The sequence below is a fragment of the Psammomys obesus genome, unplaced genomic scaffold (assembly GCF_907164565.1).
Source record: "Psammomys obesus unplaced genomic scaffold, mPsaObe1.curated_primary_1811, whole genome shotgun sequence".
Taxonomy (NCBI): Eukaryota; Metazoa; Chordata; class Mammalia; order Rodentia; family Muridae; genus Psammomys; species Psammomys obesus.
In genome coordinates, this window is record NW_026585687.1 from 3,604,890 (window position 1) to 3,732,512 (window position 127,623).

The 127,623-nt window shown below is 38.7% G+C and overlaps 1 pseudogene; it reads right to left on the reverse strand.

Annotated features, from left to right (window-relative positions):
- Positions 1 to 5,661: 5,661 nt before the first annotated feature.
- Positions 5,662 to 74,874, reverse strand: LOC129665482 (60S ribosomal protein L26-like; annotated as a pseudogene).
- Positions 74,875 to 127,623: the final 52,749 nt, after the last annotated feature.

Here is a 127,623-nt window from a genome sequence, read left to right on the forward strand (position 1 = left end):
CACACACACACACACACACACACACACACACACACACACACACACACCATAAAAACACAAAATCTGAAACCTTAACATACAAGCAAAAGATCAGTAAGGTTAAAAAAATGCTCAAACAAAGCAACATGAGACAAAAACAATCTACGGAATACCTTTGCATTTATTTTATGGGAGCCTGCCCTTAAGTGAGATTACATTGGAAAAAAAAAAAAAACTAATTTTCCTTTTTGAGTACTTGTTAATTGGAGATGGGAGCTCATGTCTACTTCCACATCTCAGTGCTGGGACTCCATCTGGCTTGGACTTGTGCAAGCCTTTTGCATGCTAACACAGTCTCTGTGAGTTCATATGTGTGTCAATCTTGTTGTATCTCACTGTTTCCTTGGTATCAACTACTCCTCTGGATTCTTACACTCTTTCCTTCTCCTCTTGGACAGAGTTCTCTGAACTCCAAGGCAAGGGATTTGATGAACATGCCCCATTTAAAATTAAGTGTTCTAATGTCTCTCACTCTCTGAGCATAGGCTCACATTTTGAATACTTGTTCATCAGCTTGTGGAATTTTAGGGCTGTGAGCCTTCATGAGCTGCTGTTTGTCTGTTAGAAATTGGTCACTAGAGGCAGGCATTGAAATTCAGCTTCTGGTTCAGCTTTCCCTAAATCCTGGTCTGTCATGGTATAAACAGTCTCTGTCATGCTCAGCCCACCACAAGTGACTAAGACTAATTCACTATTACCCCCTCCCATACTGGTGGACTGAATTCCCTGAAACTGTGAACCAAAATAAATCTTCTTCCCTTAACTTTTTTCTGTCAAACATTTTGGTCTAAATGACCTAAAAGCAACAAGAATATTCATTCACCACCAAGTCAAGAAGTGTAATTTTCCCTTTAGTACTAAAATTGTCTTACAAGTCAATACTCAATGCAAATGGTGCTTTGGAAAAATGGGTAAACTACTACTACTATACCTATAGTAACACACGAGCATGCACACACACACACACACACACACACACACACACACACACACGGTTGGGGGGATGTGATTCATCTATGTTTTTTTTTTTTGTTTGTTTGTTTGTTTGTTTGCAGAAAAAGGAAGAATAAGTCTGGCTTTTGAAACATGGTCTTCACCAGTTAATTTCCTCCTTTCTGCTCCAGTACCTAGCCTGCAAATACAAAGCAGTGCTGAGTTGATATTTCTAGTGAATTAAGGACATTGTTACTGCATTAGATTGAGAGTGAAATTCCTGAAGAATAGGGTAGACCATGATGCTCATCATCTAAGCTAATTGTCCATACATTTTAATATTCTGTTTAGTGTTATGGCTGCTAGCCACATGCAGTTATTTATACTGGAATGTAAATTAATAAACATAAAAATATATCCTTGATCCACTCTACACTTATATCCACTGATCCACTTACACTTCAGGTGCTCAGTAGCATAGGCACGTGTGGATGTGACTATTGTATTTTAAAACAGTAATTTAGAAGAAGTGTTATAATTAGTAGCTTAGTTTGCAGTGGAGAATGTCACTAGTTAACATCATATAAATAATTGACAAATGTCCATAAAGAACCCAAAATTTTCTCCTATGCAATCAAGTATAAACAGTTTTATTTTGACCCACTTAGTTTATTTTTTATATCAAGGAGTATCTGTGAGCACTACTTAAGGCGGAGTTTGTGTGACTATGTGTGGACGTTGAAGGCTTTGGTGTGGAGGAAAAAAAGACATTTGGTTAGTATGGACAAAAGAGGTCCTTTGTATAGTTTTTTCCCATCCTGACTGGTCCAAAAGAACAAATACACAAATACTAAATTACTAAAAATAACAAGTTATGCAAAATAAAAGCTGTGTTAATTATGATGATCTCTCCAGTTTTACCTTCCCTTACACAATGTTTGTCCCTGTGTCTGGCTAGTGATTAGTGGGAAAGATGAAAATAGCTGGGTTGGTAGGTCATTTTTGTATCTGAGTCTGTTGGGTGTGTGTGGTCAGGAAACTTGCAAATACCACTCAGACCTAAGAAATAAGGTGTCTTGGTTAGGGTCACTATCACTGTGATGAAAGATAATGACCTAAAGCAACTTGGGGAGGAAAGGGTTCATTTCACTCACAGTTCCATATAAACAGTTCATCATCAAAAACAGTAAGGGCAGGAACTCAAGCAGGCCACGGACCTGAAGGCAGGAGCTGATGCAGAGGGCATGGAGTAGTGCTGCTCACTGGCTTGCTCCCTATGGCTTGCTTAGCCTCCTTTCTTATACAACTCACAACCACCAGCCCAGGGATGGCACCACCCACCGTAGACTGGGTATTCCCCATCAATCATTAATTAATAAAATCCCCTACATGCTTGCATACACCCGAGTCTTATGGAGGCATTTTCTCAATTGAGGATCCCTCCTCTCAGAAGACTTTAGCTTTATGTGAAGTTATGTCAGCACACAGGGCTAGTTGGATTTGCCTTCATCTCAGTCTCTGCTCCAAGAAGACAATTGTAGGACTGGAATTAGAGAAGGACCATCTAATGACTAAGGCTTTTCCTTAACTGCTCCATAACCACTTAAAATTTTGCTAAGCTTATATTTGTTTGAGGAAAACGAAAGGAAAAAAATTGATAAACCATCTTGCTACAAATTCCTAGTAAATGTGATGCTATAATTCAAGTCTATTGAGAGTTATTTTAAGAGAGTCTTAAGTCTGTAGCTCCTGAAATCTCTTGCTATTCAAAGTGATTTGGCATTACTTAGAAATTCTTTTATATGTTGCTCATGCCAAAAGTCCTCTAAGAGATGGCTCTGACTCAAATCCACTGAAGAGAAGATTGACTCTCACAGGGAATGTCACCCACTCTAGGTGAGCAAATTGTATGTAAAAAACTATTTTAGGATTATACAATGATGGACTGGGGGAAGTGAGAAATCTATCCTCCTTTGAAGATGGATTCTTGAAGGGGATATAGAGAGGGAATGTTAAGATTTCAAAGTATGCTTCCCATGGTGAATCAACAGCTAGGTTCAGGAAACAAAGAACTTGGATCTGGGTTTGACTTTCCATGTCATGCATGAGTTTGTAGTCTTTTAGATTCCATTCCCATAGAGATAATTATGATGTAATTTAGCTGTACTGTTATGTTTTATTGCAGACTAAATATATCCCAATGGTCTTAGAGGGAAGATGAAGAAATTGAATCCATGCTTTTCCAAAATGAACTTTGCCATCCTTCAATAAGCTATTCTGTCATTGTAAGTCTTAGTGTTATTATTAGGAATAATAATAATAATAATAATAATAATAATAATAATAATAAAAGATGATACCACCAGTTTTCCTATTTCACAAAGTTTAAATTTCAGATAAGGTGTGGAGATGTAGCTCAGTTGGAAGAGTGCTTACCTAGCATGCTTGAAACCCTAAATTTGATCCTCAGCACCATATGAATTGGATGTGGTGGCTTATATCTGTAATTTTAACACCCGGGAGGCAGAGGGAACATGACAAGTTTAATTTCATTCTTGGCTAAAGAGCAAGTTTGAGGCCAGCCTGGGCTATGTAGGAGCCAGTCTGTTTCTGTCTCTGTCTCTGAAACAAAAGCCAGAAACTACAGTACAGATTTCCTCATTTAAAATCACGTTCAACATCTTCCTACAGAGTGCCTTCTTCCACTCCAAATGTTCCATGACTTGTTATAAGATTTTGAAATGAAATGACATGGGATTATGTAGAGCATTACATTACTGAGGAAATACTTTATCTTGGAACTGTGTTTACCATCGTGGTAGCATTTGCCAGATGTTTTTGTATATTATCTGTCTTTGTTCCTCTTTCTGTCTCTCTGCTTTGAAACTGTAGCTTAAGGACTACTGATGTAAAACTAGTGTATGAAGGTAAAATGAAGGAATTCATTTGAGTCACAGCTGGAGTAGTTAAGACCAAGGTTTATTGTAACTCTATTTCTTTTGGTATGATCTAGGAAATAAGAAATAACTTAAATGTTATGATTGTCACTTTTTATAGTTATAATGAGTAAAACTAAGGGGGAGGTAATGATACTTCATCATTAGGATGAGAATTAAAGTGGGATAATACATGTCAAAGGCCTTGTGAGCTGTAAATAGCTATAAAAATAGTCTCAATTATTTCTCAGTAGCAGGGGAAATCCCCTAGGGGTGTGCTCATAAATTATCATTGATCTCTTTATCTCATCAGCAACCAGTAAATTTTTTAGAAAACAAGCAAAATTAGTTTGACTATTTGATTTGTGGCTTAGTCCTTAGCTTCACCTCTCTTGTCAAGAAGCACTGCCTTTCAGAAAACAAAACAAAACAACAACAACAACAAAACAAACAGAAAGGCACAGATGCAGCTCATTATGCAAGGCACTGGTTCAATTATTATGCTTTCAGTAAAGAGCTTATATTTGAAAAGATAAAACAGGCATCTACATGTTAAGGCTGTGGTTGTGGCTTCAGTACAGTGCTTCCTTAGCATGCACAAGTATCTTTGTACTTACTGTCCTTAGCACCAAAATGGAAACAGAACTAGACCTGGGCAAAAATTTTGAATCAAATCAAAAATTCAAAGCCCGTATTTTTTTCTTTTTCTTATTTAGATCTGCTCCTCTAGAGTACAGAACAGGAGATAGTAGCAAGAGAAACTGTATCCCAAGAGGTTGCTTACCTTAGTGACTACTAGCAGCTTTTACTCTGGGGATTGATCTGGGCTGAATTTTTTTTTTTTTTATCATTGACTGGATAGCTGATTCAACTCCTTGGCTCCCCAGATCTCTGCTTTGCAAAATAAAACTATTGTCTTATGTTATGAGGCCTAAGTGTAATATTTTCTCTCACAAATTATATTTCCAATAAATGTAATTTTTGTTCACATTATAGTTTTTGTTCTTTCGGAATCATTTACATCCTAAAATTGTCAGTCTGTAATTAGATAGTGTCTAAAAGAATGACTTCTGGTATAAAGTTCCAGGAAGTTTTCCACATCTTGGACTGGCTGGCTTGGTGGTTTGAATGGGTGGGCTCTCAGATAATGTTGGGCATTAATCTTGATTAAAAAAAATATTTTCACAGTCATGTGAATTTTTGGAGGTATATTTTTACTTTAATATATAAATGTCAGCAATGATTTTCTTTATCATTATCTCTTAATAAATATGTGTGTTTATATTCTGTTCAGAGGCATCTTCTTCTTGGCCAGCCTGGAGCCTAGATTGCATGACTTAGATTTTGATCTTAATAAAAGAAACTCAAAAATGGAGATTTTTCATCTTGAGTTTTAGAGAACAGACAAGAACAGGACTCAGCTGGACCTCTAGATGTATAACTGATATGATCATGAATTTAGGACTCAGTTTGTTTAGTTTCATTATTGCTGATTTGGGACATGCCAGGGTGCATCAGTCTCAAATGTTTCTAGTTTATAGGTTGGTGTTTTCTATATATACAGAAAAATGTGGGTAAAACCATATGGGACACTGACAGATAGCTGTTTTTTAGTTGAACAGATTCCTCATGAGACCAGGAGAAATGAAAATGTAGAATGTCCAAGAAGAAGTGAAAGTTTACTTGAATCTGATTGTTATTTTTTTTTTTTAAACTGGAACAGTCTTTAATGAAAGTTGTGTATGAGAGGCTTTTATCCCTGCATCTTCTCAATTGTTTTTTTCCTTGTATTTGCCCTTTTCCTTTCCTACTCGTTGATACTTGGATTTCCTTTCCAGGATCTTCTTGTGGTCTTTGCCCAGCTTTATTCTGGTGATAACCACCTTGCTGGGGTGGATGCCCACATGGATGGTTGTGCCGTTAGCCATTTCTCGCAGCACTTGCTCAATGTTGACAACATGCTTCTTCCTATGCACCTGGACCACTTTGCCAATCTCCTTGCCTTTGTAGTGTCCTCGGACAACTTGAACTTCATCATTCTTTCTAGTGGGCATGGAGCGAACATTATACTTCAGTCTCAGCTCTTTCAAAAGAGGGGAAGGCGTGATTTTCTTCTGGATGCGAGATGAGCATTGAAATGTTCTTGCTTCATTTTGGCGGCAGAGATCCAGCGATGCCCACAAAAGGAATCTCTTAACACAATAGTCTTTCGCCATGTTTACCAAATGAGGTTTGTGAAAAGGGTTTTGAAACTGTGAGCATATAATTCTGAGATTATTATTTGCTGTCATCTTACTGTGTGCTATGGTAATTTTGAACTTTTTCCCCATCTCTTGCACTAAAATATTATGGGTATTTCCCTTCTCTGAAATGGTTCCAAACTGCTTTGATTTCTAAATGAAACAGGTTCTGTTTCTAATTAGTATTCAATCTCCAGGCTTTCTTGAGTTCAACATAATTTAAACAAGCAAACAAATGAACTATAGCTATGAGCACTCAAAATGGACTCTCTAAGAACTTGACGTTTTGATCCCTAGATTTAAATACCACATCGTTTGTCTCCTTCTGGGTTTTTAACTGTCAACCCTTCCCTTCCTTCCTGTTTTACCACAGGAAGTGCTGATAACATTCTATATAAATAAATATCCCATGCTGCATGACTACTGTCCCATTTCTGAGTTTGGAGAATGTTGTAGAGAGCCTTGCTGAACTTTGAGACCAGGCGAGCCAACACGAATGTTTTTTTACACAAAGAAAGAGGTCTAGAAACATTGCTTTCTTGTTTATGTGTGTCTGCTGGAAGAGGTGCTTTGTCTGCCAACTGCCAGACATTAACTCTAAACTCGCTAGTCCAACAGGGACAGGTCTGAGGAAATGGCGAATAAAAAGAGCCTTTTGACTTCCATTTCATAGACAGCTATCTTTTTTTTTTCTTTTACTCTTTTTGGTTTCCAACTATGGAGTGTTTCTATTCTTTTAATTTTACTCTCTTTCAGCAACAAATATTTGTTAGAAAGTTACTTTTGTGCTTGTTTTACAAACGCACAGTGGAAAATCTTCACCTAATAATTATTATAGAATACAATGTACTGTTCAATGCAATGTTTTTGCAGATTTTTTTTATTTTAAATTAAATTTTTATTATTTATATTAATTACAATTTATTCACTTTGTATCCCAGCTGTACTCCCTCCTTCATTCCGTCCCATTTCCTTCCTCTGTCCCAATCCCTTCCTCCCTCTCTCATTTCCTCTCATTCCTTTCTTCAATTTCACTGATAAGGGAGGTCCTCTTCCCCCTTTACTTTTCATTTTGGTATATCAAAAAAATGCAATCATTAACTTTGATTTGTGACATTTATTTCCTTTAGGACATTAATGCTGTATTTTATCTCTGTGGTGTTGCTTATTTAAATGTTCATTAATGCCCTTCCATAGCTCAGTTGGATGAATATTTTAAAGATGCCGCTTTAAAGATTCATTGAAGGTAATATTTCTAGGATTTATACTCATTCATTTAAAATACAGTCTAGTCTTTTTTGTTAAGTTTCACAAAGACATTGAAATGATATTTATAACTACTGATCATGGTGTAACTAAGTCTCTGAAAGACAACAGGAAGGAAAAGAAAAGAAGAGGAGAAGGAGGAGGAGGAAAAAAGGAGAGTAGAAGAGTTATGTTATATGACTGTAAAATGTACTTTTAATTTTGGGTTGTTGGACAGATCATCTGGAGGTATCTCCATCCCCGATCTCAAGTTGTACTACAGAGCAATAGTAATAAAAACTGCATGGTATTGGCATAAAAACAGAAAGAAGGATCAATGGAACCGCATAGAAGACCCAGAAATAAACCCACACACCTATGAATACTCAATTTTTGACAAAGAAGCCAAAACCATTCAATGGAAAAAAAGACAGCATCTTCAACAAATGGTGCTGGGCCAACTGGATGTCCACATGCAGAAAAATGAAAATAGATCTATATTTATCACCCTGCGCAAAACTAAAGTCCAAGTGGATTAAAGATCTCAACATAAAACCAGATACTCTAAATCTGTTAGAAGAAAAAGTGGAGAACAGCCTAGAACTCATTGGCACAGGAGAAAACTTCCTGAACAGAACACCAACAGCACAGGCTCTAAGAGCAACAATCACTAAATGGGACCTCATGAAACTGAAAAGCTTCTGTAAAGCGAAGGACACTGTCATCAAAACAAAACGACTGCCTACAGATTGGGAAAGAATCTTCACTAACCCTTTATCTGACAGAGGACTAATATCGAGTATATACAAAGAAGTAAAGAAGCTGAAAAGCAGCAAACCACGTAATCCAATTAAAAAATGGAGAACAGAGCTAAACAGAGAATTCTCGACAGAGGAATATCGAATGGCAGAGAAACACTTAAAGAAATGCTCATCCTCATTAGCCATCAGGGAAATGCAAATCAAAACGACCCTGAGATATCACCTTACACCCATCAGAATGGCCAAGATGAAAACCTCAAGGGACAACACATGCTGGAGAGGTTGTGGAGAAAAGGGAACCCTCCTCCACTGCTGGTGGGAATGTAAACTGGTACAACCACTCTGGAAATCTATCTGGCGCTTTCTAAGACAATTAGGAATAGTGCTTCCTCAAGAACCAGCTATACCACTGCTAGGTATATACCCAAAGTTTGCTCAAGTACACAAAAGGGATATTTGCTCAACCATGTTTATAGCAGCTTTATTTGTAATAGCCAGAACCTGGAAACAACCCAGATGTCCATTAAAGGAGGAATGGGTTCAGAAATTGTGGTATTTTTACACAATGGAATACTACTTAGCAATCAAAAAGGAGGAAATCATAAAATTTGCAGGCAAATGGTGGGATCTTTTCTAGATCATCCTGAATGAAATATCCCAGAAGGAGAAAGACAAACACGGCATATACTCACTTATATAGACCTATAAGATGTGATAAACATAATGAAATCTGTACACCTAAAAAAGATAATCAAGAGAGCGGACATGGGGTAAGATCATCAATCCTCGTTTAGAAAGACAGATGGGATGTGCATTGAACATATGACAGTTTCTACTGAGCGCATTTGAAAGACTCTAACTAGCAGTGTTTTCAAAGCAAAGACTCATGACCAAACCTTTGGCAGAGTACAGGGAATCATAAGAAAAAAGAGGAGTTAGTCTGATGGGGAAAGGATAGGAGCTCCACAAGGACCAAATATATCTGGGCACAGGGTCTTTTTTGAGACTGACATTCAACCAAGGACCATGTATGTATATAATCTAGAACCTCTGCTCAGATGTAGCCTGTGATAGCTCAGTAACCAATTGGTTTCCCATAGTGAGGGGAACAAGGACTATTTCTAACAGGAATTCAATGACTGGCTCTTTGGCCTCCCCAACCCCCAAGGGAGGAGCAGTCCTGTTAGGCCACAGAGGAGAGCTTTGCAGCCAGTCCTGAAGATACCTGATAAAACAAGATCAGATGAATGAGGAGGAGGTCCCCCCTATCAGTGGACTTGGAAAGGGGCACAGTGGAGATGAGGGAGGGAGGGAGGGACTGGGAAGGAATGAGGGATCGGGACACGGCTGGGATACAGAGTTAGTAAAATGTAACTGATAAGAAAAAAATGAAATTTTTAAAAAAAAAAGAAAAAGGAAAAAAAATTTTGGGTTGTTGGAAATTTTTAAAAAAGTTAACCTTTTGAGAATATTATACATTCTTTTTTTAATTTTATATTAATTATACTTTATTCATTTTGTATCCCCCCATAAGCCCCTTCCTCCTCCCCTCCCGATCCCACCCTCCCTCCCCTTTCTGCATGCATGCCACTCCCCAAGTCCACTGATAGGGGAGGTTCTCCTCTCCTTTCTGATCTTAGTCTATCAGTTCTCATCAAAATTGGCTGCATTGTCCTCTACTGTGGCCTGGTAAGGCTGCTCCCCCCTCAGGGGGAGGTGATCAACGAGCAGGCCAATCAGATTATGCCACATTCTTTTTTTTACTAACTTTTTATTTTTTTCATTTTATTTATTAATTTTTAATTTTTTATTAATTACACTTTATTCACTTTGTATCCCCTCTGTAGCTTCCTCTCTCCTCCTCTCCCAATCCCTCGCTTCCTCCCCCTTCTCCACCCATACCACTCCCCAAGTCCACTGATAGGGGAGGTCCCCCTCTCCTTCCTTCTGATCCTAGTTTATTAGGTCTCACCAGGAGTAGCTGCATTGTCATCTTCTGTGGCCTGGTAAGGATGCTCCCCCCTAAGAGTGAGGTGATCAAAGAACAGGCCAATCAGTTCATGTCAGAGGCAGTTCCTTTTCCCATTACTATGGAACCCACTTGGACACTGAACTTCCGTTGGCTACATCTGTGCAGGGGTTCCAGGCCATCTCCATGAGTGGTCTTTGGCTAGCGTATCACTTTCAGAAAAGACCCCTATGCCCAGACTTTTAGTATCTGTTGATGTACTTGTGGAGCTCCTGTCCTCTCCAGGTCTTACTATCTCCCACTTCTTTCATAAGATTCCCTGCACTCTGCCCAAAGTTTGGCTATGAGTCTCAGCATCTGCAGGGTAGAGCCTTTCAGAGGCCTTCTGTGGTAGGCTCCTGTCCTGTTCTCTGTTTTGGGCTGCTCTTTGATCACCTCCACCCCAAGGGGGAGCAGCCTTACCAGGCGACAGAGGAAGACAATGCAGCCACTCCTGATGAGACATGATAGACTAGGATCAGAGGGAAGGGAAGGAGGACCTCCCTTATCAGTGGACTGGGAGAGGGACACGGGTGGGGAAAAGGGAGGGTGGGATTGGAAGGGGAGGAGTGAGGTAGCTACGGGGGGGATACAAAGTAAATAAACTGTAATTAATAAAAATTAAAAAAAACATTATACTGTCCATTTCTTACTCTAATATTTTATACTTTTTCCTGTATGTCTTATTTTTTTTCTTTCAAAATATTTACTCTATATGTATGTATGTGTCCCTGAGTGTATATATGTATGTATACCATATATGTGTAAGAGCTTGCAGAAGTCAGAAGAGTATCAGATTCCCTGGAACTGGTTGTTAGCTGCCATATGGAAGCTAGGAATTGAATCTGAGTGCTCTTCAAGAATGGTAAGTGCTTTTAATTCATGAGCCATTTCTCTAGTCTTGACTTGGTTTCTTAACTTTTTAATTTTATTTTTTCACAATTTATTCATTATATATCCCAATTTAAGCCCCCTCCCTCAACTCCTTCCAGTCTCACCCTCCCTCCATCTTCTGCCTTATCCCCTACCCCTAGTCCACTGAAAGGGAGAGTTCTTCTCCTTTGCCATCTGCCCATAGCTTATTAAGCCACATCAGGACTACCTGGATCCTTTTCCTCTGTGGACTTGTAAGGCTGCATTGCCAGGGGCAAGTGATCAAAGAGCAGGCAACCAAGTTCATGACAGAGACAACCTTGCTCCCCTTACTTGGTAACACACATGGAGACTTAGCTGCCAGTCAGCTACATTTGAGCAGCAGGTCTAGGTCCTCTCCATGTGTGGTCCTTTGTTGTTGTATCAGCTCTGCAGGACGCCCTGGGAACAGATTTTTTAGCTTTGTTGGTCTCCTTGTGGGGCTCCTGTCCCCTCCATGTCCTTCTATCCCCTACCCCCCTCTTCTTCCATGAGACTCCCTGTGCTCTGCCCAAAGTTTGGCTGTGAGTCTCAACATCTGCTTTAATCCCCTGTTGGGTGGAGCTTTTGAGGACCCTCTATAGTAGGCTCCTGTCCTGTTTCCTCTCTTCCACTGAAAGACCCCAGCCTCACACTAAGTTAAACATAGCTAATGCCATTTTGTGAGACACCACTGTTTTGTAAAACTCTGAAGGCCAGATGAGAAACTGGAAAATTACTGAGAAATCCTAGCTGTGTCACCCACTTGGGATATCTGTGGTCAGGGTGCCCCAGTCATACTAAAAACAGTTTGTGTTAATCACTCTCATAGATATCTGTGAGACTGTTTCAGCTAAGATAGGGAAAAACAAAATAACAGGTGGCGGGCCACGTCAAGGGGTCATCCTACCCCCCCGACCACCCAGTTCCTGGAATCTTGGTGCCCCTGCCAAACTTTGACGCAAATTGTGGTCTCGTGTAAACGTACCAATCAGCCCCCTGTAACCATGCCCTCTTGTTTCTGTACCAGTGCTTCTGCCTCTAAAACCCTATAAAAACCCCAGCTTCCCATCTAGGGGGCGCGGAAGTCTTCCGAATGACTTTTCGCCCCGGGTATCCGAGTATCAAAATAAAAGCCTCTTGCTGTTTGCATCCGAATGGACTCGTTGATCCTTGGGAGGGGGTCTCTCTGACGGAAGATACCCTCCGGGGATCTTTCACCACCACTTCAGGTGTCTATCCTGTTTGCCATCCTGAATGGGATTTAAGCATCCTCCTTAGGGTCCTACTTAGTGTTTAGCTTATTTAGGTCTGTAGATTTTAGTATGTTTATCCTATATTATATGGCTAATATCAGCTTATAAGTGAGCATATACCTATGGGTTACCTCACTCAAGATGATCTTTTCTAGTTCCTGACTTGGTTTCTTACTAAAAGTTTATGTTTTTGGATTGTTGTAGTTTTAAAAAAATAACACAAATTGTATGTTTCATAAAGTTTTCCTCATTGGCAGCATCTTAATATTTATAGTACAATATGACAATCAGGATATTGACAGTGATACAGTCAGACACAGAAAATTCTAAAATTTGATTTCAGACTTTGTTTTTGGCCAATTGATTACTTACATATATATACATTTTCAAGTCTTAATAAATCTTGTTATTGTTCTGTTACTCATTTCTCATTTGAAACTATTGTGATGAGTGATCATTCTATTGAATTAATTTAAGTTAGCTGAGGTTTGTGTTATGGTGGTTTGATGAATTTTTTTCTTTAACATTTTTCATTTTATTTGTTTTGTACAGTATGTTTTGATCTTATTTTTCCTCCCCCAACTCCTCTCAGGTCCTTTTTACCTACCCAAGATTACATTCTTTTTCTCCCTTGCTCTCAAAATAAAAAAATAGATACAACAACTTTCCAATCCCCCAAATAAAAGCAGATACGTAAACTGAAAAAAAAAAGATAAAAAAATACAAAATAAAACAAAACAATGAACACACGCAAAACAAAGAAACAGACAAACAAAAAACATGGAGTCTGTGTTGACCAACTTCTGGGCCTGGGTTCTGTCTTGGAGTTTGGTTGATACATCCAGTAACACTCCATTGGGAAAAACGGATTTTTTTTTCCTTCCCTACAGGTATCAATGGAAATAGCTTCTTGGTTAGAGGTGTGAGCCTATGTCTATTTCCATGTCTTAGTGCTGGGATCCTGTCTGGTTTGAACCTCTGCAGGCCCTGTTCATGCCGCCACACCAGAGTTCATAGGTATCAGTCCTGTTATATCTGGAAGAAGCTGTATCCTTGAAGCCATTCACCACCACTTACAGTTTTTCCATCTTCCAAAAAACCTTTTCACTTTATTTAGTTGTTCACTTTACATATCAATGGTAGTTCCCATCCTCCTGGTTTCCTCTCCCTGCCCCTTCCCAGCTCTGTTTCATTTTAGAGATGACATTTCATACAACTCAAAGACTGTTATCACATCATCTTTCACCAAATTATCTTTTACTATTATGTACACCAATAGTAATGGTTCAGTCTCTACTTTTCAATTATAAAATCATGGCTGTTAACTATATATTTCTCTGTTGCTTTCTCTCTTCACTTGTACATGTATACAGAGAAAAAGTATGAATTGAAATTGAGGGTTTTTTTTTTATCCACTTATACTGTCACTTATAAGTCATTCCTAGTGACCATATGGAGCCATGCACAAATCTCCAGACTTGGAAGCGATTCAGCTGTTTCTCAGACTCAGGTAACTATTGACTATGAATGTGAATAAAGACATTTTTTATTGTTTTTTGTGATATTTTAATATAATAATAAACGCATATCACCTAAATGGCATTAAAGATAGAGTGTAATTCTGAGGTCTGGAGAGATTTCATACAATTTAAATGTTTAATATAATGTTAAAAGAATGTGGATATTCAGTTTTGTTTTGACTCATTTTTCACTGATGTCCAAACATTCCTTTGTAGCAAAAAAGGTAATTCACTCCCATTAATCTTAGCAGATTTGGGCACTCTACCCTGGCCAAAACCTCCATTTCCACTCAGTGGGACATTGTGGACATCAGTGTTTAAAGACCTCTTTTTTTGGGCTGTATATTTGGGCTGTGGTTTTTTTTAATTTTTATTTTTTTAATATTATAGTTTGTTAACTTTGTATCCCTGCTGTATCCTGCTCCCTCTTTCCCTCCCAATCCTACCCTCCCTCCTTCATCTCCTCCCTGCCCCTTTCCAAGTCCACTGATAGGGGAGAACCTCCTCCCCTTTCATCTGATACTGGTTTATCAGGTATCTTCAGGACTGGTTGCAAAGTCCTCCTCTGTGGCCTAGCAGGGCTGTTCCTCCCTTGGGAGGGGCGGGAGAGGTAAAATATCCCGCCATTGAGTTCATGTCAGTAACAATCCCTGTTCCCTTATTAGGGTAGCCACTTGGATACTGAGTTACCAAGGGCTACATCTGAGCAGAGGTTCAAGGTTGCATCCATACATATTCCTTGTTTGGAGAAAGAGTAAAGACCTCATTTGTAATCAACACTGCCAGATATCACAAGTGCTCTGAAGACTTTATGTTTTGGAAAGTTGGAATGTACTGAGGTCTCCAAGCACATGATACCAACTACTTATGAATGATCATGTTCTTCATTTGACTTCAATTTCAGTTTTTCAAGAGTTTACTGTGGCTGTGTTTCTGTACTGCTCACTATTAATTTCAAGCATGGAACATGAACTCAAACAAAGAGTTATGGCCATCTGCACATCTGAATGTAGATTTCACTGTCAGAGGATATTCCAAAGACCACTAGATTTTTCTGCAAGCTGCTTGAAAAGAGCAGTGACTGAAAAAGCTTAAAAACTTCATTTTTGGTTATGAGTCTCAGTATCTGCTTTGACACACTTCTAGGTAGAGACTTTCAGAGGACCTCAGTGGTAGGTTCCTGTCCTGTTACTTGTTTTCTCCTACTTCCAATGTCCATCCCGTTTGTCTTTCTTCTTTTATAATAATTTTTATTTTTTATATTAATCACAAGTAATTTACTTTGTATCCCAGAAGTAGAGCCCTCCTTCATTCCCTCTGAATCCCACCATCCCTCCCTCATCTCCTCCCTGCCCCTCTCTAAGTCCACTGATAGGGGAGATCCTCCTCCCCTTCCATCTGACCCTAGCTTATCAGGTCTCTTCAGGATTGGCTGCAATGTCCTCTTATGTGGCCTAGCAAGGCTGCTCCTCCCTCGGGGGTGGGGGGTGGTCAAAGAACCAGCCATTGAGTTCATGTCAGAAATAGTCCCTGTTCCCCTTACTAGGGTACCCACTTGGATACTGAGGTAACCATGGGCTACATCTGAGCAGGGGTTCTAGGTTATATCCATACATGGTCCTTGGTTGGAGAAACATAAAAGACCCCTCATAAAAGACCCCTGTGCCCTAATATATTTAGTCCTTGTGGAGCTCCTGTCCTCTCCAGTTCTTACTAACTCCCTCTTCTTTCATATGATTCCCTGCACTCTGCCGAAGGTTTGGTTATGAGTCTTAATATCTGCTTTGATACACTGCTAGGTAGAGTCTTTCAGAGGCCCTCTGCGGCAGGCTCCTGTCCTGTTACTTGTTTTCTTCTACATCCAATGTCCATCCCATTTGTCTTTCTAAGTGAGGAATGATCATCTTACCCCAGGTCCTCTTTCTTTTTTATATTCTTTAGGTGTATAGATTTCAGTATGTTTATCCTATCTTATAGGTCTATATAAGTGAGGATATACAATGTGTGTCTTTCTGCTTTTGGGATACCTCACTCAGGATGATTATTTCTAGGTTCCACCACTTGTCTGCAAATTTCATGATTTCCTCATTTTTGATTGTTGAGTAGTATTCCATTGTGTAAAAGTACCACAATTTATGTATCAATTCCTCAACTGAGGGACATCTGAGTTGTTTCCATTTTCTGGCTATTACAAATAAAGCTGCTACAAACATGGCTGAGCAAATGTCCTTGTTGTGTACCTGAGCAAATTTTGGATATATGCCTAGGAGTGGTATAGATGGTTCTTGAGGAAGCACTATTCTTAATTTTCTGAGAAAGCGCCAGATTGACTTCCAAAGTGGTTGTACAAGTTTGCATTCTCACCAGCAATAGAGGAGGGTTCCCCTTTCCCACAACCTCTCCAGCATGTGCTGTCACTTGAGTTTTTGATCTTAGCCATTCTGATGGGTGTATGGTGAAATCTCAGGGTTGTTTTGATTTGCATTTCCCTAATGGCTAAGGACATTGAGCATTTCTTTAAGTGTTTTTCTGCCATTCTACAATCCTCTACGGAGAGTTCTCTGTTTAGCTCCATACCCCATTATTTTTTAATTGGATTACTTGATTTTTTCCTTTTTAACTTATTGAGTTCTTTATATATACTGGATATTAGCCCTCTGTCAGATGTAAGGTTGGTGAAGATCCTTTCCCAGTCTGTAGGCAGTCATTTTTGTTCTGATGACAGTGTCTTTTGCTTTACAGAAGCTTTTGAGTTTCATGAGGTCCTATTTATTGATTGTTGCTTGTAGAGCCTGTGCTGTTGGTGTTCTGTTCAGGAAGTAGTCTCCTGTGCCAATGAGTTCTAGCGTCTTCCCTACTTTTTCTTCTAACCGATTTAATGTGGCTGGTTTTATGTTGAGGTCTTTGATCCACTTGGACTTTAGTTTTGTGCATGGTGATAAATATGGATCTATTTGTATTTTTCTGTATATAGACATCCAGTTGGACTAGCACCAGAACAAAGACATTTTTAATGAGCCATTCTTAAAGTTCAAAAATGATTTTGTAATTGTTTTAAGGGACTCTGTTAAGTCCTTGCTTTCTGAAGTTGACATATTTTCTTTTGTCCCTTAGAATCTCCTGCTCATCAATTTTGGTGTTTTCTTCATTAGTACTGCCTGTTCAGTTGTCTGATCAGCATGTTCGCAGAACTTCTTTTGATTAAGTTCTAAGTGCTTGCGGTCTATGTTTATATGCTTCAGGAATGTGTCGGGAGGCATCAAGGAAGAATCCTTTGGAGTTGTTACTGTGCACCATGTCAATCTTGGATTGCTGTTACTTTAACTTCATTTATTTTTCTTTGTATTTTTAATTGTAATTTTAAAAACTTGAAATTATAATCACTTTGTTATTATATCTGGGTCATCCTTTTTGATAGCCATTAGTATTGTATCTTATCTAGATTTATTTGTTTCATTTATTTAATTTGTGACTGTGTGTATGTTTATTTACCTGTATGTGTATGAGTGTATGTGTCTCTGTGCTATAGTGTGCGTGAAGACAACTTGTCAGAGTCAGTTACTTCTTTTCATCATGTGAATTCTAAAGATTGAACTCAGGTCATCAGATTTGGTGACAAGCATCTTTACCTCTAGAACCATCCCATCAGTCTGCAATTAACAACTCAATTTTTTTCTTTGAGATATGTATAGTATGTTACAGAGGTATATGCTATTCTCTGATCCTTTATTGCAATTCTCTTACTCATGTCTTACTGGATTCTCCTAAGTAATGTGGACCATGGCTGATGTTTTATAAGTTCATTATGTTTAATTTTTTTTTCCTGCTACTACTTCACTGTTCCCATTCGAAGCCTGAGAGCTTTTTCTGCTTAGACTCTACTGCATTGTCACTATCTCTCAGTCTTTCAATGAGGGATTTAGCACCAGCAATGATGGCACAGAGCCTCTGCCAATAGGGCACAATGCACCCAAAGGGAGGGTGAGTCTTTGTTCCACCTCCTCAGTGAGTAGACACGGAACCTCAATGGCACAGTGGTAATGATGATAAGAAGCTAGCTTGGCTTGGATCAGTCAGGAAGGAGCCTGGGGGACACCTGCTGCTCCAGTAGTGCAGAACTATTTTCTTTAGCAATTGATATTGAAGACCTAAGAAAATAATCTAACTTCCAGTTTTCCCAAATATTAGCTATCTACTGATTTAGCTAGCAGTCCCATAAAAGGAAATGGCCCACTTTCCTGGAAAAAAAATGTGGAGATGCAGAGTTTAGCACACAACTTCCCAATGTTGATGACTGATGAGGTAAGTATAGAGGAAGCTATTTTAGGGAGCCTGAAGTCAAATATGATTTATTTTGCAGATATCATTCCTTTGCACTCATTTCTGCGGCCTACTCTCCTCCCCATTTTCTGTTTGGGTTTTCTGTCAGTCTTATCATTGTTTACTCTTTATTATTTTACTGTTTTAAATGATTTATTCACTGCTTCTCTGGACAGGTGCTGATTTTCTAGTTTTAACCTGGGGTTACATGACACCCAGGATAACATATTGTCATTAGGCCAATATTTCTCTGCTTATTCCAGCCTGGACTTTTTGTGGCAGTGTAGGATTCAGGTTCACATTCAGTCATTCGAATCTGGGAAGAGGTCCTCATTGATCTGGGAAGAGGTCCTCCTCTAAATTATCTTAATTCAGCCTCTCCAATTTGGATTGATTGCTGCTATGTTTGCACTTATATTTTGTCTTCACATATCTATCTACTCTTCTAATCAAAAGATACTGATGGCTATATTGACATTCTAACATGCCAAGGGAGTCTTAAATTATCCATTAAGACATTCACTGTGTTTAATTGCTAGAACTTTTGCCTTCCCCAGTAGACCACGAACTTCGGGGCAGCATCAGTGGCTTCAGCTTTGTATGCTCATTGTCAAACTCAGTGATTGGCATACAGTATGTTGTTGGTATGTAACTTCAATGAACAAAAGGCAACAGAGGGGAATGTAGTTGCTAAAGAGGTTTGCACGTGTCTGTAAAATGCCCGTGCATTAAAAAAATCCTGTAACTTTGCAATACAAAAATAGGATAAAATGCCTGCTTTGAAGGCACCATAGGAATTGGCAAGACCACACTCATCAAAGGTGAGCTCAAAGGTCAGGGTGCAAATTTGTTCAAGAGATTTTCATTTTAGAAGAGGTCTCTGGGACATGTACTCACACAGGAAGGTGACTGTGTAGTTATAATGCTGATGCTTGAAGAAGCAATCTCCTGATTACACTAAATCCTGTATTCTTTAGCACTACAGCAAAACAATCAAAATGAGATAGGTAGAAAGGTAACAGATGCATGCCATGATTAAGTTAGAATATGCTCAGAAGGAGGTAAAGGCAATGACTGTTTCTGTGGACAAGATTCTCTTAAACATGTAAGTCCAGATACCTTACTGTATACATGATAATATACAGATTCATCCTAGAAAACTCAACAGGGCGCACAAGTTTGAGGGCAGCTTGGTGAAACAACACATTGCTTCTTGTAGACTTCTGTACTAAATGTTCCCACTGGCGACACATTATGTATTGGAAATGCCCAAATGCCATTGCAGCTTTAAGTGGTAGAGAAACTTGGATTCTGTTTTGGGCCAGAGGCATGTGGCCAAATTGCATTTGAGAAATGTTTTATCAATATTTCTTTCATTGTTTGTGAAGATTGAGAAATGTCGAGGCCAGATAAGTTTCCTTTACAACTTTTAAAATCCCTGTGGTGCTTTATGACTGCAATTTTCATATGCTACTTGGGAAAGGGCGAGGCAGGATACTGAGAAATTTCAGCAGAACTTTTATTGTTGACTGTGCCTTCAGATGCCTGATGTCTGACAATATCCTAAGATCTCTACCAAGTTTAGAAGTTACTTCAGTACTTGATAAATGGAGATTCTTTTCAGTTCACACAATTATCACATAATGTTCTTTCAGATGTTTTGGGGGAGAATAAATAATCAAATCTATTAAATGTTTGCTATTCTTTAACAGTAAAAAAACAATTCAAGTTGTTCTGGCAAGCTCATTTTTCTTGTAAGTGCTGTTGAGAGGAAGTTGGATTGTTGCCACTGGCCTTTAACCTTAATCAAGATTGTATAATATGTAAATCCACAAAGGCTTTCAAAATAACATTATAGCTGTCTTGGCTTACTGTGGTACTTTATTCTAACTATGATTGCTTGTTTATCTCCACTGTTGATTAACTGTGGGTGTTTTCATAAAACTCAATATTCTGTTTTATCTTGTTTTTCAAAGACCCTTAATCTTTTTTGATCTCCACGATCTCTATATGGTTACTGAATCAGTATTTATGCTTCACTCTTCTAGTCTACATCTCTTTCTTTCTGTTTTTGCTTGGAATACTATTGAAGCTCTTTTTCTAGGCCTCACTGTTAAAGTTTGATATAGATGTTAACATATTCAACTCAACCATCTGGTGATACTATTTGTGCAGTAAACACTTGACACTTAGGAAAGGAGTAAACTAAATTCTAGCAGATAGTATTTTGACACAATGCTGCCCTATCTCACTCCCAACCTGACTGCCACTGCCATTGTTCCACATGTAGTCTCTGGCAAGGGTCTGTAATTATATTGACTGTTGATAGATCTTCAGGGAAAGAAGGAAATGAATTCAATATACTGAAACATGTACATCTAATTAATAGAAAACCACACCTTTCTTGCTATTTTGTAGCATTTTCATATGTATTTTTCATTGAAATTCTGAATGATTTCTATATCTTTTCTTGCGCATTTCTTATGGAAAACTACCCACATTCTGTCGTAGACTTATAATATAGCAAGAGTGGACTAAGACAGACTGATTTTGTCCTAGGGTTTATGAGAGGTTGCTTGTTTTTGAAATAGTCACTCAGTGTCACTCAGTTTAATTCATGCTGGGTTGAAAAGTGCTACCCCCCTTATACTGGTCTCAAACTCACACCAGACCTTCTTACGTTCCTCTCCAGAGTACCAGAATGGTAGGTATTTGTCACCGCTCATCAGACACTCTGGTCTTTCTGAGAAATGAGCTGCCATTGAGAAATGGGAGCCATCTTCATATTTGAAGGATTGATTTTGAATTAACTAAACAAGTGAACATGAGTGTAGAAAATACCTTCTGGGAGCCATACTACACTATGTCTCTACTGTCCAGGAGCCATTTAAGTAGATAATCATAGCAGCGTAGTTAACGATTGCACTGTGGCTGTACAGACATGAGAGACCTGATGCAGTTCACAGTGATAGTGATCAAGGCCAGTTCCAGTTATTCTGTTCATCTCAGAAGCTGCTGAGATTATGCTCTTAATTATAAAAAAAGAGTAAATTATTTACTACACCCTTAGTTTAAGAAGTATATAAAAATGTAAAACAGTGTTTAGAAAAGGATTTCATCTATAATCTCACACACACACACACACACACACACACATATATATATATAGTTTTGGGTAGGTATGAGACCACAAGCATGAGCTACCATACCTAGTAAAAAGTATGTTTATGAAAAATTATGACATATTTTACTATTAGTGACATGATAGTAAGATGTTTGATTTAGATTGTGCTGAGTGTCTACTTCCTTTGCTTATATTCAGGTACTTTTTGAGTTTGAAGAATACAATTACATTTTCTATTTTTTTACGTTCTTGGAACTCAGACACAGATTTAGGTCACTGTAGATTATGGAGGTAGATTAAGGATTTTATTTCCCTTAACAATGCTGGTGCTATTTCCAGTGGTCACAGTCGGATAATGACTTGGCTGAACTCTGGATGCATCTTGTGGATTTTTAAACTCAAAGTACATTAGAATAAAATAAGATCATGTATCTTAAAGTACTTCCCCTAGTTTGCTTGCTATTGCTGTGATAAACACTGTGGCCAAAAACAAATGGAGAGGAAAGGGTTTATTTCAGCTTACAACTTAGTCCATCATGAGCAGAAATCAAGGGAAGAACTCAAGGCATGAACCTGGAGGCAGCAACTGAAGTAGAGAGCATGGAAGAATGTTGCTTACTGACTTGTTCTTTATGGCTTGCTCAGTTTGCTTTCTTATATAACTTAGGCCTACCTGTTCATTGGTAACATCACCCACAGTGAGCTGGACCTTCTCACATCAATCATTAATAAAGAAAATGTCCTGCAGACTTGTCTAGAGGCCAGTCTGGTGGAAGATTTTTTTAAAACTGAGGTTTCCTTTTCCGAGATAACTCTAGCTGTACAAAGTAATCAAAACAAACAAACAAGCAAACAAACAAACAACCTAACTGGCCCAGTACTTTATACAGTTTAATGTAAAGTATTCATTATTATTATTGCTCTTTTAGTAGAAATATTTAGCAGGAATTTTTAAATGAATTACATATCAGGTAAGATCACATGTTTAACAATAGGAATGTAAATTACTCACACAGAGGAAATAATTACAACTATTTTAATAGGCCAAATGAAAACTAAACAGAAAATAAGAAAAGGCTGAAAATAAAGTTGTGGTTAAAGTACACAGGTAGTGCATTCCAGTAACTAAAATTGACTGAGAGAAAAAAAGAATTGCCAGAGAAAACAGGAAGCCTTTTAAAGAGAGTCTGTGAGCATCATGTGCCAAGAGTTGAAAATGAGAGAAAACTGAAAGAGATCATCACCAGGATTCTAACGGAACCCTGGTGCAGTGCAGTGATGACCAGTTGCAGTGGAGGACAGTGCCACATGCACTGCAGGAAGATGGGTTGAGGAGAAACAGGGAGGAAATTCTGCCTCTTAGAAGACTTTGAGGGGAAAGTGCACTTTGTGGAAAGTGAGTGTGCTTGACTAAAGGAATCCTTTCAGCTGGTTATGTTGTAAAGTGATTATCAGGACAAACCCAACATTCTTTGGGGTATTTTCTGAAGCTTGGGAGATTTGACATAGAAGAGGAGTATTTTACTTTTGTGTGACTATAGATTGGAATGCTGTCTCCAATAGTCTTGCAATGAGGTGGGATTTGAACAATAAAAGTAATGTTTATTTTATTTTATTTTTTCTGGCTATTTGCAAAATTCTTTTACTTATTTTTCCTTGATATTTTACCCCTCAATTGTTCTTTATTTCTTTCTGAACCCCTTTTTTTGCTTCCCACTTATTTTCCCAGTGGCTACCTCGAGAAAATGACACTTGTCTCCTCCATCGACCATTAACAGTCATTAGCTTCTCAGAAAGAGATGGGGACTCATAGGAATCTCCTCTATCTATGATGGAAAGTTTTCATAGCTGTTATGTGCTCATGATTGCAAAGGCAATGCCATACCTGGGCAGTGGTATTTTGTGACACTCATCCCCATGTTCTGGCTCTTAATTCCTTTTGCCCTCTCTTCTGTGATGGGTACTTTCTAAACAGCCCAGGTGACATGGTTTGATTGCCTACCATTTCTGAAGCTGCACTGTAGAGAACACAGCTGTTACTTATCTAGACTGTAGAAGGCCATGAAATCTAGATTTGAATCCCAGAAATTTCACTATTAGCCTTTTAAGTTGGCCAACTTATTTAATATTGCTAATCATTGTTCCTTTATATGTAAAATGAGGTAATAATAGGATTTATATATATTTATTAAGGAAGAAAAATGGAGCAATGCATAATAAATTACATGAATTGATACTAGCACACAGTAAGTGCTCAATATTTGTTAGTTACTATAATGTATAGAACTGTCTGGTCTCTAATGGTGAGATATTTTGTTTTAACCAGAATAAAGATGACTTGACTGCAGGAATAATCCAAAGCAGCCAGAAACTCGAGTTTTCAACTAAGCCAAATGAGAGCCCTAAACATTAAAGGCTCCATTTTCTTTAGAAGGCACGTCCTTATCACTGTTTGCTAGCTGAGTGTGATCTGAATCTTTATCCTCACTCCAACAAGAATAAGAGTGCTGTCTAAGCACCCTTCATTTGTATCATCATTCCCAGGAATGTGCTATGGCTCTTTACAAACTGGCAGCCTTTACCCAGTAGGCTCACTTCTGGAGTTGGCAGAATTACAAAACTTAGAATAAAACAAACAAACAAAAGCCAAGCAGTGAGGTTGGAATTTCAGATAAGCAGGAAGAACTTTTGTATGATTTCATGTTTAAATAATTTATCTGAAATTCCAATTTACTTAAATATTTTTTTTGTATTTTCTCTGAGAATTATAAAACTTGTTTATTCTGATGCTGCATTTATAAGGCTAAAGAATGGAGCCTTATAATGCAAACTGAAAAGGAAACACAAGGCTCTAGGAACCCAGGTACAGGGATTGCATCATCTATTTTGAAGGTAAATAATCCTAATAGAGTAAGTCATAAGTGAGAAAGGCTGTCTTAGCCTGGACTCATCTACCTCTCTTCCTCAGGAAGCAAAACTAGACGCTTGCTCAACTTTAGTTTTAACTTATTTTCTGTTTAATGTAAGCAACATATGCTTGTCATAGAGGATTTAAGAAATTTAGATGTTATAAGGACATAAAGAAGAAAAATAAAGCCACCCATAGGGTAAAAGTCATATTTAACTTTAAAGATATTATTTGGTGTTTTGAATAGTTGAGGTATTCACATAATTGAAAACTAAGTATGTATATATGCATAAACAAATTAGTATATAGGAGCTGGAGAGATGGCTCAGTGCTCAGTGATTCAGTGATCTGCTCTTGCAGAGGACCCAGATTTGGTTCCCAGTATCCATGTGTTGACTTACAACTGGTGTCTGGAACACCAGTTGGGCATTTAAGGGTACCAGGAACACATGTAGTATACATACATACATGTAGGCAGATACTCATACACACAAAAAGTAAACTAAATGAATCATGTATATAATGGAAACTCTCTTTGACCTTTGTTCTCTAACTATTAAGTTCTCATTGTTCTTCAGTGTACCTTTGCTTTTTTAATGCAGATATAAACAAATGTGCTTTTATTATTTATTTTAGCCTTCAAAGGGTAGTTTCTTAGTTGCTATTTCTATTGCTGCAATAAAAAAATAAATGACGAAAATCAACTTGAGGAGGAAAGGGTTGATTTCATCTTATAGCTCGTTGTCTGTAGTCCAGGGAAGTCAAGGCAGGAATTCAAGGCATAAATCTCGAAGCACAACTGATACAGAGTCCATGGAGAAGGGTGTTGCTTACTGGCTTGGTTAGTTCACTTTCTTGTAGCCTAAGACTGGTACTACCCACAGTGATCCGTGATCTCCCACATCAATCAAGAAAATACACCACAGGCTTGCCCACATATTGGGAACACAAAGGCCCTTGCACTCACAGTACTAGGGAAACCAGGAATGTTAAACACACAGTGATGTCTAGTCAATGAAAGAGATGCCTAAGCTGATCTGCCCAGAAGGCTAGGAAATGAGGTGGCTAATAATAGCCAAGGTGACCTTTGCACTATTTGTAGGGCCAGGCCATACCTAGCTCCTCCAAGCTCCCCCAAGCAGGACCAAAGATGGTTAATAGTCTAGGTGACCTCTGTGCTATCTGTATGGCCAGAGGCTCCTCCAGGCCTTCAAAAACAGGACTGGAGTTAGTTAATAGTCTAGGTGACCTCTGTGCTATCTGTATGGCCAGGGACTCCCATAAACAAGACTGGAGGTGGCTGATATCCCAGATGACCTCTCTCTCTCTCTCTCTCTCTCTGTGCTATCTATATAATTAAGACCACACCAGATGCCTTCCTAGATCTGTAAGATAACACAAGTAGCCTATCTCTAGAATCCATCTTCTTGGAAGAGGTGACATGTACTTTGAGAAGAATTTCAATGTAATTATGCCTTATTGTGCACAGGGGGTTGTTTGACACCAGGAAACATTTTTCCCCAAATTGTACTGTACTTACATATGCCTAAGTAAGATCAACAGCCTGGTTGTCAGACTCTAGAAATCCAGACTTCCTTATTGCCTCAAGGGGATGTCTGTCCCTGGCATTTGCAGAGATCCCCACACTCTGAGGCCAATATGGTGGGAACAGTTCCTCAACTGAATCTCCCTGTTCCAAAATTCCAACTGGGTCAAGTGAATATAAAACTAGCCATCACTGGTAAAGTGCTGTGGATTTTGTTATTTTCTTAGCTGTTTTTTTGTTTGTTTGTTTGTTTTATTGTTTTGTTTTTCTACAGATCGAGATGACCTGGAACTTGCAATGGAGCTCACACTGGCTTCAAACTGTTGATTTCCACCTGCAGCCTCTTCAGTCCTGGGATTACAGGTATGCACCACCATGCAGAACTTTCCTCAGATTTTTTTTTTACTTGAAATTATTTAATGACTATATCATGTTAGTGTGTAAAATGCTTCTATATCTTGATTTTAAATTGTTCCAGCTCCTGCATTTAACTTCAGTTTACTTAGCTAGTTCCCGACTGTTTGGTAAATTAGCTGATAAAACCCTTGATTTCTGGATCTCCCATCACTGTGTCATTTCATGCCTCATTTAACACAATCCTATTCTTTCTTAGGAAACAAAAGGTTTGGAGCCCTCAGTTTTTAACATCAAACTCAGAATGTCTCCTGTATTGTTTTAGATTTACAGGTAGATGTCCCACAGACTATTCGCTAAGATAATAGTTCTCATTGCTTAATAAGGAAATAGTAAGTAATGTGACCCAACAATATTCATCCTTGGCACAAAAAAAAAAAAAAATCAGCCAGGAAAATAACAAAATATAGAACATTCATTCTACTTCTGCTGGTTAGCATTATTATTCTTATTTCTACTTCTTTCCTTTTTTTTTTTTAACAGATGAGGCAACAGGTTTATTGCAGTGTTTTTAGTTGTGCAATGTGGTCTCAATTCTTCAGAGAATCCATGACTTCTGGTTGTTCAGAGTTGTTTTCTCCCCATTCTTCCTTATGCCCTCTCAATACTTTGGGAGGTTGTAAAGCGTGTTTGGTCTTAAAACGGTGTGAAATACTTTCTGAAGGGGGTTCGATCTTAAACTATGATCACCTAATGCTTTATGCAGGTATTGACAACTTAATGGGAACAAAGACTGGTATATAAGAGACATAGACTACAGGACACAGGCCATGTATGTTTGTGTGTATGTGTGTGCATGCAAATGTGTTTTTGTATTAGGGAATCTGATGGCAATGTCACAGGATAAGCAACATAGGAAAGCCAAATTTCAAGGTGTTGGAGAGAAGTGTGAAAAGACTTTTTATTTTCTTCATAGCTATGCTGGGTGTGGATTGTAGCACTTATCCATTCATTATACTGAAATAAAAGCTACAATGATGTGGAGCTCATTAGTGAATACTCCTTCAACTTCTGGGCTTCAGCATCCTTTCCAATCATGTGTTTGCCCAACAGCCATGACAAATGTTCTTATTACATCATCATCACCAAACTGTAGTCCCATTTTAAAAGAAAGACAAAATTCCTAAAAGCTGTAATGAGACTTGCTATCCTTTATGCTTTTACTCACTCTTCTTGGGGTCCTCTTTCTTTCCATTCAGGCTTCTAGTGGTCCTAGACTTCATATCTCCTAACCCTGAAAGCAGGACTTAGGAAGGTCTTAATTCTTCTATGTGACCTTTTATTGATCTTTTGTGGGAATGATGATTACTTTCTAGGTCCCATCTCAGATCAGTTATCCATCAAACTCAGCTACGACCTAACTCAGATGAGTTGGTAGAGAAGATCTATTTTGAGCTTGTATATTTCTGGGTAAAGCCTCAGTTAATAGGCAAGCAAGGATGTAGCTAGTAGGCAGGAGCATTAAAACAAGATATTAAAACAAGGTATTTTTCTTTCTGTTAAAGAAAGTATAGCCTCACAAGAAAACAATCAATAGTCAGAGTTTTGTATATGTCATGCCAAAGCCTTTCTGCTTGAAACAGAGAAGTTTGTCCAAGAGTTCAAGGTAAGTTCAATTGGGCTGAGGTCAGCTCTGGGTCTTGTGGAGCCTTTCAGATTCTGGGAAGGAAGAGGAAGAAGGGTACTGAAAACAACACCCCTCCCTGCCTTCATTGTGAGGAAGAGTTTCTTCCTCTTTGGCTTCAAATTATGCTTTGATGAATGGAAAATCAAATCACAACATCTGTAATATATTTTAAAGGACTCTCAATCAAAGGCAAGATATAGGCTCTTCTCTTCTCATTCTTGGGTCAAACTAGAATTGAAAACTATCCATTTGTGATAACTCCCCTTCCTCCTGTCTTGTTCCTGTTTCTTTCTTCCAATTTTCTAGAGCAATATCTTATATGAGTCTTAAACTATTTTTTGAAAGGACTGCCTGAACATGAGAAATCTAGTTTCTCCTGTCATGATATCTACTGAAAAATACCTCATACCTCATTTAAACATAAACTCCAAGAATGCTCCTCCAATATGGTTGAAATAGAATGAAAAAGAACTAATGTTCCTTTTTAAAATTTTTTTTCAGACAGGGTCTCATTATATAGCTCTGCCTGCTTTGGAACTTGCTATGGACATGGTATGGCCTTAAACTTGTGATCCTCTTGCTTCTGTGTCCTAAGTGCTGGGATTTTAAGCATTCGCCACCAATGGCCAGCCCAAATAATTTTCTTTTTAGCTTATGTTGTAAAACTATGAAAGATGGCTAAAAAAAAAAAAAAACCCAAAAAACATTGAATAACCCAAAGACAAAAAGATGGATGGGCACATTTCCTCATGGAAGCAACTGGCATCTGCAAAGACATAAAGAATATTAATGTGTCCAAAGTTCCTGATGGAAACAACCAGGAATTGTTAATATTTATGTTAATGAGATTAAGTAGCAAATACTAAAGGACAGTTTAAGGAAAGTGAAAAAGGAGACTCAAAAGAGAGTCTAGCTTTGCAATGAGAGATGTACAATAGAAATGTATCTGAATAGCTGTCTCTATGTTTTTTAATCTTTTAAAAATTCCATTTATTGATTTTTAAAATCATTATTATTTATTACAGTTTATTCACTTTGTAGCACCCTCCCTCATCTCCCAATCCCACGCTCCATCCGCTCCATCCCTCTTTTCCACCTATGCCCCTCCCTTAGTCCACTGATAGGGGAAGACCTCCTCCCTTTCTATCTGACCCTAACCTATCAGGTCTCATCAGGACATGCTGCATTGTAGCCTGGCAAGGTGGAGGTGATCAGAGAGCCAGCCACTGAGTTCATGCCAAAGACAGCCCCTGCTCCCTTTACTAGGGATCCTACTTTAAGACTGAGTCTATGGGCTACATCAGGGCAGGGGTTTTAGGTCCTCCCCATGCATGGTCCTTGGTTGGAGTATCAGTTTCTGCAGGGACCCTAGGGCTCCCACTTTTTTTTTTTTTTTGCTCTGTTGGTCTCTTTTAGGAGGTCCTGTCCCCTCCAATTTTTTTTTATCTCCCCATTCTTTCATAAAATTCCATGTATTCTGCCCAAAGTTTGGCTATGTGTCTCAGCCCCTGCTTTGATACCTCTATCAGTAGGTTCTTTCAGAGGCCCTCTGTGGCAGGCTTCTGTCCTGTTCCCTGTCTTCTCCTGCTTCCAATGTCTATCACATTTGCCCTTCTAAAAGAGAATTGAGCATCTTCCCTAGGGTCTTTCTTGTTGTTTAGCTTCTTTAGGAGTATAGATTTTAGTATGTTTATCCTATATTATAAGCCTATTAGTTAGTATATACCATGATTTATGGGTTAGTATGTGCCACGTGTGTCTTTCTGCTTCTGGGTAACCTCACTCAAGATGATCTTGTCTAGTTCCCACCATTTGCCAGCAAATTTCATGATTTCCTTGTTTTTAATAGCTAAGCAGTATTCCATCATGTAAATGTACCACAATTTCAGTATCCATTCCTACACTGAGGGAAATCTAGGTTGTTTCCATATCTGGCTATTGTGAATAGAACTGCTATGAACATGGTTGAGCAAATGTCCTTGTTGTATAGTTGAGTGTATTTTGGATATATGGCTACAAGTGGGATAGCTGGATCTTGAGGTAGTACTACTAATTTTCTGACAAAATGACAGATTGATTTCCAATGTGGCTGTACAAGTTTAAATTCCCAACAGCAATGGAGGAAGGTTCCCTTTTCTCCACATCCTCTCTAACATGTTGTCACTTAAGGTTTTGATCTTTGTCATTCTGATGGGTATAAAGTGAAATATTAGGGTTTTGATTTACATTTTTCTGATGATTAAGAACTTAAACATTTTTTTAAATTTTAAAAAATTCTTTATTAATTACACTTTATTCACTTTGGAACATTTTTAAAAGTGTTTCTTTGACATTCGATATTCCTCTATTGAGAATTCTCTGTTTAGTTCTGTACCCCATTTTTAAATTGGATTACTTGGTTTGTTGATGTTTCACTTCTTGAGTTCTTTATATATTCTGGATATTATCCCTCTGTCAGATATAGGGTTGGTGAAGATCCTTTCCCAGTTCATAGGATGTCATTTTATTCTGACAACAGTGTCCTTTGCTTTACAGAAGCTTTTCAGCTTCATGAGGTCCCATTTATTGATTGTTGCTCTTAGAGCCTGTGCTGTTGGTGTTCTGTTCAGGAAGTTGTCTCCTTTGCCATCGAGGTCAAGGCTCTTCTCCACTTTTTCTTCTTACAGGTTTAATGTGTCTGGTTTATGGCGAGGTCTTTGATCCACTTAGACTTTAGTTTTGTCCAGGATGATAAATATGGATCTATTTGCATTTTTCTGCATGTAGACATCTAGTTAGACCAGCACCATTTTTTGAAGATGCTATCTCTTTTCCAATGTATGGTTTTGGTTTCTTTGTAAAAAATCAAGTATCCGTAGTTATGTGGGTTTATCTCTGGGTCTTCTATTTGATTCCATTGATTCATCATTCTGTTTCTATACCAGTACCATGCAGTTTTTGTTACTGTTACTCTGTAGTACTGCTTGATATCAGCGATGGAGATACCTCCAGAATATCTATTACTGAACATGATTGTTATAGCAATTCTGTTTTGTTTGTTTGTTTTCCATATGAAATCTAGAATTGTTCTTCCAAGTTCTGCAAAGAATTGTGTTGGTATTTTGATGAAAATTGCATTGAATCTGTAGACTGCTTTTGGTAGGATAGCCATTTTCACTATCTTTATCCTACTAATACGTAAGCATGGACAATCTTTCCATCTTCTGATATCTTCTTCAATTTCTTTCTTCAGAGATTTGAAGTTATTTTTCATATAGGTCTTTCACTTCTTTGGTTAGAATCACAGCAAGGTACTTTATGATATTTGTGGGTATTGTGAAGGGTGTAGTTTCCTAATTTCTTTCTCAGCCCTTTTGTCTTTTGCATACGGGAGGGCTCCTGAGTTTTTTAGTTAATTTCATATCCAGCCACCTTGCTAAAGGACTTTATCAGCTGAAGGAGTTCTCTGGTAGAATTTTGGGGTCACTTATATATACTATCATGTCATCTGCAAATAGTGATACTTTCACTTCTTCCTTTCCAATTTGTTTCCCCTTCATCTCTTTTAGTTGTCCTATTGCTCTGGCTACAACTTCAAGTACTGTGTTGGAGAGAGTTGGAGAGATTGGGCATCCTTGCCTTGTCCTGATTTCAGTGGAATTGATTTAAGTTTCTTTTCATTTAGTTTGATGTTGGCTATAGGCTTGCTGTATATTGCCTTTACTATGTTTAGGTATGTGCCTTGTATCCCTGATCTCTCCAATACTTTAAACATGAATGGTTGTTGGATTTTATCAAATGCTTTTTTTGGCATCAAAGGAGATTATCATGTGTTTTTTTTTCTATTTCTTTATGTGGTGAGTTATATTGATGGATTTCTGTATATTAGACCACACCTGCATGCCTGGGATGAAGCCTACTTGGTCATGGTGAATGTTATTTTTGATGTGCTCTTGGGTTCTGTTTGCAAGCATTTTATTGAGTATGTTTGAGTCAATGAGAAAGGACTGAAATTCTTTTATTGTTGGGTCTTTGTGTGTTTTAGGTATCAAGTGACTGTGTCCTCACAGAATGAGTTTGGTAATGTTCCTTCTATTTCTATTTTTTGGAATAGTTTAAAGAGTATTGGCATCTTCTCTTCTTTGAAGGTCTAGTAGAATTCTGTGCTGAAACCTTCAGGCCCTTGACTGTTTTTAGTGGGGAGATTTTCCATTTCTTTGGGGGATAGAGGACTGCTTTATCTAGTTACTTTGCTTTGGTAAATGCAATCTATCAAGAAATTGTCCATTTTATTCAGATTTTCAAATTTTCTAGCATATAGGCTTTTGAAGTAAGACCTAATGATTCTTTGAATATTCATTGTTATGTCCGGCTTTTCATTTCTGATTTTGCTGAGTTAGATAGTTTCTCTCTAATTTTTCGTTAGTTTGGCTAAGGGTTTGTTTATCTTGTTGATTTTCTCAAAGAATCAATTCATGGTTTCATTGATTTTTGAATTGTATTATTTGTTTCTAATTTATTGATGTCAACCCTGAGTTTGATTACTTCCAGCATCTACTCCTCTAGCTTCTTTTTGTTTCCTAGTGATTTTCAGTATGCTGTAAAGTTTCTTGTATGAGATATCATGAATGTCTTCATGAAGGCACTTAGTGCTAGGAACTTTCATTTTAGCACTGCTTTCATTGTGTCCCATAAATTTACGTTAATTGTGCATTTATTTTCATTGAATTTTAGGAAGTCATTTTTTTTTTAAAATTTCTTCCTTGATCCAATGGCTGTTGAGTAGACAGTTGTTTAGTTTCCATGCATGTAGGTTTTGTTATTTCTGTTAATGTTGAGGTCTAGTTTTAGTCCATGGTGGTCTGATAGGATACAAGGGATTATTTCAATCTTCTTCTATCTGTTGATGCTTATCTTGTGTCCTACTATATTGTCAATTTTGGAGAAGGTTCTGTGGGGTAATTAGAAGTAATCCCTTGTATCCTATCTGATCACCATGGACTAAAGTTGGACCTCAACAACAACAGAAATAGCAAAAAGCATACATATACATGGAAACTGAACAACTTGCTACTAAATGACAGCTGGGCAAGGGAAGAAATAAAGAAAGAAATTAAAGTCTTCTTAGAATTCAATGAAAATGAAGACATAACATACCTAGACTTATGGGACACAATGAAAGCAGTGCTAAAAAGAAAGTTTATAGCACTAAGTGCCTTCAAGAAGAAATTCGAGACATCTCATTCAAGCAATTTAATGGCTCAGCTAAAAGCCCTAGGAAAAAAAGAAGCAGACATACCAAAAAGGAGTAGAGAGCTATAAATAATCAAACTCAGGGCTGAAATCAATACACTAGAAACAAATAATTCAATTAATACAATACAAATAAACAAATAATACAATTTAAATGAAATGAACAATTTTCTTGATCGATTCCACTTACCAAAGCTGAATCAAGACCAGGTAAATCAATTAAATAGTCCTAGATCCCCTAAGGAAATGGAAACGGTCATCAAAATCTCCCATCCAAAAAAAGCCCAAGGCCAGATGGTTTCAGTGCAGAATTGTACCAGACCTTCAAAAAAGAGCTAAATCCAATTCTCTTCAAATTAGTCTACAAAATAGAAACAGAAGGAACACTACCAAACTCATTCTATGGAGCCACAGTCACCTTGGTACCCAAACCTCACAAAGACCCAACAAAGAAAGAGAATTTCAGGCCAATCTCCCATGAACATTGATGCAAAAATACTCAACAAAATACTTGCAAACCGAATATAAGAACACTTCAAAGATATCATCCACTATGACGAGGTAGGCTTCATCCCAGGTATGCAGGGGTGGTTCAGTATATGGAAATCCATCAATGTGATCCACCATATTAACAAACTGAAAGAAAAAAAACCACATGATAATCTCCCTAGATGCTGAAAAAGCATTTGACAAAAATCCAACATCCATTCATGTTTAAAGTATTGGAGAGATCAGGGATACAAGGCACATACCTGAACATAGTAAAGGCAATATACAGCAAGCCTATAGCCAACATCAAACTAAACAGAGAGAAACTTAAAGCAATCCCACTGAAAGTCTGCCCACTCTCTCCATATCTCTTCAACATAGTTCTGGAAGTCCTTGCTAGAACAATAAGACAGTTCAAGGAGATCAAGGGGATTCAGTTTGGAAAGGAAGAAGTGAAAGTATCACTATTTGCAGATGATAAGGTAGAATACCTGAGTGACCCAAAAAATTCTACCAGAGAACACCTACAGCTGAAAAACACCTTCAGCAAAGTGGCTGGATACAAAATTACCTCCAAAGAAATCAGATGCCATCCTGTATACCAAAGACAAAAGAACTGAGAAAGAAATTAGGGAATCAACACCCTTCACAATAGCCACAAAAGACATAAAGTACCTTGGTTTGACCCTAACCAAGTAAGTCAAAGACTTGTAAGGAAAAAATTTCAAGTCTCTGAAGAAAGTATTAGAAGAAGATATCAGAAGATGGAAAGATCTCCCATGCTCATGGCTTGGCAGGATTAACATAATAAAAATGGTCATCTTACCAAAAGCAATTTACAGATTCAATGCAATTTTCATCAAATTACCAACACAATTCTTTACAGACCCTGAGAGAAAAATCCTCAACTTCATATGGAATAACAAGAAACCCAGAATTGCTGAAACAATCCTCTACAATAAAAGATCTTCTGGAGTTATCTCCATTTCTGATCTCAAGCTGTACTATAGAGCAACAGTAATAAAACTGCATGGTACTGGCATAGAAACAGAATGCTGGATCAATGGAATCGAACAGAAGGCCCAGAAATAAACCCACACACTTACGGACACCTGATTTTTGACAAAGATGCCAAAACCATACAATGGAAAAAAGATAGCATCTCCAACAAATGGTGCTGGTCTAACTGGATGTCTACATGTAGAAAAATGCAAATATATCTATACTTATCACCCTGCACAAAACTAAAGTCCAAGTGGATCAAAGACCTCAACATAAAACCAGATACTCTAAATCTGTTAGAAGAAAAATTGGGGAAGAGCCTTGAACTCACTGGCACAGGGGACAACTTCCTGAACAGAACACCAACAGCACAGGCTCTAAGAGCAACAATCAATAATTGGGACCTCATGAAACTGAAAAGCTTCTGTAAAGCAAAGGACACTGTCGTCAAAACAAAATGACAGCTTACAGACTGGGAAACGATCTTGACCAATCCTATATTTGACAGAGGGATAACATCCAGAATATTTAAAGAACTCAAGAAGTTAAACAGCAACAAATCAAGTAATCCAATTAAAAAATGGGGTACAGAGCTAAACCAAGAATTCTCAATAGAGGAAAATAGAATGGCAGAGAAATGTTCAGGACTGGCTGCAATGCTCCTACTCGGGGGGGGGGGGGGGGGGGGGGGGGCGGGTGGGGAGTCGAAGAGCTCGCCATTGAGTTCATGTCAGAAATAGTCCTGGTTTCCCTTATTAGAGAACTCATTTGGACACTGAACTACCATGGGCTATATCCGAGCAGGGGTTCTAGGTTATATCCATACATGGTCCTTGGTTGAATGACAGTCTCATGAAAGAGCTCTGTGCCCTGATATATTTGGTCCTTGGCGTGCTTGTACTCTCCAGGTCTTACTAACTCCCCCTTCTTTCATATGATTCCTTGCACTCTACCAAAGGTTTGGTTATGAGTCTTAATATCTGCTTCAATACACTGCTAGGTAGAGTCTTTCAGAAGCCCTCTTTGGTAAGCTCTTGTCCTGTTACTTGTTTTCTCCTACATCCAATATCCAGATGGAAGGGGAGGAAGTCCTCCCCTATTAGTGGACTTGGAAAGGGGCAGGGAGAAGATGAGGGAGGGAGTGTGGGATTGGGAAGGAATGAGGGAGGGGCCTACGACTGGGATACAAAGTAAATAACCTGTGATTAATATAAAAATAAATTAATTAAAAAAGAGTTAAAAAAAAGAAATGTTCAACGTCCTTAGTCATCAGAGAAATGCAAATCAAAATGTCCCTCAGATTTTACCTTATACCCCTTAGAATTGCTAAAATGAATAACTCAAGTGACAACATATGCTGGAGAGGATATGTTGAAAGGGGAATTCTTCTCCATTGATGGTGGGAATGCAAACTTGTACAACCACTTTGAAAATCAACCTGGTGCTTTCTCAGACAATAAGGAATAGTGCTTCCTCAAGATCCAGCTATACCACTCCTAGGCATGTATCTAAAATACACTCAAGTATACAACAAGGACATTTGCTCAACCATATTTGTAGCAGCTTTATTTATAATAGCCAGAAGCAGGAAACAGCCCAGATGCCCCTCATTTGAGGAATAGATACAGAAATTGTGGTACCTCTACAAAATGGAATATTACTCAGCAATAAAAAAACAAGGAAATCATGAAATTTGCAGGAAAATGGTGGGAACTGGAAAAGATCATCCTGATGGAGGTATCCCAGAAGCAGAAAGACACCCAGGGTATATACTCACTCATAAGTGGGTATTTGACATACAATATAGGATAAACATGCTAAAATGTGTACACCTAAGCAAGCTAATCTGGAAGGAGGACTCTGGCTAAGATGCTCAATCCCCATTCAGAAAGACAAAGAGGATGGACATTGGAGGAGGGAGAAAACAGGGAACAGGACAGAAGCCTACCACAGAGGGCCTCTGAAAGGCTCTACCCTGCAGATGCTGAGACTCATAGCCAAACTTTGGGCAGAGCGCAGGGAATCTTATGAAAGAAGTGGGAGACAGTAAGAGCTGGAGAGGACAGGAGTTCCACAAGGACAGCAACAGATCCTAAAAGTCTGGGCACAGGGGTCTTTTTTGAAACTGATACAGCCAAGGATAACTCATGGAGATGACCTGGAACCCCTGCACAGAGGAAGCCTATGGCAGTTCAGTATCCAAGTGGGCTCCATAGTAATGGGGACAGCTGTCTCTGATATGAACTGATTGGCCTGCTCTTTGATCACTTCCCCTTAGTGGGGAGCTGCCTTACCAGGCCACAGAGGAAGACAATGCAGCCACTCCTGATGAGACCTGATAGACTAGGATCAGAGGGAAGGGGAGGAGGACCTCCCCTATCAGTGGACAGGGAGAGGGACACAGGTGGGGAAGAGGGAGGTTGGGATTGGCAGGGGAGGAGGGAGGGAGGTACAGGGGGGATACAAAGTGAAGAAACTCTAATTAATAAAAAACAAAAATAATTGAATTAAAAAATAAAAAAGATTATTTCAATCTTCGTGTATTTTTTGATGCTTGTATTGTGTCCTACTATATGGTCAATTTTGGAGAAGGTTCTGTGTGGTGATTAGAAGAAATTTTACTCTTTTGAGTTTGGGTGAAAAGTTCTGTAGACATCTGTTAAGTTCATTCAATTTAGGGCCTCTGTCAGTGTCATTATTTCCCTATTTAGCTCCTGTCTAGATGATCTGTGCCTTGGTGATAGAGGAGTGTTGAAGTCTCCCACTATTAAGGTGTTGGGATCAATGTGTGATTTTAGCTTCAATAATGTTTCATTTATGAATGCAGGTGCTCTTGTATTTGGGGCATAGATATTCCAGATTGTGATGTTCTCATGGTATATTTTTCCTTTGATGAGAACGAAGCTTCCTTCTTCATTTTCTTTGATTAATTTTGGTTGAAAATCTATTTTATTAGGTATTAGGATAGCTACTGCAGCTTGTTTCTCGGTCCATTTCCTTGTAAAACCTTTTTCCATCTCTTTACTCTGTGGTAGTGTCTGCCTGTGTTTCAGTGATGTGTTTCTTGGATACAGCAGGTTATTGGATCCTGTTTCAGCAACCATTCTGTTAGTTTGTGTCTTTTTATTGGAAAGTTGATTCTGTTGATGTTGAAAGATAATAGTGACCAATGAATGTTAGTTCTTTTTATTGTGGAGTTGGTGTTACTGTGTTTTAATGCTTGTTTTCTTTTAGTTCTTTATTGTGAAGATATTTATATCCTCTCTTTTCTTGGCTGTAGTTGTTTTGGTTGGATTTGAATTTTCCTTCTGGTATCTTCTGTAGGGCTGGGTTGCTGTGTAGATATGTTTAAGTTTCATTTTGTCATTGAATATTTTCTTTTCTCCATGTATGTTGATTCAAAGCTTTCCTGGATATCATAGTCTGCGTTGGGATTTGTGGTCTCTTAGTGTCTGCATGACATCAGCCCAGGCCCTTTTGGCTTTCATGGTTTCTGTTGAGAAGTCTGGTGTGATTCTGATAAATCTATCTTTATGTGTTACTTGACCTTTTCCCTTGCTGCTTTTAATATTTTTTCTTTGTTCTGTAGATTTAGTGTTTTGACTATTATGTGATACGAGGAATTTCATTTCTGGTCTAGTCTATTTGGTGTTCGGTAACCCTCTTGTCTGTTTTAGGGCATATCATTTTTTTTTGCATTCTCAGCTCATGCTTTATTGCTAAAAATATATACATACAGGTGCAGTTTCAGGCTCTCACAACAGTTCCTTTTCCAAGGAGTCAAATTTTTTCAAAACTCCCAAAGATGCATAGATTAAGAAGCTGCCTTTTGTAGTGTATTTCAAACTTTCAATGAAGCTCTTTAAACATCACCTCATACACTGATGGCACAATGGAAGGTTCAAGGAAGAGCAAGCTAACAGTGACACCTGTGCTTGAAGGACAGAAAACTCAACATTCTCTCGAGTAGATTACTTTAATATTGTTAATTTTGGGCATATCATTTTTAAGGTTCAGGAATTTGCTTCTAAGATTTTCTTGAAAACATTGGACCTTGGAGACTGTGATCTTCTTTTTTTATATTTTCCTTCTATTCTTAGATTTTGTCTCTTTGTGGCCTCCTTGATTTCTTGTGTGTTTTGTGTTTGGGACTTTTTCAATTTTATTTTTCCTTTGAGAGATGTATCATTTTCTGCAACTGTATCCTTAGCGCCTGAGATTCTCTCTCCCATCTCTTCTGTTAGTGATGCTTACCTTTATGGTTCCTGATCTTTTCTCTAAGCTCTCCAGCTCCAGGATTTTCTCTGTTTGTGTCTTCTTTATTGAATATAATTCTGTTTTCATGTCTTGCACCATTTCTTTCATCTGTTTGAAGTAGATTCCTTTTTTTTCCATGATGGCATCTATTTTTTGTTGTTGTTCATTTTTTTTCTTTAAATGCCTCTAGTAAGTGGATAAACAGATTTAAAATCATTTTCCTATGTTTCCGATGAATTGAAATATCCGTTGCTTTTGGATGTTGCTGGTGAAGCTATGATACCTTGATTTTTGTTGGATGTGTTCTTATGCTGATCTCTAGCCAGCTGATGGTCTGTAGCCTATGCTGTTTGTTCTTGGAGCCTGTACTGCTCTGTACTGCAGATTGAGTCTGTCTCTGGAGTCTGGAGTAATTTTTAGGAAGATGATAGCGGTCCACAGGTTTGAGAGTGGATGTTGTTTCAGATGCAGCTAAGGGAGGAAGGTCATAGGCTCATGTGTGCAAGTGCAGGAGTGTGCGTGGGAGCTTGCGTGCCCGGAAGGGCACAGTGTAAGGGAGGAGCTGAAATACAGGCTGTGGTGCAGATGCAGTCACTTGCAGGCATATGCGGTAAGTTCAGAGGGCCCATAGTTTTCTACTCTCAGATTTGTGTCCTTTGTTTGGCCCTTAGAGTAAGGAGGCCCAGTACCTGGGGTTATGCACTCCCTGTCACTGCTGCAGCTGCTGTGAAGCCCCCGAGCAAGCGAAGGTGCAGCTGGAAGTGCAGGGGGTTGATAGTTTGTCACTCTCAAACTCTGGATATGTCCACGGGGTGGGTGGGTGGGGGGTCTCGATCCAACCTGTCTTAGTTCAACGGTTGTCCCATCTAGCCTGGGAAGCCTCAAAGTTGATGCTCTGTCTTCAGCTGCCCATCTACCCACCAGGTTTGGAGTGTCAGATCCTCTGCCTTCAGAAACAGTGTGCACAGGTTGCCGCCATCTTGGAGTCCCCCGTGTTTTAAAATCTTAAAGCACCAACTCTTATGCAACCTTCAAGCACTGGTATTTGTGAACAGATAGAAAGAAAGATGTGCTAGTAACTTAGGCAATTATGTTAACTGAGTTGTTATCATTACAATATAAAGAAGAATAAGCCTTTGGGTGGATTGTACAATTTACTTGCTCTTAGTTTATAAATACTTGATTACAGTACTTATTCATCTATTCCCTTAGTTGGTATATAGAGTAACTCAGATGACAAAGAAGAAAAGGTCTATAATAATGAAGCATTCAAAACCTAGAATTCGTGAATTTTACCTTTTGTAGTTCGTAGTGACACTGACATCAAGATGGTAGCATAGCAAGTTCCTGTAACTGACTCTACCCACCCTCACAGAAATACTAAGCATATAATTGACCAGTGACCAATTGCTTTTATAGGAACTCTAGAAATCAGAGATTGACAGAAGACAAACACACATATTTAATGTGTGCAATTTTGACTTACCCCATGCCCATGGTACCCCCACCTCTGCACAGTGTGGTTTTGGAGAAGCAATAGCTCAGTCTCTAGTCTCATTTTACAAGTCTGAGAGAGCAAAGGAAACCATATTTACAATTTATTACCTTCCTCCATGCTAAAGGATTTGTGTCTGATAGCTAACACAGAAGTTAGAAAATATCTAGAAACAAATGAAAATGAAAATGCAGCTTAGTAGAATAAATGGGAATCAGTATTGAAATAAAAATTTATAGTTGAAAATTATGCTAAAAGAGGAGGGAGATACAAATAATACAACTTTTATGCCTTATTGAGCTAGAACAAAAATGAACTAGACCCAAAGCTAGCAGAAGGAAAGGGAAAGAAATGTTAATAATTAAGACAGCTAATATCTATCCCAGTAAAAATTTTTTATATGACCATTGATGGCAGTTTTTGTATTTTTTAATAGAAATCTAGTCTTTTATACAGCAATGAAGGCCTGGACTTTAAAATACCAGCTATTGATAATTCAGGGAACTTATGACTTATTACCATTCCCAGTGAGTATCTCAAATTAGAATATCCACAGAGCATGTTTTCATTTTTTTTTTAAGACTGGGCAAATTGTAGCATAGATTGGCCTCAAAAACATTATGTACCAAAAAACATGTTTTGATGAAAAAAAAAAAGGAATGTGGTCTAAGAACCTCACTATTAGATAAGGGAGAAAATTTACATGGAAATCACATGATTTTTTTGGTAATTTTAAATTATTAAAAATATGGAAATGTAAGTTCTAGTTAATAACTAAAGCTTTCCCATTCTCCCCCAGTTAAGCTTTTCTAGAACCTTCCAAAGCTATGTGGTAGCATTTTAGAAACACTAAAAATAAATGAGGATCATTTCCTTTCTGTTCCATCTCCAGTAAGAGCAACTTCTCAAGAATTTACACAATGTTCAATTTTTTCAAAGGCAGTCTTGTTCCTGTTCCTCTAATTGAAAGCGAAATCCTTATTAATCTCCAAATTGCTCTTAGTAGGGCTTATTTCTTTGGCAATTCAGGTCTAAATATAGTATTTATCTCTCTTCTCCCAAAGTTCTCTCTAATAGAAACAAAACAAACAAAAGGCAACAACAAAAATCTCATTTTGAGTTGTTTGACAGTTACTAAGGAATCACTAACCTAGAAATAAACTAAGTTAAAAAAAACAGGAGATAAAGTTTTCTATTAGTCTTCTTAACCAAACTTTCTGCAGCAAAGTGGTTGGAACTATGTGAGGTTCAATCAGATTAATCCACTTCTATACATTTCTGTTCATAATACTCTGACTCAATTATTCAGGGTCTCAACTTTTCTACTGAATTTAGATTTCTTAACCCAGTCATTAGGGCCCTCTATGATCTCAATCTTCTTGTCACTAAGTGTGTCACCTAGTGCACATTTCCACCTCTATATAGTTTCACTTTTCTTTTATTCCTTTTCTTTGTTGTTTGTAGGCTGAGCTTCTAACCCTGGGGCACCTGCTTCAGCCCTCTTGCTCTTAAGACCTTTTTAAACACTTTTATTTATTATGCAGTCTCTTCCATCTTATTACAGTGAGCTCTTACCTATCTTGAATGACCTGCTGGAGAGCTGGGAATAATGAATGCTACAAATAATGTAGTTCCAGATACTCTGAATTTAAACTGAAGGAATTACTTTAGCCCAAGATTTGAGGCCAGCCTGAGCAACACAGTCAGGCACTTCTATTCACCAAAAATGAACCTTCCTAGTTTTTTTTTTTTTCTATAATGACTCCTGCATGATAGTGTTTTCTGACATCCTAACCAGCCCAAATCAAATCAATATTCAGTTGCTTCTCCTGTGAATACCCATGTCATCTTATTTGCATCTTGTTATATAATATTTTTTGGAATGTATATAGTTTACCCTAGTTAATACAAATGCTGATTTCTCTACACCACTATCTGGTTTCAATCCGGACATTGCATGGTGATGCATCACTCATCTCAAGTTTATGCAATTATGCCACCATTTGTTCTCTGTATTGTCAATAAAACAATCAGCTACAATGCTGAGCAATGGAGAGGAGGAGAAGGAAGTGAGTGGGAGGAGTAGAATAGCAGGGATTTTATTTGGATTATTTGGTTTGTTGATATTTAATTTCTTAAATTCTTTGTATGTTTTGGATATTAGCCCTCTATCCGACATACGGTTGGTGAAGATCCTTTCCCAATCTGTAAGCTCCCATTTTGTTCTATTGACAGCATCCTTTGACTTACAGAAGCTTCTTAGTTTCATGAGATCCTATTTATTAATTTTTGACCTCACCAGCACCGCACCTGTGCTGTTGGTGTTTTGTTCAGGAAGTTGTCTCCTATGCCAGTGAGTTCCAGACTTTCTTCCAGTTTGTTGTCTATAGATTTAGAGTCTCTTGTTTTATGTCAAGGTCTTTGATCAACTTGGACATGAGTTTTGTGAAGGGTGATAAATATGGGTCTATTTGCATTTTTCTACATGTAGACATCTAGTTTAGACCAGCATCATTTGTTGAAGATGCTTTCTCTTTTCCATTATATGGTTTTCGGGTTTTTTTTGAAAAGCAAGTTCCCATGAGAGTGTGGATTTATTTTTGTGTCTTCAGTTCAGTTCCACTGATCAACCTGTTTTTATGCCAATATCATGGAGTTTTTATTTTTTATGTAGTATAGCTTGGAACCAGGGAGGTTGATACCACCAGAAGTTCTTTTATTGTACAGGATTGTTTCAGCTATCTTGGGTCTTTTCTTTTTCCATATGAAATTAATGGCTGTTCTTTACTGGTCTGTAAAGAGTACTGTTGCATTGAGTCTGTAGGTGGCTTTTGGCAGGATGTCCACTTTTGCTATGTTAATCCTACTGATCCATGAGCATGAGCGATCTTTCCACCTTCTAAAATCTTTTTCAGTTTATTTCTTCAAAGACTTGAAGTTCTGGTCATACATGTCTTTCACTTGCTTGGTTAGAGTTAAACCAAGAGATTTTATATTATTTGTTGCTATTCTGAAGGTTGTTATTTTCCTAATTACCTTATCATCCCTTTTGTTGCTTGTTAAAAAGGAGGGGTACTGACTTTTTTTTGTATCCAGACACTTTGCTGAAGGTGTTTATTAGCCATCGGAGTTCTCTAGTAGAATCTTTGGGGCTTCTTAATTATACTATCTTATTATCTTCAAATAGTGATATTTTGACTTCTCTTCCAATTTGTATCTCTTTGATCACCTTTACTTGTCTTCTTGCTCTAGCTAGAACTTGAAGTACTATATTGAAGAGATGAGATATGTGGTGAGAATAGGCAGCCTTGTGTTGTCCCTGATTTTAATGGGAATTCATTAAGTTTCTCTCCATTTAACATGATGTTGGCTATTAGCTTGCTGTATATTGTCTTTATTGTGTTTGGGTATGTGCCTTCTATCCCTGATCTCTCCAAAACTTTAAATATGAAGCAGTGTTGGATTTTTGTCAAAAGCCTTTTCAGCATCTAATGAGATGATCATGTCTTTTTCTTTCTTTCTTTCAGTTTGTTTATATGGTGGATAACATTGATGGATATTAGTATGTTGAACTATCCTTGCATTCCTGGGCTGAAGCTTACTTGATCATGATGGATGATATTTTTTTTATGTCTTCCTGGATTCGGTTTGTGAGTATTTTATTGAGTATTTTTGCATCAATGTTCATAAGGGATATTGGTATGAAATTTTCTTTGTTATTGGGTATTTGTGTGGTTTAGGTATCAGGGTGACTGTGGCCTCATGGAATCAGTTTGACAATTTTCTTTCTCCTTCTACTTTGTGGAAAAGTGTGAGGAGTATTGGCATTAGTTCTTCAAAAGTCTGGTAGAATTCTGTGCTATAACCATATGGCCCAGAGCTCTTTTTGGTTGAGAGGCTTTTCATGACTGCTTCTATTTCATTAGTGGTTATAGGTTTATTTAAATTGTTAACCTGATCTTGATTTAACTTTGATAAGTGATATTTATCAAGAAAATCGTCCATTTCATTTAGATTTTCCAATTTTGTGGCATACAGGTTTTTGAAATATGATCTATTGATTCTTTGGATTTCCTCGGTATCTGTTGTTATATTCCCCTTTTTCTTTCTGATTTTATTAGTTCATTTACTCTACCTCTGTCTGTTAGTTTAGCTAAGGGTTTGTCTATCTTATTAAGTTTCTCAAAAACAAAATAAAACAACTCTTGGTTTTGTTAATTTTCTATATTCTCTTTGCTTTTAGGTTAATGATTTCAGCCCTTAGTTTGATTATTTCCTACTGTCGACTACACTTGGGTGTGTTTGCTTCCTTTTTTTCTAGAGCTTTCAGGTGAGCTGTTATGTTGCTAGTATATGTTTTCTCCTTTTTCTTTATGAAGGCATTTAGCACTATAAACTTTTCTCTTAACACTACTTTCATTGTGTCCCATAATATTTAGTGTACTGTGCCTTCATTTTCATTGAATTCTAGAAAGGCTTTAATTTCTTTACTTCCTGCATGATCCAGAGGTCATTAAGTAGAGAGTTGTTCAGTTTCCATTAGTCTGTAAGCATTGCATTGTTTCTGTTGTTGTTGAAGTCTAGCTTTAATCCATGGTGGTCGAATAGAATACTCAGAGTCATTTCAATTTTCTTGTCTTTGTTAAGGCTTGCTATGTGTCTAAGTATGTGGTAAATTTTAAAGAACCTTCCACGAGGTGCTGAAAATAAGCTATATTATTTTGTGTTTGGATGGAATATTCTGTAGATATTTGTTAAGCTCAATTGTCTCATAACGTCGGCTAATTTCACTATTTCTCTGTTTAGTTTCTGTCTCAATGATCTGTCCATTGGTGAGAGAGGTGTGTTGAAGTCTCCTACTATTAACATTTGAGTTTTGATGTGTGATTTGAGTTTTAGTAATGTTTATTTTATAAAAGGTGGTGCCCTTGTATTTGGGGCATATATGTTCAGAATTGAGATGTCATGTTGGTCACATTTTTTTTTGATGAATATGAAATGCCCTTCCCCATCTCTTTTGATTAATTTTGGTTGAAAGTCTATTTTTATTAGATATTAGAAAAGCTACTCCAGCTTTTTTCTTGTGTCTGTTTGCTTGCAAAACCTTTTCCAGTCCTTTATTCTGAGCTAATGTCTATCATTATTCTGAGGAGTTTTACTTATATGCAACAGAATGATGGGTCCCATTTGTGTACCCATTCTGTTAGCCTGTGTCTTTCTATTGGGGGGGTTGATGCCATTGATGTTGAGAGATATTAATAACCAGTGGTTCTTAATTATTTTGATGTTGTTGGTGGTAAAGTGTGTGTGCATGCTTCCTTTCTTTTGGTTTTGCAACTGTGGGTTTATTTGTTTCCTGTGTTTTCCTGGGTATAATTAGCCTCCTTGGGTTGGAATTTTCTCTCCAGTATCTTCTGTAGGGATGGGTTTGTGACTATGTATTGTTTCAACTTGGTTTTGTCATGGAATATCCAGTTTTCTCCATCTATGGTGACTGAAAGTTTTGCTGGATATAGTAGTCTGGGTTGCGATCTTTGCTCTCTTAGTGTCTGCATGACATCTGTCCGGGTCCTTCTGGCTTTCATAGTCTCTGTTGAGAAGTCAGGTGTAATTCCGATAAGTTTGCCTTTATATGTGACTTGGCCTTTTCCCGTTGCCACTTTTAACATTCTTTCTTTGTTTTGTATATTCATTGTTTTGATTATGTGATGGGAGGATTTTCTTTTCTGATCCAATCTAAATGTTCTGTAGGCTTCTTGTACGTTTATAGGGATTTCTTTCTTTAGGTTAAGAAAATTATTTCTTTATTTTAATCACAGGTCATTCACTTGTATCCCAGCCATAGGTTAAGGAAATTTTCTTCTATGATTCTGTTGAAAATATTTTCTGGGCCTTGGAGTTTAGAGTCTTTTTCCTCTTCTATTCCTATTATTGTTATGTTTGGTATTTTGATATTGCCCTAGATTTCTTGAATGTTTTGTGTCAAAAACTTTTTAGATTTAATATTTTCTTTGACTGATCTTCTACCCCTGAGGTTTTCTCTTCCATCTATTGTATTCTGTTATTGATGTTTGTATGTTTAGTTTCTGTTCTCTTCCCTAGGTTTTCAGTCTCTAGGACTGCCTCAGATTGTGCTTTCTTTATTGCTTCTATTTCAATTTTTAGGCCCTGGACTGTTTTATTCATTTTCTTCTCCCATTTGGTTGAATTTTCTTGTATTTCTTTAAGGGATTTACTTGGTTCCTTCACCTGTTTGATTACATTTTCCTGTATTTCTTTAAGGGATTTATTTTCTTCTTTTAAGGTTTCTATTATTTTAATAACCTTAGATTTAAGACCATTTTCTTGTGCTTCTAGTGTGATAGTATCCTCTGGGCTTGCTATAGTAGGACAACTGGGTTTTAGTGGTGTCATATGGTCCTGGCTTGTGTTGCTGGTGTTCTTGCGCTGACCTCTAGCCATTTGGTTGGCTCTGTTATTAGCAGGCCTGGTGGTCTCTGATGGTAATAAGTCTCTGGGGTTGTAGGTAGAACTGTAGATGGTTGCAGTTCCTTAGTTTTCTTGCTGTTCCCTGATCCATGGTGGTCTCCTTGGCTTCAGTTCTGTGTGGGTCCCTGGAAATGGTGCAGTCCTGGAAACTGGGTTGTCAGGCATGCAAAGGAAGTAGAGTACAGAGGGCCTTGGGCAGACCTCGAAATTTAGGAAACTCTGAGAAGTTATAAATTCAAGAGTCCCAGAGGAGCTCTGGGGGTGCTGCTTTTGCTGGTTGCTGGATTGTTGTTTTCTGGTTGGAGATATCCTGATGACAAAGATTGGACTTGCCCCAAGGAACTCGATGCCTTTAATCAGCAGAAAGTAGTCTAGAGAGATATACACCTCCTTTCCCCTCTATCCTATTTTCTCTTCTACCTAGTGTTAGGGAGTTGGAAGGGATGAGGGAGGTGTACAGAGCTAGGAAAATGAACCCAATAAAGTAGCCAAAACTCTGGCTACACATGTGTTCCCACTTGAGCCCTCCTGTTTTTTTTAGCTTCTCTGAGTCTGTGGATTTTAGTATGGTTATCCTGTACTTTATGGATAATATCCACTTATAAGTGAGTACATATTTCTGGGTCTTTCTGGGTCTGGGTTACTTCAGGATGATCTTTTCCAGTTCCATCCATTTGCCTGCAAATTGCCTGATTCAATAAGTGAGTAATATTCCACCTCGTAATAGCTGAGTAGTATTCTATTGTGTAAGTGTACCACATGTTCTTTATATGTTTGTTATTTGAAGGACATCTAGGTTGTTTCCAGTTTTTGGATAATAGGAATGAGGTCTCTATGAACATAGTTGAACAAGTGTTTCTTGAGTTTTTGATCTTATCAATTCTGACAGGTATAAGATGGAATATCCGCAGCAGGACCAAATCAGAGAGTAGAGAGCAAGGGGAACCCCTGTGCATTCCAACTGGACCTGCAAGAGAGTGAGTGAGCCTTCTAGGAAGAGATTGCCCCAGACCCAGGGCCTCTCCACAGAAGCAACCAGTCGAGATCCCTGCCACCCACAACCCTAGTGTGGGCATCATAGGGATTCTTGGGATAGCGACCCCAACAGTGAAGCCTCTGCCTTGCGGGTCCACCAGTGTAATCCAGGCAAACAATCCCTGGATCTCAGTCAGAACTGCGTAATAGTGGCTTGCAGGTCACTGCAATAGTCAGAGAATCCACGCATGCACACTGCGCCCCCTAAAAGCGCACGCGAATAGCACCAGCATCACATTCCTTACTTAGGAAAAACTAAAACCACAGTGCACACTCCCAAACCAGTGAACCTCTCTCATCTTCCTGAAAAAACAGTCCAGAAAACAGAAAGAGACGATCATAGCCCGAACTACAATCTCGAGGAACAGTGAGGATTATAAATAACCAGATGGCTAGAGGCAGACGTAAGAACACTCCCAACAAAAATCAGGACATAATGACCTCGCCAGCAACCCCACAAAACAATGGACACTTCAATTCACTAGATATACAAGGAAACGACCTCAAAACTATGTTTCTCCAGCTATTAGAGGCCCATAAAGATGAAATGAACAAAGCCCTCAGAGAAATAGCCAAAGAAATCGAGACTAACCAAGAGGAAACAAATCGTGCTCTCAGAGAAATGACCACGAAAATTGAGGCAAACAGAGAAGAAATGCACAAAGCTCTCAAAGAAATGTCCACACAAACGAAGGCAAATAAAGAAGAAATAAACAAAGCTCTCATAGAAATACAGGCAATTATACCCAAAGAAGTAGAGGCACAATTAGTGATACATAGAGAGGAAACGGACAAAAAAATAGAAGCTATCATTGAAAAGCAGGAGTCCACATTCAAACACATGAAGGAAGTGGTGCAAGACATGAAAACAGAATTAGAATCAATAAAGAAAACACAAATAGAGAAAAACCAGGAGCTGGAGAACATAGAGAAAAGATCAGGCACTACAAAGGTAAGCATCACCAACAGAATACAAGAGATGGAAGAAAGAATCTCAGGAGCCGAAGATACACTTGCGGAAATTGACACGTCTCTCAAAGAAAAAATAAAATCAGAAAAGTTCCAAACACAAAACATCCAAGAAATCAAGGACACCATGAAAAGACAAAACCTAGGAATAATAGGAGTAGAAGAAAAAGAAGACATCAGGCTCAAAGGTCCAGAAAATATTTTCAAGAAAATTATAGAAGAAAACTTTTCCAACTTAAAGAAGGAGATGGCCATAAACATACAAGAGGCCTACAGAACACCAAATAGATTAGACCAGAAAAGAAATTCTTCACATCACATCATAGTCAAAACACTGAACCTACAAAACAATGAAAAAATTCTAAAAGCAGCAAGGGTAAAAGGCCAAGTAACATATGAAGGTAGACCTATCAGAATCACACCAGATTTCTCAACAGAAACTTTGAAAGCCAGAAGGGCCTGGACAGAAATCATACAGTCCTTAAGGGACCACAGATTCCAACCCAGACTACTATACCCAGCAAAACTTTCAATCAACATAGACAGAGAATTAAAAATATTCCAAGACAAAACCAAATTTAAACAATATCTACATAGTAACCCATCTCTACAGAAGTTACTAGAAGGGAAACTCCGAACCAAAGAAAGCAACTACATCAAAGGAAACAGAGGAAATAGATAACTACACAACAACAACAACAAAAAAAAACCAAAAGAATACAAGCAATGAAACTCAGTGACACCACCAACCCCACATCAAAAGTAAGTAACAATTGTTGGTCAGTAGTTTCTATGAACATCAACGGACTCAACTCCCCAATAAAAAGACACAGACTAACAGAATGGTTGCAGGAACAGGATCCATCATTCTGTTGCATCCAAGAAACACACCTATGCAACAAAGATAAACACTACCTCAGAGTAAAGGGCTGGAAAAATGTCTTTCAAGCAAATGGTTCCAGAAAACAAGCAGGAGTAGCCATCCTAATATCAATAAAATAGACTTTCAGCCCAAGTTAATCTAAAAAGGTAAAGAGGGCCACTATATTCTCATCAAAGGAAAAATCCACCAAGAGGACATCATAATTTTGAATATCTATGCCCCAAATATAAGAGCACCTACATTCGTAAATGAAACAATATTAAAGCTTAAATCACACATTGATCCTAAAACCCTAATAGTGGCAGACTTCAACACTCCACTCTCACCAAGGGACAGATCAACTAGACAGAAAACAAATAGGGAAATAAAAACACTTACAGAGACCCTAAATCAAATGGACCTAATAGATGTCTACAGATCTTTTCATCCAAACTCAAAAGAACATACCTTCTTTTCAGCACCGCATGGAATGTTCTCCAAAATAGACCATATAGTTGGTCATAAAGCAAGCCTCAACAGATACAAAAAGATTGAAATAATCCCTTGTATTCTATCTGAACACCATGGACTTAAGCTGGACCTCAACAACAACAGAAATAACAAACAGCCTACACGCACATGGAAACTGAACAACTTGTTACTCAATGACAGCTGGGTTAAGGAAGAAATAAAGAAATTAAAGACTTCCTAGAATTCAATGAAAATGAAGGCACAACATACCCAAATTTATGAGACATATTGAAAGCAGTGCTCAGGGGAAAATTTATAGCACTAAGTGTCTGCAAGAAGAAATTCGTAACATCACATACAAACAACTTAATGGCCCAACAGAAAACCCTAGAAAAAAAAGAAGCAGATACACCCAAGAGGAGCAGACAGCTGGAAATAATCAAACTCAGGGCTGAAATCAATCAATTAGAAACAAATAAAACTATTCAAAGAATCAATGAAACAAAAAGCTGGTTCTTTGAGAAAATCAACAAGATAGACAAGCCCTTAGCCAAACTAACTAAAAAGCAGAGAGAATCTATCCAAATCAACAAAATCAGAGATGAAAAGGGTGACATAACTACAGACACTGAGGAAAGTCAAACAATCATTAGGTCATACTACAAAAGCCTATATGCCACAAAATTTGAAAACCTAAATGAAATGGACAATTTTCTTGATAGATTCCATCTTCCAACATTAAGTCAAGATCAGGTAGAAAGACTGAATAGCCCTATATCCCCTAAGGAAATTGAAGCAGTCATTCACAGTCTCCCCTCCAAAAAAAGCCCTGGGCCAGATGGTTTCAGCGCGGAATTCTACCAGACCTTCAAAGAAGTGCTCAGAACAATTCTCCTCAAACTATTCCACAAAATAGAAACAGAAGGTACATTACCAAACTCATTCTATGAAGCAACAGTCACCCTGATACCTAAACCACACAAAGACCCAACAAAAAAAGAGAACTTCAGACCTATCTCTCTTATGAACATTGACGCAAAAATACTCAATAAAATACTTGCAAACCGAATCCAAGAAGACATCAAAGATATCATCCACCATGACCAAGTAGGCTTCATCCCAGGCATGCAAGGGTGGTTCAACATAGGGAAATCCATCAATGTAATCCACCACATAAACAAACTGAAGGAGAAAAACCACATGATCATCTCCTTAGATGCTGAAAAAGCATTTGACAAAGTCCAACACCCATTCATGTTTAAAGTCTTGGAGAGATCAGGAATACAAGGCACATATCTAAACATAGTAAAGGCAATATACAGCAAGCCTATAGGCAACATCAAACTCAATGGAGAGAAACTTAAATCAATCTCACTGAAATCAGGGACAAGACAAGGCTGCCCACTCTCTCCATACCTCTTCAACATAGTACTTGAAGTCCTAGCCAGAGCAATAAGACAACTAAATGAGATCAAGGAAAGGAAATCGGAAAGGAAGAGGTCAAAGTGTCACTATTTGCAGATGATATGATAGTATATATGAGCAACCCCAAAAATTCAACCAGAGAACTCCTCCAGCTGATAAACACCTTAGGCAAAGTGGCAGGATACAAAATCAACTAAAAAAAATCAGAAGCCCTCCTGTATACCAAAAACAAAAGGGACGAGAAAGAAATTAGGGAAACAACACCCTTCACAATAGCCACTAATAACATAAAGTACCTTAGGGTGACACTAACCAAGCAAGTGAAAGACGTGTTTGAGAAAAACTTCAAGCCTCTGAAGAAAGAAATTGAAGAAGATCTCAGAAGATGGAAAGATCTCCCGTGCTCATAGATTGGTAGGATTAACATTGTGAAAATGGCCATCCTGTCAAAAGCAATCTACAGATTCAATGAAATTCCCATCAAAATACCAACTCAATTCTTTAAAGACCTTGAAAAAAAGATTCTCAGCTTCATATGGAGAAACAAAAAACCCAGAATCTCCAAAACAATCCTGTACAACAACACATCATCTGGAGGTATCTCCATCCCGGATCTCAAGCTGTACTACAGAGCAATAGTAATAAAAACTGCATGGTATTGGCATAAAAACAGAAAGGAGGATCAATGGAACCATATAGAAGACCCAGAAATAAATCCACACACCTATGAATACCTGATTTTTGAGAAAGAAGCCAAAACCATTCAATGGAAAAAAGACAGCATCTTCAACAAATGGTGCTGGTCCAACTGGATGTCCACATGCAGAAAAATGAAAATAGATCTATATTTATAACCCTGCACAAAACTAAAGTCCAAGTGGATCAAAGACCTCAACATAAAACCAGATACTCTAAATCTGTTAGAAGAAAAAGTTGGGAACAGCCTAGAACTCATTGGCACAGGAGACAACTTCCTGAACAGAACACCAACAGCACAGGCTCTAAGAGCAACAATCAATAAATGGGACCTCATGAAATTGAAAAGCTTCTGTAAAGCAACGGACACCGTCATCAAAACAAAAAGACTGCCTACAGATTGGGAAAGAATCTTCACTAACCCTTTATCTGACAGAGGACTAATATCGAGTATATACAACGAAGTAAAGAAGCTGAAAAGCAGCAAGCCAAGTAATCCAATTAAAAAATGGGGAACAGAGCTAAAGAGAGAATTCTCTGTAGAGGAATATCGAATGGCAGAGAAACAATTGAAGAAATGCTCAACGTCATTAGCCATTCGGGAAACACAAATCAAAACGACCCTGAGATTTCACCTTACACCCATCAGAATGGCCAAGATGAAAAACTCATGTGACAACACATGCTGGAGAGGTTGTGGAGAAAGGGGAACCCTCCTCCACTGCTGGTGGGAATGTAAACTGGTACAACCACTCTGGAAATCTATCTGGCGCTTTCTAAGACAATTAGGAATAGTGCTTCCTCAAGACCCAGCTATACCACTGCTAGGTATATACCCAAAGTTTGCTCAAGTATACAAAAGGGATATTCACTCAACCATGTTTATAGCAGCTTTATTTGTAATAGCCAGAACCTGGAAACAACCCAGATGTCCATCAACAGAGGAATGGGTTCAGAAATTGTGGTATTTTTACACAATGGAATACTACTCAGCAATCAAAAAGGAGGAAATCATGAAATTTGCAGGCAAATGGTGGGATCTAGAAAAGATCATCCTGAGTGAAATATCCCAGAAGGAGAAAGACAAACAAGGTATATACTCACTTATATAGACCTATAAGATGTGATAAACATAATGAAATCTGTACACCTAAAAAAGATAATCAAGAGAGCAGACATGGGGTAAGATGATCAATCCTCTTTTAGAAAGACAGATGGGATGTGCATTGAAAGTATGACAGGAATCTACTGAGCGCATTTGAAAGACTCTAACTAGCAGTGTTTTCAAAGCAAAGACTCATGACCAAACCTTTGGCAGAGTACAGCGAATCAAAAGAAAGAAGGGGAGTTAGTCTGATGGGGAAAGGATAGGAGCTCCATAAGGACCAAATATATCTGGGCACAGGGTCTTTTCTGAGACTGACATTCAACCAAGGACCATGTATGGATATAACCTAGAACCTCTGCTCAGATGTAGCCTGTGGTAGCTCAGTAACCAATTGGTTTCCCATAGTGAGGGGAACAAGGACTATTTCTAACAGGAACTCAATGTCTGGCTCTTTGACCTCCCCACCTCCGAAGGGAGGAGCAGTCCTGTTAGGCCACAGAGGAGATCTTTGCAGCCAGTCCTGAAGATACCTGATAAAACAGGATCGGATGAAAGGAGAGGAGGTCCCCCCTATCAGTGGACTTGGAAAGGGGCAGGGTGCAGATGAGGGAGGGAGTGTGGGATTGGGAGGGAATGAGGGAGTGGGATACAGCTGGGATACAGAGTTAATAAAATGTAACTGATAAGAAAAAAATAAAATTAAAAAAAAAGATGGAATATCGGAGTCATTTTGACTTGCATTTCCTTGGTGGCAATGGTTTTTGAATATTTCTTTAAGTGCTTCTTGGCCATTTGCTATTTCTTTTTTGAGAATTCTCTGCTTAGCTCTGTACCTCATTTTTAACTGGGTTGTTTGGTTTGTTGATGTCTAGTTTCTTAAGTTCTTTATATATTTTGGATATCAGATGCGAGGTTGGTGAAGACCTTTTCCCATTCTGTATGCTGCCATTTCCTCCTTTTGATGGTGTCCTTTTCCTTTGATTTACAATCTTTTGAATTTCATAAGGTCCCCTTTATTAATTTTTGATATTAGTTGTCTGTGCTGTTGGTGTTCTTTTCAGGAAGTTGTTTCCTGTGCCAGTGAGTTCAAGGCTCTTCTCCTTTTTTTTCTATCAGGTTCAGTGTATCTGGTTGTATGAAGTCTTAGATCAAGTTAGATTTGAGTTTTCTGTAGGGTGATAGATATAGATTTATTTTCAATCTTCTACATTCAGACATCTAGTTAGACCAGTACCATTTGTTGAAGATGCCTTCTTTGTTCAATTATATAATTTTGGCTACTTTGTCAAAAATCAAGTGTCCATAGGTGTGTGGATTTACTTCTAGGTATTGAATTCAATTCTATTGATGAAACTGTTTTTATGCCAATACCATTCGGATTTTTAAAAGTTACTATTGCTCTGTAGTACTGCTTGAAATCAGGGATGGTGATACCTCCAGAAGTTCTCTTACTGAACAGGATTGCTTTAGATATCTTGAGTTTTTTATTTTTCCATATGAAGGTTAGAATTGTTCTTTTAAAATCTATAATAATTGTCTTGGAATTTTGATGAGAACTGTGTTGAATTTGTAGATTGCTTTTGGTAAGATGGCCATTTTTGCTATGCTAATACTATTGATCCACGAGTATGGGAGATTATTCCATCTTCTGATATCTTCAATTTCTTTCTTCAAAGACTTGAAGTTCTTCTCATATGGGTCTTTTGCTTGCTTGGCTAGAGACAGACCAAGATATTTTATATTATTTGTGGCTATTGTGAAGGATGTTGTTTCTCTAATTTTTTTCTCAGCCCATTTGTTTGTTGCATATTAGGGCTACTGATGTTTTAAAAGGAAATTTTGTATCTAGCCCCCTTGCTGAAGGTGTTTATCAGCTCTAGGAATTCTCTCACAGAATTTTTGGGGTTGCTTATATATACTACCATATCATCTACAAACAGTACTATTTTGATTTCTCCCTTTCCAATTTGTATCCCATTGATTTCCTCCAGTTGTCTTATTGCCCTAGCTAAAACATCAAGTACTGTATTCAATAGATATGGAGAGAATGGACAGCTTTGTCTTGTCTCTGGCTATAGTGGAATTGCTTTAAGTTTTTCTCTATTTAATTTGACTATAACCTTGCTGTGTATTGCCCTTATTATGTTTATGTATGTGCCTTGTATCCCTGATCTCTTCAAGACTTTTATCATGAAGAGTTGTTGGATTTTTTTCAAAGGATTTTTTTTAGCAGCTAGTGAGATGGCCATGTGTTTTTTTTTTCTTTCAGTTTATTTATATGGCAAACTACATTGATGGATTTTCATATGTTGAACCATCCCTGAATCTTTGGAATGAAGCCCACTTGATCATGGTAGATGATGTTTTTGATGTGTTTTGGGGTTAGGTTTGTGAGTATATTTGAATCAATGTTAAAAAGGAAGATTTGACTGAACTTTTCTTTTTGTTGAGTCTTTGTGTGGTTTAGGTACCAGGGTGACTATAGCCTTATAAAATGAATTTGGCAGTGTTCTTTCTGTTCCTGTTTTGTGAAATAAATTTAGAAATATTGGTATTAACTCTTCTTTGAAAGCCTGGTAGAATTCTAAGTTAATGCCATCTGGCTTTGGCCCTTTTTTTTGTTTGTTTGTTTTGAGATTTTATTGATTGTATTTTCTTAGGGGTTATAACTCCATTTAGATTGTTTGTCTGATTTTAGTTTAACTTTGGTAAGTGGTAGCTATGAAGAACATTGTCCATTTATTTTAGAGTTTTGAATTTTGTGGAATACAGTTTTTTTCCTTTTTTAAATTATTATTATTATTTTTTACATTTTATTCACTTTGTATCCCCCCATAAGCCCCTCCCTCCTCCTCTCCCGATCCCGCCCTTCCTCACCATTTTTTTACCCATGCCCCTCCCCAAGTCCACTGATAGGGAAGGTCCTCCTCTCCTTCCTTCTGATCTTAGTCTATCAGATCACATCAGGAGTGGCTGCATTGTTATCTTCTGTGGCCTGGTAAGACTGCTCTCCCCTCAGGGGGAGGTGATCAAAGAGCAGGCCTATCAGATTGTTTCGGAGGCAGTCCCTCTTCCCATTACTATGTAACCCACTTAGACACTAAACTGCCATGTATTACATCTGCATAGGGGTTCTAGGTTATCTCCATGCCTGGTACTTGGTTGGAGTATGGGTCTCTGGGAAGACCCCTGTGTTGAAATCTTCTAGTTCTGTTGCTCTCCTTGTGGGGTTCCTGTCCTCTCCATAACCTACTATATTCCACTTCTTACATAAGATTCCATCCAACAGTTGGCCATAAAGTCTCAGCGTCTGCTTTGATAGTTTGCAGGGCACAGCCTTTCAGAGGCCCTCTGTGGCAGGTTCCTAGGTTGTTTCCTGCTTTCTTCTTCTTCTGATGTCCAAACTTTCAGGATGGGGATTCAGCGTTTTAGTCAGGGTCCTCTCTCTTAATTGGTTTCTTTAGATGGACAGATTTTAGGTTTATCCTATAAGTCTATATGAGTGAGTATATACCATGTGTGTCTTTCTGCTTCTGGGACAGCTCACTCAGGATGATCCTTTCCAGGTCCCACCATTTACATGCAAATTTCATGATTTCCTTATTTTTCATTGCAGAGTAATACTCCATTGTATAGATGTACCACAATTTCTGCATCCAGTCTTCAGTTGAGGGGCATCTGGGCTGTTTCCAGCTTCTGGCTATTACAAATACAGCTGATACAAACATGGTTGAGCAAATGTCCTTATTGCGTACTTGAGCAAATTTTGGGTATATGCCTAGCAGTGGTATAGCTGGGTCTTGAGGAAGCACTATTCCTAATTGTCTGAGAAAGCGCCAGATAGATTTCCAAAGTGGCTGTACCAGTTTACATTCCCACCAGCAGTGGAGGAGGGTTCCCCTTTCTCCACAACCTCTCCAGCATGTGTTGTCACATGAGTTTTTCATCTTGGCCATTCTGATGGGTGTGAGGTGAAATCTCAGGGTCATTTTGATTTGCATTTCCCTGATGGTTAATGAGGTTGAGCATTTCTTTAAGCATTTCTCTGCCATTCGATATTCCTCTGTCGAGAATTCTCTGTTTAGCTCTGTTCCCCATTTTTTAATTGGATTACTTGGCTTGCTGCTTTTCAGCTTCTTTAGTTCTTTGTATATACTAGATATTAGTCCTCTGTCAGATAAAGGGTTAGTGAAGATTCTTTCCCAATCTGTAGGCAGGCGTTTTGTTTTGATGACATTGTCCTTTGCTTTACAGAAGCTTTTCAGTTTCATGAGGTCCCATTTAGTGATTGTTGCTCTTAGAGCCTGTGCTGTTGGTGTTCTGTTCAGGAAGTTGTCTCCTGTGCCAATGAGTTCTAGGCTGTTCCCCACTTTTTCTTCTAACAGATTTAGAGTATCTGGTTTTATGTTGAGGTCTTTGATCCACTAGGACTTCAGTTTTGTGCAGGGTGATAAGTATGGATCTATTTTCATTTTTCTACATGTAGACATCCAGTTGGACCAGCACCATTTGTTGAAGATACTATCTTTTTTCCACTGTATGGTTTTGGCATCTTTGTCAAAGATCAGGTGTTCATAAATGTGTGGGTTAATTTCTGGGTCTTCTGTTCGGGTCCATTTATCCACCATTCCGTTTCTATGCCAGTACCATGCAGTTTTTTATAACTGTTGCTCTAAAGTATAGCTTAAGATCCGGGATGGAGATACCTCCAGAAGATCTTTTATTGTAGAGGATTATTTTAGGAATTCTGGGTTTCTTGTTATTCCATAGGAAGTTAAGAATTTTTCTTTCCAGGTCTGTAAAGAATTGTGTTGGCAATTTGATGGGAATTGCATTAAATCTGTAGATTGCTTTTGGTAGGATGGCCATTTTTTACTATGTTACTTCTGCTAAGCCATGAGCATGGGAGATCTTTCCATTTTCTCATATCTTCTTCTAACTCTTTCTTCGGAGACTTGAAATTTTTTTTCATACAAGTCTTTGACTTGCTTGGTTAGGGTTACACCAAGGTACTTTATATCATTTGTGGCTATTGTGAAGTGTGTTGTTTCTCTAATTTCTTTCTCAGCCCTTTTGTCTTTTGTATACAGGAGTGCTACTGATTTTTTTGAGTTAATTTTGTATCTGGCCATTTTGCTGAAGGTATTTATCAGCTGTAGGAGTTCCCTGGTAGAGTTTTTGGGGTCACTCATGTATACTATCATATCATCTGCAAATAGTGATAATTTGACTTCTTCCTTTCCAATTTGTATCCCCTTGATCTCCTTCATCTGTCTTATTGCTCTAGCAGGGACTTCCAGCACTATGTTGAAGAGATATGGAGACAGTGGGCAGCCTTGTCTTGTCCCTGATTTCAGTGGGATTGCTTTAAGTTTCTTTCCATTCAGTTTGATGTTGGCTATAGGCTTGCTGTATATCGCCTTTACTATATTTAGATATGTGCCTTGTATCCCTGATCTCTCCAATGCTTTAAACATGAATGGATGTTGGATTTTGTCAAATACTTTTTCAGCATCTATGGAGATTATCATGTGGTTTTTTTCTTTTAGTTTGTTAATATGGTGGATCACATTGATGGATTTCCGTATATTGAAACACCTCTGCCTACCTGGGATGAAGCCCAATTGGTCATAATGGATAATATCTTTGATGTGTTCTTGTATTTGGTTTGCAAGTATTTTGTTAAGTATTTTTGCATCAATGTTCATAAGGGAGAATGGCCTGAAATTCTCTTTCTTTGTTGAGTATTTGTGAGGTTTAGGTACCAAGGTGACTGTGGCTTCATAGAATGAGTTTGGTAATGTTCCTTCTGTTTCTATTTTGTGGAATAGTTTAAGAAAATTGGAGTTAGCTCTTCTTTGAAGGTCTGGTAGAATTCTGCGCTGAAACCATTTGGTCCTGGGCTTTTTTTGGATGGGAGACTTTTGATGACTGCTTCTATTTCCTTGGGGTATCTAGGACTATTTAATTGATTTACCTGGTCCTGATTCAGCTTTGGTAAGTCAAATCGATCAAGAAAATTTCATTTAGATTTTCAAATTTTGTGGCATATAGTCTTTTGACGTAAGTCCTAATGATTGTTTGGATTTCCTCAGTGTCTGTAGTTATGTCCCCCTCTTCATTTCTGATTTTGTTGATTTGGGTGGTGTCTCTCTGCCTTTCAGTTAGCTTGGCTAAGGGTTTGTCGATCTTGTTGATTTTCTCAAAGAACCAGCTCTTGGTTTCATTGATTCATTGAATTGTTTTATTTGTTTCTAATTGATTGATTTCAGCCCTGAGTTTGATTATTTCCAGCCTTCTACTCCTTTTTGGTGTGTCTGCTTCTTCTTTTTCTAGGGTTTTTAAGTGGGCCATTAAGTTGCTTGAATGAGCTGTCTCGAATTTCTTCTTGAAGGCACTTAGTGCTATGAACTTTCCTCTTAGCACTGCTTTCATTGTGTCCCACAAGTTTGGGTATGTTATGTCTTCATTTTCATTGAGTTCTAGGAAGACTTTAATTTCTTTCTTTATTTCTTCCCTAACCCAGCTGTCATTTAGTAACAAGTTGTTCAGTTTCCATGTGTGTGTAGGCTTTTTGCTATTTCTGTTGTTGTTGAGGTCCAGCTTTATTCCATGGTGGTCAGACAGGACACAAGGTATTATTTCAATCTTCTTTTATCTGTTGAGGCTGGCTTTGTGACCAACTATATGGTCTATTTTGGAGAAGGTTCCATGAGGTGCTGAGAAGAAGGTAAATTCTTTTGTGTATGGGTGTAAGGTTCTGTGAATATCTGTGAGGTCCATTTGATTCATGACCTCTGTTAGAGACATTGTTTATTTGTTTAATTTCTGTTTTGTTGACCTGTCCTTTGTTGAGAGTGGGGTGTTGAAGTCTCCCACTATTCATGTGTCGGGATCTATATGTGGTTTAAGTTTTATCAATGTTTCTTTTATAATTGTGGGTGCTCTTGTATTTGGGGCATAGATGTTCAGGATTGTGATGTCTTCCTGGTGGAATTTTCTCTTGATGAGTGTGAAGTGTCCTTCTCCATCTCTTTTTATTAGTTTTGGTTGAAAGTCTATTTTATCCGACATTAGAATGGCTACTCCTGCTTGCTTCTTGGGTCCATTTGATTGGAAAGTCGTTTTCCAACCCTTTACCCTCAGGTAATGTCTATCTTTGTGCCTTAGGTGTGTTTCTTGAATGCAACAGATTGCTGGGTTTTGTTTACGTATCCATTTTATTAGTCTGTGTCTTTTTATTGGAGAGTTGAGTCCATTGATGTTGAGAGAGATTAATGACCAGTGGCCGTTAGATCCTTTGATTTTGATGTTGGCTGTGGTCATAATGTCGTGTGCTTGGTTGTTTTTTGTTTTACTGTAGTAAGGTTAATTATTTCCTGTGTTTTCTTGACAGAAGCTAATTTTCTTGGGTTGTATTTTCCCCTCCAGTGTCTTCTGTAATGCTGGATTTGTGTGTAGGTATTGATGAAATTTGTTTTTGTCATTGAATATCTTGTTTTCTCCGTCTATGAGGACTGAGAGTTTTTCTGGGGTATAGTAGCCTGGGCTGACATCAGTGTTCTCTTGGGGTCTGCATGATATCTGTCCAGGCCCTTCTAGCTTTCATAGTCTCTGTTGAAAAGTCAGGTGTGATTCTATTAAGTTTGCCATTATATGTTACTTGGCCTTTTTCCCTTACAGCTTTTAGTATTTTTTTCTTTGTTCTGTATACTTACTGTTTTGATTATTATGTGTCGGGAGGATTTTCTTTTCTGGTCAAATTTGTTGGGTGTCCTGTAGGCCTCTTGTATTCTTATTGGCCTCTCCTTTAACTTGGCGAAATTTTCTTCAATGATTTTGTTGAAAATATTTTCTGGGCCTTGGAGAAGAGAATCTTCTTTTTCCTCTATTCCTATTATTCTTAGGTTTTGTCTTTTCATATTGTCTTGGATTTCGTGGATGGTCTGTGTCAGGAATTTTTTGGATTTAACATTTTCTTTGACAGAAACATTGATTTCTTCCATTGTATCTTTTACACCTGAGATTCTTTCTTCCATCTCTTGTAGTCTGTTGGTTATGCTTACCTCTGTAGTTCCTGTTTTCTTCCCTAAATTCTTCCTCTCCATTATTTCTTCCATTTGTGTTTTCTTTAATTTTTCCAGTTCTATCTTCAGGTCTTGAGTTATTTTGTTTACTTCCTTCACCTGACTGATTGTATTTTCCTCTTTTTCTTTTAGTTCCTTCAGCTCTGTTTCTTTTATTTCTTTCAGTGATTTAATTATTTCTTCTTTGAAGGCCGCAAACTGTTTGGCTGCATCTTCCCGTATTTCTTCACGGATGGCCCTAATCTGCTTGTCTTTAACTTCCTCCATTTCTTTATGGATAGCCATCATCTGTTTGGTTTTATCTTCCTCTAATTCTTTATGTATTTTATTTGTTTCCTCTATTAGCCTCTTCATCAGCATAGATGTAAGGTCATCTTCTTGATTTTCTATTATGCTGGGTTGTCCAGGGCTGCTTGCCCCTGGATGGCTGTGTTCTGGAGATGCCATATTGCTCTGTCTTTTGTTGGTTGGGCTTTTATGCTAACCTCTATCCATTGGGCTGTTTTAGGTGTTGGCTGTTAGTTTCTGTGCTTCCTGGAGTCCTGAGGTAGGGAGAATCCCCTTGGCCAGAAGACGATTTTTCCTGAAGAAGTCCTCCTCTGCTTTTTGGTTATGGTTACTGTATGGCCAGTGTTTCTCAGGAATTGCCACTGCTCATCTCAGGTGTATAGACCTGAGTAGTAGCTGTGGCCTTTGTTAGTTAGGGGGCTCTCCTCTCACCTGTAGAAGTTCTCAAGATAGTTGCCCCGCTGCTGGGTTTCTCGTTCTGAATTTAGTGAGCTGTTGTTGTTGTTGTTACACTGTTTTTCAGGTACAGCCCTCTTGAAGATCCTGTTGATTCCCTAGCTGTGGGGTTTTCTCCCAACAGGGAAACTCAGTCTGGTATCCTGGGGCACACAGTTCTGTTCTGGAAGGTGAGAGGAGCACCCAGCAAGTCTCTGGGCTAGGGGCTGAGTGCTCTGCTCTGGGTTTGGAGAATGTGCGCCTAGGTTGAGTTGGTGCCTAGGGGCGCCGATCTGGTCTGGATGCTGTGCACTCCTCTCTAGGCTGGCATCTGAGGACTCCTCTCTGGTCAGTAGCCTGGGCGCCTCACTCTCAGCTGGAAGCCTGTGTGTCCCTGTCTGGGATGGCGGCTGCAGGCGCCTCTCTAGTCCGGACTCTGTGCACCCGGGTCTGGGATGGCGGCTGAGAATGCTGCTTTGTCCCAGAGGGTCTAAGCTCTGATCTGGGCTGGCAGTGTGTGTCCCCTTCTGGGCCAGATTGGGGACCGCTCTTATGTCTGGGATGGCGAGTAGAACCTGCAGGCACAGACACGTTTGGCTCTGCCTTTCTGGCCTTTGGGAGTCTGGGCATCTGCCTAAACTGGAAAATTTTCCTGAGACCTTTTCGGGGTGGGGGTGTCGGGCTGAGTGCTCTAAGATCAGATCAGCCGATTCCCTCCCTGTGGGAGTGAAACTCAGTCTCTGGTCCCCTGAGGCCCACAGTTCTATCTGAGGCAGCGAATCAGGAGCGCAGGCAGGGCTCTGTGCTGGAGCCTGCGTCCCCTGCTCTGGCTCTGGGCTGGCTCCTGGGGCACCCGTGGAACTCAAGTCTTTTCCAGGGGATGTCTGGATGACCTAAGGTCGGTCCCAATCGTTTCCTGCACCGTGGGGTTATCTCTCGACTAGAGATTCCAGTCTCTGATGTTGTGTTGAGCACAGTTGAGTCTGGGACCGTGACCAGAGCACATTGGCATGTGGCTCTGGGTTGGCGACCAAAGCACACTGGCGTGTAGCTCTGGGCTGGCGACCCAGCGTCTGGCGGAACTGGGATCTCTTCTGTGGTTTAGCAGGGTGAGTTAAAAGCTGATTGAATCCCCCACCGTGGGGTATCCTCTCACCTGGGAAACACCATCACTTGTGTTTTATGGCCTCGAATTCTGATTGCTGGTCACTGTGCCGATCGATCCTGCTGTGCTGCTGGTCAGAATGAGAGTCCTCCCGGTGCCGCCATCTTGCCCCCGTGTTCTGGAATACAGGTTTTTTGAGGCAAGACCTAATGATTTCTTTTAATTTCCTTGTTTGTTATACCTGCCCATTTTGTTTCTGATTTTGTCAATTTGGATATTCTCTCTCTGCCTTTTAGTTATTTTTCCTAATGATTTGTTTATCTTGTTGATTTTTTCCAAAGGGCTCAACTCTATGTTTTATTAATTTTTTTTAATTCTGTTTGTTTCTATTTTATTGCCCTTAGCCATGAGTTTATTTCTTGCCATCTACTCCCCTTGAGTATGTTTGCTTATTTTTGTTCCAGAGCTTTCAGGTGAGCTGTTAAGTTACTAGTATGAGATCTCACTAACTTTTTTTTTAAAATTTTTATTAATTACAGTTTATTCACTTTGTATTTCTCCTGTGCACACTCCCTCCTCCCATCCCAATCCCATCTTCCCTCCCCTTTCTCCACACATGCCCCTCCCCAAGTCTGCTGATGGGGGAGGTCCTCCTCCTCTTCCTTCTGATCCTAGTCTATCAGATCTCATCAAGAGTGGCTGCATTGTCTTCCTTTGTGGCCTAGTAAGGCTGCTCCCCCCTCAGGAGGAGGAGATCTCACTTACTTCTTTATGAAGGCATTTAGTGCTATGAACTTTCCTCTTACCACTTCTTTCATTGTGTCCCAAAAGTTTGGGTAAGTTGTACATCCATTTTCATTGAATTCTAGAAAGTCTTTAATGTCTTTATTTCTTCTTTGACCCAGTAGTCACTGAGTAGAAAGTTGTTCAGTTTCCATGAAATTGTATGCTTTCTGTTGTTGAAGTCCAGCTTTAATTCATGGTGGTCTGCTAAGATACAGGGGATTATTTCAATTTTTTTGTATCGTTGAGACTTGCCTTGTAACCAAATATATTTTAGAAAAGGTTTCAGGGGTGCTGAGAAAAAAGTATATTCTTTTGTGTTTGGATGAAATGTTCTGTAGAAATCTGTTAGGTCTGTTTGAGTTTTAATGCCTGTTCCATTATTTCTCTGTTTAGTGACTGTCTAGATGATGTATACATTGATGAGAGTGGGATTTTGAAGTAACTCACTATTAATGTGTGGGGAGCTATGTGTGGTTTAAGTTTTATTAATGTTTCTTTTACAAATGAGAGTGCCCTTGTATTTGGAGCATAAATGTTCAGAATTGTGATGTTTTCCTGGTGAAATTTTACTTTGAAGAGTATGACTTTCCTCATCTCTTTTGGTTAATTTTGGCTGAAAGTCTATTTTATTAGATATTAGACTGGTTACTCCTGTTTGCTTCTTGGGTCCATTTGCTTTAAAAACCCTTTTCCAGTCCTTTCTTCTGAGGTAATGCCTATCTTTGTTGCTGAGGTGTGTTTCTTTTTTTAATTTAATTTTTTTCACATTTTTTTCATTACATACCCAGATTGAAGCCACCTCCCTCAACTCCTCCCAGTCCCACCCTCTTTCCCTCATCCCCCCTTTTCTCTTCCCCTAATCCACTGAAAGGGGGAGTTCTCCTCCCCTGCCTACTTTATAAATCTGATCCAACTTTATAAATCTCATCAGGACTGCCTAGATCCTCTTCCTTTGTGGCCTGGTAAGGGCACATCACCAGGGACACCAAAGAGCAGGCAACTGAGTTCATGAAAGAAGCAGCCCCTGATCCCCTTACTCGGGTACCCACATGGAGACTGAGCTGCCAATTGGCTACATTTGAGCAGGGGTGTCTATGTCCTGTCCATGAATGGTTCTTGGTTGGTGCATTAGTCTCTGCAGGACCCCGTGGGCTCAGATTTTTTTTTAGCTTTCTTGGTCTCCTTATGGTGCTCCTGTCCACTCCATGCCCTTCTATCCTCATCTCCTTCTTCTTCTATAAGACTCCCTGTGTTCTGCCCAAAGTTTGGCTGTGAGTCTCAGCATCTGCTTCAATCTCCTGTTGGGTGGAGCTTTTCAGAGGACCCTCTGTAGTAGGCCCCCATCCTGTTTCCTCTCTTCTACCACTTGAGGTGTCTATCCTGTTTGGCATTCTGAATGAGATTTAAGCATTCTCCCTAGAGTCCTCCTTAGTGTTTAGCATCTTTAAGTCTATAGATTTTAGTATGGCTATCATATATTAGATGGCTAATATCCACTTATAAATGAGTGTATACCATGTGCGTCTTTCTGCTTATGGGTTACTTCATTCAGAATGGTCTTTTCTAGCTCCATCTATTTGCCTGCAAATTTCATGATTTTCTTGTTTTTAATAGCTGAGTAGTATTCCATTGCATAAATGTGCCCCAATTTCTTTGTCCATTCCTTTACTATGCTTAGATATGTGCCTTGTATCCCTGACCTCTCCAAAACATTAAACATGAATGGGTGTGGACTTTTGTCAAATGCTTTTTTGTTGTTTAAGGAGATGATCATGGGTTTTTTTTCCTTCTGTTTGATTTTATAGTGGATTACATTGATGGATTTCCATATATTGAACCAACCGTGCGTGCCTGGAATGAAGCCGACTTGGTCATGGTGGATGATATTTTTTATAGCTTCTTGGATTCAGTTTGCAAGTATTTTGTTGAATATTTTTGTGTCAATGTTCATAAGAGAGAAAGGTCTGAAATTCTGTTTTTTTTGTTGTTGTTGTTGTTGTTGTTGGGTCTTTGTGTGGTTTAAGTATGAAAGTTACTGTGGTCTTATAGAAGGAGTGTGGTGATGTTCCTTCCATTTTTATTTCGTGGGATAGTTTGAAGAGTATTGGTGCCAGCTCTTCTTTGAGAGTCTGGTAGAATTCTGCGCTGAAACTATCAGGCCCTGAGCTTTTTGTGGCAGGGAGACTTTTGATAACTGCTTCTATTTCCTTGGAGAATATAGGACTGTTTAATCTATTTACATTTTCTTGGTTTAGCTTTGGTAAATGGACTATATCAAGAAAATTGTCCATTTCATTTAGATTTTCAAATTTTGTGGCATATAGGTTATTTAGTCAGACCTAATGATTGTTTGGATTTCCTCAGTGTCTGTCGTTATGTCTCTCTTTTCATTTCTGATTTTGCCAGTTTGGATAGTTTCTCTTTGCCTTTTAGTTAATTTGGCTAAGGGTTTGTCTATCTTTATTTTCACAAAGAACCAGCTCTTGGTTTCATTGATTATTGAATTGTTTCATTTGTTTTTAATTTATTGATTTCAGCCCTGAGTTTGATTGTTTCCAATCATCTATTCCTCTTGGGTGTGTCTGTTCCGCCCCCCCCCCCCCATAGGGCTTTCAGGTCTGCACTTAGGTTGCTTATATGGGACGTCTCAGACTTCTTTCTGGAGGTACTTAATGCTATATAACTTTCCTCTTATCACTGCTTTCATTGTGTCCCATAAGTTGGGGTATGTTGTGCCTTCATTTTAATTGAAGTTTAGGAAATCTTCACTTTCTTTTTTTTTTCTTCCCTGACCAAGCTGTCATTGAGTAGAGAGTAGTTTAGTTTCCATGCATATGTAGGCTTTTTTTTTCTAATTTCTGTTGTTGTTGAGTTCTAGTTTTAGTCTGTAGTGGTCAGATAGGATACAAGGAATTATTTCAATCTTCTTGTACCTATTGAGGGTTGCTTTCTGTCCGACTATATGGTCGATTTTGGAGAAGGTTCTGTGGGGTGCTGAGAAGCAGGTATACTTTTTTGAGTTGGGGTGAAGAGTTCTGTAAACATCTATTAGGTTCATTTGATTTAGGAACTCTGTAAGTGTCTGTATTTCCCTATTTAGCTTCTGTCTAGATGATCTGTCCCTTGGTGAGAGTGCAGTGTTGAACTATCCCACTATTAAGGTTTTGAGATCAATGTGTGATTTGAACTTTAATGATGTTCCATTTATGAATGCAGGTGCTCTTGTATTTGGGGCATAGATGTTCAGGATTGTGATGTCCTCATGGTGGAAAAATCTTTTGATGCGAATGAAGTGTCCCTCCTCATCTTTCTTGATTAATTTTGGTTGAAAATCTATCTTATTAGATATTAGGATAGCTACTCCAGCTTGTTTTCTGGGTTCATTTACTTGAAAAAATCTTTTTCCAGCCCTTTACTCTGAGGTAGTATCTGTCATTGTTGCAATGGTTTGTTTCTTGGATGCACCAGGATGTTGGATCCTGTTTCTACAACCATTCTGTTAGTGTGTATCTTTTTACTGGAGAGTTGATTTCATTGATGTTAATAGATGATAGTGACCAATGAACATTAGTTCCTTCTATTTGTGGAGTTGGTGGTGAGGGTGTGTTTGTGTGCTTGTTTTCTTTTGATTTTTTGTTGTGAGGTTTTCTGTCCTGTGTTTTCTTGGCTATTGTTGATTTTGTTAGATTGAAGTTTTCCTTCTATTATCTCCTGTAGGCCTGGGTTGTTGTGCAGATATTGTTTAAGTTTAGTTTTGTCATGAAATGCCTTGTTTTCTCCATCTATGTTGATTGAAAGCTTTGCTGGATATAGTAGTTTGTGTTTGACATCTGTGTTCTCTTAGAGTCTGCATGACATCTGCTCAGGCCCTTCTGTCTTTCATGGTTTCTGTTGAGAAGTCTGGTGTGATTCTGATAGGTTTACCTTTGTATGTTACCTTGCCTTTTTCTTTTGCAGCTTTTAATATTTCTCTTTGTTCTGTAGATTTACTGTTTTGACTATGATGTGACTTGAGGAATTTCTTTTTTGGTCTAGTCTATTTGGTGTTCTGTATGCCTTTTGTATGTTTAAGTACATCTTTTTCTTTAAGTTGGGAATATTTTCTTTTTTAAAAAGTCTTTATTAATTACACTTTATTCACTTTGTATCCCCCCTGTGGTTCCCTCCCTCCTCCTGTCCCAATTCCTCCCTTCCTCCACCTTTTGCATCCATGTCCCTCTGCAAGTCCACTGATAGAGGAGGTCTTCTTTTCCTTCCTTCTGATCCTAGTCAATTAGGTCTCATCAGGAATGGCTGCATTATCTTCTTCTGTGGCCTGGTAATGCTGTTTCCCCCTCAGTGGGAGGTAATTAAAGAGCAGGCCAATCAGTTCATGTCAGAGGCAGTCCGTGTTCCTATTACAATGGAACCCACTTGGATACTGAACTGCCATGGGCTACATCTGTGCAGGGGTCTTATGTTATCTCCATGCACAGTCTTGGTTGGAGTATCAGTCTCAGGAAAGACTCATGTGCTCAGATTTTTTGGTTCTTTTGCTCTCCTTGTGGAGTTCCTGTCCTCTGCAGATCTTACTGTTTCCCACTTCTTTCATAAGATAACCTGCACTCTGCCCAAAGGTTGCCCTTAAGTCTCAGCATCTGCATTGATAGTCTGAAGGGCAGAGCCTTTTAGAGGTCCTCTGTGTCAGGCTCCTGACTTGTCCCCTCTTTTCTCCTTCTTCTGATGTCCATCTTCTTTGCTTTTCTGGATAGGGATTAAGCATTTTAGCAAGAGTCCTTCCTCTTGATTAGTTTCCTTAGGTGTACAGATTTTAGTAGGTTTATCTTATATTATATGTCTATATGAGTGAGTATATACCTTGTGCGTCTTTCTGCTTCTGGGATAGCTCATGCAGGATGCTTTTTCCCAGATCCCAGTATTTACCTGCAAATTTCATGATTTCCTTGTTTTTTTTATTGCTGAGTAATATTCCATTGTGTAGATGTACTACAATTTCTGTATCCATTCCTCCACTGGGAAGTATTTTCTTCTATGATTTTCTTGAAACTATTTTGTGTACTTTGGAGCATGTAATCTTCTTTATCATTTATTCTTAGATTTTGTCTGATTTGGGCATGCAGGTGTGTCTCTGGGCTGGCAGCTGAGTGCATGCCTGAGCCTGGGACCTTTTCTAGGAATTGTCTGGGTGACCTGAGGTTAGACCTGATTGCTTCTTTCACTGTGGGATTTCCTTTTGACTGGGAAACCCAGTCTCTGGTGTTGTGGGGCCCACAGTTCTGTCTGAGCACACAGTGTTCAGAGCACACAGGCATGTGGCTCTGGATTGGTGAATGAGTGCCTGTGGAGAACTTGGGAACTCTTCCAGGGTTTAGCTGGGTGACCTGAGATCAGACCTGATTGCTTTCCACATTGTGGGTTTTCCTCTCATTTGGGGAACACAATCACTTGTGTTTTGGGACCCACATTTTGATCTGTTGTTCACTGTGCAGTCACTGCTGCCCTGCTCATCAGACACAGTGTGTTGTTGGCACTGTCATCTTGGATCCCTGGAGCTGTGTTTCTTATGCAGCAAAATGATGGATCCACATCCATTTTGTTAGCCTGTGTCTTTTCATTGGGAAATTGAGTCCACTGATGTTGAAAGATGTTAATGACTAATGATTGTTAATTTCTACTATTTTGATGTTGGTGATGGTAGGGTGTGTGTGTGTGTGTGTGTGTGTGTGTGTGTGAATGTCTGTTTCCCTACTTTTGGTGTGCAGTTATTTATTTCCTGCATGTTCTTGGGTGCAGTTAATCTCCATGGGCTGGAGTTTTTCTCCTAATATCCTCTGTAGAGCTGAATTTGTGCATAGATACTGCTTAAATTTGGTTTTGTCAAGGAATATCTTGTTTTGTCCATTTATGGTTATCAAAGTTTTGCTGGGTATAGTAGTCTTGGCTGACTTCTGTGGTCTCTTAGAGTCTGTATGACGTCTGCCTAGGCCTTTTTTTCTTTTAGTCTCTGTTGAGAAGTCCATTGTAAGTTTTTTTGAAACACATTTTTTAATAATGGATAAGCATTATATGTATATATTGTATGTATATATTCACTATATTTATATATTTTTATATTAATTACAGTTTGTTCACTTTGTATCCCAGCTGCAGCCTCCTCTTTCATTCCCTCCTAATTCTAATAGGTCTTCCCTTATATATTACTTGGCCTTTTTTTCTTTCAACTTTTAATATTTGTTTGTTTTGTACATTTATTGTTTTAATTATTATTTGGCAGGAGGATTTTCTTTTCTGGTCTGTAAGCTTCTTGTATATTTATAAAATCTTGGTTTTGACATTAGAGAAATTTTCTGACTGCATGTATGCCTTCACACCAGAAGAGGGCATGGGCTTTTGTTATAGATGGTTGTGAGTTACCATGTGGTTGGTGGGAATTGAACTCAGGAACTCTAGAAGAGCAGACAGTGCTCTCAACTTCTGAGCCATCTCTCTACCCGTTGAAATTTTCTTCTATGATTTTGTTGAAAATATTTTCTGGGATTTTGATCTGGGAATCTTCTTCTATTTCTACTATTCTTAGATTTGGTCTTTTTATAGTGTCCCAGATTTCCTGGGTGTGTTGTGTCAGGAAATTTTTAGATTTAACATTTTCTTTGTCTAATGTATCAATTTCTTCTCTCATACCTTCTTTTCCTAAGAGTGTCTCTTCCTTCTGTCTCTTGTATTCTGTTGGTCATGCTTATATCTGTAGTTTATATTTGCTTATTTAGGTTTTCCTTCTCCAGGATTTCTTTACTTTGTATTTTCTTTATTGCTTCTATTTCCACTTTCAGGTCTTGAACAGTTTTATTAATTTCTTTCATCTGTTTGGTTATATTTTACTATATTTCTTTAAGGGATATATTCATTGCCTCTTTAAAAAGGTCTTTATCATCTTCATAGGTTGGATTTGATGTCATTTTTGTGCTTCAGCTGTGTTGGAATATCAAGGGCTTGTTGTAGTAGGATAGTTGGGTTGTGCCATATTGCTTGGGTTATTGTTGATCGTGTTCTCACACTGGCTTCTAGTCATCTGGGGTTTGGGGTTGTTATAGGTTTAGGTGCTGATTTTTTAGTTTATCTTTGCTTAAATGGGCATTTTTAAATGTTTTCCCCCTCAGTTTTTATTTCCTCTCAGTCTGAGAGATCTGAGTGCCCTAGTGGTCTGGTTTGTTCAGTGTGTCTTCAGGTTTAGTAAGGTGTCTCTCGTGGTTTTTGTGACCTCTGGGATTTTGAGTGTTAACCTTGCCTCAGCTTCTGTAGTACCACCATGGCCTGGGGTCTCTGGTGCTGTTATGGTCTCCAGGAAACAGGTGGAGTTGTGAGCCAGAAAATGGAGCCCAGGGGATGAAGTGCAGTATAAGGCTGTTGGGTGTGCTTTAGGTAGAACTGGCAGACATAGGGCTTGCTTGGTGTGTGTGTGGGGGGGCGTCTTACCTGGTATTCCTGACTTCCGAGAAAGCAAGTGAAGTTCTGTTGATTTTCTTTTTATCTGGATGACCTATCTATTATGAGAGCAAACTATTGATATAACTCATTATTATTACATTGAAGTTATATGAAGAATATTTATTTTATAAAATTATGTGTGATAATGTTTAGTGCATATATGTTCAAAATTGTTATATCTCCTGGTTGGATTACCTCTTTAACAACTATGAAGAGATTCATATGGCTAATCTTGGTTTGAAATCTTTTTTTTCTCAGATATTAGTATAGTTATACTTGCTTGATTCCTAGTACAATTTACTTAGAATATATTTTCTGTTCTTTATTTAAGGTTATATTTGTGTTTGTCAATGAAATGTGTTTTTTCATAGACAATAAATAAATGGTATCTGTTTTTTTATACAATCTAAAAGTCTATGTTTGGATTGGAAGATTGATACTATTAAAATTCAGAGTTATTAGTCAAAATTATACAGTGATTCCTGTCATTTGTGTTTGTTTTTATGTTTATTACTTTACTAGTTTGGTCCTCATTTGCTTTTCTGCTATTCTAATGCATTTTATTTTGTCCTGTGACCTCATGGGTGCATTTATCTTTATCTTCATGATATAGTAGTCTTACAAATATTTTCTGTAGTACAGGCTTGCTACTTTACTGTGTGTTTATTATAATAAGCATTTACTTCTTCAGTTTTGAAATATAGCTTTGCTGGATATAATGATTTGTCTTAGCAGTTACTGCCTTTCAAGTTTGAATTATAAAATCCCATGCCCTCTTGGCTTGTAGAACTTCTGTTAGGAAACATTTTATTAATATGATCTTTATATGTTGCGTGGTACCTCCCTCACTGCTTTCAGTGCTTTTTGTTCTATATATTTAGTGTTTTACCTGTAACACCAGATAGGGAGGTGGTTTTCTTATGTTTATTTGGTGTTTTATATGCCTCTTATAACTGGATGGCCATCTCTTTCAATGATCAATGCACTCATAAGACCGAGGCAGGGAGTTGACCAGGCTTACGCTAATGTGTGCCCTATGGGAAAGCCTGTTTAAAAGACAGAAGAAGAAAGAGGGACAATCCCTCCATACAATTAGATATTAAGTAAAGGAGCTAGAAAAATGAAGGGATAGATTAAGGTGCAGAATCTCTCTAGATGTTGTCACACAGCTTGGTAGACATTTGGAATCTGTCTCTGTGCTCCCTTAGTTTCTTTCTCCGGTTAGATTTGATCTTGTCTTCCATTCAGAGCAGATCTTATGTGGTATTTTACTTTATATATTATCTGCCTTGTGACAAGAAATGTGATTTTTATCTGGCAGTGGTTGTTATTACTATGGGCAGTTGTTGTATAATGATAGGGCTGGCTGTTGGAAAGTTTTCCGTTGGCATAACTTAGACCCTGGCACCTTTCAGTACTTGCCACTGCTTGTTTCTCTTTTGGGAAGCTAATGAGTTTCACTCCTGTCTCAGACCAGATTTCCATTATATATAATCTCATGTTTCTGTCTCGCGTTTTTTATCACCCTAGCCAGATGAATTCTGTAGGCCACCTCTCACACTATGTCACCTGACCCTTGTCCTGGGTTCTCAGTGTCAGTTTTGCCATGTAGGGAGAGGTTTGCGCCTGGCATCACTTAGCTCCTGGCTCAGCAGGAATTTTTTTTAATTAAATTTTGATTTTTATATTAATTACAGCTTATTCACTTTGTATCTCAGCTGTAGCCCCCTCCCTTATCCCCTCCCATTACAATCCTCCCTCCATCATTTCCTCCCATGCCCCTCTCTTTAAGAACTCTTTTTGTTACTTATACAGTAAACTGCTGAGAAGAGAAGATAGTCCAGTACCTATGTGGTATACTGACTTCAGGATTTCTACCTGGTTGGACTGCCATTATGTACAGGAATGAGACCACTGTTAAATATGTTTTTTAGTATTGACCTTTCCTATTCTTGGTTTTCATCCATCATGCAGCTTTTATCTCTTACTCACACCTTCTTTTTCTCCTTTCTAGATTATTTACTATTGAAAATACAGTGTGTGTTTTCTGAGACTCTCTCTTTGTTTTCGGCCATGGTCCTTACCCTCTGAAGCTGCACTCATTCTATGCTTGGAGCTGAGTGCTCCTTATTTGGAACTGAGCTCCTCAGCAGACTCCCATCCCATGTTCTAATATTTTCTTTCTTTCTTTGTTGCTGAAACGTCAGTATTTTTCTACAGTCAACCACTTCAGAATATGGCTTCTCACCAAGTAACCCCTAGTTTATTTCCTGTTGATTCCAGCCATCTCCTTGCCCGAAGTTTCTTTTAAGCAACATGTAACTGGGTTGTATTACTTTTTTATATTGTTTAGTAACTCTCTGTCCCTTAATTTGAGAGCTCAATCTATTGTCAATTACAGTAACTAATTGTTCATAAAGAACTCTTCACTACATTCATTTTGTAACTCATGTGATGATTAACCTCAATTGTCACTAGATTTGATTGAGAGATTTCTAGATTAGGATCCTTCACAGCACTGGGTGTTTATATTAGGATGTTTCTTTTTACTTTTTATTTTATTTTTTATAATTTGTTCATTTTATATTCTGATTGTAGGCTCCTACTTCAACTCCTGCCAGTCCTACCCTCCCTCCCTCTTCCTCACTATCCCATTCCCTTAGTCCACTGAAAGAGGGAGTTACTACCCTGCCATTTGACCTTAGTTTTTCAAGTCTCATCAGGACTGCCTGGATTATCTTCCTCTGTGGCCTGGCAAAGCTGCATCTCCAGTGGCAAGTGATACAAGAACAGGCAATCAAGTTCACAGCAGAGGCAGCTTCTGCTCCCCTTACTTGGGTATCCACATGAAGACTGAGTTGCCAACTGGCTACACGTGAGCATGGGGGTCAATGTCCTCTCCATGCATGGTCCTTGGTTGGTGCATCAGTCTCTGCAGGACCCCCTGGGCTCAGATTTTTTAGCTTTGTTGGTCTCCTGGTGGAGCTCCTGTCCCCTCCATGTCCTTTTATCCTCTTTCTTCCATCAGACTCTTTGTGCTCTGCCCAAAGTTTGGCTGTGATTCTCAGCATCTGCTTGGATCCCCTGTTGGGTGGAGCCTTTCAGAGGACCTCTATGGTAGGCTCCTATCCTCTTCTCTCTCTTCCACCACTTCTGGTGTCTATTCTATCTGCTCTTCCGAATGAGATTGAAGATGATTAGGTACATCTTTTTAAACTAAAGTTACATATACGAATGTGGAGTTGTGAAAAATTTGGCAACAGTACGAGGCTTCTGAATGTGCACTGTCCTGTGGTGTTTTGGGTATCACTCACCTGTGTTATACTGCACAAGTTCACTGTAGCCTTGATTCCAAACACACAGCACTGCACTTTGTACTACACATGCCATCACACTATGCCAACAGCAGCAACACTGCCTTTCAACACTTTGGCTCAGGTTCAAGACTCTTGTATGCTTTCAATTGTACCGTTAGTTCATATAAAGTTTTCTGTTTTATAGAAATGTAATGGTTTATTTACAGACAGCAAAGGCTTTGGGTGTTTTTCTATGCCATTCTTCAGTACACATGAAATCTGTATGACTATTGCATTGTGTTAAAATGTTTGAATTAAAAAATGCTGTTTGAGTGACTTACTTGAATTTATAAAATATCGTGGGATGAGCTTTGGTTTAGGATTAGGAAAATGTGCTGACTGACTAAGCACTTAATCTCCTTTACTGCCTAGAAAGTGTCAAGCACTCTCTTCCTGCTGGTGAGGCATATGCTGCGAAGTCTGCTTGTCTCGTGAATTCGGATACCCTTTCGTGTTGTTTTAATGCTCCTTCTTCCTTGAGTAGCTTCTCTTTATGTAAAAACCTTTAGGGCCCGATTGCAGTATTACTTGACTGAAGAAAATATGACATGACCTTGGATACTTCTATACCTGGATATTTGTATCCTTTTCTAGGTTTGGGAAATTCTCTATTCTGTTGTCTTTGACAATGATGTTGATTATCCATCTTTGGCAATACTAAATCTTTTTTTTTTTTAATTTTATTTTTTTCTTATCAGTTACATTTTACTAACTCTGTTTCCCAGCTGTATCCCGCTCCCTCATTCCCTCCCAGTCCCACTCTCCCTCCCTCATCTCCACCCTGCCCCTTTCCAAGTCCACTGATGGGGGGACCTCCTCCTCTTTCATCTGACCCTGTTTTATCAGGTATCTTCAGGACTGGCTGCAAAGTTCTCCTCTGTGGCCTAACAGGACTGCTCCTCCCTTGGGGGGTGGGGAGGTCAACGAGCAAGCCATTGAGTTCCTGCTAGAAATAGTCCTTGTTCCTTCACTATGGGAAACCAATTGGTTACCGAGCTACCACGGGCTACATCTGAGCAGAGGTTCTAGGTTATATCCATACATGGTCCTTGGTTGAATGTCAGTCTCAGAAAAGACCCTGTGCCCATATATATTTGGTCCTTGTGGAGCTCCTATCCTTTCCCCATCATACTAACTCCCCTTCTTTCATATGATTCCCTGTACTCTGCCGAAGGTTTGGTTATGAGTCTTAGTATCTTCTTTGAAAACACTGCTAGGTAGAGTCTTCTAGGTAGAGTACTCCATTGTGTAAAATACCACAATTTCTGTATCCATTCCTCCGTTGATGGACATCTGGGTTGTTTCCAGGTTCCGTCTATTACAAATAAAGCTGCTATAAACACAGGAGACAACTTCCTGAACAGAACACCAACAGCACAGGCTCTAAGAGCAACAATCAATAAATGGGACCTCATGAAACGGAAAAGCTTCTGTAAAGCAAAGGACAATGTCATCAAAACAAAACGACTGCCTACAGATTGGGAAAGAATCTTCACTAACCCTTTATCTGACAGAGGGCTAATATCCAGTATATACAAAGAACTAAAGAAGCTGAAAAGCAGGAAACCAAGTAATCCAATTAAAAAATGGGGAACAGAGCTAAACAGAGAATTCTCGACAGAGGAATATCGAATGGCAGAGAAGCACTTAAAGAAATGCTCAACCTCATTAGCCATCAGGGAAATGCAAATCAAAACGACCCTGAGATTTCACCTCACACCCATCAGAATGGCCAAGATGAAAAACTCAAGTGACAACACATGCTGGAGAGGTTGTGGTGAAAGGGGAACCCTCCTCCACTGCTGGTGGGAATGTAAACTGGTACAGCCACTCTGGAAATCTATCTGGCGCTTTCTCAGACAATTAGGAATAGTGCTTCCTCAAGACCCAGCTATACCACTGCTAGGCATATACCCAAAATTTGCTCAAGTACGCAATAAGGCATTTGCTCAACCATGTTTGTAGCAGCTTTATTTGTAATAGCTAGAACCTGGAAACAACCCAGATGTCCATCGACGGAGGAATGGGTACAGAAAATGTGGTATTTTTACACAATGGAATAGCACTCAGCAATCAAAAAGGAGGAAATCATGAAATTTGCAGGCAAATGGTGGGATCTAGAAAAGATCATTCTGAGTAAAGTATCCCAGAAGGGGAAAGACAAACATGGAATATACTAGCTTATATAGACCTAAAAGATATGATAAACATAATGAAATCTATACACCTAAAAAAGATAATCAAGAAAGCGCACACGAGGTATGATGATCAATCCTCATTTAGAAAGACAAATGGGATATGCATTGAACATATGACAGGAGTCTACCGCAGAAAGCATCTGAAAGACTCTACCTAGCAGTGTTCCAAAGTAGATACTAAGACTCATAACCAAACCTTCGGCAGAGTACAGGGAATCATATGAAAGAAGGGGAGTTTGATGTGGAAAGGATAGGAGCTCCACAAGGACCAAACATATCTGGGCACAGGGTCTTTTCTGAGATGGACACTCAACCAAGGACCATGAGAGGATAAAACCTAGAACCTCTGCTCGGATGTGACCCATGATAGCTCAGTAATCAATTGGTTTCCCATAGTAAGGGGAACAAGGACTATTTCTAACAGGAACTCAATGACTGGCTCTTTGACCTCCCCACCTCCCAAGGGAGGAGCAGTACTGTTAGGCCACAGAAGAGGACTTTGCAGCCAGTCCTGAAAATACCTGACAAAACGGAGTCATATGAAAGGAGAGGAGGTCCTCCCCTATCAGTGGACTTGGAAAGGGGCAGGGAGGAGATGAGGGAGGGAGGGTGGGATTGGGGAGGGAATGAGGGATACAGCTGGGATACAGAGTTAACAAAATGTAACTAATGAGAATAATAATAATAAAAAACTCAAGGGACAACACATGCTGGAGTGGATTTGGAGAAAGGGGAACCCTCCTCCAGTGCTGATAGAAGTGCAAACTTGTACAACCACTTTGCAAATCAATCTGACATTTTCTCAGAAAATTGGGAATAGCACTACCTCAAGATACAGCTGTATTCATCCTCTTTTATTCATGTATTTTTTCCCTAAAATTCCATGACATCTTGAAGTTAAATAAAAAATTTTAGTTAATAAAAAAAAATAAATCTTGAATCTTAAAACCTCGAATATTTGGTTCTTTTATGTTGTTTCAAAGTTTGCATGAACTTTTTTTGTCCCTCTTCATTCTCGTTTCTTTTGCTCCTTGGTATAGTTTATGTTTATTTGTTTTTACATTTTTACTTTGTAACATAATTATATAATTTTGCTCTTCCTTTTCTCCTTCCAATCTTTGTCATGTATTCACCTTGTTATTTTTCACATGTATGAATTTTTAAGCAATAAATACAACCTGCTCAGTTTTTATAGTGTTACTTATAAGTATGTTTTTAGGACTGGGCACTAGGTATTTCATAACCAGCTAGTTAGTTTTTCCCTGGGGAGGACGATTTCTCCCACTCTCAGCATTTCCTACTTTCCTGAAGCTCTTTATCTAAGGTTGAGCTCTGGTATAGCTTCCTATTTCTACTTTAGAACCTTTACTTGTGTTCTCCTTGTTCAGGTCATGTTTAGGCAACCACATCGGTAAGATTCCATTGATGTAACCTCTCACATTTTCATGAGACAAAAATCTCACAGAAAATGCACTTAGTGTATTTTAAAATACCATTTATTGAAGCTCTCTAATAAATTTATTTTTGGTCTACCCAACTATTCATGCCTTAGATCATGCTTTAATTAAACATAATTATTTGAAATCTTTTTCATACAATATATTTTGGTCATATTCTTTCCTCCAAATCCTCCCAAACCTTTCATCCAGAGAGCGTAGTAATTTTGCTCTCTTTTACAAAGAAGGCATAGACATATAAAAAAAAATCATGGAGTTTTTTTTGTGTTGATTAATTACTCCTGAACATGAGGCCTGCTCTGAAGTGTAGTTGATATACCAGGTGTCACCCTACTGAAGAAAACTGCTTTTTTTCCCCTTTCCTAGTAGCTATCAATTGCAAACAGCTTCTTGGTTAAGGGTGAGACTGTGCCTACTTCCTCTTTTTAGTACTTGGATTATAGTGAAACTGCTACAAGAAAATATAGGCAGTATCAGCAAGATATGCTAGGGCAATAGTGACCCAAAACTTATGGAAGTAACCAACCAATACCTGACTTGAGTTAAGGCTCATTCCATATACCTGACACTGCTTAAGTGACCAAGAACTTGAGACTAGATAACCCAGGGACTTAAAACTAAATACTACTGGTTTAAAAAAAAAAGAAAAGAAAGTGTAGTGATAAAATGACTTCTAATGATATTTAGCTTTACACGTAGATCAGTGCCTTGTTCAGCTATCATCAGAGAAGCTTCCTCCTGCAGTAGATTGGAACAAATATAAAAACCCACAGCCAGACATTACACAGAGAGTGAGAGACCTTGGGACACTCAATGCTAAATAGTACATCTTCATCAAATCGCTCTCCTCAGATCTCAGGGAACCTCACAGAAGTGGAGGCAGAAAGAGTCTAAGAACCAGAGAGGATGGAGGACAGCAAGAAAACAACACCCTCTGAATCAACATTAGCAAAGATCATATGAACCCACAGAAAGTAAAGCAGCATGCATAGGCCCTGCATGGGTCTGCACCAGGTCCTCTGCGTCTGTATAACAACATCCACTATATTGTTTTTATGGGATTCTTCAGAGTGGATCTCTGATTCTTTTTTTTTTTTAAATTTTATTTTTTTCTTATCAGTTACATTTTATTAACTCTGTATCCCAGCTGTATCCCGCTCCCTCATTCCCTCCCAATCCCACCCTCCCTCCCTCATCTCCACCCTGCCCCTTTCCAAGTCCACTGATAGGGGGGACCTCTTCCCCATTCATCTGATCCTGTTTTATCAGGTATCTTCAGGACTGGCTGCAAAGCTCTCCTCTGTGGCCTAGCAGGACTGCTCCTCCCTTGGGGGGTGGCTAGGTCAACGAGCCAGCCATTGAGTTCCTGTTAGAAATAGTCCTTGTTCCCCTTACTATGGGAAACCAATTGGTTACTGAGCTACCACGGGCTACACCCGAGCAGAGGTTCTAGGTTATATCCATACATGGTCCTTGGTTGAATGTCAGTCTCAGAAAAGACCCTGTGCCCAGATATATTTGGTCTTTGTGGAGCTCCTATCCTATCCCCACCACACTAACTCCCCTTCTTTCATATAATTCCCTGTACTCTGCCGAAGGTTTGGTCATGAGTCTTTGCTTTGAAAACACTGCTAGTTAGAGTCTTTCAGATGCCTTCAGTAGACTCCTGTCATACGTTCAATGCACATCCCTTCTGTCTTTCTAAATGAGGATTGATCATTTTACCCGGTGTCTGCTCTCTTGATTATCTTTTTTAGGTGTATAGATTTCATTATGTTTATCATATCTTTTAGGTCTATATAAGTGAGTATATACCGTGTTTGTCTTTCTCCTTCTGGGATATTTTACTCAGAATGATCTTTTCTAGATCCCACCATTTGCCTGCAAATTTCATGATTTCCTCATTTTTGATTGCTGAGTAGTATTCCATTGTGTAAAAATACTACAATTTCTGAACCCATTCCTCTGTTGATGGACATCTGGGTTGTTTCCAGGTTCTGGTTATTACAAATAAAGCTGCTGTAAACATGGTTGAGCAAGTATCCCTTTTGTGTACTTGAGTAAAGTTTGGGTATATACTTAGCAGTGGTAAACTGGGTCTTGAGGAAGCACTATTCCTAATTGTCTGAGAAAGCGCCAGATAGATTTCCAAAGTGGCTGTACCAGTTTACATTCCCACCAGCAATGGAGGAGGGTTCCCCTTTCTCCACAACCTCTCCAGCATGTGTTGTCACTTGAGTTTTTCATCTTGGCCATTCTGATGGGTGTGAGGTGAAATCTCAGGGTCGTTTTGATTTGCATTTCCCTGATGGCTAATGAGGTTGAGCATTTCTTTAAGCATTTCTCTGCCATTCGATATTCCTCTGTCGAGAATTCTCTGTTTAGCTGTTCCCCATTTTTTAATTGGATTACTTGGCTTGCTGCTTTTCAGCTTCTTTAGTTCTTTGTATATACTAGATATTAGTCCTCTGTCAGATAAAGGGTTAGTGAAGATTCTTTCCCAATCTGTAGGCAGTCGTTTTGTTTGATGACATTGTCCTTTGCTTTACAGAAGCTTTTCAGTTTCATGATGTCCCATTTAGTGATTGTTGCTCTTAGAGCCTGTGCTATTGGTGTTCTGTTCAGGAAGTTGTCTCCTTTGCCAATGAGTTCTAGGCTGTTCCCCACTTTTTTTTCTAACAGATTTAGAATATCTGGTTTTATGTTGAGGTCTTTGATCCACTTGGTCTTTAGTTTTGTGCAGGGTGATGACTATGGATCTGTTTTCATTTTTCTGCATGTGGACATCCAGTTGGCCCAGCACCATTTGTTGAAGATGCTGTCTTTTTTCCATTGAATGGTTTTGGCTTCTTTGTCAAAAATCGAGTATTCATAGGTGTGTGGGTTTATTTCTGGGTCTTCTATGTGGTTCCATTGATCCTCCTTTCTGTTTTTATGCCAATACCATGCAGTTTTTATTACTATTGCTCTGTAGTACAGCTTGAGATCCGGGATGGAGATACCTCCAGATGATGTGTTGTTGTACAGGATTGTTTTGGAGATTCCGGGTTTTTTTGTTTCTCCATATGAAGCTGAGAATCTTTTTTTCAAGGTCTGTAAAGAATTGAGTTGGTATTTTGATTGGAATTGCATTGAATCTGTAGATTGCTTTTGGCAGGATGGCCATTTTCACAATGTTAATCCTACCAATCCATGAGCACGGGAGATCTTTCCATCTTCTGATATCTTCTTCAATTTCTTTCTTCAGAGGCTTGAAGTTTTTCTCAAACACGTCTTTCACTTGCTTGGTTAGTGTCACCCCAAGGTACTTTTTGTTATTAGTGGCTATTGTGAAGGGTGTTGTTTCCCTAATTTCTTTCTCGGCCCTTTTGTCTTTGGTATACAGGAGGGCTTCTGATTTTTTTGAGTTGTTTTTGTATCCTGTCACTTTGCTGAAGGTGTTTATCAGCTGGAGGAGTTCTCTGGTTGAATTTTTGGGGTCGCTCATATATACTATCATATCATCTGCTAATAGTGACACTTTGACTTCTTCCTTTCTGATTTGTATCCCCTTGATCTCCTTTAGTTGTCTCATTGCTCTGGCTAGGACTTCAAGTACTATGTTGAAGAGGTATGGAGAGAGTGGGCAGCCTTGTCTTGTCCCTGATTTCAGTGGGATTGATTTAAGTTTCTCTCCATTGAGTTTGATGTTGGCTATAGACTTGCTATATATTGCCTTTACTATGTTTAGATATGTGCCTTGTATCCCTGATCTTTCCAAGACTTTAAACATGAATGGGTTTTAGACTTTGTCAAATACTTTTTCAGCATCTAAGGAGATACTCATGTGGTTTTTCTCCTTTAGTTTGTTTATGTGGTGGATTACATTGATGGATTTCCGTATGTTGAACCACCCTTGCATGCCTGGGATGAAGCCTACTTGGTCATGGTGTTTGATATCTTTGATGTGTTCTTGGATTTGGTTTGCAAGTATTTTATTGAATATTTTTGCGTCAATGTTCATAAGAGAAATAGGTCTGAAGTTGTTTTTTTTTTTGTTGAGTCTTTGTGTGGTTTAGGTATCAGGGTGACTGTTGCTTCATAGAATGAGTTTGGTAATGTACCTTCTGTTTCTATTTTGTAGAATAGTTTGAGGAGAATTGGTGTTAGCACTTCTTTGAAGGTCTGGTAGAATTCCGTGCTGAAACCATCTGGCCCAGGGCTAGTTTTGGAGGGGAGACTGTGAATGACTGCCTCAATTTCCTTGGGGGATATATGGCTATTCAGTCTTTCTACCTGATCTTGACTTAATGTTGGAAGATGGGATCTATCAAGAAAATTGTCCATTTCATTTAGGTTTTCAAATTTGTAGTTGTATCTCTGATTCTTATACCTTCTCTTGGGCTCTTTTCCTTCTGTTGGTTTGTTTTGTCTGCTTTAATGTGATAGCTTTTATCTTATTATGTTCTACTTTTAATATAAAAAAAACATAGCTACTAGAGTGAAGGGTAACAACTTCACTTTCACTTTGTTCTGCCGGGAGAGGCAAAGTTAGTTTAATACTGTATATATCTATTAGTACAGGACAGGCCTTGTTTTCAACAGTAGTTGACTAACATATAATCAACTAGAACTATACAGTTTTTTGAGTGCTTTTATTTTATTATAGTTTTTTTTTTTGTCTTGCGTATGGTTTTATTTGGGAGGTTCTAGGGTTGTTGTGGTAGTGGCCTTTTTTTGGTTTTTGAGAAAGAACTTAAAGTTGGGTGAGTAGGTAGAAGCAGAGAATCTGGAAGGATTCAGTGAAGGGAAAGAATATGATCAAATAAATCAAAATTGCTTTAAATGAAAAAGTTAAATAAATGGAAAATATAGGCCATACTATCCATTCTATAAATGTACTTAAATTCATTATGGATAGAATTGAATATGCCCAGAGTTAATTCCAACAATTGACAAGTGGGGCTTCATAGAATGAAAAGCTCTACATAGCTAAAAAAAAAAAATAACTAACTAGGTGAAGAGGAAGTCCACAGAATGCAAGAAAGTCTTTGCCAGCTACATATCATACAGAGTATAAATAACCAAAATATATAGAGAACACACACACACACACACACACACACACACACACACACACACACACAAACAAACAAAAACCAAAAGTCTAAAAAACAAATTACTCATTAAAAAAATGGACCTTGTGCAAATCAAAACAACCCTGAGATTTCACCTTACATCCATTAGAATGGCTAAGATTAAAAAAAAACAAAAAACAAAAAACAAAAAACTCAAATGACAATATATGCTGGAGACGTTGTGGAGAAAGGGGAACCCTCCTCCACTGCTGGTTGGAATGTAAACTTGTACAACCACTTTGGAAATCAATCTGTTGCTTTCTCAGACAATTAGGAATAGTGCTACTTCAAGATCCAGCTATACCACTCCTGGGCATATATCCAAAAGATGCTCAAGTATACAACAAGGACATTTGCTCAACCATGTTTGTAGCAGCTTTATTCGTAATAGCCAGAACCTGGAAACAGGTTCCCTCAATGGAGGAATGGATACAGAGATTGTGGTACATTTACACAATGAAATACTACTCAGCAATTTAAAACAAGGAAATCATGAAATTTATAGGCAAATGGTGGGATCTAGAAGAGATCATCCTGAGTGAGGTATCCCAGAAGCAGAAAGACACACATGGCATATACTCACTTACAAGTTGATACTAGACCTATAAGATAGGATAAGCATACTAAAATCTGTACACATAAAGAAGCTAAACATGAAGGAGGTCCCAGGGTAAGAGGATCAACCCTCACTTAGAAAGACAAATGCGATGGAGATTGGAAGTAGCAGAAAACAAGAAACAGGACAGGAGCCTACCACAGAGGGCCTCTGAAAGACTCTACCTAGCAGTGTATCAAAGCAGATGCTGAGAATCATAACCAAACCTTGGGCAGAGTTCAGGTAATCATATGATAGAAGGGGGAGTTAGTAAGACCTGGAGATGATAGGAGTGCCACAAAGACCAAATATATCTGGGCACAGGGTTTTTTTTTTTTCTGAGACTGATACTCCAACCTAGAACCATGCATGGATACAACCTAGAACCCCTGCTCAGACGTAGCCCATGGCAGCTTAGCATTCAAGTGAGTTACCCTAGTAAGGGGAACAGGGACTGTCTCTGACATGAACTCAGTGGCAGGCTCTTTGACTTCCTCCTCACCCCATCAAGGGAGGAGTACATTTCAGCCAGTCCTGAAGAGACCTGATAAGCTAGGACCAGATGGAAGGGGAGGAGGATCTCCCCTATCAGTGGACTTAAAGAGGGGCATGGGAGGAGATGAGAGAGGGAGAGTGGGATTGGGAAGGAATGAGGGACGGGGCTACAGATGGGATGCAAAATGAATAAACTGTAAATAATATAAAAAATAAAAATAAAAAAAAATAAAAAAAAAGAAATGGGCCTTGGTCAAGATCCAGCTATACCACTCCTAGGCATATATCCAAAAGATGCTCTAGTACACTATAAGGACATTTGCTCAACCATGTTTGTAGCAACTTTATTTGTAATAGCCAGAAGCTGGAAACAGCCCAGATGCCCCTCAGTGGAGGAATGGATATAGAAATTGTGGTTCATTTATACAATAGAATACTACTCAGCAATTAAAAACGAGGAAATTATGAAATTTGCAGGCAAATGGTGGGATCTAGAAAAGATCATCCTGAGTGAGATATACCTGGAGCAGAAAGACACACAGGGTATATGCTCACTCACCTCCCCCTTAGGATGGTGCAGCCTTACCAGGCCACAGAGGAAGGCAACACAGCCAGTCCTGATGAGACCTGTTAGGCTAAGATCAGATGGAAGGGGAGGAGAATCTCCCCTATCAGTGGACTTGGGGAAGGGCATGGGTGGAGAAGAAGGAAGGAGGGTTGGATTGGGAGGGTACAGTTGGGATACAAAGTGAATAAACTGTAATTAACTAAAAATTAAAAAAGAGATAGGAAGCAAATTTGATCAAGGGAACAGTCGTTGGAAAAGTATGCTTTTAAAAATGGTTTTTAAAATTAAAGTACCAAACGTTAAAAAAAATGGGCCTTGTTATAAAAACAGACACATTAATCAATGAAATTGAATCAAAGACCCAGAAGTTAATCCACACACCTATGGACAGTGATTTTTGACAAAGAAACCAAACTCATTTACTGTTGGTAGGATTGCAAACTAGGGCAGTTACTGTGGAAATCAATGTGGAGAATTCTCAAAAAGCTAAATCTACCATTTGACCCAGCTATAGTACTCCTTGGTATATTCCCAATGGACTTGACATCCTACTCCACAGATACTTGCTCAGCCATATTTGTTGCTGCTCTATTCACAATTGTTAGAAAATGAAATTATGTAAACGTTCTTCTGTTTTTTTCATTTCCTTCACTTTTTTGTTTGTTTATTTATTTATTCATTTATTTATATTTTATGTGCGTTGGTGTTTAGCCTGTCTGTATGTCTGTGTGAGGGTGTCAGATCTTAGAATTACAGACAGTTGTGAGCTGTCATGTGGGTGCTGGGAATTGATCATGGGTCCTCTGGAAGTACAGTCAGTGCTCTTAAACTCTGAACCATCTCTGTAGTCCCTTCTTTTGTTTTTTTGAGGAAAAGTCTTATGTATCCCCTGGTCTACTTACTGTATAGCCAAGGCTATCCTTGAACTCCTGATCCTCCTTCCGTAGCCTCCCAAGTATCACAGACATGTACTGTCATACCTGGCTCATGATTCCATTTTTTACTGATTTTAGCTGTCCTACCTTCCTTGTTCTGTTTTTTTTTGTTTGTTTGTTTTGTTTTGTTTTGTTTTTGTTTTTTGTTTTTTCTGGACTAGTTTTCTCTGTGTAGTCCTGGCTGTTCTGAAACCAACTCTGTAGCTGAGGCTGGCCTTGAGCTCACAGGGATCCACCCGCTTCTGCCTCCTGAGTGCTGAGATTAAAGGTGTGCATTTCTTTTTTGCAAGTTCTTTTGTCTCTCTGTGAAATTTTCTGATAAATTATTAAAATGTTTGTGTTCTCTGGAAACTCACTGAATTTCTTTGAAATAGTTGCTGAATATTCTCTGGAAGTTTTCTCATACTGGTTATGCTCTGATAAAATACCTTATGTTGTTTTATTAGGTGAAGTCACAGTTTCTTGAATCTTTTCTTTGTCAGCATGGATATCATCTGGACGGTTGAAGATCAGATATTTATTCCAATCTTCATAAGCTGAATTTGTGCCTTTCTTTAAAAAAAAATTGCCTATTTTCGGTGACTGTAGTCACTTTCATTATTTCAGTAATGGATGACACTGTGGCCCTGATATGTTAAAAGTTTCATTTGGATTACTTTTGTTGTTTCAGTACTAGATGAAAATAATCCTGTTTGTCCCAACTACACTATTGTTGTTCAGAATAAGTGAAAAAAAAAATAGAAATAGTAGCCCCAGAAACCTCTCTATAGGACTGGCATCACCCAGGCACCTTGCTCAATGGTTCCTAGTCTGTGGTCAGATAATAAAATTTTTGCCTGACTCTAGGCAGTCATTGTGGATGAATGAGCTGTAGGCTCACGTGCAACACGTGTGGCCACCAAACTGTATCACAGTGTGGGCCTGCAGGCCTTTGCCTCCAACATAAGAGTGAATTTAAACTGCTTCTATCCAAAAGTATATAAGTCTCCTTCTCATGCTGGAGCCTGTCTGACAGGTCTATCTGAGCTCTGGCCTATATGCGGCAACTTCAGTTTTTTTTTTTTATTTTAAAAATTTATTTATTTTTTTATTAATTATAGTTTATTCACTTTGTATCCCAATCGAAGCCCCTTCCCTGGTCCCCTCCCAATCCCACCCCCTCTCCCTCCTTTCCACCCATGCCCCTCCCCCAGTTGAGGTTTTGATTGTTGCTTGTTGCCACCATGGCAACCTGGCACTATGGACAGATAACTAGACCTACATTATATTTTGTGCTTTGCCCTTCAGTGAGAGAAGTTCTGCTTCCTACTCTGTCACTGGTATTGGAGCCAGACACTTGATCCAGGGCAGTTACAGTGGCTCAGTTCATAGGTATGAATTGGCCTCTTGGTAGGAGTTTTAAGCTTTAAGCAGCAGTGTTTCACTGGGCCTGGAATGGCACTGCATCCCGGGCCTATTATAACTGTCTCCTCACAAGTCAGTAGTGTCGCTTTCTGTGCTGGCAGTTGGAGGGGGGATGATTCAGGCAACTCTGTTCTTTCTCTTTCTTCGACGAGATACTTCATTTTCTTTTACTAATAGCACGCATCCTGGGTCCATACGTGATTTTTCTTTGATCTCCCGAAAGGACTATGAAGAGCTATTCAACCTGGTGCGCTTGTGTGGAGAAAGCACCAGATGATTTTGACCGGCTGACATCTCGTGCTAATTATCTATCAGTTTTTCAAACCTACTACCTTTCAATAAAAGTCTTTTGTTCTGTCCCCCTTTTGCTTCAAATAATCAGACAGCTGTAATGTTAGATATTTGCCACTACTGCTTCAGTAAATGCCTGCATGAGACAAGTGAGTCACTCAAAGCAAGCTCTGACTGGCAGGGATTTGGAGTTCCTAGAGAGCCTCTGAATAGTTTATGCAGTGGCGATCCTGTGAAGATGGGCCTTTCTGAAGTTAAAAATAAAACCTGTCCTGTTATTTGCCTGTTAGGCTATTGGATTCTCAGCCTACCATGATCACAAGGTTCTTGGTCCTTCATGGCTTCTCCAAAGCTGCGTAGAGGAACATATAAACAGGCTAAGTTTACCCCAAAGCATACTTTGTTCTTAATAATGTTAATTTATCACCCCTCCCCTTAGATTACTATATGCCTTTAAAAAGTTTCTAGAATTCAGAAAAAAATTACATTTTATACTTTTTTCCCAGTGTTCATTATTGCTTTTATGGAGGAGTGGATTTTGTAAGGCCTCACTTTGTGGTTCAAGAAGTCGTTTTTCTCAGAGCACACTTGAATTGTTTTCAAGCTCCCCTTCCCAGACCCACCTTACTATAAAAAGGAAAGTTACAGAAAAGAGGTAGTATAGATATGAGTGCTGGTCTGTAGGTATCTGCTTATCTTTTGTAGATGAGGTCTCCTGAAGACTCCCTTTTTCTGCAATAGCATGTGTATTAGACTTTGAAATGCCACCACTTTATATATAAACTGACTTGAATGAATATAGTATGCATTTGAAGGTATATTAGTGTTATTTATTGGATTGGATGCATGAGAATAAATACTGTCATCAATAATTATAGCCACATATTAATGAGAAGCTGTTATTAAACATGAACATTATTTGTAGATTTATTGAGTTTAACTAGGGCATAAATGATAATTATTATGGTGTCTAGGTAATGGTCTTGGTTCTATTACAGTGCTGTTTAAGGTAATGTTTAGGTGCTAGATTTCTCTTTCATTCTCCAGGTTCTCTGTTCCCCAGGAAGTCTATATGTTCTTGACATCATTATGTTCAAAATACACTTTATTAGGGTGGACTAAGGCCTTTGATAGTTCAAAGACTTTGTATTACAAGGTTGTCTTGCAAGGTTAAAAGGCAGAGATCCAGAGGCAGGCTGGTCTCTGTGAGTTTGAGGCTATCCTGGTCTACAGAGTGAGTTCCAGGACAGCCAGGGCTATCCTTAGAAACCCTGTCTCAAAAAACAAAAACAAAACAAAAACAATCAATGATCTTTTGCTTAATGATACATATTAAATCTACATAGGAGTATACTACGGTTTTCTATAAATGTACCTTCTTTGCCTTCCTGTTGAAGCTTGCACATTTCTTGTTCTCCACCCCATTCCATTTTCAGCTGGAGCTGCCAGTTCCAAGAGCTACTCAGGTCATCGCAGCCTCCACCACATGTCTTGCTCAAAGGCAGGCACCACCTGCTATATTGGGTTTCTACAAAGGCAGTTGCCCTTAAATTTTTCTTCTGCTAAGAAATGTTATCCAGTACTTGTTGAGAGCCCTTGGCACAAACGTTTGCTTCTTTCAATTTGGGAACTGGACAGTGTGAACAAGTGAATGCATCAGATATAAATATCACTTTAGAGTTGACAGTACCCAATGCTGCATGAACAGATAAAGGGAGAGCCAGAAGTATCAAAGGAATTCCAAAGGAAATGCTTTATGTGTTGGTATTAAAATCACTTTAGTTATTTTATGTGTACAAATGGTTCATTTGCTCAAGAATCTTTTGGCTCATTATAACAGTAAATAGCAATAAAAATGTGACAAATGTATTTGAACACAGTTATTAAAATATTTCTGTATCCTTACTCCCCAGTTTGCCCCTCATAAAATGAAATAAGCTCTATTCTAATTAAATTGAAACAAAATTCTAAGTGAAGTTACAAGAGTAATTTATAAACTCACACCTGAATTCTTCAGTCACGCAACCAAAATTCTTTAACAGGCTTCTTTCACACAGTTCTGTCATCTTACCATCTTCAAAATTGCTACTTTAACTAACATTGATCCTGTGCCAGCCTGCCATCATATTGCATCCTCCACTCAAAGCAGTATAAAAATAGAAGTGTCATGGGGGAACTGAGAAGCAGAAGACTTCTTGGTGGCAGGGGATGAGACAGTGTGTGGAGATATGACACCAAAGAACTGGGCATTGGTCAAAAAGGCATACTTGAAATTTTTCAGTTTTGGCTCTCTCTAAAATGGTGCCAAAGAGCAAAGAAAATATAGAGAGATTTGTTTTGTATTGAGTACTTTAATTCATGACATTAAATATCCTTATCCTGACTATTGTGTGGAGGGAAATTGAAAGTATATTGCCAGATCCATTGGCCACATGTCTCTAGTTAAATTCCATGTGCTAATTGGACTCTTAAATATTCAGACTGAAAGTATGTGTGTCCTAGAAACCAAGTAAAATAACAGTGTGTTGCTAAGCTGAAAGAAAGAGCTCCATTTTTGCCATTTGGCATGGAACACAATATGTTGAATTACTCCTTTGCTTCTTGAACATTTGGTTGGAAATTCCCTTATTGAGGCAACTGTGATGTCAGCGTATCTCCTGACCTTCTACTGAAGTACAACTATAGATTTTCATGCATTGAGTTGAATGAAAACATCATGGGCATACTTTATAAACTCCCTAGTAACAGATGTCTTGTGTGATAAGAATAATTTTGTATTTGCATTGCACACTTTAAATTTCCAATGACTGCAATGGCTGTACTGTAACTTGGTCTTTTTAACAACAGTCTGACTAGATAATGACTATTAGCTCCCATTTATTTAAGACCAAGACAGAGGATTGCTTCAGTCTGACAGTGATTCACATTAGCACCCTTTTTGGAACAGCTGAAGACTACTAGCTAGATGTTTTAATTTCCAGCTTCAGTCTTAATATCAATTTTTTTTTCATTTCGATGGTTACAAGATGAGGGTGAAAAGATCTTACCCAGTCTCTACATCATTTGTGTTTCTGCTTCAAACCTTTGTTGTTGTTTTTGTTCTTTCTTCAAACATTTTGTAACATTTCTTGCTCTACTATGAGAATATTAAGTTGCTTCAGCAGGGTCCACTTCACAATGTATTTCCTTCCAATCACTACCCCCTGAAGCTATTTTTTTTGGACTATACTTGTGATCTGAATTTTGAGTTTCAATTTATATTTAATTGTATAGCTTTATTTTTATTACATAAATATTATTTTAACTAAAACATAAACATAAACTATACTTTGGGAATATCTAGGAGTAGAATTCCTGGGTATAACTTTAAATTCCTCTTAAAGATTTATTTAGTCAGGTGTGATTGTGTACACCATACTCGAGGCAGAGGCAGAGGCAGAGGCAGAGGCAGAGGCAGAGGCAGAGGCAGAGGCAGAGAGGCAGAGAGGCAGAGAGAGGCAGAGGAGAGGCAGAGGAGAGGCAGAGGAGAGGAGGCAGAGGTGAGGAGGCAGAGGAGAGGAGGAGAGGAGGCAGAGGGGAGGAGGCAGAGAGGCAAAGAGAGAGAGAGAGAGGCAGAGGAGAGGCAGAGAGAGAGGCAGAGGCAGGTAGATCTCTATATATTTGAGGAAAACTTAGTTTATGTACAGAGTTTCAGGCTAACCAGTACAACATACTGAGATAATGCGGACCTGTCTAAAAAAAAAGTAAGAAAAATGATTTGTTTTCTTTAAATTACATGTGTGTGTCTGTGCTTTGGTACATGCATAGCGGTGCAGTAGGCTGTGAAGGCCAGAAAAGTTGTTAAAACCCTTGAATATGGAGATATAGTTTGTTATACTGAAAGAAGTACAAGGACTTGAAACATACTATTAAACTATTTATTAAAAAGACCTTATAATATGTATAAATAAATATATATATATATATATATTACATTATTTTGCTCTTTCACACCTGAGATTTTATTGGCTGAGGAACAGAGTACACAGACACTTCAATTACTTTATTATTATTATTTATTTTTATTCTTTTTATTTTTATTAATTACAGTTGATTCACTTTGTATCCCCCCGTACCTCCCTTCCTCCTCCCCTCCCAATCCCACCCTCCCTCTTTCTCACCCATATCCCTCTCTCAGTCCACTGAAAAGGGAGGTCCTCCTCCCCTTCCCTCTGATGACACTTCAATTCTTAACACAAGGACCAAACTTTGAAGTCATACATTGTGTCCACGGACCCAAATGAAGAGCCATGTATTGTGTTCACGTACATGAAGAGCCACACATTGTGTTAACGTATCTAAATGAAGAGTCACATGTTGTCTCTTTGAATTTACTCCAGTGATGTTCCAGCCTCAAATTTAACAAGTTTTTCTTAAGACCTCACATAACAATCAAATATTCATAATCCTCAATTCTGCCAACCCACAGTTTTATGCCGCATACAGTACATACTCAAAATTTCCATCTTTCACCGCATATTATCACAAGTGTTAGGAAAATGGACTGCAATGACCAGAGATGTTATAGTTCTGATAGTGCAAGGACCAAGAAGTGGTTTCCTTAGGAAACGGTTTTGCTAGAAACATGAGACTAGATATAACTAAAAAAATATTCCAGACACAACTGCATGACTGAGATTCCAAATTGCCATTTATTTTGCTTTGTATTGTAGAATATAAAACTAGCCCCTTCCACAGAATGTTTTGGTGACCCCAGAGACAGTCACAGTATCTCCTGATTTAGTATCCTGATATTTTCTGGTTGTACAAAAATATGTGGATATTAGACATATAATATAGGATAAACATACTAAAATCTGCACACCTAAAGAAGCTAAGCCAGAAGGAGGACCCTGGGTAAGATGATAATTCCTCTCTCAGAAAGACAAACGGGATGGACACTGGAAGAAGGAGAAAACAGGAAACAGTACAGGAGCCTACCACAGAGGGACTCTGAAAGACTCTACCCAGCAGGGTATCAAAGCAGATGCTGAGACTCATAACCAAACTTTGGGCAGAGTGCAGGGAATCTTATGGAAGAAGGGAGAGATAGAAAGACCTGGAGGAGGCAGGAGCTCCACAGAGAGAGCAACAGAACTGAAAAATCTGGGCACAGGGGTCTTTTTTGAGACTGATACTCCAACCAAGGACCATTCATGGATATAACCTAGATAACCTAGAACCCCAGCTCAAATGTAGCCCATGACATCTCAGTATCCAAGTGGGTTCCCTAGTAAGGGTAACAGGTCTTTCTCTGACATGAACTCAGTGGCTAGCTCTTTGATCACCTTCCCCTGAGTGGGGAGCAGCTTTGCCAGGTCACAGAGGAGGACAATGCAGCCAGTCCTGATGAGGCCTGATAAGCTAGGGTAGATGGAATGGGAGGAGGACCTCCCCTATCAGTGGACTTGGAGAGGGGCATGGGAGGAGATGAGGGAGGGAGGGTGGGATTAGTAGGGAATGAGGGAGGGGGCTACAGCTGAGATACCAAATGAATAAACTGTAATTAATATAAAAAATAAAAAATTATTTATTTATTTATCTATTTATTTATTTATTTTGAGTACTGTAGCATCACAAGAACTTATTTCTGCATTTCCTGTGATGTATGTATTTACAGAAGCAGTCCTTGGAGACATAATACAATCCTGAGTTTGTAATGTTACACTTTTAAATGTATACATCTTGATCCTACAATATATTTTATACCTCATTCACAACAAAACTGTCTTTGCAGAAAGTAAAAATTCAATTAAACAAAACCCAAACAAAACAACCAGCAAATGATTTAACCTCTTAAAAATTATTTACACTAAAAAATGGGATGAAGTCGGACTCCCCACCTCCCACCTCTTAAAAATGTTTTTAGAGCTACTAAAAGTTTCGCATTTACAAAATAGCTGATAAAACTATTCCTCTGGATTATACAAGAAGGGAAACAGTGACCACTGACAGACATGATGGATGGTTAGTCAGACTTGGCTTCTTTCTCTTCTCCTTGAGAGGCTGGACTCTGGTTCTCTTCGTTTTCTGCAGGCAGATCTCCAGTTTTCTGGTCAGTCACTTCACTCTGTTTGCCCTTTGATCCCCTCTTCCCTTTTGTTTTCACTTTTTTGTCTGATGATTTATTCTTTCCTGAGCCTCTTTCGGCTGCGCATTCACCTTGGTGGGGGCGAGCTTGGCCAACAGCCTCGCCAAGTTACACTTGGGCTCTGTTTTGCCTGCTCTTCCCAAGCTAACCTTCCTCTTGTGCCCCATGGAGGTGCAGGGTGGGAGACAACACCAAGCCTGTCAAGGAGCTGCTGCACTGCCTAGCCACCGCTGCATGAACTGCTCATATATTACATTTTTCATAATTTTTTTTCATCTGGCTAATGGCACTTCCTCCAAGAACCAAAGACCACCTAACCAAACCTCCAATACCTGGCATGAGAAGCCCTCTCTTGAGTTGTTGGTCAGGGCTGTCTAAAAATCTTCCCAAAAGTACAGTCTATTGGAACAATCTTTGGTAACTATCCAGAAGGTGAAGGTAAGTTCCTGTTGCTGAGGATATAATGTATTTCAGAAACAGAGCCTAGAAGTCCCTGGGCTGGAACTGACTTTCATGTCCCCTCCTTAAGGACTAGATTTCATGTTACCAGAAGGCATCATGTAAGCTTCCAAAGGAGGGAGGCAACCAACAGTCCTACCAAGCTATGACAACTCTGTCAATGACCATCATGGCATACTAACTCTAAGGATGTACACTTACCTTGGAGGAAACCAACAGCTTTAACTGGACTTACGACACACTCAACAAAAGAGATACCATGCTTGATACTGGCAATCTAACCAACTACTCAGTGCTAGTGATGTCATGATTATTAAAGGAGAATTCATAACCATTAATTTACTAAACCAACACAATCTATCACATCTACCTATAAACATTTATCCTTATTCTCATAGATAAATGCAGTTCTCACCCTTCATCAAGGAAATTTCTGGATGCAACAGATGGAGACCATTACCACAATCCAATAAAATGCAGAGCTATGGAATCAAGTCCCAGTGTACACATTTACAAAACACTCTTACACCTAAATCTCAGGGAACATCGTGGAAGGGAGGCTGGAAAGACTGTAAGAGCCTGAGCATCAAGGAGTTTGTTGTGAGATTGTGTCTCCCAGTAACAGCAGAAGGTATACCCATAAAGTTCACAATATGACTACCGAAACATGAGATGAACAAGGATGTCACCAGTGAAATGCTAAACTTGTCAGGGAACAAAGGACAGGAGGCCTAATCCCAACCCAAAGAACTATAAGCAAACATGGAAAGCTGGGAGCAGGAGAGGAGGTCTTCCTCGGGGAAGAACACAACAATTGGTTGTTCAGTGACAAATTGTCAGCTCTGAAAACATACATACAGATAATAGCATAGGTAGTCAACAGCTTATATTTAGGAATATGTGTACATACAAATATACATGCAAAAACAAAAATACTCATGAAATAATAATTAGTAAAAAGAGAGGCCATAAATTTGAAGGAATGTGGGGAAGTGTATATGGGCAGATGTGGTGAATGGAAATGAGAAGTGCTGTAAATAATTTATAATATTAAAAATTAAAAAAAAAACATTAAACAATAAAAATAGCCAAAACTCCACAAAAACAAAGAAATGGGTTTCATCATGGTATCTTTATGCGTATTTGTCCTTATACTTTGTTCTCATTCATTCCCATCCCCTAAAGTCCTCCCCTATACTATTGGTCTCCTTCTAGGTAATTCCCATTCTTCCCCCAGTTAGTTCCCATTCTGTTCTGTTTCTTACCTTCCGCTTTCACCACAACCTCTCCAGCATGTGTTGTCATTTGAGTTTTTCATCTTGGCCATTCTGATGTGTGTAAGATCTCTTTTGCGGTAGACTCCTGTAATACATTCAATGTACATCCCATTTGTCTTTCTAAATGAGGATTGATCATCTTCACCCATGTCCACTTTCTTGATTATCTTCTTTAGGTGTGTAGATTTCATTATGTTTATCATATCTTGTAGGTCTATATAAGTGAGTATATACCAAGTTTGTCTTTCTCCTTCTGGGATACTTCACTCAGAATGATCTTTTCTAGATCCCACCATTTGCCTGCAAATTTCATGATTTCCTCCTTTTTGATTGCTGAATAGTATTCCATTGTGTAAAAATACCACAATTTCTGTATCCATTCCTCTGTTGATGGACATCTGGGTTGTTTCCAAGTTCTGGCTATTACCAATAAAGCTGCTACAAACATGGTTGAACAAATGTCCTTGTTGTGTACTTGAGCAAATTTTGGGTATATACCTAGGAGTGGTATAGCTGGGTCTTGAGGTAGCACTACTCCTAATTGTCTGAGAAAGCACCAGATTGACTTCCAAAGTGGTTGTACCAGTTTACATTCCCACCAGCAATGGAGGAGTGTTCCCCTTTCACCACAACCTCTCCAGCATGTGTTGTCACTTGAGTTTTTCATCTTGGCCATTCTGATGGGTGTAAAGTGAAATCTCAGGGTTGTTTTGATTTGCATTTCCCTAATGGCTAATGAGGTTGAGCATTTCTTTAAGTGTTTCTCTGCCATTTGATGTCCCTCTTTTGAGAATTCTCTGTTTAGCTCTTTTCCCCATTTTTTAAGTGGATTACTTGGTTTCTTGTTTTTCTGCTTCTTTAGTTCTTTATATATACTGGATATTAGCCCTCTGTCAGATAAAGAGTTGGTGAAGATTCTTTCCCAATCTGTAGGCAGTCATTTTGTTTTGATGACTGTGTCTTTTGCTTTACAGAAGCTTTTCAGTTTCATGAGGTCCCATTTATTGATTGTTGCTCTTAGAGCCTGTGCTGTTGGTGTTCTTTTCAGGAAGTTGTCTTCTGTACCAATGAGTTCTAGGCTGTTCCCCACTTTTTTTCCCAACTGATTTAGAGTATCTGGTTTTATGTTGAGGTCCTTGATCCACTTGGACTTTAGTTTTGTGCAGGGTGATAAATATGGATCTATTTTCATTTTTCTGCATGTAGACATCCAGTTGGTCCAGCACCATTTGTTGAATATACTGTCTTTTTTCCATTGAATGGATTTGGCTTCTTTGTCAAATATTGAGTATTCATAGGTGTGTGGGTTTATTTCTGGGTCTTCTATGCAGTTCCATTGATCCTCCTTTCTGTTTCTATGCCAATACCATACAGTTTTTATTACTGTTGCCCTGTAGTACAGCTTGAGATCGGGGATGGAGATACCTCCAGATGATCTGTTGTTGTACAGGATCGTTTTGGAGATTCTGGGTTTTTTGTTTCTCCATATGAAGCTGAGAATCTTTTTTCAAGGTTTGTAAAGAATTGAGTTGGTATTTTGATAGGAATTGCATTGAATCTGTAGATTGCTTTTGGCGGGATGGCCATTTTCACAATGTTAATCCTACCAATCCATGAGCACGGGGGATTTTTCCATCTTCTGATATCTTCTTCAATTTCTTTCTTCAGAGACTTGAAGTTTTTCTCAAACAGGTCTTTCACTTGCTTGGTTAGTGTCACCCCAAGGTATTTTATGTTATTAGTGGCTATTGTGAATGGTGTTGTTTCCCTAATTTCTTTCTCAGCCTTTTTGTCTTTTGTGTACAGGAGGGCTTCTGATTTTTTTGAGTTGATTTTGTACCCTGCCACTTTGCTGAAGTATGACAGGAGTCTACCTCAAAAGGCATCTGAAAGACTCTACCTAGCAGTGTTTCAAAGCAGACACTAAGACTCATAACCAAACCTTGGCAGAGTGCAGGGAATCATATGAAAGAAGGGGAGTTAGTATGATATGGAAAGGATAGGAGCTACACAAGGACCAAATATATCTGGGCACAGGGTCTTTTCTGAGACTGACACTCAACCAAGGACCATCTGTGGATATAACATAGAAGTTCTGCTCGGATATGGCCCGTGGTAGCTCAGTAACCAAGTAGTTTTCCAAAGTAAGGGGAACAAGGACTATTTCTAACAGGATCTCAAGGGCAGGCTCTTTGACCTCCCCCCCCCCCCGGGGAGGAGCAGTCCTGTTAGGCCACAGAGGAGGACTTTGAAGCCAGCCTTGAAGATACCTGATAAAACAGGGTCAGATGAAAGGGGAGGGGGTCCTCCCTTATCAGTGGACTTGGAAAGGGGCAGGAAGGAAACCAGGGAGGGAGTTGGTGAGGAGGAGGGAATGAGAGAGTGGGATACAGCTGGGACACAGAGTTAACAAATTGTAACTAAAAAGAAAAAGAAAAATTTAAAAAAAAAAGATGATAATGATGATGATGATGATGATTAAAGAGTATGACCGAACTGCCACCATTAAAAAAAAAAAAAAAAAATCTCTTGCTCCGCTCATGATCCTCTCTCTAGTTTCATGGCATAAACAGACTCGCACACACACACACACTTTTCTTTTAATTTTATTTTTTTCTTATCAGTTACATTTAATTAACTGTATCCCAGCTGTGTCCAGCTCCCTCATTCCCTCCCAAACCCACCCTTCCTCCCTCATCTCCACCCTGCCCCTTTCCAAGTCCACTGATAGGGGGGACCTCCTCCCCTTTCATCTGACCCTGTTTTATCAGGTATCTTCAGGACTGGCTCCAAAGTCCTCCTCTGTGGCCTAACAGGACTGTTCTTCCCTTGGGGGGTGGGAGGTCAAAGAGCCAGCCATTGAGTTCCTGTCAGAAATAGACCCTGTTCCCCTTACTATGGGAAACCAATTGGTTACTGAGCTACCACAGGCTACATCTGAGCAGAGGTTCTAGGTTATATCCATACATGGTCCTTGGTTGAATGTCAGTCTCAGAAAAGACCCTGTGCCCAGATATATTTGGTCCTTGTGGAGCTCCTATCCTTTCCCCATCAGAGTAATTTCCCTTCATTCTTATGATTCCCTGTACTCTGCCGAAGGATTGGTTATGAGTCTTTGCTTTGAAAACACTGCGAGTTAGAGTCTTTTAAATGCGCTCAGTAGACTCCTGTCATACATTCAATGCACATCCCATCTGTCTTTCTAAATGAGGATTGATCATCTTACCCCATGTCCAGTCTCTTGATTATCTTTTTTAGGTGTATAGATTTCATTATGTTTATCATATCTTATAGGTCTATATAAGCGAGTATATACAGTGTTTGTCTTTCTCCTTCTGGGATACTTCACTCAGAATGATCTTTTCTAGATTCCCACCATTTGCCTGCAAATTTCATGATTTCCTCCTTTTTGATTGCTGAGTAATATTCCATTGTTTAAAAATACCACAGTTTCTGTATCCATTCCTCTGTTGATGGACATCTGGGTTGTTTTCAGGTTATGGCTATTACAAATAAAGCTGCTATAAACATGGTTGAGCAAATATCCCTTTTGTGTACTTGAGCAAACTTTGGGTATATACCTAGCAGTGGTATAGCTGGGTATTGAGGAAGCACTATTCCTAATTGTCTGAGAAAGCGCCAGATTGACTTCCAGAGTGGGTGTACCAGTTTACATTCCCACCAGCAATGGAGGAGGGTTCCCCTTTCTCCACAGCCTCTCCAGCATGACACACACAGAATTTTAATGAATGTGTGTGTGCATAAGCGTGTGTGCACATGTGCACATGAGTTGAAGTACGTATGGAGGCCAGAGGTATTGGAGTCCCCTGGATCTGAATTTAGACACAGTTGTGGACCCCCTGACATGGGTGCTGAGAATCAACCTGGGACCTCTGCAAGAACAGTACATATACTTTACCACTGATCTTAACCGCTATTAACCACTCATTTCTATAGCCATCATATATATGATTTCAAATATAGGTTTCATGTAGGAGAGAAAATGTAATATTTGCTTTTCTGAGTCTAGCTTACTTTATGACAATCATTTCTAGTTTTATTTATTTTTGTTCAAATGTTGTGATTTCATTTTTCTTTATGAGTCTCCAAAATTTGATTCTGCACACCCATGTTTATTGCAGCACTTTTTTTATACTCAAGAAAACGATAAATCAATGTCTTAATGAGAAACAACTTTTCTTCAAAATTGGCAAAACAGTTCAATAGATTGTTCACAAAAAAATAGCTCTCTAAGGCAACTTAATGTCTCCTTCAATTTAGTTCTACAGGGTTTTAAAGTGTGCATCATAGAAGCCATTTATCTCTTTAATTATGCTTATTCCTAGGTGGGTTGTATTTAAGGCTACTGTGAACAAAATGCTTTTTTAAAAATTTCTTTCTCAGAGTAGTTTCTTTTTTCTCTCTCTCTTATCTTTCTTTTTTAAAAATTTTTATTCATTTTGTATCCCCCCATAAGCCCCTCCCTCCTCCCCTCCCGATCCCATACTCCCTTTCCTTTCTGCATGCATGCCACTCCCCAAGTCCACTGATAGGGAAGGTTCTCCTCTCCTTTCTGATCTTAGTCTATCAGTTCTCATCAAAAGTGGCTGCATTGTTCTCTACTGTGGCCTGGTAAGGCTGCTCCCCCCTCAGGGGAAGGTGATCAAAGAGCAGGCCAATCAGTTTATGTCAGAGGCAGTCCCTCTTCCCATTACTATGTAACCCACTTGGACACTGAACTGCCTTGGGCTACATCTGTGCAGGGGTTCTAGGTTATCTCCATGCATGGTCCTTGGTTGGAGTATGAGTCTCTGGGAAGTTCCCTGTGTTCAAATTTTCTTCTTCTGTTGCTCTTCTTGTGGAGATCCTGTCCTCTCCAGCTCTTGCTATTTCCCACTTCTTACAAAAAATTCCATTCACTCTGCCCAACAGTTGGCCAAAAGGCTCAGCATCTACTTTGATAGTCTGCAGGGCAGAGGCTTTCAGAGGCCCTCTGTGGTAGGTTCCTTGTTTGTTTCCTGTTTTCTTCTTCTGGCTTTCAGAAGCCCTCTGTAGCAGGTTCCTAGGTTGTTTCCTGTTTTCTTCTTCTTCTGATGTCCATCCTCTTTGCCTTTCAGGATGGGGATTGACCGTTTTAGTTAGGGTCCTCTCTCTTGCTTAGTTTCTTTAGATGCACAGATTTTAGTGGGTTTGTCCTATGTCGTATGTCTATATGAGTGAGTATATGCTGTGTGTGTCTTTTTGCTTCTGGGACAACTCACTCAGGGTGATCCTTTCCAGATCCCACCATTTACCTGCAAATTTCATGATTTCCTTATTTTTCATTGCTGAGTAATACTCCATTGTACAGATGTACCACAGTTTCTGCATCCATTCCTCAGTTGAGGGGCATCTGGGTTGTTTCCAGCTTCTGGCTATTACAAATAAAGCTATTGCAGCACTTTTTACAATAACTAAATTTCCTAAGTTGCTAACTTAGGAAATGTAATACATAAGCAGTGAAGTTTTATTCAGCCACAAAGCTTCATTCAGACAGTCAGCCAAGAATGAAACAGTATTATTTTCAGGGAAATGGATACAATAGACAAACATCAAAATGAATGAAATAAGCAAAACTTAGAAAAAAAATAAGTACTCCATGTTTTCTCTCACATATAGAGACTTAATAGCAGAAGAGTATTATTAAGGAAGGAGACTAAGAAGGGAGACTCAAAAGAAGGCAATAGGGTAAATATGATGAAAATATATATCCTTGTATAAAATGCCTCGAACATATTATTTTTGTATAATTAATATATGGTCCTATGGAGAAACTTCTGGCAAGGAAATGTCATTTAGCCAACTATGAAAATAGTTTTGTGTAATGGGGAACAGAACTAAACAGAGAATTCTCGACAGAGGAATATCGAATGGCAGAGAAACACTTAAAGAAATGCTCATCCTCATTAGCCATCAGGGAAATGCAAGTCAAAACGACCCTGAGATATCACCTTACACCCATCAGAATGGCCAAGATGAAAAACTCAAGGGACAACATATGCTGGAGAGGTTGTGGAGAAAGGGGAACCCTCCTCCACTGCTGGTGGGAATGTAAACTGGTACAACCACTCTGGAAATCTATCTGGTGCTTTCTAAGACAATTAGGAATAGTGCTTCCTCAAGACCCAGCTATACCACTGCTAGGTATATACCCAAAGTTTGCTCAAGTACACAAAAGGGATATTTGCTCAACCATGTTTATAGCAGCTTTATTTGTAATAGCCAGAACCTGGAAACAACCCAGATGTCCATCAACGGAGGAATGGGTACAGAAATTGTGGTATTTTTACACAATGGAATATTACTCAGCAATCAAAAAGGAGGAAATCATGAAATTTGCAGGCAAATGGTGGGAATCTAGAAAAGATCATCCTGAGTGAAATATCCCAGACAGAGAAAGACAAACACGGCATATACTCACTTATATAGATCTATAAGATGTGATAAACATAATGAAATCTGTACACCTAAAAAAGATAATCAAGAGAGTGGACATGGGGTAAGATTATCAATCCTCATTTAGAAAGACAGATGGGATGTGCATTGAACGTATGACAGGAGTCTACTGAGCGCATTTGAAAAACTCTAACTAGCAGTGTTTTCAAAGCAAAGACTCATGACCAAACCTTTGGCAGAGTACAGGGAATCATAAGAAAGAAAAGGAGTTAGTCTGATGAGGAAAGGATAGGAGCTCCACAAGGACCAAATATATCTGGGCACAGGGTCTTTTCTGAGACTGACATTCAACCAAGGACCATGTATGGATATAACCTAGAACCTCTGCTCAGATGTAGCCTGTGGTAGCTCAGTAACCAATTGGTTTCCCATAGTGAAGGGAACAAGGACTATTTCTAACAGGAATTCAATGACTGGCTCTTTGACCTCCCCACCCCCCTAAGGGAGGAGCAGTCCTGTTAGGCCACAGAGGAGAGCTTTGCAGCCAGTCCTGAAGATATCTGATAAAACAGGATCAGATGACTGGGGAGGAGATCCCCCCTATCAGTGGACTTGGAAAGGGGCAGGGTGGAGATGAGGGAGGGAGGGAGGGACTGGGAGGGAATGAGGGACCGGGACATGGCAGGGACACAGAGTTAATAAAATGTAACTGATAAGAAAAAAATAAAATTCAAAAAAAAATTTTAAAAAAAGGAAAATAGTTTTGTGGTTCTTTAAAACAATCAGAAACCCCAACATTGACAGAATTGGCATACCTCAAACAAGTAAAAACAGGAACAAAAACATATTTTTGCATAATAATCTTTGATAATTTGCATACCCTCCCAAATAAAAACAGGAACTCAAACATTTTTGCATAATAACTTTTGTGTCAGTCAAAGGGTTGACATTGTATTAATATACAATGAAATATTATCCAGGCATAAAAACAAATAAAATTCTGACATGTATTACAATGTAAATATTATATATATTGTGTGTGTTGTGTGTAAGTGTGATCACAGTCTGGAGGCTTGAAGACAACTCGTGGAAGTCAATTCTTTTCCTCTATCATGTGGATGGGCCCTGGGTATTGAACTCAGATTGTCAAGCCTGGTATCAAGTACTTCTACACACTGAGCAATCTCACTTATCCCTTAAATGGGTTTTAAACTTATTATCCTACTTCAAAAAAGTCAGATAAAAATGCTATAATTCTACATATGTCAAATAAAAAGAATAGGCAATTTTGTAGATACAGAAGAAGATTAGTTATCCAAGGAGAATGGAAATAGAAACAAGAAAGATGACAAGAGCCTACCATAGAGGGCTCCTGAAAGACTCTTCTTAGCAGTGTATCAAAACAGATGCTGTGACTCATAACCAAACCTTGAGCAGAGTGCAGGGAATCATATGAAAGAAGGTGGAGTTAGTATGACCTGGAGAGGACAGGAGCTCCACAAAGACCAAATACATCTGGGCCCAGGGGTCTTTTCTGAGACTGATTCTCCAACCAAGAACCATGTATGGAGATAACCTAGATCCCCTGCCCAGATATAGCCCATCGCAGCTCAGTATCCAAGTGGGTTTCCCTAGTTAGGAGAACAGGGACTGTCTCAGACATGAACTCAATGGCTGGGTCTTTGACCTCCTTGCTAGGCCACAGAAGGGGACATTGTAGCCAGCTCTGAAGAGATCTGATAATCTAAGGTCAGATGGAAGAGGAGGGAGACCTCCTTCATCAATGGACTTAGAGAGGGGGAGGAAGGAGATGAGGAAGGAAGGGTGGGATTAGGAGGGAATGAGGGAGGAGTCTACAGCTGGGATACAAAGTAAATAAACTGTAATTAATATAAAAAATAAATATAAAAAAGAGTTCATTTGGATCCTCTTATTTTTATTATGAATATAACCATTTAATATTTGTGAGTGAAGGTGCTACCTAGCAGAAACGTGACACCCTTAAGGTTTAAATCTCAAAATTATTAAAGTGATGTAAGAAAATACTAAGTTCAAACACTTATTCAGCCCCTTTTAAGTGTGATTTACTGTGCTAGGTTTGGATAACAAATAAATCAGTAAGATACAATCCTTCAAGGAGCCGTAGTGAGGAATCAGACAGTAAACACTTTGTAACTGTTTTGTTATGTTTGGAACTAAGGATGACATTGACTGGAAACATGTGGTTAAATAGTGAAGAACAGCCAGATCATGAAGGATCTAGCTGAACCACAAACTAAGACCTTTGAAATTTACTCTGTGAAAAATGGTAACTTCCTAAGTATTTCATGCATATGTTTAGTAAATCCAAGGAAGAAGAGAACAAATGTTTAAAAAAAAAAAAAAAAACCTCATAAACTCTACGACTATTTTAAGAGACTGAATAAGAAACTAATGAATCCTCAAGAGGAGAGTAGGTAACTCGGGGTTAAATGGAAGAAGATAGTTTTGGCAAATAGTTTGAGACAGAAGAAGCTAGAAGTAAGATAATAAAGAGAATTATTAAAAAAAAATAAGAACAATTCTCTTAGCCTTTTGGTTTCAGAATTGTAAGCTGTGGCAAACTTCTTTGAGAGAGAATACAGATAATGTGATAAAGAGAAAAATAACAATTTCTACTTCAAATAAATGAATATCTGAAAATGTCCAGGAGACAATTATAGCAATAGTACTTACACTGACATTGTGGTGTGACCACACACTATTTCCAAAATATTTCATCTTCCCAAATAGAAACTAATTTGTTTCTCAGCCCGTTTGTCTTTCATATACAGAAGGGCTACTGATTTTTTGAGTTAATTTTGTATCCAGCCACTTTGCTGAAGGTGTTTATCAGCTGAAGGAATTCTCTGGTTGAATTTTTGAGCTCACTCACTTTATACTATTATATCTTCTGCAAATAGTGATACTTTGACTTCTTCCATTCCTATTTGTATCTCCTTGATCTCCTTTAGTTTTCTTATTGCTCTAGGTAGGACTTCAAGTACCATGCTGAAGAGAAACAGAGTGGGCAGCCTTGCCTTGTCCCTGATTTCAGTGGGATTGATTTAAGTTTCTCTCCATTTAGTTTGATGTTGTCTATACGCTTGTTGTATATTGTCTTTACTATATTTAAGTATATGCCCTGTATCCCTGATCTCTCCAAGACTTTAAACATGAATAGGTGTTGGATTTTGTCAAATGCTTTTTTGGTATCTAAGGAGATGATCATGTGGGTTTTGTACTTCTGTTTGTTTATGTGATGGATTACATTGATGGATTTCTGTATATTGAACTACCCCTGCATGCCTGGGATGAAGTCTACTTGTCATGTTAGATGACATGTTTTATGTGTTCTTGGATTCTGTTTGCAAGTATTTTATTGAGAATTTTTGTGGCTATGTTCATAAGAGAGATAGGTCTGAATTTCTCCTTTTTTGTTGGCTCTTTTTGTGGTTTAGGTATCAAGGTTACTGTGGCCTCATAGAATGAAGTTGGTAATGTTCCTTCTGTTTCTATTTTGTGGAATAGTTTGAAGAGAATTGGAGTTAGCTCTTCTTTGAAGGTCTGGTAGAATTCTGCACTGAATCCATCTGTCCCCGGGCTTTTTTTGGAAGGGGGACTGTTGATGATTGCTTCTATTTTCTTGGGAGATATAGGGCTATTTAATCTAGTTACCTGACATTGGTTTAATATTGGTAAATAGAATCTATCAAGAAAATTTTCCACTTCCTTTAGTTTTCAAATTTTGTGGCATATAGGCTTTTGTAGTAAGACTTAATGATTATTTGGATTTCCTCAGTGTCTGTTGTTATGTCCCCCTTTTTGTTTCTAATTTTGCTTATTTGGACAGTGTCTTTCTGCCTTTTAGTTAGTTTTGCTAAGGGTTTGTCTATCTTGTTAATTTTTTCAAAGAACCAGATCTTAGTTTCATTGATTCTTAGAATTGTGTTGTTTCTAAATCATTAATTTCAGCTCTGAGTTTGATTATTTGCAATCATTTACTTTTGGGTGTATCTGCTTTTTTTTTTTTCCCTAGGGCTTTTAGGTTTGCTGTGAAGTTGCTTGTATGAGATGTCTCAAACTTCTTTCTGAAGGCACTTAGTGCTATGAACTTTCCTATTAGCACGGCTTTCATTGTGTCCCATAAGTTTGGGTAAGTTATGCCTTTATTTTCATTGAATTGTAGGAAGTCTCTAATTTCTTTTTTCATTTCTTCCCTGACCAAGTTGTCATTGAGTAGAGAGTTGTTTAGTTACCACATGTATGCAGGGTTTTTTTTATTTCTGTTGTTGAGGTCTAGTTTCATGCCATGGTGGTCTGATAGGATACAAAGGATTATTTTTAATCTTCTTGTATCTATTGAAGATTGTTTTGTGAACAGCTATATGTCCAACTTTGGAGAAGGTTCCATGCGGTACTGAGAAGATAGTATACTCTTTTGGGTTTGGGTGAAAAGTTCTGTAGACATCTATTAGGTCCATTTGATTTAGGACCTCATTGTAAGTGTCATTATTTCCTTATTAAGCTTCTGTCTAGATGATCTGTTTCTTGGTGAGAGTGGAGTGTTGATGTCTCCCACTATTAAGGTGTTGGGATTGATGTGTGATTTGAGCTTTAATAATGTTTCATTTATGAATGGAGGTGTTCTTGTATTTGGGACATAGATGTTCAGAATTGTGATGTCCTCCTGGTGGATTTTTCCTTTGGTGAGAATAAAGTGCCCCTCCTCATCTTTTTTTATTAAATTTTGTTGAAACCCTATTTTACTAGCTATTAGGTTCGCTACTCCAGCTTGTATTCTAGGTTTGTTTCATTGAAACACATTTTTCTAGCCCTTTACTCTGAGGTAGTGTTTATCTTTGTTGCAGAGGTATGTTTCTTCGATGCAACGGAATGTTTGATCCTGTTTCTGCAAACATTCTGTTACTTTGTGTCTTTTTATTGGAGTGTTGATTCCATTGATGTTGATAGATAATAATGACCAATGAATGTTAGTTCCATTTATTGTGGAGTTTTTGGTGTTACTGTTTTTCTATGCTTGCTTTCTTTTAATTTTTTTGATGTGAAGTTATTTATATCCTCTGTTTTCCTGGGTGTAATTGTTTTCATTCGATTGGAATTTTCCTTCTAGCATCTTCTGTAGGGCTGCGTTGCTGTGTAGATATTGTTTAAGTTTAGTTTAGTCATGGAATATTTTGTTTTATCCATCTATGTTGATTGAAAGCTTTGCTGGGTATAATAGTCTAGGTTGTCATTTGTGGTCTCTTAGAGTCTACATGACATCTGCCCAGGCCCTTCTAGCTTTCATAGTTTCTGGTGAGAAGTCTGGTGTGATCTGATAGGTCTACCTTTTATATTTTACTTGGCTCTTTTTCTTTGCTGCTTTTAATATTTTCCCTTTGTTCTGTATGATTTTCTTGAAAACAGAGGAATATCAAATGGCAGAGAAACATCTTAAGAAATGCTTAACATTCCTGGCCATCATGGAAATGCAAATCAAAATGACCCTGAGACTGTCTCTGACATGAACTCAGTGGCTGGCTCTTTGACCACACACACCACTGAGGGGGGATCAGCCTTGCCAACGCACAGAGGAGAACAATGCAGCCAGTCCTGATGAGACCTGACAAGCTAGGGTCAGATGGAAAGGGAGGAGTACCTTCCCTATCAGTGGACTTAGAGAGGAGAATGGGAGGAGATGATGGAGGGAGGGTAGGATTGGAAGGGAATAAGGGAGGGCGCTACAGATAAGATACAAATGAACTGTAATTAATATAAAAAATAAACATTTAATTAAAAAAACAACTCTGAAATTTCACCTTATACACATCAGAATGGCTAAAATAAAAAACTCAAGTGAGAACACATGCTGGAGAGGATGTGGAGAAAGGGGAACCCTCCTCCATTGCTGGTGGGAATGTAAACTTGTACAACCACTTTGGAAATCAATCTGGGCACTTTCTCAGACAATTAAGAATAGTGCTTCCTCAAGATCCAGATATACCACTCCTAGGCATATATCCAAAATATGCTCAAGTATGCAACAAGGGCATTTGCTCAACCATGTTCGTAGCAGATTTATTTGTTATAGCCAGAATCTGGAAACAACACAGATGTCTCTCAACTGAGGAATGGATACAGAAATTGTGGTACATTTACACATGGAGTACTACTTAGCAATTAAAAACAAGGAAATCAAGAAAATTTCAGGCAAATGGAGGGATCTAAAAATGATCATATTGAGTGATAGGCTATGGTCAAATAGAAGGGGAGAAGTACCACTCTTATATGTGGAGTTGGGAAAGGGCATGGGGGAGAAGAGTGAGGGTTAGTGGGATTGGGAGGAGATGAGGGAGGGGGACACAGATGAAATACAAATTAAATAAATTATAATAAATGATGATAATAAAAATGTAAAAAAAAACATATCCAGCATCTGACATGGTTCCCTGTTTTGTATTATATGACAAGAACAGCTAAAGCCCAATCATTTAGCAAGAATCTTGACATCCTAATTATTATTAACTATAGTCCCCTCATTATACATTAACTATCTACTTTGGTTCATTAGTACCCATTTGTTATTTTGTTTCCCTCTACCTACATCTTCCCATTTCCTACTCCCTTAGATCCATTGTTTTATTTTCTGTTTTCTTTATCATTATTATTGTTTATCTTATTTCTAGTTTTAGTTGACATTCTTCTAGTTTGCAAGACAATGATTTCATTTGGGCTTGCCCTAATAAACAACTTGATCTTCCTCTCCTGCAGCTTTTAATACCCCTTTCTGTTTATCCGGGACAAATCTGACTTGATTGTGGTAGACAACGGTTTTGAGGTGTTATGAATTCAGTTTGTATTTTTAAAATTACATTGAGAATTTTTGCATCAATGTTCATGAAGGAAATTGGCCCAAAGTTTTTATTTTTATTTAGGCCTTTATTTTTTATTTTTTATTTTTTATTTTTTAGTATTAGGGTAATGCCACCAACTCAAAGTTTTGGTCTTTTTCTGGTATTCCAGATCTCTGTCACAGTCTGTTGGCCTTTACTGGGTGATACACTTCTTCTACCTTGTCTTTCAGCTTGATTTTCAGGGTTGTTTTTTGTGTTTGTTTGTTTTTGTTTTTGCATGATCTATTCTATTAATGAGGTTTTCTATTCATATTGTTATTTGATTCATTAATTTTTTTATTTTTAGCATCATTTTAGTTGGGTTTTCTTCAGCATTTCTATTTCCTTTTCAAATTCAGTTTTCACATTTTGGATTAAAATTCTTATTTTCTCTTTGTTTTTGTTTTCTTGGAGTATATTCGTGTCTTCTATGGATTGATGAAACATCAATGACTTACAGTCATTCTTCTGAATTCTTTTTCTGGAAGTTCTTTCAGGTCATTTTCATTAAGTGACATTGTTATCAGCATAATAATTTGTGGAGGATACATGTTGTCTTGGTTTTCCATGTTGTTTCTATTTCTGCACTGGGACTTGTGCATCTGGAGCAGTCGATTTTTTTTTTTATCTTTTTTGTTTAAGCTGCCTTTCTTCTTTCAGGAGAGGACTAACTCTTAATAGGACTGAAATAACCATTTTCCTTTATCACTCGTGCATTCTTTCATACTCTCACTTTCACTTCAGACTTTAGCATGACTGTTTCTTTGTTTTAATAAATAATTTATTTCTTATGAAAGCTTCATGTCTTTGTGATATTTGTATCATCATTTGAATTTACTCATTAAGTATTTAAATACAGTTAGAAACGTTTTGCTTTGGGCAAATTGCATGTTTATATACTCATTACATGCTTTTGGGTAGTTTAAATAATTAATCATTTCTGTTTCAAAATAACATGTAGTATGGAATTATTCCTGACTTTTAATCTTACGACTCGCTGTTATATTATTCCTATTATTTCTCTTAGATAGGAATGTTTATTCTTTGTATCCCAGCAGTATCCCCCTCCCTCATTCCCTCCCAACATACATAGTCCTTGGTTAGAGAAACAGTCTCAGAAAAGACCACTGTGCCCAGATATATTTGGCCCTTGTGGAGCTCCTGTCCTTTCCAGGTCATACTAACTCCCCCTTCTTTCATATGATTCCCTGCACCCTGTGAAAGGATACAAAGTTAATAAACTGTAACTAATATAAACAAGGACTATTTCTAACAGGAACTCAATGACTGGCTCTTTGGCCTCCCCACCCCCCAAAGGAGGAGCAGTCCTGTTAGGCCACAGAGGAGGGCTTTGCAGCCAGTCCTGAAGATACCTGATAAAACAGGATCGGATGAATGGGGAGGAGATCCCCCCTATCAGTGGACTTGGAAAGGGGCACGGTGGAGATGAGGGAGGCATGGAGGGATTGGGAGGGAATGAGGGATCAGGACACGGCTGGGATACAGAGTTAATAAAATGTAACTGATGAGAAAAAAATAAAATTCAAAATAAAAATTTAAAACGTAAAAATTAAGGAAAATGGGCATATAACAACAGAAACACCATTGTGTAAAATTACCACAATTTCTGTATACATGTATGGCTATAACTTAGAATCCCTGCTCGGATATAGACCCTGGTAGCTCAGTAACAAAGTGAGTTTCCCTAGTAAGGGGATCAGGAACTATTTCTGACATGAACTCAACGACTGGCTCCTTTACTTCCCCCCCACACCCCCAGAGGGAGGAACAATCTTTCCAGGCCACAGAGGAGGACATTGCAGCCAGTCCTGAAGATACCTGATAAGCTAGGGTCAGATGGAAGGGAAGGAGGACCTACCTTAGCAGTGGACTTGGAAAGGGGCAGGGAGGAATTGAGAGAGGGAGGGTGAGATTAGGAAGGAATGAGGGAGGTGGCTACGGCTAGGAGACTAAGTAAATAACCTGTGATTAATATAAAAATAAAAATTAATAAAAAATAACAGAAACAGAAAAAAAATGTTTATTCTTATCCAAACTTTGAATCTGACCACATGTTTCAAAACAATTTGGTCACATGTAAGCTTTTAGTTACAAGGAACAAATGCTTAGTAAAGCATATCACTGATGCAAATTGCTTGTTTTTTGTTTTGTTTTGTTTTGTTTTCAGTTATCAAAGCTCATGAAGTAAAGAGCCAGAATCAAAGAGAGCATAGCTTAACAAATTTGGAAATGTTTCAAGAAACATAAAAGCAGTATGTACGCACTAGAGAGATGGTTCAATCAATAAAATGCTTGCCTGGCAAACATGAAGATATGACTTTGATCTTCTATACCCTTGTAAAAAGGCTGATGCAGTTCCTGCCTATAATCCTAGCACTGGGAGGCAGAGCCAGGAACATCCTTTGGGCTTGCTGGGTAACCAGCCACTATAGGCAAATCATTAAGCTCCAGATTCAGCAAGAGACTCTGTCTCAAAAAATCAAAATCAAGAGTTTGATGCAGCTTTTCTCTCCCCTCCACATTTGCACATACATATGCAAACACATGTGCATACATACAGAAACACACACACACACACACACAAAGATATATACACATACACGCACACACAAAGCATCTAATTTAAATTCTGTGTCCAAGATAAGCCAGAGTTTTAGCCTCCATTGTGACCGTGAATCATGGTAGATGAGTACTCTGTCAGAAGTCAGAAAAGAAATTTCTAGTTTCAACTCATACGCTAGTTTTCTGTGAGGTCTATGCTAAATTATTTCCATTTTCTAGAACTCACATTCATCGTCTGGTAAATGCAAGGTGACATAATAATAGATGCTTTCATGAACTTCATTGACTGAAAATTTGGTTAATATCTTTGAGGCTATAAGAGAGGGCAGTCCTTAGAAGGTCAGGATTTGATTTACGAAGGCATTGCTTACTTTGCTCATATGTATATTTGAAATATCTGGTATTTTGTGTTAGCTCTTGTTTTGTTTATATGTATTTAGAGGTAAATACATAAGTATCTACAGTTTTGTCACATTTAAAGAACCTATATCAGTATCATGAATTGTAGTCTGCATGCTATGGATACATTAGGAAATCTATTAATTCTAAATGAACTTTGTTCTTTCTGTTCAACTCAAACTTCTGAGTTTTCCTCACCCCATCATCCATGATAATCATCATTCTTTTTTCTATGAAGAAAAATGGAATTTGAGAAGTTGAAAAGATTAGAAAAGGATTCATTCTTCTCCTGAAAATGCCCAGAGTCCTATTATTGAATCATGCCATCTTGACTCCAGAGAATTCTGACAGGTTTCCAAACTCTGGTTTTCTTCAGTTGCCCAGTCATTTGTCTTAGCATCTTTGATGTTTTTTAAATTATATTTAAAAAATAAATGTACAGCCTTATCAAAGCCTTTTCTCCTCTCTTCTTAGTCTCACCCTCCCACCCTCCCCATTGGTACCAACCTACCCTGGTACATCAAGTTGCATCAGGACTAGGCATATCCTCTCCCACTGAGGCCAGACAAGGCATCCCAGTTAGGGGAAAGGGATCCAAAGCAGACAACATAGTCAGAAACCCCCTATTCTCATTGTTAGGAGACCCATATAATGACCAAGCTACATATCTGCTATATATATGTGGGGGGTCTAGGTTCAGCCAATACATGCTCTTTGGTTAGTGGTTCACTCTCTGTGAGTCTTCATGGGCCCAGGTTACTTGACTCTGTGTGTCTTCTTGTAGAGTCTTTCACCTCTCCAGCTCTCTCTATCCTTCTCTCTACTTTTCCGCAAGACTCCCTGAACTCTGTCTATTGTTTGGGTCTCTGCATCTGTTTCCATCACCTGCTGGATGAAGCCTCTCAGAAGACACTTATGCTAGGCTCCTGACTGCAAGCATAGAAGAGTATCATTAATAGTATCAGGGGTTGGCTCTCTCCCATGGGGAGAATCTCAAGTTGGGCCAGTCATTGTTTTACCATTCCCTTGATCTCTGATTCGTCAGTATTCCCTGCACTACATGTAGGAAGGAGAAACTTGGGATTGAAGGAGCTTTTGTGGGTGAGTTGGTGTTCCCTTCCCTCCACTGGAAGTCCTGCCTGGGTACAGGAGGTGACCTCTTCAGGTTCCATATACCCTGGTGGTAGAATTCTCAGCTAGGGTCACCCCATAGACTCCTAGAAGCCTCCCCATCCCTGATATATACCACCCCATGCTGATTTCTCTTCTCTCTCCCAGCCTGTTCTCATCTCCATTCCTGATTCTCCTTCCCCATTCCCCTCCCTATGCATCTTCCACTCAGTATCTTCCCTTCATCTACTTCAGGTCTCTATTTTATTTCCCCTTCTGAGTGAGATTCAAGCATCCTCCCTTGGGCCCTCTTTGCTACTTAGAATCTTTGGGTCTTTGGATTTTAGCCTGCTTATCCTGATTTTTTTTGGTAAGAAAGAGCTGCCTTTTTACAGAAAATATTTTCTCTGGGGATGAACTACTAAATTCAAAGTGCGACGGAGACTGGTTATATCCTCAAAGAGTAAATTTTAGTTGATCGATGTCTACTGTGACAGATTTTAAACATGAAACATCATCAAAGAGACCCATCTTGATCTTATCCTATTTTAGTATTTTTATTGCTGACTTAAATGAAGATGTTGATAATGAGATTAAATTCATAGAGGAGTGGCAGTAATATACTTAAAGACATTAGCAGGATCTTTAAGATCCAAAATGTCATTTTGTTTTTGATATGGACTTTTCCAGTGCTTGAACTGTGTACATAGAAAGAAAAAGTAGAATCATAGGTTATTTACCTGTTGCTGATTTTATTCGTTAGTACTTTACTCCCAGGGGAGTTAGATAGTTGGATCAGAAATCTTTTGATAACAAAACTATCCCCCCCTCTCTTGTTACTCTTTCTTTCCTTTGTGTGTGTGTGTGTGTGTGTGTGTGTGTTCTCTACGTTAAGCTTGTATAGATATAAGATTATTTCTCCAGGTAGGAAATAATTTTCAAAGTTAGAGAGCCATGCGGTTAGAGTTTATGTGAGAGTTAGTATGAGTTATAACATGATTGTAGTTGTATTTATGGCAGATAATTGCAGGATGTTTAATGATTTGGGGAAATATTTGCAGTGCATTTTCTATTTAGCAACAAAACAAAGCACCCCCAAAATTCTAACCATGAGAGTTTAGCTTTATTATGTGTAAGGTAATGTGACAGGCCATAGAAAGCAAAAGTTCTTTTTGGGGGGGAACCTTCAACCTTGTGTGGAGAAATGATCAAGCATTTGTATACATTATTTTATGCTACATGGTGATGTTTGATAGGGCTAAATGAGAGGCTCTGAAAATAAAGCAGCACCCTTGTGAATGGATCATCATCTATTCATAAATAGATGATTCTGGATGGTCCTTTTATTTTGGATGGTCCTTTTCAAAGATGTGAGAGCTTGACATTAATTATAGCCAAACTAATGCGGACTTTTGGTAACCTTTTCTGTTTTGGAGAACCAAAGGATTTTTGTTTGTTAGTTTGTTTCTGCTTTGTTTGTTTGGGCTTCTCTCTCTCTCTCTCTCTCTCTCTCTCTCTCTCTCTCTCTGTTAAGGCCTGTAATTCTTATGTAAGCACGCATAGGGAAATTAGGAAAGGAAAATTTGATATGTTTTCAGGCTTATGAGGCATAATGTAAGGTTTAATATTAGAGAGGGATTTTTTGTATGTGTGATACTAAGGATTGAACCTCATACATACTAACAAGTGCTCTACCACTGAGGTATGGCTCTAGCTTAATTCATTTTTTTTTTCAGTGTGTCCTTTCAAATGAAATGGGAGCCCTGTACTGTTCTGCACTACCAGCTGCTCTGTTCTGCCAATCAAGTAATGAAATTGAGAATATGCTTTGGCTTTAGTAGAGGGAAAAAAGAGCAGGTGTCAGAACTCATATATTGAAATAGACTAGGTGTCTGTTTACTGGTCTATCATTTTCCAGTGGCAGATCATCAAGGACAAACATGTCAGCTGTGAGCCACCAGCTGCCAATAGTTTCTTTCCCAGCTGTTTGGGGGATAATCCTGATTAGGTATGGGTTTGCAGTGCCACAGGTATTATAATGTCAGGGAAAGTCCCTGCTGCATAGAAAGCATTTTTACTACAGCAAGTATTGGGTTGTCTGTCAAATGCTGACCACCCATTAAAATAAGTAGCAGTGTCTTTTAAGAAACTACAAGATATGTTCTGAGTAGGGAAGGATTCCGGGAAGATCATGGTTGTGGATTCTTAAAACTGTGAGGCAGTCTTAATGTTTCTGATTTCTCTGGTCTCTCATACTTCTCACCAGAGGCCTGGCCACTTTTCCTTAACTACTTGTAGTCTCACTTAAAAACAAACAAACAAACAAACAAACAAACAAACACCTTCATTTGGGCTGGAGAGATGGCTCAGAGGTTAGACCACTGGCTGCTCTTGTAGAGGACCCAGGTTTGGTTCCCAGCACCCACAGGGGAAGCTAACGACCTCCACGTGTTGTTCTAGGGAAATAGCATGCCCTACTCTGGCCTTCCTGGGCAATGCAGGCCCACATACACACAGGCAAAATATTCATAAGGAGTTTAAAAAGATTTATTTTTTATTTTTTGTGTATGAGTATGTGCCTGTAAATGCAGGTGCCCAGGCAGGGCAGAAGGTGTTAGATCCCCTGGAACTAGAATTACAGTCAGTAAAGAAAATGCCCAGTGTGGGTGCTAAGAATAAAAACTCCCTTCTTGAAAGCTGTATGTGAGAATCTTCACCAACCGTTTATCTGACAGAGGGCTAATATCCAGTATATATAAAGAACTAAAGAAGGTGAAAAACAGCAAACCAAGTAATCCAATTAAAAAATGGGGAACAGAGCTAAAGAGAGAATTCTCTGTAGAGGAATATCGAATGGCAGAGAAACACTTGAAGAAATGCTCAACGTCATTAGCCATTCGGGAAACACAAATCAAAACGACCCTGAGATTTCACCTTACACCCATCAGAATGGCCAAGATGAAAAACTCAAGTGACAACACATGCTGGAGAGATTGTGGAGAAAGGGGAACCCTCCTCCACTGCTGGTGGGAATGTAAACTCGTACAACCACTCTGGAAATCAATCTGGCGCTTTCTCAGACAACTAGGAATAGCTTTTCCTCAAGATCCAGCCATACCACTCCTAGGTATATACCCAAAAGAGGCTCAAGTACACAAAAAGGACATTTGCTCAACCATGTTTGTAGCAGCTTTGTTTGTAATAGCCAGAAGTAGGAAACAGCCCAGATGCCCTTCAACTGAAGAATGGATGCAGAAATTGTGGTACATCTACACAATGGAGTATTACTCTGAAATGAAAAATAAGGAAATAATGAAATTTTCAGGTAAATGGTGGGACTTGGAAAGGATCATCCTGAGTGAGTTGTCCCAGAAGCAGAAAGACACATAGGGTATATACTCACTCATATAAACATACAACATAGGATAAACCCACTAAAACCCTGAACATCTAAAGAAACTAACCAAGAGAGCAGACCCTGACTAAAACGCTCAATCCCTATCCCGAAAGGCAAAGAGGATAGACATCAGAAGAAGAAGAAAACAGGAAACAACCTAGGAACCTGCCACAGAGGGCCTCTGAAAGGCTCTGCCCTACAGACTATCAAAGGAGACACTGAGACTTAAGGCCAACTGATGGGCAAAGTGCATTGAATCTTAAGTAAGAAGTGGGAAATAGTAAGATCTGGAGAGGACAGGAACCCCACAAGGAGAGCAACAGAACCAGAAAATTTGAACACAGGGGTCTCCCCAAGGGACTCATATTCCAACCAAGGAACATGCATGGAGATAACCTAGAACCCCTGCACAGATGTAGTCCATGACAGCATAGTATCCAAGTGGGTTCCATAGTAATGGGAAGAGGGACTGCCTCTGACATAATCTGATAGGCCTGCTCTTTGATCACCTCCCCTGAGGGGAGAGCAGCCCTACCAGGCCACAGAAGATGACAATGCAGCCATTCCTGATGGGATCTGATAGACTAAGATCAGAAGGAAGGAAAGGAGGACCTCCCCTATCAGTGGACTTGGGAGGGGCAAGCGAGAAGAAGGGGGAGGGAGGGTGGGGCTGGGAGGGGAGGAGGGAGGGGCTTATTGGGGGATACAATGTGAATAAACTGTAATTAATAAAAAAAGAAAACACACACAAAAAAGAAAGCTGTATGTGCTCTCAACTGTTGAGCCATCTTTCCAACTCCTGCAGTTTCACATGGAAACCTGTTTTTCATTTTATTGGAAATAGTCTGCAGCCAAGAGTCCACAAATGTGAGTACTAGTTCTGACTTTATTAGTGTTGCTGAGTTTTGCTATATGAAAATGGAATACTTATCCCATAACTCATAGGTTTTTTTTTTTTGTGTGTGTGTCTGAGAGAGAGAGAGAGAGAGAGAGAGAGAGAGAGAGAGAGAGAGTTATGTGAAAGGGTATGGCAAGCATAGATACAAGTTAATAATGTTACTTAAGCTCCATTGCAGGGAAATTTGCTTTTAGTTGAATATTCACTATGAAAAAACTTAGCCTCCAAATAAAAAATTTCTGAACCTCAGCAAAAGTTCAGTGATATTATCTGTTTAAATTCCTTCCCACCTTTCCCTCTTATTCTGTCCCCTCTTTTCTTTCTTTCTTTCTTTCTACCTTCCTTCCTTCCTTCCTTCCTTCCTTCCTTCCTTCCTTCCTTCCTTCCTTCCTTCCTTCCTTCCTTCCTTCCTTCCTTCTTTCTTTTTCCTCTCCTTATATCTCCTTTTTTCTTTTCTTAACTAATTAAATTATTTATTACAATTTATTCATTTCATATCCCCACTGTAACCTACACCCTTGTCTCCTCTCAGTCCTACCCACTTACACCCATGCCCTTTCCCTAGTCCCCTGATAGGGGAGGACCTCCTTTCCTTCTATCTGACCCTAGCCTAACAGGTCTCATCAGGACTGGCTGCATCAGCTTCCTCAGTGGCCTGGCAAGGCTGTACCCCCCAGGGAGTGGTGATCAAAGAGTACATGTCAGAGACAGCCTCTTCCACCCTTACTAGGGAACCCACTTGGAATCTAAACCACCTGTGGGCTTCCTCTGAGCAGGAGTCGTAAGTCTTCTCCAAGCATGGTCCTTGGTTGGAGTGTTGGTCTCTGCAGGAACCACTGAGTCTGGGGTTTTTTGTTCTGTTGCTCTCCTTGTGGAGCTCCTGTCCCCTCCAGGTCTTTCTATCTCCCTCTTCTTCCTTAAGATTCCCTGCACTCTGCCCAAAGTTTGGCTATGAGTCTCCGTTTCTCCTTCAACACTCTGGTGGATAGAGTCTTTCAGAGGTGCCCTATGGAAGGCTCCTGTCCTGTTCCTTGCCTTCTCCTACTTCCAATGTCTATCCTGTTTGCTCTTCTGAATGATGATTAGGCATCTTCTCTAGAATCTTCCTTGTTAGATTTTTTAGGACTATAGATTTTCATATATGTATTCTATATTATATGTCTATTATATCCTCTTATAAGTAAGGCTATACCGTATCCGTCTTTCTGCTTCTGGGTTACCTCACTCAGGATGATCTTTTCTAGTTCCCACCATTTGCCTGGAAATTTCATGGTTTCCTCGTTTTTAATTGCTGAGTAGTATTCTATTGTGAAAATGTGCCACAATTTCTGTATCCATTCCTCCGTTGAAGAATATCTGGGTAATGTCCAGATTCTGGCTATTACAAATAAAGCTGCTACAAACATGGTTGAGCAAATGAGGAAATGAAGCTTTCCAGTTTCATGAGGTCCCATTCACTGGTTTTTTATCTTAGAGCCTGTGCTGTTGGTGTTCTGTTAAAGAAGCTGTCTCCTGTACCAATGAGGTCAAGGCTCTTCCCCACTATTTCTTCAAACATATTTAGTGTGTCTGGTTTTATGTTGAGGTCTTTAATTCAGTTGGATGTTACTTTTACGCAGGATGATAAATATTGGTCTACTAGCGTTTTTCTACATGTAGACATCTAGTTAGACCAACAGTATTTGTTGAAGATGCTATATTTTTTTCCATTGTATGGCTTTGCTTCTGTGTCAAAAATTACATTTCCATAGGTGTGTGGGTTTATTTCTGGGTCTTTGATTCAATTCCATCAATACACCATTCTGTATCTATGCCAGTACCATACCGTTTTTATTACTATTGCTCTATAGTACATCTTTAGATCTGGGATGGAGATAGCTCCAGAAGATCTTCTATTGTCCAGGATTGTTTTAGCTATTCTGTTTTGTTGTTGTTGTTGTTGTGTGTTTTGCTTTTTTCCATGTAAAATTGAAACTTTTTTCAAGGTCTGTAAATAATTGTGTTGGTATTTTGATGGGAATTGCATTGAATTTGTAAAGTGCTTTTGATAGGATTGTAATTTTCTTTTTTAAATTTTATTTAACTTTTTATACATTAGATTTTATTTACTTTGTATCCCAGCTATAGCCACCTCTCTCATCCCCTCTCAATCCCACCTTCCCTCCCTCATCTCCTCCATGCCCCTCCCTAAGTCCACTTCTAGGGGAGGTCCTCCTCCCTTTCAGTCTGACCCTAGCCCATTAGGTCTCATCAGGACTGACTGCATTGTCTTCCTCTATGGCCTGGTAAGGTGGCTCCCCGCTCAGGTGGAAGGTGAACAAAGACCAAGCCACTGAGTTCATGTCAGTGACAGTCCCTGTTTTCATTACTAGGGAACCCACTTAGAGACTAAGCTGCCATGGGCTACATCTGTGCAGGGGTTCTAGGTTGTCTCCACGCATAGCTCTTGGTTGGAGTATCAGTCTTAGAAAAGACCCCTGTGCCCAGAATTTTTGGTTCTCTTGCTCTCCTTATGGACCTGCAGTGCCCTCCAGGTGTTTCTATCTATCCCTTCTTTCCTAAGATTCCCTGCACTCTGCCCATAGTTTGCCTATGAGTCAAAGCATCTCCTTTGATACCCTGCTGCTTAGGGTCTTTCAAATACCCTCTGTAGTAGGCTCCTGTCCTGTTTGTTGTTTTCTACCTCTTCCAATGTCCATCCAGCTTGCCTTTCTGAGTGAGGATTGATCAACTTACCCAGGGTCCTCCTTCTTGCTTAGCTTCTTTACATGTAGAGATTTTAGTATGTTTATCCTATATTTTATGTCTAATATCCACTTATAAGTGAATATATACCATGTGTGTCTTTCTGCTTTTGGGATACCTTACTCAGAATCATCTTTTCTAGTTCCCACCAATTGCTTGCAAAGTTCATGGTTTCCTTGTTTTTAATTGCTGAGTAGTATTCCATTGTGTAAATGCACCACAATTTCTGTATGCATTCCTCAACTGAGAGGCATCTGGGTTGTTTCCAGATTCTGGCTATTACAATTAAAGCTGCTATGAACATGGTTGAGCAAATGTCCTTGTTGTGTACTTGAGATTCTTTTGGATATATGCCTAGGAGTGGTATTGCTGGATATTGAGGTAGCACTATTCCTAATTGTCTGAGAAAGTGCCAGATTGATTTCCAAAGTGGTTGTACAAGTTTGCATTACACCAGCAATGGAGGAGGGTTCCCCTTTCTCCACATTCTCTCCAGCATGTTTTGTCACTTGAGACATTCTTCTGGGTGTAAGGTGAACTCAGGGTCATTTTGATTTGCATATTCCTGATGACTAAGGATGTTGAGCATTTCTTTAAGAGTTTCTCTGCCACTCGATATTCTTCGATATTCTTCTATTGAGAAGTCTTTGTTTTGCTTTGTACCCCATTTTTTAATTGGATTACTTGGTTTGTTGCTATTTAACGTGTTCAGTTCTCTATATATTCTGGATATTTGCCCTCAGATATAGGGTTGGTGAAGATCCTTTTCCAATCTGTATGTTGTTCTTTGGTTCTGACGACAGTGTCCTTTGCTTTACAGAAGCTTTTCAGTTTCATGAGGTTCCATTTATTGATTGTTGCTCTTAGAGCCTGTGCTGTTTGTGTTCTATTCAGGAAGTTGTCTCCTGTGCCAGTGAGATCAAATGACTGCCATTTTCACTATGTTAATCCTACAGATCCACAAGGATGGCAGATCTTTCCATCTTCTGATATCTTTGTCAATTTTTTTCAGAGGCTTGAATTTTTTTTTTTTCAATCAGGTCTTTCACTTGCTTTGTTAGAGTTACACCAAGGCATTATTCGTGGCTTTATATTATTCGTGGCTACTGTGAAAGGTGTTGTTTTTCTAATTTCTTTCTCAGCCCTTTTGTCTTTAGTGTACAGGAGGGCCACTAAAATTTTTGAGTTAATTTTGAATCCAACCACTTTGCTGAAGGTGTTTATCAGCTGAAGGAGTTCTTTGGTATAATTTTTGGGGTCACTCGTGTATACTATCATATCTGTGAATAGTGATACTTTGACTTATTCCTTTCAAATTTGTATGCTCTTGATCTCCTTTAGTTATTTTATTGCTCTAACTAGGAGTTCAACTACTACGTTGAAGAGATATGGAGAGAGTGAGCAGTCTTGCCTTGTCACTGATTTCTTTTTTTTCTTAATTTGTAAATTTAATTTGATGAACAAACTAACATGTATGTTTTTCTTACCTTAAAATGATCTTGGAAATGATTGCTTAGATATGTGTTATAAGAGCTTAAACACATGCAAAATAAGCAGTAAGTTCCATGTGACTGGCTGAGTTTTGTCAGTGCAGAGTCAGACTCATCACTTTAGAAGAGAAGGCATAAGAAACCTAGCTGTTGCTAAGTCTGCCATGTTTCTGGTTGTAGATGTTATGAGCTCTAACTTGTCACCAGAAAGGTTGATATGAATATGAATATTGTACATGAGCACTTCTGTACAGGCCCACCAGAACTACTTCACCAGGATACAGAATGAGTTCTTTGTGACTCTCATCTGTAATTCAGTAACCTTCACATAGTAGTTGAAGAAACCAATTACGTATGCCAGGAGTAAATGAATGACACATTGTCCCAACTTTACTGTTCATTGTCATTGAACGGAATATCATCTAGGCAGATAATTTAGAATAGGAGAACTAAATACTCCTAGAGAACAAAATGGATGGATGAGGCTCCTGTAGCTGAAGAATTAACACTAAGAACACCTGTGCAGAACAGTTACACAAGATGCTTTCACATATGAAGTTAGTTTTTTTTTTAATTTTTATAAGTTTGGTTTTCAATCTGAACTATATCTTTTTATCATCTGTCCACATTTTTATTTTTATTTTTTCATAATTTTTATTTTTTATATTAATTACAGGTTACTTACTTTGTATCCCAGCCGTAGACCCCTCCCTGATTTCAATGGGAATGATTTAAATTTCTCTCTGTTTAGTTTGATGTTGGCTCTAGGTTTGCTGTATTTTGCTTTTATTATGTTTAGGTGCCTTGAATCCCTGATCTCTCCAAAACTTTAAACATGAATGGGTGTTGGATTTTGTCAATTGCTTTTTCTCTTCTGTTTGTTTATATGGTGGATTACATTGATTGATTTTTCGTTATTTTGAACCACTCCTACATCCTTGGGATAAAGCCAATTTGATCGTGGTGGATGTTATCTTTAATCTGTTCTTGGGTTAGGTTTGTGCGTATTTTATTGAATATTTTTGCATTAATGTTCATAAGTGAGATTGGTCTGAAGTTCTCTTTCTTTGTTCTTTGTGAGGTTTAGGTAGCAAAGGTTACTGTGGCCTCATAGAATGAGGTTGGTAATGTTCCTTCTGTTTCTATTTTGTGGAACAGTTTGAAGAGTATTGGCGTTAGTTCTTTTTTGAAGGTCTGTTAGAATTTTGCACTGAAATCATCTGGCCCTGTTTATTTTATTTTATTTTTATGTTTTGAATGGGAGGTTTTTGATGTCAGCTTCTGTTTTCTTAGGGATATAGGACCATTTAATTTATTTAATCTTGATTGAGCTTTGGTAAAAGAAATCTATCAAGAAAATTGTACATTTCATTTACATTTTCAATTTTGTTGCATATAGGTTTTTGAAGTAGGACCCAATGATTCTTAGGATTTCTTTAGATTCTGTTGTTATGTCCCCCTTTTCATTTCTGATTTTGCTAATTTGGACAGTCTCCCTCAGCCTTTTTTGTTAGTATGGCTAAGGGTTTGTCTATCTTGTTGATTTTCTCAAAGAACCAGCTCTTGGTTTCATTGTTTCTTTGAATTGTTCTCTTTGTTTCTAGTTTATTGATTTCAGCCCTGAGTTTGTTATTTCCAGCCGTCTACTCCTCTTGTGTACATCTGCTTCTCTCTCTCTCTTTTTTTTTTTTTTTTTTTTTTTTTTGCTAGTGCTTTCAGGTGTACCTTTATGTTGCTTGTATGAGATGCCTCAAATTTCTTTATGAAGGCACTTAGTACTATGAACTTTCCCTTTAGCATGGCTTTCATTGTGTCCCATAAGTTAGTGAAAGTTGTACCTTCATTTTCATTAAATTCTAGAAAGTCTGTAATTTCTTTTTTTATTTCCTCCCTGACACAGTTGTCATTGAGTAGAGAGTTGTTCAGTTTCCATGTGTGTGTAGGCTTTTTGTTATTTCTGTTATTGTTGAGGTCTAGTTTTAGACCATGGTGGTCTGATATTATATAAAGGATTATTTCAATCTTCTTGTATCTGTTGAAGTTTGCCTTGTGCCCGACTATATGTTCTATCTTGTGGAGGGTTCCATGAGTTGCTGAGAAGAAGGTATACTTTTTTTGTTTTTGGGTGAAAGGTTCTGTAGACATCTATTTTGTCCATTTGATTTATGTCCTCGGCAAGTGTCATTATTTCTCCATTTAGCTTCTTTATCAGTGATCTGTCCCTTGGAGAGAGTGGGGCGTTGAATTCTCCCACTATTAAGATGTTGGGATCAGTGTGTTTTAAGCTTTAATAATGTTTGGTGCATAGATGTTCAGGATTGTGATGTCTTCCTGGTGAATTTTCTCTTTGATGAGAATGAAGTGTCCTTCTCCATCTCTTTTGATTAATTTTGGTTGAAAATTTTTTTTTTCTGATATTAAGTTGGCTATTCCCAACTTGCTTCTTGTGTCTGTTTTCTTGGAAAAGCTTTTTCCAGCCCTTTACTCTCAGGTGGTGTCTATTTTAGTTACAGAGTTGTGTTTTTTTGAATGCAGCAGAATGTTGGCTGCTATTTCCACAACAATTCTGTTAGTCTGTGTCTTTTTACTGGAGAGTTGAGTCCACTGATGTTAGTAGATATTAGTAACCAATGAATGTTTGTTCCTTTTATTGTGGAGTTGGTGATAATAGTGTCTGTATGCTTGTTTTCTTTTGCCTTTTTTTTTGATGTGATGACATATTTATCCTGTTTCTTGGGTATAGTTGATCTCGTTGGGTTGAAGTTTTCCTTATAGTGTTCTCTGTAGGGCTGGATTGTTGCGTATATATTGTTTAAATTTAGTTATGTTACAGAATATTTTGTTTTCTCCATCTATGTTGACTGAAAGTTTTGCTGGAAATAGTCTGGGTTGGCTTCTCTTAATGTCTGCATGATATCTGCCCAGGTCCTTCTAGGTTTCAAAGACTCTGTTAAGAATTCTGATAGGTTTGCATTCGTAATTTACTTGGCCTTTCTCCCTTGCTGTTTTTAGTATTTTTTCTCTGTTTTGTAGATTTAGTATTTTGATTATTATGTGGCTGGGAGAGTTTCTTTTCTAGTCTATTCTATTCAGTATTCTGTAGGCCTCTTGTGTGTTTATGGGTATCTCTTTATTAAGGTTGGGGAATTTTCTTCTATGATTTTCTTGAAAATATTTTCTGGTACTTGGAGCCTGGAATCTTCTTTTTGTCTCTTCTTATTATTCTTAGGTTTTGTCTTTTCATGGCATCCTTGATTTCTTGGATGTTTTCGTTTGTAACTCTTGATTTTATTTTTTTTCTTTGAGGGATGTATCAATTTCTGCAATTGTATCTTCATGGCCTGAGATTCTTTCCTCCATCTCTCGTATTCTGTTGGTGATGCTTACTTCTGGAGTTCCTGATCTCTTCTCTAAGTTCTCCAACTGCAGGGTTTTCTCTGTGTTTTCCTTATTGATTCTAATTATGTTTTTCACGTCTGGCACCATTTCCTTCATCTGTTTGAACGTGGATTCTTTTCTTTCCATGATGTCCTCTATGTTTTTGTTCATTTCCTCTTTATGTGCCTCGAATATATAATGATAGACTCAGGATCATTTTTCTGTGTTTCCGCTGCAATATAATATCTGTTGATTTTTGGAGATCCTGATGGAGCCATGATGTTCTGGGTTTTGTTGCCAGTATTCTTAAACTGGCCTCTAGTGATCTGGTTTTCTGTAGCCTTGAATGATTATTCCTGGAGTCTGTACTACAGGTTGCATTCACATGTCTTTGGAGTCTCAAGTTGTCTCCCCTGGATTCACTGTCTCTGCTGGCTCATTGTTTGTGACCCAGGTAGCTGGGCACAGGCAGAAAGATCTCTGAGTCTAGAGCTGCTCCAGTGTCCCATAGGCTTCCCTTTGATGGTGAGAAACGAAATCTGGGTCCCAAGCTTAGCTTAGCAACAGTGTGTTCACTGTGCTGTGCTGGCTGATTCTGAACTGGGTAAGCCAGGCAGGTGAGGAGTAGTTAAAATGGAGCTGTGCCTCTCTCACAGTACCAGAATATATCCCCTCCACAGGGCAGTGAGACTGAACCTCGATAGCTGCTGCTACCAGGAAGGTGTCCACGGGATGTTGAGTGTGGTCTTCCGGGTTCGGAAACAGGAGCCTCTAGTACCCAGAAGGTGTCCATAGGACTGTGAGAGTGGGTGCACAGGTTTGGAGCCTCACCCACAGTACAGGAAGGTATTTACTCCACAGGAAGTAAGTGTCAGTGCCCAATGTCTGAGCTGCCAGGATCTGGTCTCATAAGCCTCAGGGGCAGAACTGCATGGGCTGCTGCTGCCTGTGCCAGGATGGTATCCACAGATGGTGGGTTTGTGCACGTGGGTAGCCTAAGGCTGCAGGGTAGGAGCCCCCACTCTCACCCCCTGCACAGCCGCTGCCAGTCCCAGGAAGATACTCACAAATGGTGGGTTTGGGTGAGTGACCTAGGGCTTCAGAGTGAGCTTCTGCCTGTCCCAGGAAGGTATCCACATTTGGTAGGATTAGACAGGTAGCCTGGGGCTGTGGCAGTGCTGGGTGAGAAACTGGGAATTTTTCCAGGTATTTGCCAGGTGGTTTGAAGAAAGACCTTTGGGTATCCCAGTGGATTCTTGTCTCCCATGAGAAACAAAGATGATAGGGTTTTGGGGTCCACAGTACATCCTGCCTGTCAGTCACCCTGCTCTCACCACTGAGCTGCTGTTCAAATACCCTGCATAGTCGGTGCCACCATCTTGGATTTCTCTTGTATCTCCTTTCTTATATCTGCCTGTCTCTGAACCCCCGCCCCCAAACATAGCCCATAATAAAAATTCTACAAAAAAATGAAGGGAAAAAAACCCTGAGTTTCTTAGCATAAATTCATGGAATCACCGAGAAGTCGTGAATTTTAGAGTATTATATCCTTAATACCCTGACTTGCCCTTGAAGTTCAATTTTATTTCCCTTGCATGTGTATGTTTATTTACTTTCAGCCTGCCTTCATTCAAAAAGGATTTAAACAGTCAAGCTTTAACTTGTTTAAAACTTCAGATTGTGTTCCAACTAATGAAAACTACATTCCCCACATCTACAACAAGATGTTGCTGCAAAAATAGAGTATCAGCTTTTCCACATTACTCAAAAAATAATAAGGGCAGTGATTCAGATATTTCCCATGAAATCTGCTTTCGCAAATTCATTGGCAGAACCCTTAGATGAACAACTTACTCATGCCTCACAGTAAAATGCAGCCCAGAGAACTTAAAATATATATATAGAAAGTTTGCTCTGGTTCTGTTTACCTACACTAACCCCTTGAGAAGTGTATCTGGTTTGATCATTCGTTATCATGTAAGCATGACATCTATTTCTGAATATGTCTAATTAGAAGCACCAAGCACGTATGTAACTAACCTCAATAAACATGTATATAAGGTTGAGTAGGAAGAAAACATGTAGCCAAATTACCAGCAGATGTGATCATACACACACACACACACACACACACACACACACACACACACACACACATATATATTACCTTAAATCATTGCACCCAGTGTACTTGTTAAGCACTGAACTCTTACTATGTACTATTGCTTGTTGGTGGATTTTCATATACAAGGACACATGCATGTTTCTGTTTTTCCTACTGGATTTTAAACTGATGGAGAGCAAGCTAATACATCTGTAGCAAATATTTCCATTTTTGGAGTCATAATAGTACAGATTAGAGGCTGTCTTGCTATATTAGGAAATGAAACTGTATTGCTAACCCTACCACCTCTGGTAGTAGTTTTCTTTCCTTTCCTTTCCTTTCCTTTTTCCTTTCCTTTTTCCTTTCCTTTCCTTTCCTTTCCTTTCCTTTCCTTTCCTTTCCTT